Source organism: Gambusia affinis, linkage group LG05 (genome assembly GCF_019740435.1).
Source record: "Gambusia affinis linkage group LG05, SWU_Gaff_1.0, whole genome shotgun sequence".
Lineage (NCBI taxonomy): Eukaryota > Metazoa > Chordata > Actinopteri > Cyprinodontiformes > Poeciliidae > Gambusia > Gambusia affinis.
In genome coordinates, this window is record NC_057872.1 from 10,590,690 (window position 1) to 10,734,868 (window position 144,179).

General features: G+C 37.5%; 4 protein-coding genes, 2 long non-coding RNA genes and 1 other non-coding gene across 8 annotated transcripts in view; 2 read left to right on the forward strand and 5 right to left on the reverse strand.

Moving 5' to 3' along the window:
• The window catches only part of adcy2a (adenylate cyclase 2a), a 36,294-nt gene extending 27,068 nt beyond the window's left edge, over positions 1-9,226 (reverse strand). For both annotated transcript variants that reach the window (XM_044117194.1, XM_044117193.1), the window contains exons 1-2: positions 8,679-9,226; positions 5,678-5,875 (exon numbers count right to left, since the gene is read on the reverse strand). In XM_044117194.1, the coding sequence (XP_043973129.1) occupies positions 5,678-5,875; positions 8,679-9,221 (741 nt within the window). In that variant the 5' untranslated portion in view covers positions 9,222-9,226. The remainder of the gene's footprint in view (positions 1-5,677; positions 5,876-8,678) is intronic.
• Positions 9,227-26,093: 16,867 nt separating this feature from the next.
• Positions 26,094-34,184, reverse strand: LOC122830863 (terminal nucleotidyltransferase 4A-like). Its single transcript, XM_044116597.1, has 11 exons — positions 33,147-34,184; positions 32,901-33,024; positions 32,197-32,243; positions 31,730-31,850; positions 31,482-31,589; positions 31,274-31,402; positions 30,312-30,525; positions 29,772-29,895; positions 29,577-29,680; positions 29,242-29,423; positions 26,094-28,419 (listed from the first exon to the last, which is right to left on the reverse strand). The coding sequence occupies exons 1-11, from the start codon at positions 33,827-33,829 to the stop codon at positions 27,838-27,840; spliced, it is 2,418 nt and encodes an 805-aa protein (XP_043972532.1). The 5' UTR covers positions 33,830-34,184; the 3' UTR covers positions 26,094-27,837.
• Positions 34,185-35,044: 860 nt separating this feature from the next.
• On the reverse strand, positions 35,045-45,409 carry ice1 (KIAA0947-like (H. sapiens)). Its single transcript, XM_044117275.1, has 20 exons — positions 45,181-45,409; positions 44,975-45,033; positions 44,053-44,164; positions 43,864-43,940; positions 43,345-43,382; positions 43,180-43,262; positions 43,007-43,083; positions 42,869-42,906; positions 42,641-42,723; positions 42,528-42,564; positions 42,287-42,337; positions 42,096-42,179; positions 41,644-41,999; positions 39,118-41,481; positions 37,861-38,029; positions 37,515-37,675; positions 36,957-37,147; positions 36,229-36,329; positions 36,023-36,121; positions 35,045-35,886 (listed from the first exon to the last, which is right to left on the reverse strand). The coding sequence occupies exons 1-20, from the start codon at positions 45,268-45,270 to the stop codon at positions 35,705-35,707; spliced, it is 4,452 nt and encodes a 1,483-aa protein (XP_043973210.1). The 5' UTR covers positions 45,271-45,409; the 3' UTR covers positions 35,045-35,704.
• A 690-nt stretch (positions 45,410-46,099) lies between these two features.
• trnae-cuc lies at positions 46,100-46,171 on the forward strand. The gene has a single exon. It is a non-coding gene; the product is annotated as a tRNA-Glu (tRNA).
• A 3,790-nt stretch (positions 46,172-49,961) lies between these two features.
• Positions 49,962-100,607, reverse strand: LOC122831282 (A disintegrin and metalloproteinase with thrombospondin motifs 16). The gene is made up of 24 exons (XM_044117364.1): positions 100,003-100,607; positions 99,775-99,862; positions 95,241-95,599; positions 87,381-87,801; positions 86,339-86,541; positions 85,073-85,156; positions 84,478-84,637; positions 80,697-80,802; positions 80,113-80,250; positions 77,285-77,438; positions 73,648-73,743; positions 72,016-72,164; positions 70,480-70,652; positions 70,234-70,364; positions 69,791-69,914; positions 68,876-69,120; positions 68,653-68,794; positions 67,279-67,405; positions 53,101-53,305; positions 52,562-52,756; positions 52,377-52,433; positions 52,042-52,257; positions 51,510-51,657; positions 49,962-51,424 (listed from the first exon to the last, which is right to left on the reverse strand). Exons 1-24 carry the CDS (start codon positions 100,090-100,092, stop codon positions 51,309-51,311), a joined length of 3,927 nt encoding a protein of 1,308 aa, XP_043973299.1. The 5' UTR covers positions 100,093-100,607; the 3' UTR covers positions 49,962-51,308.
• Positions 100,608-118,068: 17,461 nt separating this feature from the next.
• On the forward strand, positions 118,069-119,513 carry LOC122830833. Its single transcript, XR_006370601.1, has 3 exons — positions 118,069-118,308; positions 118,810-118,994; positions 119,107-119,513. It is a non-coding gene; the product is annotated as an uncharacterized LOC122830833 (long non-coding RNA).
• A 3,357-nt stretch (positions 119,514-122,870) lies between these two features.
• On the reverse strand, positions 122,871-124,198 carry LOC122831045. The gene is made up of 3 exons (XR_006370636.1): positions 124,117-124,198; positions 123,516-123,560; positions 122,871-123,418 (listed from the first exon to the last, which is right to left on the reverse strand). It is a non-coding gene; the product is annotated as an uncharacterized LOC122831045 (long non-coding RNA).
• Between the last annotated feature and the right edge of the window lie 19,981 nt (positions 124,199-144,179).

Genomic DNA, 144,179 nt, shown 5'->3' on the forward strand with positions numbered 1-144,179 from the left:
ATCCACACTAGATAACAAATGTTGGTGCACAAATTTTGTCACAACCAATTCGCTTAGCTCTTATTTCCACGTGAAGTTCATTAAACCGATATTTAGTCAGGTAAATGTGTAATAATTTGAACCCCACAACAGAAGGGAGCTGCTAATTGTTGCAAACTATCGCCTCACCCGGGAACATAATTTGTTTGGAGTCCAAAAAGCCTTTTGCTGAAATAATGTTAAAACCAATGCTGCTAACTCAATCGTGAAAAGTGTGCAATGAATAATTGAGAGGTTATGAGGCAAAATATTCAGTTATACAGATATAATGGCTGACTGACTGCAGGGTGGTTAGGAAATTCAAAACACATAGTGACCTTCTCCTGGGATAATTACGTGAATAAGAAATCTTGTGGTCTATCATAGTAGAGTCAACTTTGAGCTTACGCCGTGAATCATTTCCCTCCTAATGACACTGAAGACAGTCAATAAAACTAATTATGGAGACAGAGTGTCTTACATCAGGCTTTTAGTCTGTGATTAGTTTACAAGTGAGATTATAAATCTAACCTGTAACCTGTAAGTGTGGAAGCCTGTGAGATCAGGTGCTGACTCCCTGCCTGCTATTTAATACCAAAGTAGACAGATGCTCATTTAATCTCCAACCACTCTCGCATAGCCGCGGTAAAAAGACAGATCTACTGATTTACACTGAAGATGTGGGAATAAATGGAGTGGATGAAAAACAATCTGCCAGATTGGCTGGTTTGTAATTTCCACCATCAGTCTTTGCATGGTAATCTCCAAAATCAATTAGGCATAGAAACAAAATTAGTCTCTGTCTTTTACGTTAAATCTCATTTTTACACTTCGTCTCAGTTGCTCTCGTTTCCCCTTACCTCCTCGGCTGTCTTTCCCATCACCGGTTCGTCTCCATCTGCTTCCTACCCACTTCTTTGCTGCTAAAATCTGACAAGGACTTTCCAGGACCAAAACCTCTGTCTGTTAAATCTTAATGAGACTGGCTGTATACCAAGTGTGTGCGTGCGTGTGTGTGTGTGTGTGTGTATCTGGCACATGTATCAAAGAGAGACAGAGGAGAAAAAGGAAGTGATGAGGCAGGATCTAGACATGTCTCAGAGAGGGGTAGAGGCTGGACCACACAGATAAGCTCTTCTCCAAACCATTAGGGGATAGAAGAGCTTTGTAGAGCGAGAAGAAGTAACCAATTGATTTCAGGTTCGAAGATGGAAAATTGCCTACATCCAAAGTAATGTTTGGAGGGGAAGCATGAGCAGAACACCACTAAGGACATATTTGGTTATCCACTCCTATAGTATCTGTTCTTCTTCAGTGTGCTTTACTACGAGTAAAACGTTTAGTTTGGTTACTGCATTGCTGCAGTTAAGCTTCACTTTACAAAGGTATGTCAGTTGAAGGGCTAAGAACTGTAATTGTAATCAAAAGGCTGTTTAATTTAAAAATATTAAAATACATCCTCAAATAGCAATAATCATATACATTTCATAAAAGTTCTACAAAGTCAATTAGTTAATGTAAAACATTCAGGGCAGTGGCCTGAATGATTTTTCAATTCTCATGCTAAAATCTGGTTGTTTTTACATGACATTAAGCTGAGCTAAACCACCAATGCTTCTATTTATATGTATGAACATCTAAGAAGTGCTGGATGTTTCCTAAGGTGAAAACATCCTGGTGTTATTTTGGGGGCAATGCTACAATGAGAATCCTTGCACTAAACTGGACAACATGTCTGTTTTATTGCACTGTCCATATATTAAAAAACAAAGTCACATACTAATATAAGCAAATTATTTTAGTATTGCTTTGATAAGCTTCACAACATTTATTTGTGTGCATTATTACAATAATGACATTAGTGAAGAACGTAAAGGAAGATCAAATAGACAGTAAACAACAAACATTAGGAACAGCACATTTCTTCTACAAAAGAAGGCATGTGCTGTTGATTTTGTGTGTCACTGAATCACTGTTGCGTTTGTATGTCCTATCTTTTAACAATGCGTTGGATAGTTTATGCTGGAACCTTCTGTAATTTCCTTATTTGTTTTATTTGCTTGATACATGCCAGTAATGTAACGCCTCTTTTTGACAACTACTGTGTTTAATTTATAGCTAAATTTATAATCTCCTTTCCTGTGTGTCTTGGACAAACCACTGGGTGAATACTTGTAAAACTAACATATTTTTCACAACCTGTTAGCTTTAGGGGATAGAAGTGCAATGTTTTCCCCCAATTCAAACAGTTTTTCACTCCTCATTGGAGTCTCAGCTCAGCAGATGTGACGGTGAAAATCTGTTTGATTTTTTTAGTAAAGATAGAAATCAAAATATAAAAAGGAGAATTGCAGAGATGAAAGGGTCCTAAAATAAGACCTTAAAGATGGCCCAGTCCTTTCACTTCTTCATAGATACATGACAAATGATTTGTTTTATTATACTGACTAGTACACCTTAAGGGAGGCCTGAAGCTCAGCTTCAGCTATTGGCAAAGAGCATGTATGTATTATTTAAATCTTTTTCATTACAGGCTGACTGAACAGATGTGACGCACATTATTTTCAACGATACATGAAAAAGGTCTTCTGGTCTCATCTGTGGATAATTACAATAATGAATACTGCGTACTGAGATGGAGTGGCATGAAAAGGCTAATGAGTCATTTCCCTTAACCTATCCAGTTTCAATAACTGAGTAAAAGAGGGGAAAAAAGGAGACTGCAGTCCCTACAAAGACATTCTGTCCATTGAGACATGGTAATTAACACTTAAAGAAGCTGCAGAGGAGAGCAGAAGTAGCACAATAGCTTAACATCTGAGGTGAGCACAAGAAAGTAATGAATGGAAAGGTGTGTGAATCAGAGCATTTTTAGCTACCTCTTTGTGATCAATGAGTCCACATCAGACATCTGTCTTGCTAAGTACTGCTAAACAAGAACAGCTTTCGCATGATGAAGACCTAATGTGCTGTGGTCTTTTTCACTGAGCTCTGAATGCGTGTGGTTGGAGGGTCTGATGAACCTAGTATATTGCCATATTTAATTCCTAATAGCCTCCAAATTCAATGGAAAGTATAGTGCACATTACACTTAGGTACAGTCCATACACTGTCTATACCGTACAAAACTCAAGGAAATTGCAACTAAATTGCTATATTAAGAGGAAAAAAAAGGTGCTCTGCAACATTTCTTTGGTAAAAACAAGCATTTTCTCTGCACACATACACATATTTGTGTGTCACACAAAACATACATTAATTTTGTATGTTTTGTGTAAAATTCCTTCTACAAAATAAATGATGCACACTGAAGACATTTATTGAATTTCCATTTAAACAGACCTTGTGGAATTTCATGATACCAAGAGGCCATTGTGCCACATCGCACAGACACTTGAAAAATGAACTTCTCACAGGGTCAAAGTGTGTAATTTTAATGCATGTGTTCATTCTGACTTAACTGTTTTATTCTGTGTACTTTTGATTTGAAATATGTTTGTAAGTTCTTTGTGTTTCTATACGCTGAGTAAATCACCCACGAATTATCAACACATGGCTACCTAATTGGCCAACGATAGCCAGTTAGAATACAGCCGGTTAACAAAAGACCAATGGGCAGATGGCAAGGCACAGACTCAAGCATGCCAGCTTCAGCAGGCCAGCAACAGCAGAGGACAAGAAAGCTCCAGTGCCAGATCAGAGAGTGCAGCTGCTGCAGCAGCAGGAGCAGAGGTATTCAGCTACAGCAGGAGGACAATTATCAACTTTTGGAAGAATGTAGGAATCTCTACACACAGCCTGAAATGCAAACATTTATCTATATTTGCCAGAAGAGTTACTGGTTGAGCTCTCCCTCCACCAGGACGCCATATAACATGGTGCCAAAGCTGTGACAGGATGGTCAGACATCCTGAGGACCCTTCTGCCCCTGATCCGGACATGATTTTAGCTTGGACTTCCAATTTCACACTCACTTCTTATATTTACATGTAACAGTAATACATTTTAAAATATTATTATTACCCTTGCATAATTCAGTACCCTAATCAAAATTCAGTGTTTCAAAAAATTTGAATATCACATTAGATCAGAATAGAAATGACATTTTTAAAAGAAATATTAGTTTTGCAAAATTTTTGTTTGTTTCTATGCACATTTGGTTTTGGCTCCTTTTGGATCAATGCAGTGTGGCAATAAGCCTGAGTTCTGGAAGTTGATGTTTGACAGCAGCCCTTTTGATTATCTACGGATTGTTGGTTCTGGTGTCTGTTCTCTTCCCGTTGACAATACTCCATCAATTCTCTCTGGGGTCAAAGGTCAGTCCCATTGGCTGGCCAATCAAGCATAGTACTTCCATGGTCATTATACCAGCTTTTGGCACCATTGGCATTGTGGGCTGGTACCAGGTCTTGCTGGAAAATGAAATCAGCATCTTCACAAAACTTCTTTGCAGAAGGAAAGTGCCCTAAATGTCTTGATAAATGGCTGCAATGACAGTGGACTTCATAAAACACAGTGGACCAACACTAACAGGTAACATGGTCCTTCAGATCATCACAGACTGAGGAAAATTCACACTAGACTTCGAGAAACATGTCTTCTGTGCCTCTTAGTTCTTCCTCCAGACTCTAGAACAGGGGCTTTTAGGTATATCTCTACTTCAACACACCTGGGTCAAATAATGAGGTCATTAGCAGGACTCTGAAGAACCTGACTGCACTTGGGAGGTGATTCAGCTGTTGGATTCAGGTGTGTTGGACCAGGGAGACATGTAAGAGTTGCAGGACACCGGCCCTCGAAGACCAGGATTGCCCACCCCTGCTCTACAACCTGTATTTCCAAATTAATGCCGATTTTATTTTCATCTCAGGAGTGGACTTTGGACCACTTTCAACAGTTTAGTTCTGATTCTCCTCAACGCAGGTAAGATGCTTGTAGCCAGTGTAGAATCAATCTGTGTGTAGTGGATCTACACTACGGATTGTTGGACCTGGTGCAAGAAATCTCCAAAAAGACTTGAGAATGGGGTCAGAGTTCACCATTCAGCAGCCGGAGCTACAATGGAACGGCTGGAGTCCATTGTCATGTGTCAGAACAACCTAGTCAAAGTCCATCCCCCAATCTTTTAGTTTAGTAAAATCCAGTCCCAAAAACACAACGGAGAACATGTTGTTCTACAGCAGCAGAGATATGGTTTGTGGTTTGGGGCTGACTCCAGCCCCAGGAATAATGCTTAAAATTAACTATTAAAAACATTTAATTTGAAATAAAACACAGCCCAACTGCTAGCTCACATAAACCCAACCCTGCGCCAAGATAACGCCACTCCCTCAGCAGCCTCCTGTCAATGAGCCAAGAATTCACTTATAAGTGTACTGAATATGTCAGTGATGCTAAATCAACTGCTACTGCGATGAAAATATTTGGTGATGTAGCCAGATAAAGAAAGATAAAGATCTAAAATTAATTTTCTCTTGTGCCCTGGTCATAGGTTTCCTAAGGAATGTCTGTCCATTTCTAGTTTCATCACAAAATGCTTTGCTAACACAACAAATATCAACAATTTAGCTTCTCTTTAGGCCATTAATTCCTTCCTCAACCTAACACTCTTTATTAATAGTCACGTTAACAAAACCATTCATGAACAACCATTTCTTACCTGATCCCATGGACACACGATTCCACCAGAAAACATAAAAAGGTAGCCCATTGCAACCAAGCAAGCCCAGATGACCAAGGAAAAAACACGCAAAAGCTTCTTGAAGACAGACTCAATGCAGACAAGCACAAACACCGTCAGGAATATAGCCAGTGCTGTGGGCACGGTGATTACAAAGGCCACATGGTCTGCGATGCTCTGAAAAGAAAAGAGTGAAGATGAAAATCAGAATTGGGATCATAAAATGTTTGAACATAAGATTTAGAAGAAATATATATAATGATTGAATAACTGAAGAAATCCATTTGTGAATGAGCGCTACAAAAAGTACATTTGGTACAAGTATACTGCAGGTTACAAATAAAATGTTCACATTTATAAAAGTGGACATGTATTATTCAGAATCTGAAAAGAAAATGGGGATGGGAATATAAAATATATCCTTCAAAATAAATTCATATAAGGATTCAGAAAAATTTCTAGCATAATGCAAAGTCAAATAGTACATATCTTTTGCTTTGTTCCTTAAAACAGATTCCCCTCACACAAGTTTAGCATAGGTTACATATGTAACTGTATTTAAAAAAAGATAAAAATATATTTAGCTAAAAGTATAAAAGATAAAAAAAAAAAGAGTCATTCAAAAAAATAAATCTAGTGAAATATAAAGAGGGAAAACCGTGCTGGGGTAATATCTTGCATGTTCAGGCTACATTCATAATTTACTGCTACTGCCTGCCTGCAACACACTTAGATATGGAAAATGTGATAAAAATTTTAGGAATTCCATCCAGTTAAACCTGCAGGAACAGCACAGTGAGATGGGACGCTTGTAAAATGTTTCTGCTATATTTCATCAGTCCTTCACCATTCCTGTCATGGGGAATGGAAAAAGGGTCACGATAAGGTCAAAACACTGGAGTGTCGAGCCTTTTTGGCTATATCACTTCAACGTATGTGGGTATTTATTTTAGAAATGCAATTTTCAAAGTCTGACTTGAATTTTGAAGCGCTTCAATTTTTGTTTAGTCAGTTTTTACTTTTGCCCCTGAAGGTTATCAAGACATTTTAAGACTATTTTAATTGACTTGAGTCACTGACACAGATTTAATTGTTCATTTTTACATTAGAAATGTCCAGTCTGACCATTATCCTGAAAACAACAATCAACAATCCTCCTGCTCACTGTTTTCTGACCCAGTCTCCACTCCGAGCCATTCTATTTCTTTTTCTCATGTACAGTCAAAACATTGGGACATGAGAGGACGGCTGTGGTTAAAAGAGAGCCACACAGAGTTTGTCTTGCCCAAAGCGAGCCTTTAAAACAGCAAAGGATTTAGGTCAGCCACACAGAACGATGGAGGGATGAAGGGATAAAAATGAATGCCACAAAAAGAAATAAGGAGGTGAGAGATGGCATGGGAATCAAAAATAAAAGAGGATGAGGGGAAAATAATATACCAGAGCAGCCATGCTTTTTGCATGGTTATGCAGAAACACATAATCTAACCTGAGTTAATAAATTCTATTTGTTTCTGCAAGAATCATGCTTTTAAGAGAAGATCAACATCTTAACTAGAATAGCAGTTTCTCATCATACAACAAACCTACGGCTGTTATCAAAAACAGTGTCAGCTTTAATGTAAAAACATGCACAAATGATTGACTCTATTAAGGTTGTGCCTAAAGGTCAAAAGAAAAAGCAGCCCCGAAATAACCACTCAAATATTGACAGTGAGCAAATCAATTTACACCATGATTTTCAGTGTTAATCTTTTCAGAACGGACTGACAGTTTTAATTAGCAAGTTATTTCTTGTCACTGTGTACCATTGAGTTATAAAGTTAAAAATGACAAAAGACTGGCTTGATCTGAACATTTTATGTTGCCAGTGGTGGAATATAATCATTCTGCTGTAGCTCATATTGGGTTAGAGGTACAGGTATGTTGAGATGTAATCAGTTTTTTTTGTTTTCAGTTCAAACAATTCAGGGGTAGAGTAGTATTATTAGTAGTATTAATAATAATAATAATAATAATAATAATAATAATAATAATAATAATAATAATAATAATAATAATAATAACAATAATAATGAAAGACTCCTGTTAAATTGATTGATTTTTGCATGTTTAGCCAGAATATTTAATAGTTCCCATCAAGGAATCGTGCTTTAGTGGATTTAGCACTATACAGTACGAGTGTCTGTCTCGGTATTTAATAATACATTTCAGACAAATCCTTTCCTAACAGTAAAATCAATCAAAAAGTGTGTTTAAAAAAAAAAAAAAAAAAAAACAAGTACTGAAATCCACAAAGAAAAGTTCACATGAAAGAAAATTTAATCAACTCAAAAGAAAAATTATAATAATTTTGCCACCAAAATCCAACACATTATGCAGAGAGCCTGGCTGCCACTGCATTGAATTTTAAAGGCTTTTGACTGAGGGAGGAAAAAGGGGACAGAGCAAAACGGATCACTTTGTAGTTGAGTCAACCATAGGCTTATACAATAACTAAGCCCCTTATCCTCTCCTTTCACTTCACATTAGTGCTGTGATGAAGAGAACATGCTATGAGAGTCTGATTGCGGATGGGCACAGGTACTGTACCAGCATGTGCACATTTGTAGGTTCCCGTTTGGCTGTCTGATTCCAGTCAACTTTGAATTGTACCGTTTGTGTTTTTCAGCACATTTGTGCACTTATTTTTTTTAAAGACCTGTTATTATTGTTTGTACCATCACACCCTTCGTTTATCCTGCTAAAATGTCTTACGAGATCAAAATCTCTTTTTCCAAGAGAAACTTAGTGTCGGGGCAGCAGAACTACGAGAAAGATTAATCTAATATAATTTAACTTCAAATTAAAAATAAAAATGCCACATAAGCTGCGAAACCTGCGTGTGGCCCCAGATTGTTGCTCATTTATAAGTGTTTCACTTGCATAGTATATGTGCATGTGTCTATCAATGTGTGTGTTTTGTGAGCGAGCAGCTTACCAGCCCTGAAGCAAAAAACACAGTCAGCAGAGCCAGGCAGGCTCCCATCACTATGAGAAGTAAAAACACAATGAGAGGATGCTGCTGGCTCATACAGTAGTAGGATTCATATAACCAGTCCGGGGACCTGTTCCTCTTCTCCTCTCTGCCTCCTCCTTTATCCACTTCACCAGACACCCCTGCACGGTCAAGTAAATACTGTTTCCTCTTCATCGCCTCTTGCCACATAGATCTCGGAGCCGAGAGAGTTGAAAAAGAGGCAGGGAAACCCGTAGAAGAGGAGGTGGTCACTGCTGAGGTGTTAGTAGTTTCCACCACAGAGGAGGAGCAGTTTCTGTTCCGTTCTTGTCTCATGCCGTTTTCTCGGTCTGGGAACCTGTGGTGAGAACTCCGGAGCTCCAGTATGTTGTTCGTTTCTCTCTCCACCTCCTCTCTCAAGTCCTTTAGTCGGAGACAAGTGAAAGATGAGGGTGAGTCTGAGTCAGAGGCAGTGTGTGCTGGGCGAAAAGGTGGCAAGAATGCACCAAAGGTAAAGCGCAGCATCCTCCTCCTTCTCCCCTGTCCAACATGTTGGGGTGGAAAATGAAGTGAAGCGCAGCCAGAGAGTGCTCTTTAGATAGAGAGAGAGGGAGAGAGGGGAAAGAGAAAAGTGGGAGGGGAGGGAGAGAAGACTAAGGGGGAAGGGAGGGAAAAAAATAAGATGCATTTTTATAGAGAAGTCAGCCAGTGAAAGTGCTAAAAGAAAGCAAAGCATCCAAACAATAAAACTTCAAAACAGCACATCATGTAGCATTATTTTTGTTTGTGTCTGAAGGAAAAAAAAAAAAAAAAAAAACCCAAAAGCAAATCTAAGCTTTGAGCTAAATCCCAAATGACTATTTGCACTCAAAGTTAGAAACCAAACAGAATGTTTGGAGGGAGGGGGGGGGAAATAACCTGCAATGTTTCATCCTGTGTTTTTCAGTGAAACCAATCCCCCTCTGAGTTAGGCTTGACTATATGCCAAGTATGTCAAAAACATCTCTCATGAGTTAAACTGGGGTTGACAACAGACAAACAAAAACACAATCTCAACATCCTTTTGTGGTTTAGTATCTATGGAGATAAACAGCAGACAACAGAAGTAAAAAAAGGAGATAAAAATAGAAAAACGTACGTCCCCAGACATTTGTTCAAATACTGTGCTGTGTTCATCTGTGAAGACAAAAAAATGAGAACACAGCATCCGCAGGGGAAAATCAAATCATAAAAGGACTGTCAACATAATCTGGGCTTTTATAAATGGTGTTCAAAGAAGTAATTTTGATTTATCTTGTCCTCTAAAACAGAAAAAAATGCTTTGCTTGTATGCCTATTGACAACAGCCTAGGCTTTTACTGCATAGAGTGAGAAAGTAAGGGTTTAATGTCAACCACATTCATTTTTAAAGTAAGTCTTAACAAGGTGAAGCAGTATAAGCAGAAACAGGCTTACAAATCAAAATGTGACAAACCATAAAAAAGTATTATTCTATCCACTAGCATAGAAGATAATGATGTAATGGCTAAACAACAGTTCATGAAGTGGTATAACATCTGTGCTGTTTATATGAACATATATTAAATACTGTAAAAACTTAGGCAAAGCATGAGCTATAGCAAACAATTTTTTGGATGGATTAATTTTAAAAAAGTAGATTTTTTTTTTTTACAAGTAGGAAGATATCTTAGAAAAAGATACTCCTTTGACATAGGATAATTACAAATTGTATAAGAAAAAAAATATATATTTCCTCAGTCTTCTTCTGCTCTTTATTCCCCCCATTACAGAAACTGGATAATGGCTAGAGTATCATAATTTATTATTAATAGGCCTACTTATATTTTTTTTTCCATTTTATTATTCATTTGTTACTGAAGCCAAAGGTCTTCAAATAACACAGTGGACTCATTATTTTACTCTGCTTCTGCACGGCTTCACATTCAAAAATTATTTTCTTAAATCCTTGTCCTGGACCGGCAATTTTTGACTCCTGTCCTCTGAAGCTGCTAACCTGAAATTTTTAAACACGCTACTGTTCCAACACCTGAGTGGACAAAATGGTTTGTGGTCAGGACTCAAATTTGAATGACATGCTGATGAGGGAACTCAGGCGTTTCATTCAAGAATCCCTTTAAAAGTTGTAAGGTAGTAGCTCGCGAGGAGAGGAAGTGGGCATCCCTGTCCTGGACTCAGTCATGCAGTATCTTTAGACACGCATATACCTTGTGCATTTCACCCCCCCCACAAGAAAAAACTTTTTTATAAGAAAGCTCTTCGGTTCTTTTTCCTCAATATTTCTCTCAGAGCTAGCTGATTACAGGTGGCACATAGACAACATAAAAATGTGTTCCTATTTATATAAGTCTAACTCAATAAAACCAATAGCCAGTTTGGCAAAATGGCTCAGGATAAAACACGTTCTTCCAATACAGAAAAGCTTAATGCTAAATGATGCAACAATAATAAAATAAAAATAAGTCCAGATACATTTTTTATGGTAAAAATAGTAAAATTACTGGCTGTTCATATTTAACGTAACAAAAACACCAAAATATCGCCAGCAAAAAAAACAAAATAGTCACAAAATAAAATAAAACAAAAGAGGGCAATTCAGGTAAATTTATGAGGAAATTTACTTGAAAGCTAACATAGACCAAAGCGAACATTTTGTTTACACAGACAGGAAAGTGAAGTAACAAGGATCAGATATGTGGAGACAACAGAAAGTCCTGTGGAAGCAAACCAAGTAAGTGAAGCAAATGGAGTAAAACAAGAACTACAAAATATAAAAGTGTAGTCAACAGAAGATTTTAAAAGTTACATGACGCCACAAAACCACTCAGCCTGTTTTGTGAATCTGTACATAAGGCATGTGTGCAAAAAAAAAAGAGAGAAAGTTGTTCCGGGAGTAAACTTCATCTATTACTGCCACTTCTGCTATCATCTTCCTCCTGGAAATACACAAAGAATACATACAGTAACTTTTACAGTGTTTCTCAGCTAAACTACCACAGCGTGCCATTGTCCTCTTCTACTTTTGCTGCTAACTTCGAGGTAATTTCCACATGCATACTCTCTCTCATTTCCTCTCCATGTATCTCTCTTCTCACCTTTCCTCCACTGCCTTTCAGTGTCATTGTTACCCCTGGCCTTCTCCTTTTTCTAATTTTCACTTATGTGGCCCCCTTTGGTCACAGCCGGATGGCTGATGCGGGCGAATCCACCTTCTTGCCAGAAAATGAGCCTCACACAAGGCGACTGCAGTGGTGTTGTAATGAAATCCTTGACTGGCAGGACATCATCCTGTTTTAAACAAGCTCGACAAAGGAGCACGGACAAAAACATTACTGGAGAATCTCTAATTAAAGCCACCTTTTTCCAAAAATACTGCCCAAACAGGAGGGAGAGGGAGACGGGATGTGTTTTCAGCTGTAATGTGGCAGCTGGAATGCTCCCCAGAATCTAATGTCTTTTGGAGGCTTTATTTGTGCCCAGATTCATGGGAAGGAAAAAGTGGTGGTCCATCTACTCTGATCAGCATTCCTTCACATTTTAACGTATTAAAGCAGTGATCATTAACTAGTATTCCCCTGGCTACACTGGCCCTGTAAAAACATCCCATTTTAAACTGATGATAAATCACAAATAATCCAATGCAGGGGACAGATAAGCATCTTCAGAGAGGAGTTAATGGCATTAGTCCCTTAGCTAATTAAAGTGCTCCCACACAGTCAATGGGCCTGTCTACTAGTGGCAGCCAGTAATGAAAGACATGCTGATGGTAAGCCTCACTTGTTCATATACATTAGAGGTGTAAATATGTAATATACGTCTGTGTGCTGCAAAACTAACACTGTACATCCCCCTGAACACACTGTCTCTCTGCTATGGGTGGAGTATCCTGCAGCAGTGAAAGAAAAGCTAGTCGGAGTTGTTGGGAAGATGGATGGAGCTAAATACAGAGCAATCCCAGGGGACGCACAAGAGAAGAGACTGGAACTGATGTTCGATTTCAAGCAAGAAAACAACCCGAAAACTAGAACCAGAGCTGCAATGGGATGGTTTAGGTCAGGGGTGTCAAAGTCATTTTAATTTTGGGCTATATTAAGATCACAGACCCTTTGTGATCTCAATAAAGCTCACAAAGGGTCTGTATGCTTCACAGACCCTTTGGGATCTTAATACAGCCCAAAAATCAATGCTTTATCAATGCATCAATTTATCTACAGCATTGAAAATTGTTAATTGTTTGGGCAATTAAACTGTTAAAATATTAATAAGTGGCTACTTCTGCATTAACTGTGTATACTTCCTGAAATGAAATAATATTGAACATCTTTTCACATTAATGTGACTTTTTTTAATCAATAATTATATAGATAAAACTGCTTTGAATTGATTGATAAAACAATACTTGAGCACACGACTGTTATCATGAAAGACCTATTTATTTGGCACTCTTGAGTCCAGAGGGCCACATAATAAGATAATGATTATATTTCCTTCTTTGACCTTGAGCTGGACACATGTGGATTAGAGCAAAACACATTCTTGGACTTGAATGGCCCAGTTAAAGTTCCAACCTAGATGTTATTGAAAATCTGTTGCAATGTTTTTCACAGATGCTTTCTATCCAGGCTGACTGTGTTGAAGTTTATGGCGTTAATCAGAAGCAGTCCAAATAATGAGCAACGCTGAACCGACACGGGAGTCATGAGCAATCACGTCTCTGTTGTCTGATCAGACAAACAACAGAGACAAATATGAGGTTTGAACACAATGCATCGCAGTTTGATTGGACTGTACAGCCACCAGTCGAGGTTCGCATGCTGGTCACAATGTTTTGTATAACAAGATGCTCAAGGGCAATTTGTGGGTCTGGGATGTTCTTTTAACGAATTGCTCTATATTAAAGCCATATTTAAATTTCGACATGAAAAGCGTTGAAGTGGAATAAAAAGATGTTCATTGCTAATATGTTTCTACTCTAGCATCTAGTTCCAAAGGCCCAATAATGACTTTAGATTTGATTTTAGTTTGATTTAAAATTCATGAAGTCAGTATTATGTTAATGAATGTCTCCACTTGTCCCTCTATCAAGAAATTATGCAAATTCCATTGAACACTGACTGATGTGTGGTTTGTTCATATATATATATATATATATATATACATATATATATTTATATATATATACATATATATATATATATATATATATATATGTATATATATATACATATATATATATATATATATATATATATATATATATATATATATATGGAAGGGATAAAAGGTAAAGTGCAACAAACAACATTCATTATGTTATTTCAAAGATTGTAAGGGGGAAAAAAAACATTCAGTTGCAGAATAATGTTTTTAGCTCCTGATACAAATCTAAAACAACGTTCTCTCTTCTTCCTGACTCAACCTGAGCTCCTCCAACTCCATGAAAGCGTGACGGGCTGTGAAGCTTGGTCGTGTGAGCTCAGAGGCTGAGGGAAGGTAGCATGCAGTGAAGTTAACAAGGCGTTTTTCCGGGGAGCAACAGGTAGTTGTGGCAAGAAACAATGATGAGGTTCACAGTTCTAAAAAGCGCTGCTCACACAGGTAGCTTCACTCACATCCTCTGGCAGTCTTCTCTGACCTGACAGAAATCACAAAGTTTATGTGCATCACAAAAAGCAACAATGTTCTTACATATTGCAAACGGTTGTGTGAGTTAAAATGCCGCAAGTCCTTTATTGAAAATGCAATTTTTATTCACTTCCAGCACATGAAATGAGTGATACATTACAGTGTAAAAAGCATTTGTTTTAGGAAGTGTGATAACTGCTGGAGGTTTCTAACAATAGCAATCATATCAGATATTTTTTCCTCTTCCAAAGTCGCAGCAGCAGCAGCTGGCACTCGGGAATCACAGAGTTTAGCATAAAAAATTTAACTCAACAAGTGTATTTTTTTTTCTTTATGAAACATTCCTCCTATCTTTTCTAAACCACACAGAGAAAATGACCTCCAATGCTGAGCAGATACAAACCCACAAAAGACACGACTCTTGGCACAGTTATCTTGTTAAGCTCTTGAGCTCCATTTTACATGTGTCCTCTGTACCGAGAATAAACTTGAATGAAAATAAATTAGCAGGCGAGTGCAGATGGGGTCCAGCTGTATGGGCCTTGCGTCTTTTTTTTGTGTAAGCCTTCATTCTTATCGGCCTTTTGTAGGAGGACGTTGCTCTGACGAACACTGTCAAACAAAAGAAACCGTTATTCTGTCAGTCCAACCATAGACCGGTGAACTAATGCAGTGCTAGGAGCTTTTTCTGTCTTTCACGGTTGAGTGATGTTCTGTGCAGGCATTAGATAATGCCAAGGGTGAGCTGCACAGCTGAATGTTTTGTTGCCTATAGCTAATGCAACCAGAAGAGGACACTGGATCTGTGAAGTGTGGAGAATTGAAGCACCAATCTAAGTTCGTACATTAGAATGTGGGAGTGAAATGAATACTTGAAGTGATGTATGAATATATTTTTTGCTTTCCCTGAAACAAGGTCTTCATATACCTTGAAATTTGTGTCAAGACAGAACCACAAATTTCAAAAATGAATTTGACAGGGATTTTGTGTTAAAGGGCAAGTGACAAAGATAAGAGGGTTATGAATACCTTTGTGTGTGCACAGTGAAGCCAGTTTATGATTTGACTATACAGGTGAGCATTATAAATCTGTGCAGAATCTTTGTGACTCAAAAGGTCTTCTATGTGGAAAGCCAACTTGTACAAAGAAAGGGATTTTAATACAAATTGAATCAAACATAAAACTGCATAAAAACTATTATATTGCAATCTATCTGCAGATCAATTGTTTTAAAAAGACCATATTGAAATAAAAAATGATACCTATATTTATTCAAGTTTCACCTTTTATTGTGAAGGTGACCATTTTTTTGTTTTCATAAAATATTTTCAGCAGACTCATGCCAAGCAAATACATTTTTCTTTTTTCGGAAAAAACAGACTAATTGCTAAAAACAGTACGTAAAGGTCCATCTACCACATTTCTAAAAGCAGCGGCAGATTAAACGTGGAATGGTCTCCATCAAACAGCTTTTCATACCGCGTGGCTAGCAGCTATAAAGTAAGTGTGACAGAGAGCTGACACATGCAGTCGCTGTATGACATATCCTTAAATAGCCCACATCAGACTTCTGACTGTCTAGCATGTAAAGCAGGATGTGTTAATGAACAAGATCAGTAATTAAAGTCTTGGCAACATTTAAGGGGGACAGCTGCTTGGAGTGTGAGACTCATGTCAGCCAAACTGAGATGTCATGAGATATTCGGGAGGGAAAAACTAAGCAACACTTCCTGATTGCTTAGAGTCATGCAGTAGAAGATCAGGTGAGTCGTGCTGTGACTTGAATGTAATTTTTGTCCCTTGAAATCTTTTTCTCATTTTGTCGAGCTAAGAAAATGCACATATGTTTGATTATGATTTTATGTCATACCTGGGGCATCCCACTCATCTGACAGGCTGAGCAAATGGGATAAGTTATTAAAGAAGCAGCCAAGAGCTCCACATGGTAATTCTAGTGGAGCCGCAGAGATGCACTGTGGACAACTGATCCACAAGACTGGCCTTAATGGAGGCAGGATCAGAAGAATGCTGCTGGTGAAAGAAAGCCAAAGGAAGTCAATTTTGAAGACCAGGCCAGTCTAGTTTGTACTGTACTCAATTAATTTAAACAAATAAGCAAGGCTAGTGGTGTGACAATATTACAAGGATACAAGATTTTTTTTTTTTCCTGGAGTCTCTAAACCCACGTATGTAAATAGAAGTCAAAATAAACAAACAAAAAAAATGCATTAGGTCACTGATTTATGACTGATTTATGACAAATTCATGGTCATCGCTATCAATAGAAAATCAAGAACTGAAACTTTGTGACAGGTGATGCAAGAAACTTGATATCTCACCCGAGTGAAGACACTCCAAATGTTGCCCTCCCTTATCGCCGAGGGTCAGAAATTTGATGGGTATATCTCATCTTCTAATCTATTTCGCCTCAAACCCATTCATAAGAAAATTAGGCAATTAAAAGGCATCAGCCGCTGTCATAAAGCTGCTTTTCCAGTGACATTTGAGAACGATCTGAATCTTTGCCAAGAAAAATTAATCATCCAACACATAATTTACCTGTCACTCTTCTCGCAGTCTATTTCTTAACTCAGTAGAGGAACTAAAATATTGTCACAACTTTTTCCGTTTCACATTATGTCACGTTTAATCCAATAAATGGAGAGCCTTGTTGCTAAATGCAGGTAAAATGTCTTTACCTTTAACTTATTTGCATGTTGCGAGGAACCAGTTGAATTTATTTCTTCTTCTTCCCACTCAGCATAGATAAAAACCTAAATTTTGTCATGTGGCATCAACAGATGAGACACTAATAGAAAAAAACCCTCAGAGTTAACAGCCTGCAAACATAAACAAACAAGCTGTAAGCATATTTTAAGCTTTCGGCAGATACCATAATACACAATGATTTGGCAACATATTTCCAGCTTGTTGAAAATGCTTTTGATCTATAAACTCCCGAGGGAAATGTTAACCAGCGGCACTGCAGAAAGCTCTGCAGTGTTTACCAGCTTGAAATGAAGACAGATGCTTCCTGCTATCAAGGTGCTTATTTTTCTACTATAAAACAAATATTAAAACAATATTTATTTGAATTTCAAGGAATAACATTTTTTTTAAAAAACAACAAAGAATTTAGAAATAAATCTTTTACAACATCGTGAAAGATCCAATTTCCTTTGGCTGTCAGGGATACATTCAATTAGGTCCATGGTATTAAAGTGAATTGTTAATCTGAACTATATGTTGTTTTTTTTAAATCTTCTACAATATTTTTTATTTCACACATATTTTTATTTATATTAGTAAAGTATGTTTCTCTCCATACATTATTCCTATATTTACGCAGTTGTTTTTTTTTTTTTTTGCACATTGGCAAAACAGCAAAACAAATTTAAATAAAATGTCGTCTTTCATTTACAGTGACAATAGAGACATTCTCGGATTTTTACATGCAGTTAATGAGAACAACAGCTACAATCCATACAATGGTAAAGTCATTATTATTTATGCTGTTCTTTGTATCTTTGTTTTAATTTCTACTTTTTGAGGGGTTTAAATTAAAATAATGTCCTGTTTCACTACCTAAAAAACACAAACATCTCAAATGAAGAACCAAAATGTCAGTGTCACGGTGACTCGTTTATTTTATTCTGTACTGTACTACAAATGTATTCCTGTTACAGGTTCAGCTCAGATGTTGCGCATTTTTGAATGTAAAATCCATTTTCCTTCTTCGAAATGCTTCTCATACAGGAAATAATGCCTTTGCACAGAAAACCATCTGAATACACATGGGTCATAAATTCTATGTGTGAAAGTAATTATTCACCTAAATTATACATAACTCAATTCAATCTCCCGAAAATCACTCGGATATATTTTTATTGATTAAAAGTTGCAGAAAATATAGTTTCTGTTACGAGGCTGTACGGTGTGACACTTGCTAAAAAAAGCTACAACAAAAAGGTCCTGGGTTTGAATCCTGGCCTGGACCTTTCCACACAGTTTGTATGTTCTGCTGAGACGTTCTACTCTGGCTTTTTCTCACACTTTAATCACATGCATGCTAGATTTGCGTGTGTGTGTGTGTGTGTGCGTGTGTGTGTGTGTGTGTCTGTTTGTCCCATGTGTCTCTCTGATAATGTGTGAACCAGCTCCTTCTTAGCTAATGACTACTGGAGACATGAATGAAGCTTTTTCATGCCCCTGATTTATGCTGTTTAGAGTAATTATTATTTATGAAGCTCTTTGTATCTTTATCTGGATGGCAGGAGCAATCATATGTAATTATTTGACTCTTGCAAATTGTTAACTGTTGAATGTGCAGACACTCAAATACAACACTGAAATATTTGCTAAGCTTCATCAAAGCACAGTGATGAAGTGTGATTTAGACACATTCCCATCACTGACATTACCAGGTTTGTTCTGTAGCATTTGTCAAAATGTACAAAATAAAAGAATAAACAAATATCAAAGAACTTATAAGAAATCAACCCTATGCAATTGTACTGTGTAAACTAGACAACTATGTAAAAAAAAAAAAAAAAAAAGTCAGGCAAAAAGTAAGGTATCATGGAAGAATATAGCAGCTACAAGAAATGTAAAAATTAGTAACGGGTATTGAATTGATATCGCTGGCTCCCAGTCCAATTAAAAATCAGACTCAAAACCTACTGATAGTTAACAAAGCGTGGAAGAATTTCCTTACCCAGACCAATTAGGACAGTCTGTGAAGCAATCCAGTCTGTCAGCTCATAAGGTTCAGACCTTTTGGCTGTTCCCAAAATGAAATCCTGCTGGCTTGTATCCGACTGGAATTGTGCGTTAATTGTTGTGACTCCCTTCAGGACCTTTTGTGGTAAGGTTAGTCCTTTACCTTTCAGATGCAACGCTAATTACTGATAGGATGTGGTAAGGCCCTCAGGTTTCTAACCTGAGTCCCAACGAACTTGTGTCTGCTGTCCTCCACAGGCATACTGCTCCTTTTTGCCTAAGAGATTTTCTTGATATGCTCGCATACTTCCTCCATTACTGTTTTCTCTGACTTTCAGACTTCATACTTGAAATTTTTTATTTTAACCATGTGAATGTGCTGACATATGTGCATGTATTTCCATGTAGGTGTATACAAATTTTAGCTGCACACGTGGACCTTGCTGGTTCTGAGCTCGATATATTTATACCTCTTACCTTCAGAAAATCTGTGACAAACATCTTTCAGCTAACACACTGGTTCACGAAGGTCACGTCTCAGAAACAAATTTCTGACACATCACAGGAGGGGAGAAAACCTGAAGAAATGAACACAGTGTACAGGCTACAAAAGGAAATGTCAAAAAATAAGAGAAATATTCTGCAAATACAGATGCAACTATGGCCTTATTCACTCAGTTCATCCAACCTTAGGCTGCAGAAAAATGGTGCCACTATTAGAAGTATAATAGACTTTTTGTAAAACTGGCTGAATACTTGTGTCTGTGGTTCATTTGGGATTTTTATCCTACCATGAATGGATCTATTTTGACAAACTGAGACAGAAATCCATCAGGGCTCTTTGAGAAACAAGAAAGAACCGCATGGCCACATTGAACAATTCCCTCTAATGCGCTCACCAAACCAAACACACTGAACTAACATCCAAAGGAGCACAGAATCACTGAAAAATATAAATATCTGGGGCCACAAGCAATAAATTATAGAAAAGAAAATAATGGTCAAAAACACTGAAGCCAATGAAAGAGAACATGCGGTGAAAACACGAAATGGAAATAAGAATAAATGTGGATGGTTTCATTAGTGCATGACTGTAAAGACTGTGGCACATATTTTTGCAGCAATAGAGAAAAGTAAAGACAATTTAGATATTAAAGTAAGGGTTTCACTTGACAAAGTCATCCTTCACATTGTGCTATGCGCTCTGCATTAGTCAATGCTGTTTGGGAGATTCTGGGATCATTGTTGCCATGTTGTTGGCCCTTATTCTGTAAATAACATAATTGGAAAAATGTCCCTTCCATATGTCTTGAGTGCACAGCAGATGGAATCAGCCAGAACTACCTTTGATCACATTTCCTCTTGTATCCCCTGAAAATACAAAGGAAGAGTAGCAGAGAGAGGCAGACTTAAGGAGTAGTTGGGAGGAAAAACAAAGCAACGGAAAAAAAAACCTGTCATCACTATTCCCTGAATAAGCAAGGGGAGAGCTAGTTGTTGACAAATCAAGTGTATGGGATATAAAATGAACCATAAGAATTAATATCCAGATAAACACGTTTTAGACTTGACCCTTTAATTGACATTGGAGTCTCGAGCATAATTGAATGTTTGAAGAATACGTGGTCCGTATCTCTTGTTGTAGTAAAACAACAGACCTTTTGGTCATTATCTCACTCTGTCTCAAATAACCCTCAGTATTGTAAATATATTGTTAGATAATTAGTAGCACAGAGATCAGACTTTTATTTTCCTATGAGGTAGCTCTAATTTCAGAGCTAGGGTCTGGAGCACTTAATGAAAATATAAGCACATCTCATAACATAAAAGCTCACAAAATCACACACCCCAAACATAATTTCTGTACTTAAGTATCGGCTGCATGTTTTGGTTTATTTCACTGCATCAATCTTTTCATTTTTTCCAAGTAGCAATTATCTTTGCCTCAGCAACAGACCTGAGACATTCCAGCAAATAGGCTTCACTCCTAATTAGAGCTCAAGATAAGAACAAAGCTACACTTTTCATTTTGACAATACGCATCAGTTGTCAGCATTTAGTTTTTAGCATTTATGGGAAAGAAAACGTAGGCTACAAAACAACAAAAAGTGATTGTGCTGAAAGTTTTCTGTGCAATATCTCTAGCCAAGTGACAGTTCTATCTGGAGAGACTCAGACAGAGAAAGACAGCAATTAAAAAGGTTTATTGACATACATAAATTAAAGTTCTTTGGTGCTTGGGCCCCGGCTGAGGACATCGAGCTGTGAATTGCAATAAGCTCGGGTGAGTATTTCCAATGTAGGTTAGGAATGTCACCGCCCGGGGCCCGACACTGGTGGTGGAGGTCGGTGGATGATGTGTGCCTGGAGAGCTGGGAGAGTGGAGGTGGAGAAGGGGTGGAGGAGGGTTGAGCACAGCTGGAAAGCGGAAGATGCCATGGATGGAGGTCCTTATCAACTGGGGCTTGGTCGGTGATTGGCCGTGATGTTGGTCCACCGTTGATAGGTTTGGTCATCCAGTCATAGATTGATTGGATGATGCAGGTGGGGCTAGAGAGTCTTCCAGTTTGAATTTGCGCCTAGGCTTCAATAGATAATGTTGGGACTGTGATTTTACATTTTACATCCTTATCTTAGGTAAGGCCTTGTGCTCGAAAGAGCGCCTTCCAATTTTAGGTTCAATGGCAGCTAATATTATAATTTGAGATGCTAATGCAAATGTTTCTTCAGTATTTCGAGTGTTGCCGGTGTCTTTACCTCACTAGATCTTTTGCTCTCTTTGCATCTTAGACATGGGAGAAGTTCTACCAGAAACTCTGTGAACCAAAAGGCCTAAAAACTTTTAATATTGTTACATATGTAATAAATAAAAACCAATGAAGTATACCATTTTGACATGATGCCAAATGGTGTGTTTATCCCTGGTTTAGTGGATTGCAGGGTCCCAAATCATTACACCAAAGAAAAAAAGAAACAAAAAGAAACAAAAAACGACTCAATAAAAGCTCTGTGAAATAATTTAATCAATTCTGTTGAATTTGGAAAAGGAACAACTTCAATAGACAGTATAAGCCCTGTTCCTTTCTGCACACATGCACTTATTTTTAAACTGAGCTTGAATCAAACACTCACCCTAGTGCAATGTTTGTATGACTGCACTTTTTCAGTGGTTTTCCCATTAATTATGGTTGACTCTGGGGTATTGACCATGTTCTTTCTTCTTTAGGTGTCGATTTAGACATGCAAGTCTTGATGACTGAACCTTGCCGGAGCCTATTGCCATGGAGCTGACTTACAATTACAGTGGTGAGCATACTTAATAATTAAGCGGTCTTTGAAATTGCTCTCACACATATTGGTATTCAAAGTTAACAACAAGGGTGAGAGCACACAGTCTTCTCAGACAAAAGCTATTAACTCTGATTCTGTGTCCCCTGTTGGTTGAAGACTCTAAAATGCAGCCCCTAAAATTAAAACTTTGGTTAAACCGCAAAAGCTATTACATTCAGGTGTGTGGAAAAGTCAAAAGCTGAACGCGACACTCATTTTCTTTCAGGTGTTTAGAAATCTTCTTCCGTACAGTCATATATATATATATATATATATATATATATATATATATATATATATATATATATATATATATATATATATATATATATATATATATATATATATATATATATATATATATATATATATATATATGTATATATATAACATGGCAGACATCGGTTTCATGTTCAACCAGGTTGAGGTCAGGTTATTGGAACCCATTGTTTTCCCCTGGGCAGCTTCACACCTCTATTTTACTTTACAGCTGTTTGCTTTCAGCTCTTTTGTGGGCATCACATGAATTGTTTACTTAGATATTTTCTGTAATGGAAAGACTGAACTGAGATTGTAACAAATTAATAATAGTTGGAGTGTATTTTAATCCTCTCAGTGGGTATAACCAAGTCTGGGTGGAAAGCAGTCTGTTAAATCACCCAAGGCCTCATAAAATGCCTATAACATTGCTGCAAGGCTTCACTATAAAGTCGAGAAATGCACTCACTCAAATCTTTTAGATTCTAAAGCTAAATCTGCTAAATTTTGCAATTGATTTGCAAAATCAATTTACTTTAACAACCTAGTCATGGCTCATTGCTGAGGGCCAGTGAGGGTGCTTTATTGTAGTGACATGCAAATCATTTTTAACCGTCATCAACAAAGACGCTAAAAGCTGCAAAGAGTCCAAAACTATTGATCTGCGTTTGTGAGAACTTTAATGCCTGTGGGATAAAAAAAATCCCACAATCTCAAAACTTGTTTCAATTTTTGAGATTGTTTCAATATGTTTTAGCACATTCGTGTTGTAGTGATTTGGGAGTAAAAGTCACAAAAAGCTTACATTTCGTTCTCCTAAAGCTGGGTCAAAAGGAAGAGTTAAGGACAGAACCCTTCCTGATTTTTTTTTTTTTTTTTAATTTTTTTAATGAATTTAGCACAGTGAAAATATTCATGTTGCTTTAATGTTATTATTCTGTGAGGTCATACAAATCTCAGCAGCAGGTTTAGAGCTGCTGGCCACTTCTCCACCATCCACCCCCTCAAAGGACTCGACGTCATCGATTTTTTAAATTAATTTATTTATTTGACAAAGTGCATTTAGATGGAGACAGAATCCCTGTTCCAACTATAGCTGCACGGGTAAACACGATTTACGGAGGAGACTAAATTTCTCAGAGATGCATCGGCTTAGCTGGGTGTGGAGCTTTTTCTTTACAGATATCCCGCATTATTAGGTTTCAGCGCTGTCCTGAGCTCATCTAATCAGGATAATATATCCATCAGGATAGAGAGCAAGCTTTTAACAATATTACGAGCTGTAGCGGTGCCAAAAAATTTAATCGTCAGGGAAGATATTACAAGAAAGTAAATCTATCGTTCAGTTTCCTGGTGGTATTATCAACAAGTTTAAACCTAAAGATTTTAAAGAGCCCCCCCCCCCCGCCCCCCCCAAAAAAGGATTTCAGACATCAAGCCACCCTGGTCTTTTTTTTTTTTTTTTTTTTTTTTGTGAATGTGTTTTGCACAGAATATTTCTTTTTTGTCATATTTGCTGGATTCTGGCGTTGATTTGATTCCGTTGCAGCAGACCACGCTCCACTAGTGCCCCCCTCAGTAATAATGAGGTATTACAATTGAAGGTCTTGAGCATGGAAGTCAGAAGTCTGGACCCAGGGTCCATTCTCAGGACCCATGACAATGCAGACCATGAAAGATATAAGTAGATAAACACTGAAATTATTGAAATCATTTTTAAGAGTATTGTTTTTCCATTCTTTTGTTCTTCTAATAACACTATTTGGAAATGTGCAGTTTGCTTCCAATCTGAGTTTTTCTTTCCTGAAATAAATGCATGTTGCAAAAACAGACATTTTCAACTTTCTACCACAAAAATATAGTCTTCTTTTCATGTTACTTTTCCATCAGAATTTGTTTAATTTAAACCTCATTACTGACCCCTAGTTAAGCATTGCCTTTTTCTGAAAATGTGTTGCACCTTGACAAAGAAATTTCTGTTAATTTGTGCCAATGGGGAGCAAGACAAAGTATACATGGTCCAAACTCTTTTAACTTGACACTTGTAAGGTGTTCCTATTTTAGTTACACAACCACTGTTCGTGGGTTTGTTGGACCTGCTGCGTTTTACTGTTCAAATTCAAACAAAAAATCTTTTAACATTAAAATTCAGAACAAAAAAAGCATGTTCACTTCATTTCAGTTACACCATTTTAAAAGCAAATATGGTTGATGTTTGAATTTAAAAGAAAATATTTTAAGAAAAAAAAATCTAGCAGTCCAAGGATTTTACATAAACTTCCATTCAGTTTAGTAACTGTATTCGTGCTACACAGACACACGTAAAGCTTTACCAAAGCTTTATTCATGACATAACTCAAATCTGTCCTCACTAAAATACAAATACAAACAAACAACAGGCCTAGAAAGAGGCCTTCACAGCATGAAGAATCACATGTTTATCAGCTCTGGGTTTGGTGGACCCAAAAACCCTGATTGTAATATTTTTTTCCTAAATTAAAATTATTGGAAAAAAAATATTACATCTATTCATTTTGATATAAGCAAAAATATTTCCCACAGACCCGAACAGCTTACAAGGCTTAATGTCCTCTGTTGCCATGTGAATCCAAAGCACATTAATCACACACATTTCACTGAAATTAATTGTAATCAAATGGCATCGTCTGGTGCTATGCAAATCAGTTCCGTCATTTAAATAAAATAAAAATCTAAGAATGTATTTTCACAAGGTCCTCAAGCCTCCATTTTCCAGACTGGACAACTAGGCAAAACTGACCAATAGGAGACAGCGTTTAGTTTATAAACACACACACACACACTCTTCAGCTCTCCATCCATCTCTCTTAAAACATAACTGTAAATAGTTTACTGCAGCTGTCCCATGAAAGTGAAAGAATTCAGTTATTGCTATACATAGGATATTTGTGTATAAATAGTACCAGACACCCAGCTTTCATTTTGACATGTTAGTCTCTAATGTAAGGATTGGGGATGCTCCGATCGAGTTTTTTTGCTGCTGATTCCGATCGTCTGGAATAGTTAATTTTTCACTTTAGGTATAAAGTGAAAGAATATAATTTTAGGACATAAGTGTCATACCTTGAACATAAGTGTTACTGCCATTGCATAACCTACAGACTCCAAGATTATCAACGGAGACTTCAATTGGAATTCAAAAATTATCTAGCAATAAATTTGTGCACACTTGCGCCGTGTGAAGGAAAGAGGAAATGAACTGCACACGCAGGCTGCAAAGTGAGGTAAATGTGATCGGCGATCACCGATCATTCACGGAAATCGGCCGATTATAATCTGTGGCCGATCGATCGGCACACCTCTGGCAATGATAAAAACTATTCATCAGTAAATTATTGCAGCTCATTAAATATAAAATTAAGCAATGAACAGATAAGAAAAAATAAATTCTAACTTCACTCAAATCATAGCTTTTTTAAAAATGTTTATTAAAAAAATAGAAAACTTACATTTAAAAAAAAGTTATGCATTGAAATGCAAGTTGTTTACACATTATAACCCATCCTTCATACAGAGATCTGGGGATTTGGTGTGGTGTGATGCAATGTGGTAATAACCCAGATAATGGTTTGAAAAGCAGCGTTGAAAACCAAGGAATAATATTAAGAAAAGCATGTTGGTTTGGTACACAGGAGGCACATTCGACTTTCAAAACAAGTTCTCAAATATCTACTAAAAAACTTCCGTATGTGGGAGCCCTCGCATTTCAGTAAACTGATGTGTAAATTGTAAAATATTAAGACCTACAACCATTTCGCAGATTTACTTACCAGAATAATAATAATAATAATAATAAAAAAAAATAAATATACATGATGGCAATACTGACATTTACCAACAGCAAAAGTAGTCTGCTCACTGAGCTTGCACCTCAATAACCCTGGCAGTGCTTACTGAAACATATACAGAAAGCTCTGGCTCCACACAAGGGAAAAAAAAACAAAACAAAAAACATTTGGTCAGTTAAGAAGGCAGTTAACCTGCTGCTTAAACAGAATCAGAGCATTCATAAGGCAGAAAACAAGCACTTTACTGGTATAAAATAGCACCAACTACTTCTGAAATGTCATGAGAAAAACATGGCTGAAGATGGTTTTGAGCTCTGCTAAATACTACTGGGGCTTAAAATAAAAATGAAAACATTTTGGACAGGCAGTTGGCAAAATTCAAGCGATAATGTGGAAAAATTCAAGTGGGTAAATGTTGAGTCAAGGGTTTTTGGCACATGTCTAATGTTATACCATGCCATCTCCTTTTACAGGAAGGTCTCTCATACACACACACAAACACACTTGCTTTCTCTAGGCCCTTGAATCAATCTATTGCACACATCAACGAAGGCTAAAAAAAATTAAATGGGAAATAAAATCTTGGTAATATTGCACATTGTTGCCACAAAAACATAAGGTGGCAAAGTCTGCAGTATCGATGGTATCAATGTGAAAACAAAAAGCATTTTAAAAATTCAGGTGGGTCTAAAATAAGAGGGAAAAAAAAAAAAAAAAAAAAGTTTATGACCAACATACCCACACACAAAATGTGTACATTCAGACCAGTCTTCACAGTGTAAGCACTTGAGACAATGTCCGTTTTGTGCCATCATATCAAAAAACATTGTCAGCATTGCGCTGCATAGGTAGAAGGAAAGTGTAGTGCTTCACTTCGGTCCAGAGTACAATTTCTAGAAGAGACGCTGAACTTTTAAGAGCTCCGAATAAGTATTAGAGCTAAAGAGGGAGACGCATTCAGAAGACCAAAACCTAATAATAAAAAAAGGCTCGATAAAAAAATTTTTTTGAAAAGTTCAAGGAGTGTCAGGCTTAAATGAACCACAACAATACTATGGCACATGATGTTCAAATTGCATGGACACTAAATACTTAACGGTTCTGTAATCTGGAGATGAGGCCAGTGAGGCAGGCGCAGTAGGCTGATCACCAATTCATTAACTGAATTGAGTTTATGCTGGTTTGAGGGCCACTGAGTTTAGACTGATAGACCAACATGAGCATGGTTAGTTTTTTTCGGTTGTTTTGCATGGTCCTAGCAAGCAATGGGGTACGCCTCATACCAACTTGTGAATTGTAGGACAAGTGCAGATGCGCTTTGGAGACCCTTCAACAGCAGAATGTGTGCTACGACTGACTTCCATCATTGGCTCTGATTCAGAGCTGGGACCACGTCTTTCTTTCTGCGTCGCCACGTGTTGCGGTTGTACTGGTGCTGGTTCCTGAAGCATGACGCCACGTTGTGAGTTTGGTGAACCAGCCTGTGCTGCAGACTGAAGTTGCCTTGAGAGATATTATGGCATTGGATGTTACCAGTTTGGTTGTGCTTTGAGCCAAACTTGTGAGGCTCTAGTGAGCCTTGGGAATAGGATCTCTGGGCATACGGGTGGTGCAGCGGCCCACCTATCTGAGAGTGGTTTAGGTGGGCGAGGAGAGGGCTCGGTGGCTTAGTCTGCTGGGGGAATTGTGCGGCGTGCGTCGTGTGATGGTGCACAACGCTAATGGAGGGAGGGTTCTCGTGGTAGAACTGGCAACTGGAAGGAGGGATGGTGAGGTTTTCCGGGAGAGGCATTTGAACATGGGGTGCGGGGTGAGAAGTGTGCAAAAAGCTCGCTGGATGTGTGGCCCCCAGGTCAGTAGCCACCTGGATCACTGAATGGATTGAAGCCAAGGTGAGGGGATGGAGATGGATAGAACTGTTGCTACTTTTTGGAGAGTCAGACTCCTAATGAAAGACAGAAGAACAGAAAGCATTGAGGCTCAAATAAGGTGAAATAGAAGGCATCTATAAGTGTTTCTCAATCAATTTGAACAACATGATTAGTAACCCAATTTAAAAAGTGAAATTCAGATTTCTTATAATTACTCAGTTTAAAGCACACGTTTCTGTCCAGTTTGACGATTATGGCTTAAAAGCTCATGAAAACCTTTTGTCCTTTGAAAATCAGAATATAATTTTAGGACATAAAGTGTGGTTTTAAACATAAGCAAACCGATTTATCTAACTTATAGGCTACAATTTCTGAAGTCCTTTTGCCTAACTTGGGTCAAGGAGAAAATTGTACAGACAACCCTATCGCTCAGTGGTTCAATGTCCTCTTTTCAGGTGCAGGTAAATTATGCATTTTATTGGGAGATCAATAAGTGTCTTCTAAAGATTAAACTGGAATTGAGAGGTAGTGCCAACAAGAAAGGCCCTACCTGATCACCTTCATGCCAAACTGCTTTGCAGCAGAAGTTTGTGCAAAAACTTCTGATATCCACTGATAATACTGTTCACCACATGAATGTAGTTTTTTTTGTGGGTTTACATTTCAAGATTATAATTGTATTATTTTAAGAATTAACATTTTAACTTTTACCTGACTTGCATGTTTTCATTAGATGTAAGCCTTAATCACTTTACAGAAATGAGCATTTCAAATAATTCTGATAGTTTCAATTTCTACATTGAATTACTAAACTATATCAACAATATTCTAATATATAAAAAGTGGTGCTAGCATTACATTTCTTCAAATGAAAACATAAATCGATACAGCCTTACAATGTCGCTCCCAGAGGAAGACGATGAAAGTGAGCACGCTGAGGAAGACGAGGAATGGTGTTGAGGGCTGGGAGGAAACACGGGAGAAGGTGAAAGGGAGTCCGAGCTCAGAGGAGAGGGGGAGTTTCTTTGATCCTCAATCAGCATCATTCTGGCAAGCTCCTGCTCACAGGTGTCTACATCTAAAAAAAAATATTTTTTTTAGATATCAAGTTAAGAGATGTTCGTTATGACCAGACAGCTTGTGCAGTCCAACAAAAATGTCATCTTACAATAATAAAATTTAATTTTCCAAACAAAACATTAAAGCAATCCAAAGTGGAACACAGATTTACCATCGTTTTGCCGCTTGGCACACTGTTTGGCTCCCCACTTCTTGATTATCCATTCCCTGTAGGACAGCACCTCTTGGCTAACTTTCACAATCCGTCCTAAAGTGCTGCAGCAACCCCGAAAATATAAGAAAAGGCAGGTTACTCCCACACACTAAACCATGTAGAGACTTTGGTATTCAAATGCAATTCACCAACCTGTCGTATTCTTTGTTTGGGTATGCATACAGAGGAGAAACACCATGGCTCAAAACCATATATGCAAAATCAAAGACCTGCTTGACTTGCAGGACACCATATGAACTCCTGCCAACGTCGTTCCCTGTGAGGATCGGAACAGGGAGGTCAGCTATGCATCAGTAGGACAAAGTTAGTCTAAGTACAAGTAGGATTTAAGTGAAGGCTATTCGATACCAAAATGTTCAAGCAGCACTTTTTAAATAAAAAGGACTCAGTCGGAAGGATTTCAAAAATTGGTTAGCTGCAAATGTTCAACTCCCCCCCAATACTCTAGAGATTAATAACTCCCCATGTTGAATCTCAGAAATACTTAATTTTCAGCTTTTTGTAATTGAATAACCCTGCAAATGATCAAAGCACTAATGTTCATTTAGTTGCAGATATTAATTCCACCTTCAATCTGATTGCACTGATAACACTTTCGCAAGGTTGATTCTGTCCAACTACAAATCTAATTTCAACACTGCAGTTAATTACACTTTTGCATCCAATTCTGACCTGGCTGCACAGGATCTTCTATGCAGAGCATGGAAGGCCGGTTTCCGTGGTCCATCGTTTTCAGCATCTCTTCCTTGGACAGGTAAGCTCCTCCATTCTTCACTCGGATGCCTGTTTTCATGTAGTTGAAGTCACGACCGTAGAGCTCAAAGAACTCAATTAGCAGGATCCCCAGGTTAATGTTGGTCCGCCGTGTGTCAATCCGAGGATGTAACTAGTTGACAGGATAGCCACAATAACAGTTAAAAGTAGAAAAGAAACCTCACAAATTTGAGCTCATGTGCAGAAAAATAAATAAATTGTTTTTTGCAATTTTCATTATCCCTGCTGAACAACTTTGATTCAGGAAATCATATCGTGAAATGTCTAAAATGTATTTTAACTTAATTCCATGACAAAATGAAAGCTCAAATTTAAGCTGCCTCTGGTTTTCACAAATTAACTTGACTGGGCCTCACCAGGGTGAGCCTACACAGTGACGCACCGATGCTTTATCTGAGAAGTTTCTTCCAAGAGGCTTGCATTTCTGCAGCATAATCGTTCAAAATAACAAAAAAAATTTGCAAAATCTATTTTTATCCAAATAAACTAAATGCATTTGAGTATTCAACTAATTATTCAGTCAGTGTGCCCTGAAAACAGCTCTATATCACCAAAAGCAACTGTCAACTCTTTTACCAACAAAGTGCTCTGTTGACACATTTGCTATAAATGCTGCCATGTCTCATTCCACATCAGAGTATTATTGAGACAAACATCATCAACTCCCAAGCTAAATGTTCTATATGCCATGGAGCCTTGAGCTCACTTTCTTTGGCATTTTTTTTACATTACATTTTTAATAGTATGACATTTTTCCTCAATAGATTATACAACTTCACAAAAACAGCGAGTCAGTATTAGCATGTCACAACAGAAAGGCACATTTTTGTAACATGAATACTGCATGTGTGTTTGCGCACCTGCAAGAAGCTGATGGCCATTAGTATAAGGCTGTATGAGCTGATGCCTCCAGTAAAGACTTCGTTCAGATCCCTTTGTAAGAGAAACTGCTTCAGAACGAAGATCAAGGGTGGAAGAACTGTGTATTTCTACAAAACCAAAAGGAAGTGTTACAAATCCAAACATTTATAATGGGCCCTTTAAAATTATGAAGTACCTGAAACTGACCTTAAGGTAGCTTTTGATTAACTGTGCCGCTTTCACTGCAGTCTCCACATTAAAGCTGATGTCCACTTTGACCTTGGTCTGATGATCAGTGAGTTTAATAATTGGAACCTGAGATCAAGGATTACTCATTTAAAAGAGGTTCAGTATGAAAAACGTTTGACAATTTGTCTGAATAAACTCACCAGTTAAAGTTTAAAAAAAAAAAAAAAAAAAAAAGAAAAAGAAAAGAAAATCTTTAGACTACTCACTGTAGCTTTGTCAAGTACTTTGATAGGATAATTGCCGGCCACATTGTGTTTTTTAAGAGCTTGTTCGAGATCCTGAAGTGGGGGATGATCCCACTTCCCAAACACCACAAGGTCAATGTCACTGAAGAGATAAAACATGCAAACATCAGCTACCTAAAGGCTTATCTATACCTGTGGTAGGTATTAATACACAGACCTTATGGCGCTTCAAAGCAAACAACTGCAAAAATGTATATTATCAGTCTCATTTTATATCACCATCTCCAGTGTGGAAAATTATATTGTATAACAAATATCAAAGTCAACTTTCTGCTTCCATGCAGACCAAAGTGAAACAAGCAAAAAACAAATAACTCTACTTTTGGTACATCAGGATTTAGTGATGTTTCACTTCCAAAAAAATAAAATCATTAAACAAAATATTTATTCAGAGATGCAGAGACAAACAAAAAAAATAATAAAAATACCTTGTAGGAAGATATAGACCTGTGCTGAAGCTGCCAAAAATTTCCACCTGCAGAGAGATGAAACAATACAAACCGGATTTAAATTCTAATACATTTAAATCATTTTCAATATAGACAAAGCTTTTCTTTTTTTTTTTTTTTTAATGGAAAGGCTTTCAGGCAGTGGGAAACTGTATCACTTTAACAAAAGTTAAAGCCTATCTATTCCTGAGGACTTAAATAAGGCTAGAGTGTAGAGAATATTCAGGCTTATAAGAATGGCTGGAAATCCAGACAGCGCTACTGAAAAGATAATTCAGTGGCATTGGTTTTAAAATTATTTATCGACACTGATGGATAAATTAGGTTTGTCTAACAAAATTGACTTATGATTTGCAACGTTACATTTGTACAACGCTATCCAAAATTAACTCTTGCTAATGCTCAAGTCGCCTTACATTAGTGTTATGATGATTAGTGATATTAATTTCATTTAATTGTAGAATGTTTCAAGTGAACGCTTAGAAAACACTGAAGAGAAAGGGTTAAAAATTGGAGCCATGTCATTTGCTTTGGATATGAACAGCAGTACCTTTAGGTGATTAACTTGATAATTCTGTATTACACTTCAGTGTAATATGGCCCCTCAAACGGAGGAATCAAAGCAGGATTCACCAGAGATCCTTCCAGTATTCAACTGTGCTACACTCTCCTGTCCCACTCACCCGAGCTGTAGGCCACAAATCCTTGATGACACTTTCTATTCTGTTCACTACATCCCTTCTCATGGCCTCCTCCTCTGGTCTTGGGGACATGAAGCTGAAGAAGTCCATTATTTCCTCGTGTAAGCTGAAAATAAAAGGACAAAACTCAATTTAAACACGTTAAAATGCTCACGTGAAAAAGGAGACAACGTGTTCCGTATCCATTAATACGGCAGCTGATCATGATAAACCATTATGTTCTGTTACCCATTAATGCCCGGGCTGTAGCGCCGGGTTTTCCACAGGATATAGGAAGAGTCTACGTAGTGGGCATTGATGTCGTAGGAGAGGAGAGGGTTGAAGCCGTGGAAAGTGTTGGCCCTGTTCAGCTGCCTCCTGCGGCCGGGTGGATGTGATTGATAGTGGTGCTGCTTGCTCCCTGGATGGTTCTTCATCCCTGTGGGGGTGTGGCCGCCGGGCTGTTGCATGCTGCGACAGTGTTGCTGAACAGCGTGAAAAGGCTGTCTGAGGCTGTTCTCGTTCACCTTCCGCTCACCGTAGTGCAAAAACTGCTCGGCCTCGTCCGCCGCGCTCATACTGTCAATCTGAAGCGAGGAGCCGTGGGGAGAGGAGCTGTCGGCCTCCGAGTCCAGAGAGGAGGAGGACGGTGACAAGGAGCCCTTCCTCCGGACACTTCCCCTCTCTCCGCCGCCGCTGTCTGCCCGCGGCAGTTTACCAAACACAGTCCCGGGTGTCGGCACTACATGCCTGCAGCGCTCAACGTAAGAGCCCAAGTTTGCATTTTGTACCGCAAAGTTGCGCTGGTGGTGAGGCTGGTTGTCGAGGCCGGAATTTGCTCCGAATGCCTGAGAGGTCTCCCAAATCTGCATCCACAGGGAATTGGCCGGTCCCTTCTGCTCCGGTTGAATCCAAACGGTCCTGGGATCCATTGGACTCGAGTTTACCGAGTACCGTCCACACAGAAATAACCAATGCAAGCAACTTCGCAATTTGACACTTTACACTCTAGGACACGAAAAAAAAATCATGCGATACCGTTTTACAAGATTTTTCCAAAAAGCTTCATGTCTGGAGTCTGGTTTGGTTTGTCAAGCGGATCGGCCAAACTCCTCTCCCCTTAAAAGGAAGGCAATATGGCGCAAGCAACACCACTACGGTTCACCAACCGCTCATCTGTGAGGGATTTAAATCTTTGAACACACCCCCTCTACACTGGAGGAAATGTCGAGTTAGACACATGTAACCAGAAATACCGGAAGTTAGACTATTAAAGCTTCTCTTTACAAAGGCGCACATTGTTGTACCACTAAAATAACATTGATGATAATAATAATAATACATATCAATAAACTATGAAAATATGCATAAGAAAAATACATTAACAATAAGATTACTTTTAAGCAATATTTGTTGTGTTTTTTTTTTCTACTTATTTTGGCAGTCAAAACCGGAAACAAACCCTTTTTCTATGTGACAAATACAGGCGGATGCATGAGCTTAGTGTTTGTGAACATACACTTACAAAAGCTAGATACAAGTCTTTAAGCAACATACCGAATGTGCAACCTGGTGTCGTAGTCCTACCCTTTATCAAAGCTCAATCATATTTCATTGATGAGTTTTGTCCAAAACTCACCAGATGACATCACAACTGCCTTTCAGAAGTGGATTTATAACTCTTCGCTTTGCAACTGATTTAGAGGGATCCTGGAGAGCAAGTTTTGTTTCACTGTAAATGTTAAGCGTCAAATTCAGAATTTACATACACAACATAAACCTCCCATAAACAACGAAGGAAAGCCACAGTTCACACTGGACAGTTTCCAACTGCTCATTAAAATACTTTTAGGCTGGATTATCCACACTGATCTCATCTATGGTTTGATCATATTTAAAATTAGAATCAATACCACCCCAAAATTCCTTTGAATAAAAATAAACAGTAAGAAATAAAACATCACACGGGCAGGGTTTTTATCTATTTTGTCAAATATTTTTTTTCCTTATTTCTTCTTCTTGAGTGGTGTAGTCAATCTTAGGGCCTCTAAAAAGGTTTGTTAGGATTGTTAGTTCTCTATCCTCCATTGGTTCTTTAAAACATGTAGCTTGTTACTTAATGCTTTAAAGTCACAAAACACCAAAAATCCTTGCAAAAATACAAACCTGTATTTTTCCTTCTATTATTTGAGGGTCAAACATAAAAAGCACATCAAGAACATACGAATTAGAAACTACAGTGAAAAAAATCAATTTATACAAGATGTGTTCATTTTAATTAGAAAAGATAAAAGCTTCTGAAGAAAACTGTACAAAACAAGAAATTCAATATTTCTAATATACACCAGCTTCACAGTTTAGCACACTGTACATATTATAAAGTATTATACCGTCCTTTGTTACCTGAAAATTGTACAATGTCAAATAATTCTACTATGTCTAGCCCTAGTGCGTTTTTTGCAGGATGTAGTAGACTAAAGTTTAGAAAATAAAAATTCGTGGACTCCCATAAAAGAAAATATTTTGCTCTAAAGACTTACAAATTTAAGTGCAATTTGAAAACAAATAACATTTATAAAGTCTGAAATTATTTGAAACAACCTTCTTTAAATGTGGACAAAAATATTAAAATGGAGTTCAATGCACCCTGTTGTATTACAAAGAACACAAACCTTTTAGTCGCCACCCCTGCTTACATGGTAAACTACTACACTAAGGATGCAGGTTGTAAATCAATATTGAGGTATTTGTCTTGCCATAAAAATAGTTACGTACAGAAATGATGGTCTATGTGGTTTAGTACATTTTCAGCTCCTGACGTTTCTACAAATAGATGCTATTTGATTAATGCAACTTGTGACAGCAGGAGGGACGTTCTGTGGAGCCTCGCCTCTCCACTCAGCCAATGCATCCAGGGCTTGTTTGGGATTGCAGGGAGATAGTTCATAGATGCAATAAATAGCTGCTAACTGGACCGTCCAAGGCACCCCTGCAAGAAAATGATATTGCATGATTAGAACACTTCTGAGGATCTTTGCTTAACCATTTCTCTTAACGTTTTAGGTCTGTTTGGCTAGGTTACTACCGCTGAACAAAATTTGTCAGTTTTCGCTGATGCCCCATACCTTCAGCTTGTCCATGCCTTCCAAATGTGTTGATGATATTGGCCACAGTGACCAAAGAGGAAACAGAACCTTCTTTAAGGCCCAGCTGACCGAGCCGTCCTGTTTAAACACAAATGTAGTCAGACTCTCCTCTGTCTAATCATAATCCATTTTAAACTTTAGTTAAAGTTGGCATTAATATACAAGCAAAGAAACAAACCACAGACCTATGAGTCGAAGTACAGTAGCAACAGTCTCATCTCGAACTGGTTCTTGCTGATCTCTTGGCTGTAGAACCCAGGAGTTCATTAACGGCCACAACTCTTTGCTGACAGAATAAAATGAACAAGAGCATCCGTATATAAGAATATTATGAAAAATGAATTCTATGATGAGTATGTCCTATGTCAAGAATTTATTCACTGACGTGATTTTGGTCAACAATTAAACAAAACCCAATATTTTCTAAAACAATGTAACTAGATTAAATGCTTTGGCGGTTTTCTATTCATACCACCCACTCCTAGTGCTTTACACTAGTCATATTCACCAAACTGCATTCAGAACACTTATACTTTGTATATACTGATACAAAGAAACACAACTTTGTATATCTCACCCAAGAGCATATTGACATGTGGTGGGGGTAGATGAATCGTCCATAATTTTGTATGCTGTAACATTACAAAAACATAACTCTCCCCTATTAAAATTCTTATTTCAATTATTTTTTTTTGTTTTGTTGTAAAATTGGAATTTTAAGAGAAATTAAGATGTCATTATCCGTCAATCATAAACATCAAAATGATAAGAAATAGATCCCTAAAATATTTCAGTTGTGTAATGACTCTAATGTACTTGTTTAACTTTTGTAGTAGAACAAACAAAAGATATTGAACTTGCAAATACAAAGAAGGTCCGTATTTTGGAAAGAAAGAAAAAGATAAGAGCATACCCCAGGATGTGTTCATAGGTCCATTTCCACTTTTTGTGTGAACACAGGAGATGCAGTGTGAAGATTTGTTCCCAGGCTCCAGCTCCAAGGTCTTCTCCATAGCGCATATGCTTCGTAAAAGACTGATTGTTTCCTGAACGGAGTTCCGTCAGAGTTCTAAGGATCAGCTGGTCAAGGTCACAAGGAGGATTCTATGTCGATGACAGAAGGGGAGACATGGACTCAGTAAATCACAGAAGATTCGGATTGCCTAACATCATATAACTAATGACACCATCACTGAGCATCATACTGATGTTACGTTTTTAACAAAAACATAGTTGAATAAAGAGTGAGGCTCCTGTACTAATTGAAGCCACTGAAAACCCACTTGCTGAGAGTGGCCTTTGATTAATAATAAGTGGTGCATGGGTTAATTCTAAAATAATTGGCTACTGTGTTTTGATTTTATCATATACAGCGTTTTAAACTGCTTATTTGCTGCTATGTGTCATACAATTATACGACTTAAATATTTGCAAAAGAACCCAATTGCATAAAGTCATTTTAGCAGTATACCTTTTCCCATCCAAGGAAAGCTGACAGGCAGCTAAGAAGCCCTTCTGGTGCTTTCAGTTGGGTAATAACATGAATGGCCTGGCACAGTAAGCTGCTGTGTGTCAGAACATTGGGCCATGTCGTCACCATAAACAAGACCAGTTTTGCCGAATCTGGGAAATCTGAAAAGGTAAAACAGCATAAAATAAATCATCACAAAATTTGAAAGTTAGATATAAAAAGACAAGGAGAAACGATTTTAGGACTCATTTATATGTTAGATAATTTAAATCTAATCGTGTTTTAAAGTGGAAGTACACACATATGAATATTGGGTTTCTGTAAGGGGAAAAGAAAAACCGCCCACCTTCAACAAGAATGCTGTAGGCTAGGCTACGAGCCTTCTCCCAGTACTTCTTCTGTCTACAGATGCCTATGTAGACTCGACAGAGGGCTTGTAAGTAGTTTAGACAAAGGCCATTCTTTTCAGCCTTGAGCTTGGTCAATATGGCCACAATCATTTCATCGACCTGCAGCTGGTGAGAGGAAAGACAACATTAAAAATCTGTATAAGAACAATATCTTTTTTTTATTAAAGGGGCAGTATTATGTAACGTTAACTTTAAAAAAACAAAAAAACAACAACTTTATATCATGTTATAGTGTTATTCCCTCATTAAAAACACACCTGGAGTGTTGCTGATTCTTTCATGCATGTTTGAGAAATCCCTGAATCTCTCGTGGTAGCCATTCGGGGGAACTTAACACCCTGCTCATACAATGCATTGCCTGTTTACGCCACTACTAGACTAGGGACAGCAGCAAGGTCAAACAAGAAGTGCAATTTTCATTTGTGAGTTCGAAAAGAGTGTCCATCATTCGGAGTCTTTTCTGTGTTCTCTGTCAGACTCTCGAAAACTGAAGTACTGCTACCCTACATACTAAGTTTTTATTGGGCATATCAAGGACGATGAAACTAATTTAAGTATTCATTTAAAAAATATATGAATAAGATTTTTATCTAAAATGAAATATGTAAAATTGTATTGAATCTAGGGGTGAAAAAATTAATTCAGCTAAAGAGATGAGAGAAAACACTGTAATTGGTAGGGACGTACCGACATGAACATTTACTCCAGTACTGAAATTCAATGTTAATATTGTAGTTGTTGCCAATAACTGATTTTTACCAATATTAGACATGCATATTTCTCTACGCTTTTCACATCTTGAAAAAATGACCCAATAGCTGACTTTGCTTCTCTGCTTCAATTGAAACACTCCACAATCCTGTGCTGTATCACTATCACACGATCAAACAAATACTATATGACCAATATCCTTCCCCTGCAGAAACTCAAACAAAAAATACCAACAAAATGGAAATAGACATTATTGATATCATCCAAGGAGAGCTTAAATTTGCTCTACATATAACAGTGTAAACTCACTGCATGTTAATAATTTTTTGTTTGCTATGAACCATGACTTAATGTTGTTGATTAAGCAAGGATTTCCTAAAACTGTGGCACTTCTTTTATCAAAAATGAAGAGAAACAGCACATTTAAGAAATAGTCTGCATTCCAGGTTTACCCAAAGTCAGCCATTAACCAATATACTCACCAAGCTACGTCTGCATATGTCAGAGACGACCTCTTTTTCCTCTTCTCTCAGGATAGGCTTTTTGGGCAGATTACCAACATAAAGGTGACTCTGGACAACAGGCAGCAAATCGAAGCACTGATTTTTAATTTTGTTTAAATAGTCAACAATAAGATCCTGCTCAGCTGGTTCTTCAAATTCCATGCATGGAGATGCTATATTGCTTTTCTTCTGATCTTTTGCCACAGTACTGGAAGAGACTGCCTCATTCCCACTGTGTAAAGAGAAGGAAGACTCCTGTTTGTCAGCAACATCTGCAAGCTTTGGGAATTTACTGTTTTTGGACTGGGACGAATCGCCTGCAGGCCTTTTTTCTCCCCTGGTCTCTGTTTTAGTGAAGGCTGTTGAAGCAGAGCTGATGGTTTTGAAGCCTGATCTCTGATTGTCCGTTGTTTTTGGTGATACTCCATTCTCTGATGAACACATGCTAAGATTGACATTACCTTTCAAAATGTTAAGAGTCCAGGTACAGGCCGAGGAACCGGGGTCCATGGTGTTTAGAATGCTCATGGACTTTTCTTGAGGTGGACTGGTCGAAGACGAAGGGGAAGAATTAACTGCTTTGGCAGGCAAGCGACCAGGAACTGGCAACGCATGTTTTGGAGTGGCTGAGCTAAACTGGAGCGGTGACGAGGGCACTCCATTTGGATGGGTTGGACTGGTCAGGGAAAAAGAATAGCTGAGCTGCTGATTGTTGGGTGTTGAAAGGAATTTCACTGGAGTGGTAGAAGCTGAGCTATCCATCGGTGAAGGAAATGAAAGTTTTCCAATTGCGTGGCTTGGGTTGATTGGCTTTACTGCTTTAGGAGGTGTTGTTACAGGGGTCAGGACAGGGGGAAGTGGAGGACCCATTTCCAAGAGAAGATGGTCAATGGACTCTGGTGTTTGAGTTGCTGTTGGACTGGCCACTGGTGTAACATTTCCTTCAACCTCTGTATGTAAATCTGGCTGTTCATGGACTGGTGTAAATGTCTCCAAGCTCTGGTTTTGTTCTTTTGTGGCAGAAGAAATCTCATGACATGAAGTAGTAGGATCAGAGTGAAGTTTGTTGACAATTTCCTTTTCTGAGGTGAGTAGATTGTTCTTTGCAACTTTCTCTTTGTCCTTAGCTTTTTCCGTGTTTGGGTCAGTTTCCACAGGAAGCAGTTTTACTTGAGATAACCGACATGAAGGACTTAACTGTCTACAAACAGAATGTGTTTTGTCTTCCAAAGATTTACAGTCAACAGTTATGTTTTCTGGGGAAAATGAAGAAGCACTATCAGGTGTACTGGTACTTTTTGCTTCCTCTTTGTCAAAATCCTTTGGCGATAGAGCTGTAGAATTTGCTTTTTCATGTTCCGGGTCAGAACGGGACCCCTCAACTTCTCTGTTCAAAGCCGGAGGGCCTTTAGGAGACAAAGGTTTATCACGGGCATTCAGGTCTGAGGGTGAAGCTGTCACATCAACTTCTCTAGGAACTTGCACTGCATTCCCTTCATTCTCCCCAGAGCAGTGGACTCCAGCATCTACTTCCATTCCCTCTTCAAGGTTTTTACTTAAGATACAACTCATGCTGTCACTGCTGCTTGGTGGGGATTCCTCTGGTATTTCTGAGTCTTTGCAGAGAGCCCCTGAGGCAGTGAGATTTGCACTGTCCTGACAAGAATCCTCACAACCTTTTTGGTTATCTGTGACACTGGTGTCTTCCAAAGACTCTTTGCTTTTAAATTGGGCAACACATTGTTCATTTTCTGCTTCTCCAGAGTTTGCAGTTGCATCTCTTTCCCCATCAGTAACAGCTGTTGTGACATCAGGAATGTCACCTGAACTCATATCTACATCCATCTTTACAGCAGTATCCGAATTGTCTTCTTTTGCCTTTTCAAAAGCCGTTCCAGTATCACAGATATCTGTACTTTGGTTGTTGGGATTTTCACTATGGGAATGCTCCATATCTTCAACTGGTAATGGAAGAGCTTCTTCTGAAACATTACTATGTAATAATAAAGACTGTGACAGTTTGGGTGGGAACACGTTTTTTAGAGAACTGTTGTTTTTATGAGCTTTATCTGAGCTTTCATTCAGTTCAGCACCACCGCCCAACCCACAGTGACCAATGTCTTTTTTATCAGAAATGTGTTCCAGGATGTCCACATTATCTTTTTTGTAAAGTGACAGAGATTTTGAACTGTTGAGATGTAATGGTGATGTTTTAGAGCTTGAAGGTTGATCTTGTTTAGGAAGTTGAACATCCTCAGAAAGATCAGGACTGTCATTCGTTTCCTCACCATCCATCTCTTTTAATGAGATGGATGGTGCTGCACCATCTTCTACACTTGTGTTCTGAAAGACAGAAGCAAAAGTATAGCAGTGAAATAAACTTTGTGTGTATAAAAACAGAATTATTTAATAGGTGACTGTATACAAAAAGGGTGACTTCAGTTAGTAGAAAGATATGAAGCTGCACATAGTTTAAAAAACAACAACAACAAAAAACCTTCTCACCGATTCTGAAAGCGGAGATATGCAGGTTGGCAGTGGTTTAAAAAAATCCATTATATCATCAATTGATACATAAAGGTTGTCTTTGATGGGAGATGACTCATTATGTTTATTTTTCTTGGGTGACTCTTTGCTCTTTTTCAGTGTGTTGTCTTGATTCAAGTGGTGGATAGATGCTTGGTGCCTGCAAGAGTCCTGCACTCGAGGACTAGGTTTCAACTTTGTGAGAGCAGATTTGGTCTCGACATGAAGACCGGGCGATTCCCTGATGGCCTCAGAAGCAGAGGTTGACATTTGCCTTTCAGTAGCCTGCAGTTTGGTTTGTGGAGAAGGAGGAAGGGCCCGCCTATAACCAAACTCTAACATAAAAGGCAAACAAGACCATGAGAACATGAAAATACGCGCATTTCCGTTTTATCATACAAGTGCAGAAGAGGTGTTAATGATGAAATCACCTGGTGACATGGATATGCTTGACGATTGCTCGTGCTCTGGATCCACACATTCCCATAAACTCTGCAGCAGCAGTCGCACCTTTCCTGTAAAGTACGTAGAGAGATTTTTTACAAAGAAAATTTTATGTTGGTTTTATGCTTAGTCGTGGTGCAAATTGAATGAATCATCATAAAAAGAGCTATCATCATACCTTTGTCAACTTTTGGTTCTGCTCTTGTTTGAGTTGTAGAGCTCCTATATTCTGTATTTTTTTAAAGACATAATTAGATTATTTACAATGTTTTTGTTGGATATTTATTTACTTTATAAGCAAAAATTAAGCAAATGCTATGATACGTTTGTTTAGCTTCTTAATTCCCAATAAGCAGTAAAAATTAAACGGCATCACAAATTAAGAATAATAATAATAAAAAAGGTTATGCTTTCTGTACCTTTACATCTTTCTCTTTCCAGTTTTATTAGTCTCCCCTACAAAAAAATTTAAAGACAAACAATCAGTTGACCATCCTCAAGTCTGCAGTTCCCTTTAGTGCTTTCACTGTACCTGGAGGTCACTAATGTTCCTTTCAAGCAGAAACTTCTCATTGGTCAGCTGAGATATTTGATGGTTCTGTTTACAAATTGAGTCTGAAATAATTTTAGAAGAAGTAGAGTTAAGAACTTGCCAAAGAAAAAACAAAAAAACAAGTTGCCTCAAACCAACAGACTTGGCAGATAAAGTTTCAGCTCATGTCAGAAAATACTTCTGAAAATGCTAAAGTCGAAATCTCACCTTCGAGCACGCTAGCTTTGTTTTCCAGACTATCCTTCCTGTCAATCAGAAAATTACCCATGAAAACAAAAATACACTCCAAGTGTGAGTAGCATGGAAATAGTTGTTCTTAAGTAACAAAACAAACTGAACTCTTACATGTTTGTCATGATGGCATTCTCCTTTGTCAAAGAATCAACCTTCTTTGCTTGTTCTTGAGATTCCTTTAAAAATGCCTGATTTGAAAAAAATAAATTTACAAAGATATTGAGGAGATTAATGTTTTGGTCAGTAAAATAATCATACATTTTTTAGATTTGTTTATGTTTTACCTGAGTTTTTAATAAATCATTTTCAACAGCTGCTTTCTCTCTTTTCACATGTGCATTTTCAAGACCTTGCGTTTCTGTTAAATCTAAGAGTTCAACACACACAAAGAAATACTTAGCATACAGTTGATATCTTAGAAGAGTTTACTGAAAATAACTGCAATTTACCTTTCAAACATTCCAGCTCATTTCTAAGTGTTTCATTCCTAAGAAATAAGAAGAGTTACAGTGAGGTTTTCACCTTAACAGAGACCCTCTTATCCATACACCCTAACAATATCTCAATATAGTTGTAGGATCCCTTTGTTCATATTCTATTTTATTAGGATATTATGTGACAGACCAGAAGAAAATAATGCATAGATAGGACATGAGAATTCAGATTTTTTATTTTTTGCAATAAAATGAAATTATAAAAACTATAGAGTGAGTTTATTTTCAGTCCAAATCAAACTTCCTTAAAGCTGCACTTATCACTGCAAGTCTTTTGGGATATACCTCTCCTAAATTTACAAATGACAAGTCTGACATATTCCACCCAAATGAATGCAAGCAAATACTACTTTGTGGTGATCAATCAGACACAACCCCAGTTAAATACAATCCAGTTTCTGTATGCCACATGACACAATATGGAAAATTTCAAAGGGTAGGAGAACTGGAATTGCAACCAAAATGGTCACTTACTCAGTCAACATGTTGCTCTTTTCGTGCTTTAATTTGTCCATCTCTTCAGACAGCTGTTCATAGGCCTTAAGTGCACCCTATAAAAATGAAAAAATATAGGCGAGCAAAGTTTTGTACATTAGAAGCCAAAGGCAGATTAATTTAAGAAAAACTATTTTCTTTATTTTTTTGAGGAGAGATAAGAACTACCGTCTTCTCTTCCAGTTCAGCCTGTACAGATTCATAATCTGCTGTCTTTTTCTCCAGTGTAAACAACCGCATCTGCAGTTCCTCCAGTTGCTCTCGAAGCCTGATGGAGTCACTGCAAATATATGTAACAAAAAAAATGGAAGCTTTTATAAAATTTAAGGAAACAATCAAAAGAGTTATAGTAAAAACTGCTTTTCACTCATTCTTCTTATTATTAATTCTTTTGCATGCTTTTATTCAACCGTACTTTTTTTTTTTTTAAGTTTTGCTATTTGTCTGCTTTTAAGTTCATACTTGTTTATTTTACTTCAGAGATGTTAGGTAACACTACTGTATTTATTCATTGTTGTTTAAACTTTATTGGTGTTAAATGTGCCATTCAACTTAATATTTTCTTTTTGTGGTTTATAATATTCACATTTCATTTTTTTATTATTATTACATTTCCATATAGCTTTGGTAAGACATTTTTTCCATAAATGCTATGGATTCATTGAGAGTATGTGTATGTTTGTGCTTGTGTACAATCAGGTGGTGAAGTGGGCTGGTTTGTTTTAATTCTCGTATTACCTTAGGCTTCTCCAAAGCAGTTTTTGCACACTATCTTATGAGTGGTGCTGCTAGAACACAAGACTGGTCGATTTTAAAAAGCAAAATATTTATGCAATGTAAAACTATCTGCATAGAGATTAGCTGAGTGAAATAACAGTATGGAATCTATTTTTCCCCTTAAGTCTATTTTAAGGCAATGAAACATTGGTAATAACAAGAACAATAATAATACATAGAAACAATTTAGTCACAATAAGCTTAGTCTATCTTTAATTCCTTTAAAACTTTTATCTCGGCTCCTGAAGTAAACGGATTTATCTGCCTTTGGCTGAGTTGTCACCATGACAACTCACTTGAAGCCGATACTCACTCGGTAGCTGCTATTTTCTGTTTCAGAGCAAGAAATGATGCGACGTACTCCGTTAGGCTCTGCTCAACAAAATAAGAGACACACACAAATATAGAGGTGTAAGTATGTGTAACCATCAACATGCTAAATTCAGATTTGAGACTGTTAACGTGGTTAGTGATTAGAGTCTTTAAAGAATCTTTCCTGTCTAAGAAACCAAGACTAACCTGGTGCAAAACAGAGCAGTTCTGACAACTCCCAACTGTCGCATCCGCGGCTATTGCCGCCGTTTTGGCCTGAGAGTCTCCTGGCATCATGGCAGGACCATAAATTCCACAACGACGCACAATGCACTTAATAAACAGACTTTCAAAGAATCAACGGTCGGTGTCATATTCCAAACGGGATCAAAACAACTTCACGTTTTCGCGTCTCCCACGTTGACCAAGGCCCCAGTTTGGACCCTGCAAGAAAGAGTAGCTTCGGAAAACGCCTGTAAAATGGGTCATTTAATTTTCCTCTCTATGAGGTATATTCTTACTTTTTATTGTATAAAAACAACGATGGGATCCATAAACAGGTTTAATGTTTTTTGTGTATTTGGGTTAGCTCTGAGTTTAATTTTTTTTTATGGTATGATATTTTCATTCAGGCAATTTGTTGTGCCGAAAGAGTCTACAAGATACGATTGCGACTCAACATGTACCCTGTAGGGGTCGCATGTAAGTTTCATTTGTTTGAATTATAATTTGCGGCGCTTAAATGTGACATTGTGATAAAAAAGTGATTCACTGTTTATATTGAAACAGCGGAAAGTATGTTGGTGTCAAACGGTATTTTTCAATGCTATAATACATCTCTATGTGGCGCTGGTGTACATTCGAAAAAAATGTCAGGCTAATGCTTTATTTGTTGTATACTAATTGCTTTACCGGAATGAGAAACTATGAAACCGAAATAAAGACCATACTGCAACTGTAGCTGCAGGTTGTGTTTAACTATGCAGTATTCGATAATGATGGTTGACTGTTTTCATGTCAGGCCGACATGAAAAAAATGCCACCTAATAATATATAGCAAAACACATGTACCAGACGTCAAGTAGGTCATCTGACAAAAATATCGAGAAAGCTCAGCCGTTAACTGTCCCTGGTGGTCTAGTGGTTAGGATTCGGCGCTCTCACCGCCGCGGCCCGGGTTCGATTCCCGGTCAGGGAATGTTTTTTTTCCACACTTTGTGTTGCCTTTACGACAACAAACAAATTAAAACGAGTTAAAATAAGGTCCAAAATACCAAAGAGTATTAATAAAATTGAAAAGGATTTGATCATTTTTATGGTCATTCACTCATCCTTCACCAGTTCTGTGTGAAAAGCACAGTTCTCAATGTGTTCTAAAGTCCACACTAGAACATGCATAAAGAACTGTTTGGCCCTGTAATTACAGCATATTGGTAATGGGTTTTTTTTTAGTTCTATTTCATTTTGAAGATGGCTCTGGGACAAAAAAGTTTTGGACTATTGTGACATTAAGCATAAACCAGAAGGACACATGTTGAAAGATAGTGAGCATGGTAGAAAAATGTGGCTTGTCTTCTACAGGCAGCAGACTTTTAAAACAACTCTTGGTTTGTTCTTTATTCGGTCTTGTTCTTTTTCTATAGAGTTGCTACCAAATCCCAAAAGGATGCTCTGGGTGAGGAAACTGTCATGGAGCGGTGGTAGAAGAACAACAGATTTACTCATAGATTGGCACTTCGTAGTCTTCTCAGAAAATACAAATTCTTTGTGCCACCAACCTTACGCTTCATAAAAATCAGAATCAAGCCACCTTTATGTTGCCTTCCGGTTTATATGTAAACTCTAGTCCACATGATCATTTCTAAATACCAGTCATATTTTGGTCCATATATTGTTCCTTTGATTTGAAATGTGTTGTTTTGCCATTAGAGGGTGATATTGCATTGCTTACACCCTTCTCTAACTCTCAACCTCTCTTTCTAAACACACAGGATCTATTACCGCATGGAATTATAATGAAAGACTAACACTTTGTGTTTAGATGTGCAAACAAGCCTAGCAGAAGGTAATTTCCAGTTACTAAACAACTATAATATAAGGTCTATGGCATTCTTATTTTGCATAATTTTTCCTTCCCACAAAGACAAAAGACAATTTGATTCATGATCCCTGGTCTTTATTTTTAGGTTTTTAAAATCAGGTCCAGACATTTCCCACAGTATTTGATTTAGATGTCCTCTACAGCAGCAAACGGCCTAGGAGACATGTTCTTAATGTTCTGAATACTCCAGAGTGGTACCTTGGGGAAGAACAGATGGGAGACGTTGCGTGAAGTAAACAAAAGACACCTCAATTTCTGTTCTGGTAACAGTCTTCATACTGTTACCAGAACAGTATGAAGGACGGTTCAAAAGGCTGACTTTATCAACATCCATCCCTGGGGTTTTGATATCATCTGCTCATAATTCAAAGATTAAAATTAGAGCATATTGCTAAGCCTAATACAGACTAGCTAGATTAAGTGAATGTAACATTTTTGTTTTCACGCGCAACTCATGTAGGTAATGTGGAGAAAACTTTAAGACCGCATTGTCTGTGAAAGTGAGTCATGTCTTTGTAACCCTGCCATATGTAGATTTTCATTGATACTATGCAATCACTGTAGGGGCATCAGCATGGAAAAATCCTAAACTTTGTGGTTAGGGAAGTGACACATTGCAAAAAGAAATTGGTATTAGCACAGTTTTGCCTTTGAGACTAAGATTTTCCAATACTTCCCAAAATCATTTAGGATGTGAGTTAATCATATTTTAGAAACAAAGGGACACATTGTCTTTTCTTCCTGCTGTTGCGTTTTCTGCTTAAAGTTTTGAGTGGAAGGTTTGTCAGGTTTGCTGTAGCTGCATCCTGATGGAATGATAATAAGCCTGTAACTTCAGATGAACCTTCTGAGTGTAGCCTGAAGGCTAAAGAGCCATCTCTCTCTCCAAACAGATGCTGTTAGAGATAGTCCAGCTTCTTTCAAGTGGAAAGGTGAGTGCTATGTAAGCTTCCTATCTTCCCGTCTGTCTCTCACAGATAATCTGTTGTGCTACCCGACATGAGTAAGGTAATATTTTGAATGTGGCCTGATTGGTATCTGTCAGCTTTGTTACCTACAGGAAGCCTTTATGTGATCACAATCTCTTAGTAAACACAAATGCACTGGTTCTCTATTTTTTTGCATCTCTTTCTTTCTGGGTGGTTTGTTTTTGATTTTTCTTCCTTTTGGCTGATTATGAAAATAACAGTTTATGCACAAGAAGAGTCACGAGAAATACTTTCAAAAGTATTTCTTGTGACTCTTACAAGAAATACTTAACCTCTTTCAAAAAGGTTAAGGAATTACATAAGTGATATTTAACAAAGGGTAAAAAGGTGTGTAGTTCTACAAATTAGCTGCTTAAAGAATTGGATGACTCAGGTAAATCGTCACTTTTCTGATCAGTGAGCATGCAATGCAAAATCAACAGTGTGAGAACCCCACCAGCTAAACCTCAAAGTTAGCTGTTTTCAGAACCAAAAAGGTGTTTAAAGATGAAGCCAATGGAAGCAGCACAGGGCTAATTAAACGACGTTGCTTTTTCTATGACACGTCCACACATGTCTGTGTTTCCTTCAGGTTACAGTATAGAGGAGACTTGTTTTAGCAGATAACAGAAAGGCTAAATAAAATAATCCAGAGATGCTTTGCTTGATCCCTTTAAGCTTTCAATATGTCCGACATGGAATATGATGAATTTAAGGAAGTTTCAGGTGGATCAAGTAATCTATATTCTCTAGGATGGAGATGATTGCATTATCAAGACCAGTTTATTCAAAATAATAATGTTCAGGCAAATAAGCATTTTAAACTTGTGGGACAGGACAACCATAGCTACAACTGAGCATTCCTGCTCTAGGGAAAGCATTTGGAAATAACTGTTTTAATAACAACAGCAATGCTAGCCAGAGTATAACGCTTTGGAGAGTTGTGTTGCTTTGACAGCAAATTTTAAATAAAACTTTTTTTTTCCACAAAAGAAAATTCAGCAGATGAACAGATGAAAATGTCTTTTTAGTGCAGAGATTGCCTCCTCCTGGTTAATTCATCTATGACATCACCATCTACCCCTTCCACTGTTTCTTTCTACATTCTGTCATCTCATACTTCTCCTCTTGCTTCCTCGCTCTTCATCTAAAGGCCTTATGACTGTGCCTGCAGGCTGATGACAATGGCTATTTTGTTTTAACCGTCTGTGTTTCTCTGACTAGAACTGTAATGAGGAAAAAGCAGGGTCCACTCCAGACACAATATGTCATAGGTGCTGAAATTCCCAAAACCACATTGGCATCTCTGTTAGTCAGAGTCCTGGCTTGGATGTCTGCAAGCCACCATGCTGAAAACTAGATCTAAGCATTAGGACTATTCCAGTTTTGGGGTTTGCTGGAGAACACAAACCTCTGGTATGGAAATTTCTTCCCCTGTATGAGTTTGAGTCCCATCAAGTGGCTTAAACCAGTGCAACCAGAAAACATATTTTTAAAATCTAAATATCACAGAACAATGGCATCGTATTTCCAAAGCTTTGTATGATTTTGGAAGATCCCAATCAGTCAGCGCACTGTGCCTCACACTGTCAGCCTCAGCCTAAAGCAATAGCAGGATATATTATATTAAACACATACTGCTGATTAAAATCTCAAGAGACAAAAATCAGAGTAGGAAAATGACTCAAAACTCCATTTAAAATCAAGTAGGCTGTTCTTCAGCTGATCAAAAAATGAAGACCATGGGAAAAAATATCTGTGTATTAACTGGATGTGTGCATGTAACTTATGAGTTTCTAATCAAAACAAGATAACATGGGGGTTTTAATGTGTTCAGTGTGCGCCACACAGAACAAATACAGTGAATTGCAGGAATTCAAAATTAAAGAGACAAAGAAACTGTTAGAACATGTTTATTTTATTTTTTTTACAAACTTAAAATACAATTGTCAAAACCAACTGGTAGAAGCATTAAACTATGAAGTACAAAACAACAGTCAAGCCCCTGGGATTAAGATAAAAACAGACAAAAACTTCAACCCATTTTGAGGGCAAGGTGACAACACCCTGCTGTGTTTAAAATATAAGCCAAAGAAATACAACTAAAGAGCTCACATTTCTCTCCTGAGTTTTTCTCCACATTGCATCTATCCACTTAGAGATTCAAAGTTTATACTCCCTGTAGGAATACATTCAGTCCCACTTTCAGCTGAACAGGATGACATCAGACCTCATGTTATGGCACACAACTGTTGATGTTTTTTGATTTTAAATGCAAAAGGTCAAACAGTCAGATCATTAACTACTGCCTAATTGCTTTCAGAACATAGTAATATGTAATGCATTGCTGGGCCATATTTAAGACATATCAAATGTCGCAAGACAACTTAAATAATATGCCAACAAAGCTACCATTGAGGATTTAACTTAATTGTTTATGTTAAACACAAGTTAGGATCTAATGAAAGGCTAAAAGTTGTTGTTTGGTCAATATGTGACAAAACACATGAAAGTATACAGCTTTAGGTATTGTGAAAGAGTGTATATAGAGCTTAAAAATACAGTCTTTCAGCAATGCTGTATTATAAAGCAAATAAATAAAACAAACTATACTGTACACATGTAACACAATTCTTTCCTGAATCCCAAGGATATCACTGTTTCTGTGAAATCAAAGTGACCACTTGTAGCACCACTAAGTATGAAGGCCAGTTCACACAGATATGTCTTCTTTCAAAATAGCTCTCTAATGTATGACGTTTGGTTTTTCAAAGGTACTTGACTCCAGAAATTCTAACTTTTCGCAGGATATTTTTATGTCAGTATTTGGCTATGTTTTTAATTGTAAATGCATCCTTGAAGCATCCTTTTTTTCCTCATAACACCTTGTGTATTTTCCAAGTCAATAAAGAAAGACTCCATAACACTTGTTGATGCCTAGCAGTGTTAAAAAGCCTAATCTTGTTGCTTTTTGTCCAGGGGATTGTGAATCTTCTAGGCAGAAACCATCTCTCCTATTAGCTTGCACCTTAATATTTCCTTCTCAGAATTCTGTTCTCCAATGCATCCCAATCTTTCTGTTAGAATCGGACATCATGTCTGGCATCACAGAGAGAACCAAAGCCACAACATCTCTTTTGCGTGTTCAAACCTTTTTCAGTGCTTGCCACATGCTTATGACAAAACATATCTTTTCATGCATGGGCATCAATATAGTCCGTTGACTATTCAGCTACATATGTACCACCGACAGTTGCTTTGAATGGTTATAGATTGGAATTTGAACAGGAGTGGCAGCATTGCTTGCCATAGAACTTGTGGTTGCAGACTCCATGTTGAGGCACAAGATAGCACCAGTTGAAGTAATCCCTACAAGCCACATCTGCGGAAAACACAAAACAAGAAAACAAATTGTTCAATCGTTCTGTCACATTTTAGGGAAGGTTAATAAATTAGGGCTTCAGCACCTTTCTTCTCTGGTTGTGGGCAGAAGTTTGTGTTGCAGGCCTGAGACGGTGAGGGTCGAAGATGGAGGACACAGCCAATAGCAGGCTTTCCCTGGATCTGACACTGCACTGTCCTGACTTGCACTCCTCCTCCACATGTTACTGAGCACTGTGCAAGAAAAGAAGTCTCTTAAAATGAACATAACAAAGTAGACAATTGCATCAAGTACAAGGCCTTTACTGCCTTGTCTCTTGTTAATCATCAACTGCTCATTTGCGAAGCATATTTATACTAGAGATTTACCAAATCGGATTCTGATTGAGTCTGATTAATGAGCAACTGATCATAAGATTTCAGAGAAATTTCAGATCTTTTTCAAATCAGTGAATACCAATATGCCAACAATACCAAGTACTGCTCTTCAGAGTGGGCTCTGTTACTGACTGAAGGAGACTTGGGGTTAGCTATTTTGAGACAATAATCCATATAAGCAAATCAAAATTTGGATACCAAACTCTGATCAATCCGTTTCTAATCTTCATGTCATCTTACCTGAGACCAAGGAGATGAGTCCCACTCTGGTGATGGTTCAGCTTGAGGGAGAGGCTGAGGTGGATAGAGGTGATGAGGCGTCCGCCATCGGTAGAATGGTGGAGTAGTGCGGGTAGGACACTCAGCCAGGATGCAGGGCCTTTGGAGTTCCACTTTGGGCTTGGGGAGATGGTGGCACTTTTTGGCAGTAAGTTCTCTGTACTTTCCTGCAGTGTCCTTTGTTATGAAAAGTGATATCTAAGTAGGGTCATTTTCAATAATGTTCATGGCGAGTGAACTTAAACACGGCAGTGACAATTTTGTTGCTCACTACACTAAACACATACAATACACACCTTTTCAGCACACTTGATGAAACGTGCCTGATAACCCCGGCCACATGTTGCTGAACACTGAACATCCACAACAAATCACAGAGAGAAGCAACAGACCACATCAGCACAAAATTAACAAAGTTTGTGAACAAATACAACAAACTAAAGAATGTTCTAAAGTGATTGCCCTTGTACTTTTGCCTTACCTCTTGCCATGTGGAGACAAACCACTGGGTCTTACGCTGTTTCTGACAGCGTTTGATGAAGCAAGATTCTTGAGTGGCAGGTTTCTGCAGGCCTGCACACTCGCTGTCAGGCAGCGTGTGAGTCTGAGCACCTGGGTTGCTGCTCGTACACAGCACGCTCCTCTTCTTCAGACCGTGGCCACACTTGCGTGAGCACTGCCAAACACAAAGCAACATGAACAATGCTATGTGTGCTATTTAAGATCATGTGGCAATAAATGGAAAACTTAATCAGATATAGATTTTATCCGTGACCAAAAGACAGGAGTTCTTCTGAGCTTGTCATCATCACAAATGTAAAAAAGTAGGTTCATCAAACAACAGTCATGTTATTTTTATTAGGGTTGCACAGGAGTACTAAGTGCAGACTTTATATTCCTTAAATGTGGACTAAACATTTATGCTATAAGAAAATTTCTTTATATTCACAGACATCTGTCAAAAAAAAAAAAAAAAAAAAAAAAGTTTTTGTCAGTGAATGTAATATTTTACATACTCACCTGAGACCATGGCCCAGCGCGCCAGAACGGTGGGCAGCTGTGTGTGTTGCAGGTTTGCCTCGTTGCCGGGGCTGAATGTGGACACTGAGAATCTGCCAGGGTGTCTGCATTGGTTTGACTGGTTTTCTGGACACACTGAACCTGCCGCGTCTGCTCCCCTCCTCCGCAGCTCTGGCTGCATGCCCCCCAGTCCCCTGCAGACCAGCTGGAACAACACAACACAAGTCCACTGAGTAAACATGCGCAGCTCCTCAATCACTTACTCAAGACAAGCCTGGAGGACTTCATGAACGAGAGCATGATCACTGCACAACAGCAGTTGTCGAAGACCACCTGGGGTGCTTCAATTACTTATTTTCCATTTTGAGAAAATAATTCAAAGGAAGGGTGACTGTAAATCTTATACATGGTGCTTTATGCTTCTTGCAAAGCATATTTAGTACTTTAATAGTAGTTTATAGACATGAATAAGTCCAGATTTAACTCCAGAGGGTATAAAGAAATACAGCACTTTATGTCAAAACAGCATCCTAAATCCTAATTCAAAACCTTTTCCCCCTTGCTTGCCCAAAGCCAGCCTACGTTACTGCTGAAACATCAGCAAATATTGCTGTTGTTCTAACCTCCATTTGTGCTGAGGACTTTTAAGCAAATGTACATAAGACTGAAAAGCATTTTCTGGCTTAAAATAAATTGTTTATTTAGCTCCCTTCAGTCTAGTGTTCCTCAGTTTCCAACATTTCAGTTCATGCTCGAGTCGGAAGAAATAAATTGCACAATCCCCAAGTGCTCTTTCTTAAATTTTTTGCACCTCCCGCTGACCCCAGATATATGGTTCAAGCAGCTCAATCTCTGACCTCATCCGAATGTACCCGTACTGTTTCAAACCCATCACGCATATTTAACCACGTATTTGACAGACTGTTGAAATACATGGTAAAGCATGCAGGCATAAAACAAGCATGTAAATTCAGTAATTTGTAATGTTTATCGGGTTGCAATCAGGCTTTTGTGGAGGTTAAATGATATCAAGAATTGGATTTGATTTTGTTAAAGCTTCTTTTGAACTGGCTGCACAAAAATCTTTCTCTACATATATTATGTCCTTTACTAACTGGTCACTTGCACCCCTTTTGGCCTTCAGAATTGCATTGATGGCAAATACTCCACAAGGCATAGGAAATATTCCTGAGAGTCCATGTTGATGTGAGACCATCATGCATTTATCACTGCACTAACTCCCAGAGGCGCTCCATTGGATAGAGATCTGATGACTGTGGAGGGGATTGGAGTACACTGTTCATGTTCAAGAAACCAATCTGAGACAGTTTGACCTTTGTGGTACATTAAGAAACTGGGCATACTCTGGTTATCAAGTGATGGATATGGTTAGCAACAACACTCAGATTGACTGAGGTGCATAACCGATGTCCAATTGCTTCAACTGAGCATAAAATTTTCCAAGAGGCAAAAGCATTAAGTTGCTACCATGTGATTGGCTGGGTTATAGTTTCCGTTAACCATTTGAACAGGTGTACCTAATAAACCGGGCAGTGAGTGTATATTGTAGGCTCTCTCACAACACTGAGACAACTTTTTGCAAATCAATTTAAATTATGGCTGCATTTCAAAAGGAATGCCATTCATTTCATAACATTTCAAATACCGTGGCACATGCAAGTTCCGGAAATGGAGTGAAAATCATGAAATTTAAGCTAAAGTGTGGTCATTGGAAGTTGTAAAATTACTTTAACTGCAGAACATTTCATTTGAACTATTTAAGTGTTTGTAACTTTTTTATGTTAATAAAAACTCAACTATTTATTTGATAATTAGCTGGTGACCTAAAAGTTCAAACATACCAGAATATTGAAACCTAATCACAGAACGTAAATATTCATTGAAGTAATTTTTCTTATTTTAGTCTCAGCAGCAGTATGTAAGAGTGATCTAACCATGAGTAAGGGTCAAACTCTCCAGACAGAACCACAAGGGTCAGATGTCCAGTCCAGAGCGTGTCAGGTGCCTCTGAGGAGACAGACCGTAGTGGCATTAATAACTGCTAACAAGTGTTTATAGCTCTCCTGCTGTGTGTATGCGTGTGTGTGTGTGTGTGTGTGTGTGTGTGTGTGTGTGGTCGGGGGTATGTGTTGGTCAACGAGGCTCAACTTTCACGAGTGGATATCAGTGTTTTTCTTTTTTTTTTTTTACCTGTGGTAGTTCAAATGCACAAATAGTATGATATCATGTCATAATTATAAGTGGGCATCGAGAACCATTCCCCATGATGTAATGCACATTATATACAAATCACTGGGAGCTGACAGCAAAATTAAATAGCTACAGCACCTCAAAATAGCAATACATGGAGAGATGACCACAGCTGGCTTGCTTTACCCAGCATGTTATGGTCAGCACAACATATGTTTAATCTTTGCTCACAGTTCATCCAGGAAGGGGTCCAATGAATAAGAAAAAAAAAATATATCACATCGCAAAAGCTGTCCAAATGTTGGCTGCTCAAAATGAAAGTTATCCACTTTTACAAAAACAATTGAAATTTAATAGCCTTGCAATGCATCTTTTCTACTTAAACTTTTTCGGTTGGGCCAATGTGTCGCCATAAACTCACAATGCGGGGAGTTTCTAAAAAATGTAACCAAAAAAAACTCTGAAACGTGCTCAGTCAGTGGAACTGTATTCAGTTCATGGGAAAATGCATGGACTTAAATATCAGGTAATGCAGGAACAAAAAAAAAAACCTGCTCAAGGCTGTAAATAACTTAAAAACCCAGGGGAATCTTACTTTCTATCATGACAGCAACCGCAAACATACAACCAGAGCCACAATGGAATGATTTAGAGCAGACAAAGCATGTTTATACAACTGACAAGGGATTAACTTGAGAACTGTTGTTCACAGATGCTCTACATTCAATCTGACTAAGCTTGAGTTATTTCCTAAAAAAAGGGGAAAAACATTTTGCTTTCAGATGTGCAAATTGGTAGAGGCATACTTGAAAAGACTTGCAGCTGTAATTATTGTTCTACAAAATGTTGAGTCAGGAGACCTGATATGAATTTGTATTCTTTTTCTCTTTTTCTCCAGTTAATTTCTGTGCCATTTCATTACATAAAATATCAGAGAAAATATAAAGGACTTTGTGATTGTAGCATGAAAAAGTTCCAGGGCTATAAATACTTTCGCAAGGTCTTGTCAAAACCACTTTTCAACAACTGAGGATAAATTATTTATCCTGATTTTGGAGGACTCTTACAGCATTATGTTACAGTAGTACATGAAATAAGTACAAAATATTAGAGTTGCATAATTGACATATATACAATTACAATGCATCTATTTTACTAGAGCAAAAGTTATGTCATGATGTGTGAACTTTGGCTTATAGTAATCATTACTGAATCTTCACTTTGATTTTTTTTTATATGTTTTATAACAATAGTTGTAGAATATGGGTGTCATTAAAATAATGGTCTAACCAGTCATAAAAAAAAAACTATTTCTGAATGCAAACACTTATTAAACAACAATTAATTGTCTGTAATTGTCTTAACAATCCCTGGTTTTACTACTGTTTACATTCACACAAACACTATATAAATAGAGATGCATGTGCAAGCACACCTAAGTAGCAAATGGCAGAGATAATGAAGCAGAAATAGCCCAAGAGATGACTGTAAACAGTTGTGGGATTACTTTACAGGCATTATCACTGCTTTCCAAAGCCAGTGTAAACACACAGATCCATTAGTGAGTAAATCCTGATCGGAGCTGTGAACGTCTAATGGCGGGGATGTGCCTAAAGAGAAAGTAGACGGCAGAAAGGAAAATAAAGTGGAAAGAAATGTGAGAGAGGAACATCCACATCTAAGATAAACACCAGTAAAAAGGCGAGAAGGGGTGTTGGTAGATGAAGGTGGGGGATGTGAAGCTGTACATAGTTACGGGTGACTAAAACAATCCAGACAGTGGGACAAGCACAGCAGCCGGATGCCAAAAAGCCACAACACCACTGGGAGATTAAAAGTGTAGCGACATGATCACGACTAAAACTGAATGACAGTTATCCTTGGCTGAGCTCCAGCTGGTATAAGTCTGTGTGCGCAGCTGGACAAGGCTGGACAGGTCATAAAGGGAAAAGACTACATCAAAGGGCCCAGGCCATTAGACTTATGTTTACAGCCGAGCCTCAAACCACCAAGATAATGGACACAGCAGCGGGGGTCGTACAGCAGATTGTGTGTGTGAATGAATGAAGGTGGTTAAGTTCCTCACACTGATCTTTGAACGTTTCTCTGTGGGAGAATTACAATCTTAATGCTTGCGTTTTCTTTTCCAAACACATTTAGTTTCAGTGCTTCACAGTGATTCATTTACAAGTAAGAGCCTAATTCAATGTTCCACTTTCACTGTGGCATTGTAATATAATCCAGTATATGAACTTGTTCCGTGTGCATACAACATTCTTACGCATTAACATGTCAGTTTGCATTATGTGATCTACTCAAGATCGTAATCTAACAACATAGCTAAAATAATTAAGTCTATTTTCATAGAGTTCTTTTAAGGATGTAATATATGAGCAGCTAAAGCTTAGATAACAGCAAACTAAATAGCAAGTATCAAAAACTTTGCTGTGAACATATTTTTAATTATCCTCTGATTCTTGTTGGCTGTGGAGTTCAAAAGACTTTTAAAGAAACTCTACAAAATATAATTCAATATACCTACAAAGGTAAGAGGAACCAACATATAAATCCTTTAGAGTACAGTGAACTAATTATGATGTTCAAAAAACACACTTGCATCTTGCTGTATGGAAAGCCTTTTATTCTTCAACAAGGATAAAGTGTTTTTTGACATTGGAAAAATCTTCGGTAATAGAAATCTCCCAAATACAGTCCTGCAGTTAATTATTTCGACAGCAGAAAGTAGTAACCACCCTCGCAGATCACTTTAAAAGCATTTTCACCCACAGTGCCTGACAACGCTGGCGTTTGTCATCTTGCTGAAAATCATCGGTACAGTTGGCACATGTGGGTCGTGCTTAAAGCATCAGTTTTTCCCCCCCTTGAATTAGCAATGAAAACAAGTTGGTTATGACTACATGACATGCAGCATATTACTACAGATGATGCAGTTAACCACAAACCTGCCACCTGTGCTTAGGGTATGACAAAGCTCAGGAGAACACGTGCCACAGTTCTGAGTAATCAATATAGTGAAATCAATAATTCATAGGTCATTTGTTTCTGTCGCAGACAATGACAAAACTCTGTGGCTACACTTCATTTTCCTAGGATACCTTTTCCAGAATGGAGATATACAACACCAAGGATGATGGAAATATCCAGCCAGTCTCACTGCTATGCAGAGGGGAAAAAATCCCCTTTGAACAGCTGTTTGTTACTATAAAACATGCTATAAATTCTAATATAACAAGATTCCATGATTTCATGGCTAATTACATAATATCAGTATGCCAAATAATACCGCACATATCACGGAGAAAAAAAAACACCAGGTAGTGGAGCTACTGGTGTATTGAGGAAAATGATTTCTCTATTGGAAAGCCTTTTAAAAGGAAAGTGACAATTCATACATAGAGTAAAAAATTGCTGTGGTTGCAGTCTACTCTGATTTGGAAGCAGGGGTGCTGTTAAAATATGAAAGAAGAGAGACAGATGAGGGAATCAGAGTAACTGAACACCACTGCCATTTCTTCTCAATGTTGCTCTCTTTCCACTTGTATGTGCTTATGTGTCAGAAAGGAATTTTGATTTTGGGAGCAGCAACAGCAGCAGCGTCACACGTTATGAATCTGTTGCATTACACAGGCATCCAAGCACAGACCAAACTGTTGTATTTCTGGCACTTGTTTTACTTTTGTGGTCATGTATGTCTTCTTGCATCATTTAACACATCACACAGTTCAAATGCTTTTCCCATTTTACTTCATTAAGGGCATCAATACAGAAAATGAGACATGATGGATTATGCACGAGTCACACTCTTCCACCAGCTATGATGCACCAAAGCCTTTTTGTAGCTGGTGCTTGGCCTTTTTAGAAATGAGAAAGATTTTCACACCACTTTGTCATGATACAATCACATGATCCAATGTATTTTATAAAACACATACTATGGACAAACACAAAGCGGAGCCTAATGGTGAAGTGGAAGAATAACAATACATGCCTTTATGATTTGTTTACCAAAATAATTCTAATCTAATTAAATCTGAAAAGTGTGGCGTGCATTTCTACTGAAACGTCTTTACTCCAACATCACTAAATAAAGTGCAGCCCAACCAATTTGCCTCAAAAGTCAACTAGTAAGAAAATAGAGTTCAGTAGTGAGGAAGTTAATTTCACAATAAATCCAACTGTTCTGTGGAGGCCTCCAAGTTATTTTTATTATATTTATTTTATTTTATTTTTTTTTGAGAAAATTAATCAACAATCAACATCCTGAAGACCAAGGAACATAGCAGTCAGATTGGAGATGAAGTTGAGGAGACGTTTAAAGCAGGTTCAGATTACAAAGCTTTAGACACCAGAGAACTGTTGAAAGAGCAAAGATCATTCTTCACTGAGATGCCAGTTTACCTAAAATGAGAATCTGAGCAAGGAGAGCAAAGGACCGGCAAGGATAGTGAGGAAGGACAATCTAAACGACAACTATTAGTAATTCACTCCACAAATCTGGCTTTTTTTAGAGACTGCCAAGAAGAAAGTCATTGTTAAAAGACATAGGCATTACCTATGCAAAAAATGCACATCATACTACAGGTATTTATATGGAAATAAATAGATAGAGCACAACATACCTTTCCTTTCACTTCACAATCATGCCCCATGTTGGGTTAATCTCTATTTTGAAATCATACAAAATACTCCCAAGACTTTGGTTGCAATGTAATAAAATCTCAGGGTTGTGAATACTTTTAAGAGATGCTGCATCTCAGGATACATCAGAGTTTTAAAAGCAGGAAGACAAAGCCCCATTTGGACAAACGTTTTTTTTTCTGGACATGCTGCTCTGACTCGAAAAGACGTCATCGTCTCAACTTGAATCCCTCTCTTCTAGTAAATCAAGACAAAACTTGTCACGATTGTCCCTTTCATTTAAATGAAGATGGCTGACGTTTCATACAGTTTCTAAAACATGCACATGGGGATATTTAGAAAAGAGACATGTAGGAACTCTAGTTTCAACAACAACTGGCAAATCTTCTTCAGATGAATTCCCAGTCCATGAAAACTAGAATCTACATTGCATCTCTAACACACTAAGTGGTGACTAGAGCAGAAAATACATACCGGTATTTCTCCAGCAAAGAAGCTTTCAGCTGGAATCATTCAATTGTGTGTTGAACTGTTTTGAATTGTGGTGCAAAACAATTCAACACTTCCTTCTAATAAAACAACAAAAAACAACAAAATTAGTATAATGTGGAATAGATGTCATACCAAATACAGACGATTGCAACAAAGGAAATTGTGGAGCTAATTTGTTTTAAACAAATCTTTGATATCAGCACAGGTTGTGGCTTTTGTTTATATGTGGAACCTCACTAGAAAGAGGCTCAAATCTTCTAGTTGGCCTTTCTATCTAGAGTTTTCATTGGCATTTCTCTATACACTACAATTTCCCCAACACACAACTGCATGACATACATGCTAGATTGATTAGAAATTCCAAATGGATTGATAGAGTTAAAGAGTGCTGCACATTTTATTGGACCACTGACCTGTCCAGGGCAAGCCCCACTTTTTATCCTGTAACAACTATCCTGTAAAAGTCTCCTGCAGTCCAGGCCAAGATACAGTGTATTTACTTTAGAAAATTAAGGACTGATACATTATATGCCTAAGAGAGTTCACTATCACTCACCTTCCCCATATGTTGTACTGGTTAAGCTCTTACATGAGTTCCAAAGGTTCATGATAGTGGGTCGGAGTCGTATCTTGGGGATGCAGTGCTCTGAGAGCAACAGCTGCTTTACAAATGACATTTTATATCTCAGCTGGTTCCTGCACAGATCTAACTGGGACGGTGCCAATAACCTGATATGAGTGTTATATATGCAATTGTCCAACCTCAGTGCTCTGTATGAGGTATTTTGGCTTTAAGAACAAAAAAGAAATGATTACCAAAAAAAAAAAACATCTCAAATTTGCTCTCTGTTAAAGACCACTGTTTTCCCAAGTGCCTCTTTCATTCATATTTTCTGCCCTTTATGCTTCCCTTCTTGACACTGTCCAGGGACATTCTTCTTGTGTGCGCATGACTTCACTTGTGTTCTGTTTGTCATTGGGAGAACCACTCCCTATGATGTCCGCAACATCAGAACCCATTGACTGATCAACTGTCTTGTCCCTGACTATTAGGAGTGTATGTCCCATGACCAACGCGATAGTTTATTTTGCCAAGATCTGACATAACCCCACCCTGAGATGTGAGTACTTCTTGCACCGCACTCTTGCTCTGTCAGGCATTGTTGTTCATCAAAGAAACTGAAACTGACACATACCAGCGACAGTTTACAACATAGAGGAACACCTGCTTCCCCACAGCCATTTCAACAGAAACCTCAACATGTCTGATCACCAGCGTTTAGAAGTGAATCAACATGTCCCGTCAGATAAACTGGCTCTGAGCGCATTTCTAAAAGAGCGAGGTCACAGAAGGAGCTTGCAAACTAATGTGAATTCAGAGTCCTTAGTAGGTAGATTTTGAAAAGCTACAGAACCTCGTCATCACTATCGGATGGTGAGATGTCATGCTCACATGATACGAAAATCTTATGAAAGTTTACTTTGTTACATCTACTCTGCACATATTTTTTAACCAAAATGTAATACAGAGCAGAAAATTTCATTCTCACAGAACATGTGCTTCACCTGCCTGACAGCTTTCATTTGCCTTCATGAGATAGCATGGGAAGACTGGAATTGCCCAATAAACATCTCTTTTGATATACCATATCAAGAAACTACAGACGTGAAGGAGTTGCAGGCAAACAGTACATAGCAGTCAAACAGAAGGGGGAGTAAGACTGTGAAAAGTAAAAGAGGATAGAAAGACTAAATATGATACAATGAGGTGGGAGGTTCAAAAAGAAAAGAGTTGATGTCAGGGAAAAAACAAGGATGACACAATTACGGCTGAAGAATAATTAGATAGCTGCAGCAATCAAATAAATAGAGTAACTCAAAAGCTGTGAATTAAAAGGATGAATACACTACTAAAATTGCAACAGACTAGCAAAACACAAATTAAGATACAATGGATGAGTGTTCAATAAAAGGGGAACAAGCAAACCAAAAATCGATACCACTATTATTACAAAAACTTTTACAGGAAGTAGAATATGGATTAATTGAATCGATAATGTAAATATAATATGTCTAATTTAAATAACAGTAAAATAGCAAAACCGATGCTGATAAAATACAAATGTTGACCTAAAACCCGATGACGAAGATCAGGAAAAAGACAGAGATGAAAGCTGCCTGTGAAATGGAAACTCTCACTAATGAAAACGCTTCTGGAGAAAACAGTGAACATCAAGTAGTTTCTACAGTAGAAATAGTTGGGGATCAGGAAGCCTCCATTAAAAACGAGATTTGTACAAAAGAAACAGTGATCTCTATAATACAGCAGATCATTGAAGAGGAAACGATCTCTGAAGCCCAAGAAAATGGAGACCACCAAGATGAGAAAGGGCCATTGACAAAACTGGAAACTGTCTTAAAACCCGATGGAGACAGATCAAAACTTGGTAGAAAACACAAAGACACCAAAAGCTGATTTAGACGCAATACCAGAGATCCCACAGACAACTGTAGAGCAAATAGAGACAAACCCTGGCAAAATTTCAGAAGCGGCAACAAGTGAGGTTCCTGTAGTTTCCACAGAAGAGGAGAGTGGTCTGATGGAAACACAGACAACATCCCCTTCACAGATAGAGGTTACATTAAACAAAGAGGTCATCCAAACAACTTCTCAAGAATCAGAAACTGAAGCCTCTGAAGAGTCAGATGACCAGAACAATGTATCTGAACAAGAAGAGATCCCCATGAAGATGTCACTGTGGAAGCGAATCAAAAAGGCTTTATCTCCAACATCTCTGCGCAAGTTCAGAAACAGATGTAAAGTCCATCCAGCGTAGACATCACTTAATGTCTCCAGTATACTAGATTTAAAAGGAGGGTGGGGCCACGTGTGGGTTGGGTGATTGGTGGTAATTGGAAAAAGAGCTACTGCTGTTGTTAATTGGACATTTCAATATTAAAAAGCCAGGACTGCATGGTGGGAAACGTCTCCCCGTGTAGCTGTGGGTTCACTCCGGGTGCTCCGGCTTCCCCCACGTTCAACAACATCAGTACTCATGTTCATCCAGTGTAAGATTTTTAATTCTAATTCTTAACAGAAAATCAGACCACTAAATTTATTAATTAAAGGGTTATTTGGAAAAAGAAAGTGTAAACAACATGGAAGAAAAAGAGCCTTTCAGAAGTCTAAACCTATACAAATTTGGAAAAATTTGGAAAACTATTTATCTTTCTGGGCAAGATATAAATATATCTAAATTTATCAATATATATATATATATATAGATATATATATATATATATATATATATCTATATATAGATATATATATTGATATATATATATAGATAGATAGATTTAAGATAGATAGATTTATCTGTCTCTGTCTGTATAAATATATATAAATCTATATCTAAAGATCTATATCTATCTATCTATATAGGTAGGCCACCTGCATGTTATTGTTTACATAAGGAAACAATAACATGCAGGTTATTTCGCACATGTGGACAACGCTGGAGGGCAAAAACATTATTCTACTACATGCCATCCATAGCCGCGCTGCCGCCGTATGAAACTTGGAAATGTAGGTATTATTAATTTCGTGCTGTGCTCCACAGCAAAGGAAAACCCGTGGAAGTACAACTCAAAACCACGTCTTTCTCGCTCTCTCCATTGGCCAGAGTACGCGCAGACTCGTTGCCATAGCAACTGACAACAACGCCCCTAAAAAAACACTGAAATATTTCAAACACAAAGAGCAGAACATTCAGTCTGTTGCAGCAGTACGGTTTTAGGCTTAATGTTTATTTTGCGATTATTAATAAGTGATTGCTGTGGTACGAGGAGAAAACTACAAATATATCCCTGCACTTGACTTTACTGCAGGGGGGCCCATCCTGCATGTTTTACTTCTCTCCCTGGTGGTAGTAACAACCTTTTCAGCATGTCAGTCTTCTTTAGGCTTTCTAACGAGCCATCATTGGATCCAGGTGCGTTAAATGAGGGAGAGAACTAAAACATGCAGGATGACGGTGTTCTGACTATCTGTGCTACCTCGTCAGATTTTCCTACAGTAGCACGGATGGATCGGTCTATCTGTCAGTGATACGCGTCCAAAACTCCTACCGTCATGTTTACAAACAGAAAACCATAGCGGGTTGTGTTAATGCTAAATTTATTGGATAACATTATTTGAGTGACGGGACTGAAGTGGAAGTTTAGGAGTTATGCTTAGATTAGCATTGGTACAATTTATATACCTCAAGAAGATCACTTTCTTCATCTGAATATCCTGCAGTGAAACCTTGGGCACATTCAGTGCCCTGCATTAAACCTGGTTCACAAACCTCACAGTAAGTTGTTAGGATTTTATGTGACGACATCAACACAAAGTAATAAACAACCATGACTTACAAATAAAAACACCATCAAAAGTAAAATACTGCATAATAAAGGTTTAGGCTGGAACGAAACTAAACACGAGCAATTTAAAGCGGCATGAGTCAGCTTAAAAAGCAAAGTACACAAGAACATTTTCCACTGCTAGCTATGGCCACATGTTGAAACTTTGTCCATTCGTTTCTTACCTTTCAAATACAAGACGATGTGAAACGCAGTAAGAAGCTCAGGCTGGCAGTAAAGATCTGCCAGCCTCTCCTTACTCAGGACTGCTGCTATTTATAGCATCCAAAGTAAAGAAAAGAAACCCGATGGAAACAGACAAGGTGAAAAACATATACATGCCTGGAAAGTCTGCTGTGGTCACTGGGTGAAAATGTTCTGCAGTTTTTGAAAAGATCACAGTTTCTGCTGGAAGCCGACTGCCATCATGCTAATTATGTACCTTCTTAATTTGGAAGACAAGTATAAACAAAACATAAGAAAAATCTAAAGGAATACGGCTGCCAGACTTTAAATGGAACCACAAATGTAATGGTCAATCTTAAAATCTAGAGGGGCCACTGGATCTGTCTAAGTATATCAAATAGATTAGAAAAAATATCAACATGAATCATATAATGTTTTAGGCATGTTTTGATAGTTGGAAGAACTTGGTTAAAACTTCAGTTTTTCAACAAAGATTAAGTAATTGACAGTGTTTAGAAACTTTGTACGTTAAAGTTTAGCAAAGATGAATTAGTGTAATGATGTGGGATATCTTGATTGCATAATGCTGTAATGTTTTGGAGGTGTTTTAATATGTTATGTCCTGTTATTATCCAAGAATGTTTTATTCCTGAGCACTTATGATAGCCTTCCTTCTCCCAGAACAATTATCAGATTGTTATCAATGATACAATTTTCCCATTTGTGACAGAGTTACCACATATTATAGTCTTCATTAGTGTATTCCCTGTGTTCCTTGAGTTAGTTTCTGCCTCTTGTCTATTTGTTTTCCTCCCTGAGATGGTGTCATGAAGACCCAGAGTGCACTCTGAAACGGTATTTAGCCATAATTATTTAATTTTGTGTCAGCTAATGAATTTGTAGATGACAAACCCGAATGGTACCCTGGTTTTGACTTCATGACCAGAGGTAGGAATCTGGAGCAGTTACATCCCTAAAGATATATTATCTCTTCCTCCATCAATAAATAGCAGACAGTGATTTTGGATATTTTCACCTATCAGCTATAATATAAAAATGACTCATGCCTTTGACTAATCTTCAGTAGTTTCACCTTTTGCCAACAAAACATTTAAAGGCTTCAATAACAACTTGTGGACCATTTGGCAGTGATTGGTACTCTGACTTTAGCAGTAGATTATTTTGAACATAAAATTATGTCATCTTTCCAGAAATTCCATCAGAATCCATCCGACTGTAATTGCAAAAGTTTGGAGGTTGAACAGTGTGTTCTTTGGTACCTTACTGATCGATTTTGATTGGGACTTTAGCTAGTTTAGTTGGAACAGTGGCCAATGGGCAACCACTCTGGAAGTTGTTCATGTATGTATATCTATCCATCCACGATCTGTACCCCTGTATTTGTGTGGATTGCAGAGGGATTATGCCTATTGTATGCCTGTATAGCATTGTCAAAGTAACTACATGTTAATCTCAAAAAGCAGTGTATTAGAGCGATCAGTATTTTCTTTACCCAGATTTGGAGCCTGCTAGCATCTCTCGTACTCTACTAATTGTTGATCCCTACCCTGCAGACCATCCATCCATCTGCCCTTTCTGAACTTGCCAGGTGTCCTATAGCTCAAGTTTCCAATCTTCTGTGAGGTGAGCTTTCAGTCATGACATCCAGTGCCTATTTTTCCTCTTCACCACTAGCCTTTTGTTTTGCCAGTGCAAAGTTTCTGCTTTGAACAATGATGTCTGGTTTGACTGTGCCTGAAGGCTTTACTTGATGCATTGGCATTTTCTGCCTGTTTACTTATTCTATACATTAAATATATTACACTGACCTCTCAGGTGGGGAAACGTGGAGTTAAGATGAAAAATGGCAATAGTTTTGTTGGTATTTATTTAAAAAAATAAATCTTCATACAGGTCATTAAGAATACTGCATCCATAAGCTCGTTGATAAGTGAGTTAAGTGGAACACAATCACAATCCTCATGTAGACCACGTAATACTGATGTGATGCAGTGTTGTTTTACTGCAACAATTTTCAAACATTCATATGCCATTAATATGAACTTCACTTCACTGCGATATTGGAACTTGGCATCAGCAAACCCTCGATCTTAAATTCTTACAAGGCACAAAATTATTTAATTAAACAATCACAGTTTTTCAAACAACAGCTGTATTAACATAACATGAATTGTATAACTCAGAAGCACTGAACACAACACTGACCTGGCAGGACATGGGTGGGTATTGCAGGGTATCATTCCAACTCCTGGTCTAGTTCTGGGACTGCAGTACGTCACATTAACCTGCACTCTCAAGTCTTTGTAGCATGCTGCCTTGGTGTTCATATGTCCTGTTTGGAGGCATAGACCATTAAGTACACATTTCTTGAATAAAAAAATTTATGTTTTTCACAAATAGAATGAAGTAACATTGAAGCAAAACTGTAACGTAAAACCTTACTGTACATTGCTGAAGCTTGGCCAGTAATGTATGTTCATCAAATATTTAATTATGATATAAACTGAACAAATGTATGCAACTGAACATGTCACATGAGTGTGACATGTTCACAATCATGAACAATCAGAAAACAATATGTTTCTGTCTGACAAGCCAACACCATTGGGATAGGAGAAAAGAATATAGGTGCTCAAAAGAAATTACGTTATTAGATGTTGATCTTTTTTTTCCATTGTAAATGTGACTCTTCTTTATTGAAGTTAAACTACACAACATTTTTAAATGCTGTGCCCTTTGCTTTAGTAATTTTTGCTGAAGGTAAAATTCTGGAGTTAAATGTCCATGTACTCTAGTGTTGAGATGTTATTCACCCTAAGGCAAGGTCACTCTGCACATCTTTACTCAAAAAGGCCAGTTAGTCAGTCACACTCTTTAATAAAGCAGGCCGGCATCCACCCAACCCATCACAGCCTCCAATCAGGACATAAAGAGGTGGAGATGGTTAGGAGTGGACTGCAACAGACAAGAATGGGAACTCTAACCTTCAGGGTCAGCAGGTAGGAACACTACACTGGGGGCTTTGTTCACACTTATTGAGCAAAGTAAGTGCACGTGCACATATATATGCATGTGTCTAAGGAACTCACAAAGACAAGTGTATTTGAGCAAACACGCATGACCACGCAAAAACACTCACCAATGTCCTTTAACCTTTCCTCGCATATTATTTGCCTAGTCAACAACATCTGCTTGCATTCGTGTGCATATGTGCATATGTGCGTGTATGGATATTTGTGCACAATACCAGGCCTTGATGGGACTAATTGTAGTAAAGATAGAGATACAAGCATGTGCATGCTTGCTTTGAGAGTGTGTCTAATAGAGGGCCTCTAGTAGAGGAGCTCCCTGCCTCTAATGTCTTATCAATAATGATGGGGATACTCTCCTCTCCATTTAACCTGCAGCTAGAGGCCTTATTACAGGTTGGCCAGGCCAGACATTTTATAAGCTCATCTGTTCATCCTCAAACAGTTCTCTTGTATTTTTTTCTTTTATCAAGTAAAGATTAAAATTAGAATTAAAGTGCCTTTGAAATTTGAACTTTATCAAATTCAGCATTCAAAAAGTTAAACATACCTCCAGCGCAAGTTGCTGAGCAGTGGGAGCGAATGATAGCCCATGTATAGCTGTGTTTAATGTGGTTCTTAGCTGTTTTTTCATCTAGTTTGTTTAGAGAATATTCCCAACGTATGCCAGGATTCCAGCCCTGCAGCAATACCTAACAGAGGAATCATTTGTTGACAATCAGGTTTAATATCTGCAATCAAAACAAAATGTCCTTGTTCGCTTATCTGCTTACCTCAACCACCAGTGTCTCATTTGTTGGTCCTGTTGATATTAGACTCTCTGGTCTGTTATATGGTCTCTTGTACTCAAAAGTTGTTCCAGCAATAGGGTGGCGACCTGGCCAGTCCACTGTCCAGTGACCATTGAGATGGTAGTGTCTCTGGGTGTTTCTGACAGCTAGGTAGGAGCTGGAAGTATTCATTTCCATGACACGGATACTCCGAGCTCCTGCTGGGATGGTGACAACCCCATAGTACTCTACAAAACAAAATGCAATATTTAACCAGATAAGCTGAAAACAAATTAGGGCTCTAATTTAAGAAGAGTAATGCACAAAAACAAAGCTGAGAAATGGAAACAAATCCACAACCAGAAAACAGTTTATATGAACTGTTTTCTGGTTGTGGATTTGTTTGTTGCTCATTCTATTAGCTGCCAAAAGGAAATCTATTGACTGATGCATTTTCAGTCAACTGATTGACCAACAGTGTTTGCAAAATACATGTGAAGTGTGTGAAGTTTTAAGCTTCTGTTATTGACTTCTGCAAGCAAAATATTTTCTGTAAGCATTAATTTGTTAAACATAGGTTTAGCAATTAGTTTACAACCAACTCTGAGCCTAGATTTTATAATCCTTGCAATAGGAAACGTATTCCAGTCAAATTGATGCTTGCTTTTAACATAACATAATTCCTTAAAATGCTATTATCATATGTAGTTTTGCAGGGAAAAAATGCCCAGCAGAGTCCAATATTAAAAAATAAAGTTCTGAAAAAAATCTGTATATAAAAAATACATCTAACTTAAAAAAATAAAAGCTGCTACACTAAAACAGTATGAGTACAACTGAAATTAAGAGGGTAATATACTTTTTTTCAAATAAAAACATCAAATGTAGTCACTGGAACAGTTTACTGGGTCAACCTACGGTTAGTATAATGCTGCTTTGTGTACTGTCCGTTATAGATCTTGCAGGTGGAGTTGTCTCCTTTACACACACCACAAGCATCAGGCACAGCTGCTGAGCCCAAGACACGGTCACACCCCACTCTCTGTGGAAAAAAAGACATACATACATTTTTTTTTTAAAGCTAGGGAGATTAAGTATATAAGCTGTCATGTTACATGACAGATGAAAATTGTCTAAAATGACAAAATGTATTCTGGAGCTGGTGACAGGTCAACATTTCATGTACATGAACATGAAAGGAGCTGTGAGACAGAGACACCGCCTACTTCTTAATCCTTTCGAAAAATTTACAGCTCAATGTAAAAGACCTCACTGTTGAGCTCACTCTTTCAGAAAGAAATACTAAACCAACTGTAAAAAGTGAAAATGTAATTTCTGCTTTAACATTAAAACAGCATTACCTCACACAACCCATCAATACAGACATTGGAACTATCCTTTGAACAAAGTGTCCCATCCCTAACTTTGCTGGCCAGGGCAAAGAAGAAATCGTAGCCCTCAGCAAGGCAGTAAAGCTTGCATATGTCTTGATCTAGAAGAAAACAGATAGAATAACCACAGGATGACAAAAATACACAACGTGTTTTTGTTGGCACATCTAATATTTCCTTAAGTTAAACAAAAATGGGGAAAAGTAAGAGTCTCACCGTCCACTCTAGTGTACGGTCTCCAGGTGTAGTACCATCCTCTGAACTGCTTGCTGTTAAATTCAGCACACTGTTTTGCTCTGTAATCAGCAGTGTTGGTTGGACAATCCACAGTGTTGCAAAGTTTGTATGATCTAGTGGAGCCATCACAGAACTTCCCGCCGTTGGTAGGTCTGTAAAGACAAGTGAAAACACATGGTATGTAGCCAAGGTTTCCATCCCTAGTAAATTATTTCTGATCACACGTTTGGCATAGTCCTGAAGAGAAAAATCCTTAAGATGCTTGTGATGTGCACAGTAAGCTGAACTTAGGAATTTCACAAACCACACTGGATTTCATTGTCCTGTAGTGACTAGTACATGAGAGTATATCTCCATCTGTGCATGAATGTCTGTGAGAGTGCCTTTGTTGAGGCTTCTATCACAGGTGTATATCCTGAGGCTACATTTCCAAAAATCCCTTCCAAGGTATAATTACACTCTCTATGCGTCTTTCAATTCACATTTTTGCTTATCTATACTATAACTCAATCCCAAATTCTTTTATTTCATATCTTAACATTAATTCCTTTATTTTCTTAATCCCCTCTCTGTAGACGTACCTTTTGTTGCCTGTCTGGCTTATTCTTGAGGCTTGTCTTTGTGTATCTTTCATCAGGTTTCTGTCCTTTCAATTTCTTTCTTGCCATCATTCTCAGTCAAAATGAGCTTACTAATTATCGGGATCTATGCCTGATAAAGACTGGGTTGTGACATTTGTGAGTGGGCTCACTGACTGACTGCAGTGCAATTAATTATGTAGTTGATGGATAAGTAAGGGAATGGGTGAATCAATAAGCAATGAAACATTTGTGAATGAGCTTTACTATTTTAATAACATATATCAATATGTTCTTGGTCCTAAACTATGGATATTGAGCCATCAATAGGAAGGAAACCAAAACAATGCTAAGCCTTACAAGTCAGGAAAGTCACAAAAAGGTTAATGTTGAGATAATGTTATTCCCGTGCTAAAGCTATTCAATCAATTTTACGTCTCTGTAATATGGTGAGGCAAGATTAACTTAGTTTATCACATTGTTAGCCATGACATCAACTTCAGTCATCTATACCAGTGGTCCCCAACCACCGGGCCGCGGACCGGTACCAGTCCATGGACCAACTGGTACCGGGCCACGCAAGAAATAATTAAATATGTCCGTTCTATGTATTGAGTCTGGAGGAGCTTTTATTTTGTAAATCCTAAACTGGATGCTGTCGGTTACGTGTTGCGCGCCAACTCGAGCCTCACAACGCGCGCACTACACAAGACATCAAAACAAACGAAAAGATGAGAAAACATTGAAAAACCTCTAAAACATTTGAGATAGCTGAAGCAGATAAATCAGATAAATTCAATGGTCAAATATTTTTATCTTTTTAAAGTTACATGTCTCATAAGCCTTATAAATTCTATTGGCACGCAAAAGTATGACAGAGGTAGTGAGAATACAGCATTGTCTTAAATTAGAGACCAAAACCAGGGATTTGCTTTACCTGGGGTTGTTACACTGCCTGTCTCGATAGGTCACACCACTTTCGCAGCTTCGAGAGCATGTAGACCATGATGACCACTCTGACCAATGCCCATGCTGAGGTCTGGGGCCTTCATCGCCCTGCTTTACACAGTGACCTCTACGGCACCACTGAAGACGACGGAGACATAAAAACAAAAAACAGAAGTTAGGGAATCGAAAAGTTTCTTATGGTGATGGAACATCCAACTTGGAAGGTTGTGTAATGCAACTATAAATTTGTTGCACAATATGCAAATAATTACCAAATTGTTGGGTTATAAAACTTGCAGAACTTCTCTTTAAATGTCCTAAAATATGAACACACATGCACACACACACACAGACAAGCCTCTGAAAATATTCTCATGGTTTCACTAATCACTAGAACAGCTGATTTCCCCCCACAGGTTTTTCCCTACAGCTAAGTGCCATGGATTCCTATGCAAGACTGTCATTGTTTGTGTTCACTTAATTGCATTGTGAGGGGAAAGAGCAGGATTAAAATTTCAAGTCTAAAACTATGAGCAAACACAGATGATGGGCTGTCAGGACAGGGAGTCTTGGGCTTCACTTAGTCATGAAAGGAAGAGGCACAATTAAGGCATATTTAAGGAACCAGTGGGATATGTCTCCAGCAGAAGCTACAAACCAGCTGCTCCTTCAGATAAAGAAAAGTATGGGTGGTTTTTCTGTTCAAAGCAATGATTTAATCTTCCGTCACTATCTAAGTGAATTAAAAAGTTCACCCTAGAATATAAGTGTAGTGTCCCTTAGTTCAGGGCTTTTGTCTTTAAATAGCAAGACTCCGTAGACGTATTAGCACCATATAACAGTAAAACACTCAATAAATTTAGGCTTTTATTATAGTATAGATGCAGGCTGCCCACAGTGTAAATTATTGTTGCTTTTTGTCTCCTGAAATTTACTGACTCAGGGGTCTGCGGTATCCTTTGGAGAAGGAATGTGTTTGTCTCTGTATGAGACATCGCTTTTTACAAGCTTTACCCCCGACTGAACGCAGCACAGTTCATAATGTTAAGCAGCACACTAACAAAAGAAAAAAAAAAAAGTCTTGTCACAAAAGGAAAATTTACTCCTGAATCAGTCTATTATTTCTGAGTGGAGAACTTTAAAACCGTCACTTTTTATGTTCTCCTTTGATTGGTGTTTTGCTATTGTATGATTTCTTTTTTTTTCCTTTCTTTTTTTACACAAATCACAAGGCAGTGTGTCTTAGAGGCTCTTGTTTGGCGCCTTTTGTTTGCCGATTTATTTAGTAAGATGTTGCCATGGAACAATGGATTGATCCCAGCAAAAAAAAAAAGTAGAATGAAAGAGAAAAAAGCTAACCTGATTTGATAAAAATTGAGTTTTCCCAAACGTGTGTCAAATGCAAGTTCGTTTTGGGTCAACGCGTAGAAAAATGCCTTTTTTTGTTATCTTTTCAAAAAACTTGATAGCTGTGCTCTGTGTCTTTTCAAGATGAATGAATCAAAACTGTTTTTTTTTTTTATTGCGGTCATTTGATGTATTTTTATAGTGAAAAGACCTTTTAAAGCATGACTGAATTCACCCTTACGCCCATGCAAACAGACTAAGCATTTTCAGTCACCATATTGGGGCCACAGGCAGAACCTTCAGCAGCTGGCATGAATTTGGTTTCACATTTCCTCCCAACGCGATGGCACCAGAGAGCCTTGCAGATGTCCTGAAACAACATTACAGAAAAAGAACAGAGATGGGATGTTCAGGTTTCTCCACCCAACAGTGTTAAACAAAGCTAGCACCTGGAGGAACGATAATTCATTATTATGATATTTTCCCCCCTGGGTGCTTTTAAAGCATGTTGATAAATGCTTACTAAAATAGAGATTGTGTGAATATATTATCATTTGGCAAGCTGTGGCTCTGCTGCAATCATGTATCTTCTAAATATTTATGCTTCTGTAGCAACGATAGCAGCAGGGTAGTCCATGTGAACACTTCAGAACTGACCTTTCACCCACAAGAACACATTTTTCTTTCTGCTAGAACTCTAGGAACAAAATGTCCTTGCAATACCCATAGATATAGTCATACCTTGTTATTTCACACAAGTACTCTCTCAGAAACTCTAAAATGTCTGTTTTTTATGACACTGAAGAGTTATGCTCCAAAGAAAATCTAAATTATTTATAACTTTGTCTATTGTTAAACTCTGAAATGTGATGCTGTCTCATTGAATGAGTTGGAGTCTTAGACTCTCTTGTTTGTATGATTAAACTTATTAAAAATTGACTTGTGAATAGATCTGAGCTTGATTTATGACGCTTTTATTTATCTTATTAATTACCAAATCCTGCTGATTTTCTGAGCCGCTTTCTATTTAACTTGATGGGCAAAAGTTCAGGGATTGATCTTGAATCAATCCTAATCTTGAGAAATACATACAAATCTTCTGATCCTTAATGTGTAACAGAAATTGCTTAATGCAAAAAAGAAATTGATTTGTTAAACCTTAGTCAGCTTTTAGCTGATTAAGGTTTAACAAGCCTATACACTGTACGTGAGTATTGTCCCTCCCAGCCAAAAAAGAAAATGCATTCTGTAAATAAAAAGGAAATCTAAAAAGAAATCTCCACGGAACATAAAAATAACAGAGTTGCGCTTCGACAAAACCTTCATGATGTCATGGCTCTGCATTGTCCAAAAGATTCAGATGGGATCAACAGGTGGCTTTTTCTTGCCAATATTGCCTGAGAAATCAAGCCTGCTACTTTTTAACATGTCCACTTTGTTACTGTCTGAATGACTGTATCAGATTTTGACAACTTTCTGCAGATGTTGACAAGCACCTTGGCCTTAGCTTGTTGCTGCCAAGAGCCACCATGGAATTCATCCCAACTCATATTAGTCCAGCTGTTTTGCTTGCTCAAGATTTTTCAGGCCACAAAACTTACAGACAGGTCCAGTGATTGAATGAGGACACAGAGACAGGTCTACATGATAGATTAAGTTTGACACAATCTGAGAAAGAAAGACAAAACAACTACAGGGAGTTTTGTTTGGGGAACCCTTCAATATTTACCCACATACCCCATGAAAGGTATTATTTGTCTCCTCCTTATGTGGCATAAAAGGTTCAAGAGCATATATTGCAAATTAATCTCATCAATCATCAAAAGACCCAACAATGGGCATCTTATCAGAGTAATAGAAGATTGCATAGTCTGATGAAAACTAAATATCAAGTATATTATGATATGTGGACATTGGTTACCTGGGGAACACATGACACAGTGATGTGACATGGGAAGAAAATAGACTTGTGGAGGTGAAAAGCTAATGAGGGTGATGGTTTACTGGAAAACCCTGATTCTTGTCCTGATCAATCCGTGAACTCTGACATCTACCTCTTGCCTAAACATTGTTGAAGACCATCTACACCCTTCTGTATTCCCTGATGGCCGTGACCTTTTCCAGGAAGATAATGCACCCTGGCACAAAACAAAGGTTGCTTCGGAAGGATTTGAGGAATGTTGGCTAGACTTCCATCATCCACAGCTCTTTATCCAATCAAGAGTTTGTGGGAATTGGTACATAATTTTATAAAAAGTCCAACATACAGCCTTCAAGCCACTCCAACCCCTTACTATGTTTTGTATGTTCAGAGTTAGACTTGCTGGTGTACATCAGATTATTATGCTGCCCAGCTCATGTGTGCTTGAGTTTAAGGTGTCAAACCAATGGTCAGACATCCGTTGGTGTTTTCTGTGTGTCTAGAGAGCAAAAATTGGAAGCTGCATTATTTACGACATTACACTCTACAACCACCATTTAGCTCTTTTGCAATTGGAAAGTTGCACTTTTCATATGTTATTGATCCTCTGTTGAAACCCAGTTAATCTTGATTTGCCCATCAATCTGCTTCTCAGCATAAGATGAGGGCAGGTTTGTGGTTCTAGTGTAAAGCACTTTAATGGCTCTGTGTAACTACAGAAGTGCTATATGACTCAATTCCATTTATCATTTTTAATGGTCAATATGATGATCTTTTTCTTAAATGTGTAAGCTTTTTTGCAAGATTTAATGTGATGCATACTTTCCATTACAATATATATATTTTTAGAATATTTTCCAAAAATGTCTCTGGAATCATCAAAATGTTTTTGGCAAAGGTGAAACGGGCTTGTGTGTTCTTTTTGTTCAGCAGTAATTTTTACTTCTTCTGTGAAAAACTGTTTTTTTCCCCCCAGACTCATTTCTCATTGCTGAAACATGAATACTTATTTTAACAGAGGCAAGTGAGGTCTGCAGTGCTTCAGATGCTGTACTTGTTTGAGCCATGGATGAGTCATTGATGTACTTCTGAAGTCCTTTGCATAGACCAGCCACTCCTGAAAAAAGCTCATCCCTATTTCATGTTTTTCATCACTGTGAAGGACTGAAAAAAGCATTAAAACAGCTTTGTAACCACTTCAAGACTGCTATATAGTTAAAAGTCCTCTCTCATCTATTGAATTTTTATTAAAGCAGGACATGATGCACGTTGTTTTCCCCAAAAATGCATAAAGGTGATTTCCTAGTTGCAAAGGTCACAATGGGATTTATGGCAAACTTTTATGATTATTCAGCACTCAGTTATTAAATAAGAATAACGCCGCTGTTTTGGTAGTAGGAAGTGTCAACCTACACCTCTCCCTCAACAGAGAAGGGTGAAAATGGTCTACAACCAGTTTTCTTTTGAGAAAGCTGGTTTTAGACAGATGCAGAAATTATTATTAACTACATAGTAAAATCAAAAATGGTAATTTATTGAATATGTGCCAAGGTCAGTTAAATAGCAACATCAGCAGAAGTGGCACAATGGGAGAGCAACAAAAAGAGATTCCCACTGGCAATGTTCCAGAGGACATTTAGTCATCTTCCCCACAGAGTAAGGGGAGCATCTTACTGTTTTCATTGTGAGTGTATGTGTGTGTGTGTGTGTGCGTGTGACTGCCTGTGTGTTAGAGATATTAAAGTCAAAGCGTAAGTGTTTATAGCCATGAGGACATGTAATCCTAGCCACTTGTCTTTCATCTCCTTTTTACCTCTTCTCCGTCTGCCTAATTCATCCCATCTCCCCTCAACTTCTTTGTGTTTCCTGAAACACGCAACATTGAAACTTTTCTTTCGTGCCCCTGAGGTGCGTTGCCAAAAATGTACTGAGGAATCACAGATTAGGTAATGACGTCAAGCACATTAGGTGTACACAAAATGGATTTTACCTTCTTGAAATCCAGGGTGCAGAGTTTGGCCTTCTCTCCAAACTGCCATTTGCACTGTGTATCTGCATCGTACAGTTCGCCTGGCAACTTTTCTGGGTACCGGTATTCCTTGACTGCTTTGGGCTCGTCTGACAGGCAGAAAGCCTGGGCAGTGCTAGTTGTTGGAAAATGGGAAAACACAGAGAAAGTAAGCGAGGGTATATGAGATAAGGGAGAGTGGAAGAAACTAAGCAAAAAAAAAAAAAAGTGAAAATAAGAGTGCAGTATGATGAGACAAGAAAAAAAAAATATGTAAGACAAGATACACACTACAACCCACAAAACCCTTTCATGTCAGTCAAGGGGTCCATGCGGATACATGACAGTTAAGCGGCTTTAAAGAGGAGCCACTACATCAAGCAGCAAATTGTTCAACTCCTCCTAACACCAGGGGCAACTGTAAGAATGTTGCCATCGTAACATAACATGCTGCCAAACCTTAGAGACCATTTTAATGCATCAGACACTCAATTATGAGAGACATAAAAACTCTTTGCTTATATCGCTCATATTCTTCCACGACCAGACTGGTTTCCAATGTTAACTGATATCAATGGTTTCTATAAAGGGATGTTTTACAGCTCAAACACAGCTGTCCGGGGAAGCTAATGCAGAAATATGGTGGAAAGAGGTTGAAAAGGCAAAAATATGTTGGAATATTGTTAGTGAGTGGTCCTGATTGCTTTAACAGAATCATTGTGTGATGGCGTGTGTGCGTGTTTTCCTACATGAGGTTATTTCAGGGCTTTGAGTGTCTCCAGAGAACAATGACTGCTCCCCACATTTGATATTCTGTGATGTTCAATTAAAAGGGATCATGAAAAATAGATTACATAATAACCACGGACAGACATGAAGAAATTAATTCATTTATACAGACAAAATATCCCGCAAAATGTTATTTTAAAAGGACCTCATGACAAAAATCACATTTTCATATTCATCAATGGCTCCACATGATCCTCAAAATAAAATGTTTGTCCCAAACTTTCAGCTTTAAGAACACTGGAACACATTATGTGGAACATAGAGAAGAATACTGAAAAAGATCCTTTCTTTTTTTAACATTCTCCACAGATCTTTTGACTCATCTCTGCCTGAGGGAAATGACTGAGCCTTTCACACAAGGCACAATTTGCTGGCGCAGGAAGCAAGATGTGAACAATGTCTTGTTAAATGGCAAATAAAAGAGCCTGAAAGGTCTCGACAACAACTTCCAACCACAGAACCACCACAGGGAACACTGATGAACACTGGTGCATTAGCTTTGTAGAGCCAAAAGCAGCCAGAAGGTTTGTATGAACACCAATTACTTAACTGAGTCAGTAACCGATGAGCTATTTATGTGATTTGAACAATCCAGACCTAAATCTAATTGAAAATCTATGAGATCTTTTTTTTTTTTTTTTTTTTTGCTTTTTAGCACTCGTATCATGTGAAGAAGATAAAAACATATACATTTGTGCAAAACTGGTATTGACACGCTCCAAAAGTCTTCCAGCTATACATAACTCCAGTGAAATTTGGAAATAAAACTATTAAGCAGAGGATCAAAAATAAGTGCACCAAAAAACACCTTTGACAAACATTGTTTTTGGATGAATGTACATTAAAGGCAAATAAATACCTTTAAAAGACACTGTACTTATATAGACACCTATGTTGTATTGAACACCTGTTTCTTTGTTAAACAGGAATTTCTACTGCACTAATGTGTGAAGGAACATACAGGTTTTCATATTAGCCTCTGACAATTCGTGACATGACAGACTTTAATTAAATCTCCAGACTTGCTCAGACCTCCATAGCAGCAGACTAATGAAACATAGATTTAAGATGTCTCTGTGGTTACTTCCATAGCACAGGAAGGAAAAAACAACAACAACAAAAAAAAAAACATTAAGAAGTCTTACAAAACTCAAAGAGACACATATATCCCAGAAATATTTATATATCACAACTTTCTGTACAGGAAAATGTTGAGCAATTCAGGAGTTATACAGGAAGAAGATCCTGGGTATTCGGTGATGTTAGGGTTCATTTGCACGTGGCTTGAATGGGTGATGGGAGTTTAATATAAGGCTGACAGGCCTAACAAGGTTGAGGTCACTCCAGCTCTAATAACTCAGCAAAGAAATACACTGTCTGTCTCCACCACTCAAAGAAGGGAGACCTGACAGTTCAGTTAACACACTGGTAAATTTAGTGCAGGGCACTGCCTCGGAGCTATCTAGTTTCAAGCACACAAACATTCACACCCGCACACACACCCCGACAGACGCAGAAACACCGCCAGACATATGGACGCTATGTCAGTGGTGGTTGTGTTCCTGCTTTGGTGAGCAGCCCGTTTGCCTGGAAATGCAGTCACTGCACAAAAACACACATAGCTCAACACATAATAAATATTCTTTCTGTAAAACATCACAAGCGAAGACTGTCAACGCATTAGTTCATATAGTTGCTATGCCAGCTTAATTGTGTATTTCAGCTGAATCAGATGCAACAATCCAGCTCGTCTAATAGCTATTAGATGAGTGGATGTCCAGTTGGAGGATTGAAAATATTTTTTTCTTTACAAAATGTACTCAGTCAATGATGCATAACTCAAATGAGTGTTTATTCCAAGTTTAATATGACCTTAGACCAATGCAGTGTCATAGTACATAGCACTACTATGTTTTGGAAAATTACAAAGCCTCTAACAAAGAAACAAACCTTTAAGTGTACATTTTAATGTTAAGAACTTCTTACATATATCAGTTGCATTAAAGAGCAGAGCTACTTACTTCAGAAAGCGACTGAGATACTGACGACTGCAAGGAGACCAAGAGAAGATACCATTGTGACCGGCTAATGTTGGAGACATAATGTTGCCCTCTGACTTTTTACAAACGTTGCCCTCACCATCATGGACCATTCCAAAGCTGAAAAAATGACAAGTGCACAAAATATTTCCTTATAGAAACATCTGTGCTCTATACTAGGACAATGTGGAACAGGAAAATGCTACTGTTGTTGGTCAGTAGAAGATATTCGCAATGTTGCAACAGCAAAGAGCAAACAAAAAGAATGCTTTTAGTTTTTTGATGCAAATCATAGAGGGATGTAGAATAAGAATTTACTATGCCTGAGAAAACACAAATACAGCCATTTACAGTAAGTGAGAAATGTCATTAACGTCAAATATTTGTTGATATATTTTATTCATTATCAATGTTTTTCAAATGGCTTTTTTCATATTACCACTAGTCCTTTCCTTGTCATTGTATTCAAAACAAGAACAATGAGGTAATTTTACTTCAGCTAATGATATATACATTTTTCCAGTTTTTGAAATAATTTAATCTGCAGACGTAATAGTAGTTCTTACTTGTGTCCTGATTCATGTGCAATGGTGAAGGCCAGACCCAGGCCAGTGTCCTCATTAACGGTACAACTGCGGTACTTGCTGCACATCCCACTGATTGGAGCAAAGCCTGCAAAGGAATTAAAGCAGTTAATTTTTTTTAATCCGCATTATGTTATTATCATCTAATGTAATCTTTAAATACAATAGCATTTGACAATAGGAATGTCTTCATCTCATCCCAAGTATCAGAAAATGATTCCAGTTGAGTTAAGGAGTTCTTGACTAAGCTCAATTTACAAAATCTATTATGTTGTTTGTGACGTCACTGAGGCAAATTCTCAAAAAATCTCAGTCTTTTTACAGGTTCATGGTTTACAAAACTATGAGAGGTTATATATACTATACTGTTGGTTTCACAAATCTGTTTAAGTGTTTATCTGTCTTCACGGTGAAAGAGATTGAATTAGCTGCAGGAATGTAATGTGATATTTTACCAAATGTAAAAACTGAATAAGATTTTTATTTTCTTGGAACTGGGACTCTGCAGGCCTATAGCGTTGATCTGTCTTTATGGACAAATTAAAAAATCCAGATCCAAACATCCCTAATTGACAAACTGTGTTACTTAGCTCAATTCTTGAAGAAAGATGAACTCCACAATTGCAAAACAAAATCTTACACTAATTTCTACTGCCTATGAACTGTATGCGTAAGAAAATCAAACAAGGACATTGCTTAGCAACAATCCCTCCCATATGCTTAACTTTGCAAATCCCTATGCTACTTTTTACTCCACTTAAAAAAAAAAAAAAAAATCAACCCCTTTCTTATATCTCTCATTCTCTATTAAACTGCCTTTGTGCTTGTCTCTGTCCACTCTCCCTCCGTCTCGCTTTCCTGGCAGACACATATTTGCCTGGCTGTGAATCAAACAGGATAATGCATATGGGGGCCCCCTAACTGTTTTTCTCTCAGTGTTTCATGGAGATATAGCCTCATGGTTTACTTAATTTATGACTTAGAGCCATTTGCCACATAGTGCAAAACCCCAAAAGTAATGTCATCATGTATATATCCAATATGAGTAATGATATTTAACATAACTAGGCACATTGACTGTGAGAACTGCGATTTAGTCTATGTCAATGTCAGGAAAGGAGCAGGTCATGTATTATATATTGCTTTTGAAATATGGTTGAAAACATTGAGGGAAAGTGATGTATTGGCTACACAAACTTTGTTATATGAAGAGTACTTTTATTTGGGGCCATGTTATCTTGCACCCTTGAGAATCAGGCAGCACAAACTTTTTTTGATTGACAATAAACAGACACCTACACACACAATCACATTTATAAGGCCTTCACAGCAAAAACCGAAGCAATAGGTAAACCGTTTGAGGAGGTGTTTACTGCACTGAGGTCAGAATCAGGCTTAAAATATGCAACAGAAATCTCCCTTTACTAATAATAATAATGGTAAAACTCAGTCCAGCAATCTTTTAATTGCCCGAGGAAATGCTTAAGACTTAAATTATATCTTTTCTGCTTACTCTTCCAATTGAAAAGGATTTATGGGGTTTGTTTACGCTTTTAAATCCTGCAGCTGGTTGTTCACAAAATCCTACATAATCTCCACACCACTCCTTCAAACTGCAAAGCTGAAATGCACTTCTACAAGCCAGCCGATGTGGGGCTATGACTCCCTGAGTCAGTGATGTAGCAAAGGTTGACTTCTACTATGCACACTGTTTTAGTCCAAGACTGCAAAGACGACCCTTAGTCCTGTCTTGAAGTTTTATAAAAAGGATTTCAACAGTAAGATTACATTTTCTTTGTATTTCTGACAGCAAGGAAGACTAACAGTTCCCTCTTCATTTCAGTTCTGTATCTATTATGTCTCTCGATCAGCTGTAAGGTCCCAACTTGAAATGGGGGTCAAAACTGATCCAACAATGTTACTCCAATGATCCACCTCTGGAGGCTGTAATAAACATGTAATCATTACCAAATGCATGGGGTAAGATGTAGTTGCAGAACAAGCTTGAATCATTGCAAAGATGCCAGAATCAGCTGTTCAGTCTCTGGGTACAGCGCAGATATCCTCCAGTTTCCATCTGATCTGAGAAAAATGTTGACTTGCTCACTTATTCACTAATTCTCTCCTCAATGTTTTTTTTCCTTTGGTTATTGTGGAACTTTGATTTGAAAGGTGTGTCTAAAGAGACAGTCCCAAGCACATTTTTGGAGGTTGTGATTAGCATAATATCTTTCATTATGTCTAGTGGAAAACCATACGTTTAATCCTTCCAAGCCAGCAAATTGTTACCATGTGGTTTGGAAAGTACGATGCCAGGTCACAGACTGAGAGGGAACAGGAGCATCCTGGCAGAACACATCAGAGCAGATTTGTAATAGTAGGCTTGTGTGACACCATACTATGCTGTGTATGTTTGTGATTATTTTAAAAGTACAGTCAGCTAGACATAGCCCGTGATTTGTTTTTTCACTTTTGCTTCACATTAAAATCTGAAATGCTAATTATTTTATTACAATAAGATTATTTTTTATTTGATTTAGGTCAAATGTAACTTCTTATGGGTTTGTATAAACAGTGGCTTTCGTCCTGCCACTTTTTCATGGAGACTAGATTTGTACATGATGAATAGTTGTCCTACCTGGCAGAATTTTGAATCTTTGCAGCTCCTCAAGTGTTACTATTGCCACCTTAGCTTTTCTTACCTGGCTTCTCAGATTAGCAGGAAATGTTTTTTTTTTCCCCACCAGGGGGTCTTTTGTGGGCTCTAGTGTCCCTTATATGAAAGTAGGCTGACAGGAAAGGGGGAAGGAGAGGGAGGACGACATGCAGCAAATATCGTCGGATCCGGGAGTCGAACCTGCGACAGCTGCGTCGAGGACTCAAGGCCTCCAAACATGGGTCGCGCTATCCCCTATGCCACCACAGAACGACCATTAGCAGAAAATGTTTAAAAATATATGTCCATTTGGCCCGTACCCTTTGCATTTTCAGTTTATAGATTGACCAGTGATTTTAGGCCTGCAGTCTTGACTCATAACCCAACCCTGCTTTAATCTGCTATGCTACTTAAACTCAGATCTCTTAGCTTTGTTGTAGTCTTTGTGATGCTGTTAGTTCACTAATATTCTCTTACGAACCTCTGTGGCCATCAGTTGGATTTGTATTTAGGATGAAACAACACACAGGTGGCATCTAATAACTAATTAGTTGACTTCTGAAGACATTTCCTTGCACTGTTTTGTTTGGGAGCATCAGATTGAAGAGGGCCAACACAAATGAAGGCTACACTTTTCAGGTAAAAATAATAATAATAAAAAAAGTCTTCCATCCATTTCTCACAGTTATACAACTTTCTGTTGTTCTGTCACATGAAATCCCAGTAAAAATCAATGATGTCTGTGATTTTAGCATATTAAAAGTGCTAAAAAGCTAGAGCAGTATAACTACTTTTGCAAGGCATTGTACCTTTGCCTAGTTGTACTTGTGGCCTCTGTGCAGCACATTGTCTGGCTGCCACACTTCTCAATGTGGACAGCACATGTTTCCATTACACAAAGAAAGGCTGACAGAGTATTTCTTTGACTAGAGACAAACTTGTGAGTTGAAGTACCGATGTTTGTGTTAGAGTGCATATTACGTCCTCAAGAGTTCATCACCACACTACAATCATTACAATTACTACTCATCAAAAGTTTTAAAGTAAGTGTTTGATATTATTCAAATTTTGAGCACTCCAGCTGCCATCAGGGCAATGAAGTCATACCCAGGGTATCGCAGGGCTCATTCTTCCAAGAGCAGATGTCGAGTCCTGTAAGAAGGATGGCATGATCGTGGTGTCGGCCTTCTCTGCCCCCAAGAGTTGACTGCCAGTGGCAAAAGCTGTTTAAAGTGTGGTCGGCATGGTGATTGATTACCAAGCCATCCTGAGAGAGACAGTAGATAAAAAAGTAGAACATAAGACTGTATAGTCTTCACAAAGATAAAGAATTGTTGCCTGTTTTGTTGCAACACTCCCTAATTCCACCAAAATGATATTTGGATGGATATTAAAGTTTCATCCTTCTATTTTCAAGGAAGGATGAAACTCCATTCCATGTACTTTACTGTACGGGGGATGTAAAACATTATTCTCCTACTAAAGCATGAGTTTCAATGCATCTTGATGTTTATTTCAACTCCTGCCCTCAAATTTCCCTCATAAAACTTACAGCAATCCAATGAAAATAATCCTAATATTTACCCTTTTAGAATAGGAGACCTGACACATGCAGTCTTTTTCTTTCCAAGGCTCATTGCTACTTTTACTTGGCTCAATTTTGATGATGTGCGGACATTTTACTTGGCATGTATATCCTCACCTGCTCTTCATCCAAGAGAACGAGACCCACTATAACTATGTTTATATTGCCTCCAATAGTGCCATCTTTGAATAGACTGGAAACCTACAAGGAAGAGCACACAAAGAAGACAACATTTATTGACACACCTTTTTTGTGCTTTATTTTATCTATAACTTGCTTTTCAGCGACACATTTTGGCAGAGCCGCGGTGTTTGACAGAGGTTTAGATTTGCACATCCTACTCTGAACAAAAGAGTCCCAGTGATTCAGCATGTTTTGGCTGCCACCTGAAGGAAACAGTTTCCATGGAGCGTCTGTGTTTTCAGGTACACAACATAAAGTATGTTATGTTAAATTAGTAATCATAAAACACATTTGCCTTTTCATTCTGCCTCAGGAAAAAACAGAAACCTATGTGATTACTTGACTGATGTATTTAATTACCTTTTCAACAAATATCAAATGTTCTTCTTAACACTCTAGAGAGCTGGCAGGTAGAGTTAAGGATTTGGGTGTTTTCTGTGGATCTTCGCTCTGTATTTAGGCGACTCCTCCATGGCGGGTCTACTAGACAGAACTATGTTTTGCAAATAGAGGGATTATCTTTGGATTTGTCAGTCAGTCATTAAGTAGCAAAACGAGCGTGACGGACCTTGCTTGCAGATGAGCTAAGATCAGCAGAGGGACACTGAAAGCCGTTCCAATGACCTCACTCCGTATCAGTTTCATGTTTGTAGATGTGTGCTTTCTGATAGCTGCCTGTGTCTTTCAGACTTTAGAAAAGACATGGATATCCAGTTACTAAACCCTAAGCCTTCACACCTCAAATCAACTGCATGTTCAGCTAAAGTTACAATCTGTGCATTGACAACACATGAAAGGACTCTTGAATAAATACACCCAAAAAAGAAAACAAACCAGTGCCAGCTCACAACCTTGTATTTTTTAAAACTAGTCTACTGTGTTGATCATTTCGAAAATGATAGGCTACCATGACTACGTTTTAAAAATGTATGACGGAAGGTTAAATATTTTCCATATTACAGTGCTCTGATTATGTTGCTTAGTATTGGTTTAATACATCATTTTTAGTTTTAAGCTACCAGAAGAAAACTTTTTTAGCTTGTCACAGAATAGCCTATCTTAAAAACCATGGCACTCATTACCCAAAGAACTATCATAGCTTGCATTTTTTTTGGGACCTTCCCATGACAGTCTGGCGTCAACTAATTCAAACATCCATGACCGATAGCCTGTTAGTAGCAGCATAGAAGTTTCTCTCACCATATTAAGCACTGTAAGAACATATGTAGTGATGTTCGAATGGCCGTGATTGTCCATCATCTTTTTGTCAACTACAACAAGCATCTCCACATTGAGCTTCTGATTGGGTTGATCCTTCATCAGCACTGCCCGCTTGTTCCTGGGGACAATCTTATACTCATCTGGAAGGACAAAAACGTCCTCCTCTGGAGGTTTAGGCATATCTGTCAAAAATAATTACAAGACAAAAAGTAATTCAAATTAAATAACACTCATTCCAATTTTTTATTTTGTTACAACTGATCAGTTAAGTTGGGTAATGTTGAGTAATTGGACTTAAGAGTCCTTATTGAACATTTACTTTGGTGAGCTACCACAAATAGCTGCTTACTGATCTTCATACGCAAGAGTGGGTTTTGCAATCCTCCCTAATTCCACACGCAAAACCCACACACTGACTATTTATGTGTGTGTGTGGTTAAATTCTGGGCCCTAGTATGACAGAAGTGAGTTGCGTCTCATGTTTGTTTGGTGGTAGAAGACCCTGGTTCATGTCTGCTCATGTGGATGACATGATGAATACTGAGTAACTAAACCTTAAGTCCTTAACACCTCAAATAAGCATCATGTTCAGGTAAAAATTACAGTTACCATGAAATGAATGAACACTTAAATCAAATCTTTAAATATTGATCCTGAAAAATGAAAGCAAAACACTGTCAGTGCAGAACCTTATATTTTGAAATGTTTATGAATAATTTTGAATGTTACAGTCTACCATTGCTATGTTTTTAAATTTGTGAATGGAATTGAACAGTATAGAAATACAAACAACTTAAATGTGGGGGAAAAAGTTACATATTTTGACCTACTAATACATTTACTTACATCATAAGTGAAAAAAAAGAAATGTTAATGTGGTATTTCTACAGTACTTCATTCCAAGTTCTCTGCTTAACATGTGGGCACAAAGTAACTGTAGAAATTCTAAGTATTTCTAAACACAATGAGGAAGATGAATGTTGTTGGTTTGGAAAATAAATGAGAAATTGCCCTTACATACATTTCTTCCTTCTGCCACAGAAGTGCTGCCTCTGCCTCTCCCCGTGTCTGTAATCTCTGTGGTGACGGCTGCTTTCTCGACGCTTCAGTCGGTCTCCATGACTCATGACGTTAATTTTCTCACCCGGGTTTACGTGGATGTAACTTTTTTGCTTTAAGGGTGATCTGTATTGATCACCTTCATATGCCGTGTAGGTGGGTTCTGTTGAGGAGAGGAAGCGTCTGTGTGGTTTGTGATGAGATGCATCAGTGGATCTCTTCTGCAGCTTGTGATAGCTCTGCTTTGACCAGGAGTTTCCATCGCTCCTGTAGAGGATGTGTGGCTGGTGACTGACGGGAGCGGTGAAGTTCTCCTCCTCTGCCAGGCTACGTGACACTGGTCTTAGAAAGTAGTCTGCATCCTGCGTTCGGATAAAACCTGACTAGAGACAAAACAAAAAGTCGACTCAGCTAACGCCCTTACTCTTGGGCAGACTAACTTTTCAAAGAACCCATCAGCAGTGAATAAATATGTCAGGCTTTGGTGTTTTTTTTTTCATCCAAAAATAGTTAAAAATGATAACCAGGGGGCAAATTATCCTGCGCACTTGGGAGGTAGAATTTTTTCTTCTAACAAACATAGCCTAAGGGCTGAACTTGCTTAATAGCTACAACATGTTACCTCGCTTCTGCTGTTGGTTGAGCTCCTCAACTTGTCTTGATCAGTAATTAGACAGAATGTGACCTTTGGTCACTCCAAATCTGAACCCATTAAACTTCTGTGCGGCTCAATTATTAGCCTAGGCTCTTCACCCCTAACATCTGTTTTCTTGTTTTAGGTCAGTAGCTACTTATGAGCAAGACTTGCGTAGTGCGAGAAACATTCACTCATTCACAACTTACACTCTTGTTTACAGCTCAGCTTAGACATGTTTACTGCTTTAACTGTGTTAAAGGATTTGAATTAAGTTTCAGAATACATTTTTCAAATAACTTTGCAAATCTTTGAAAGTAGAATGGTTGTTGGAGCCAGACATGCTAGTCTCAGTATTACAAAAAACAAGCTACTGTGATTTCTGTGATTTACAGAAAATGGTCTGAAGAAAAGAGGATGTCCAGTTGTGTGTGGATGAAAATGCATTGTTGATGTCAAAGGCAAAAGGAGAATAAACACCACTTGCTATAACCAATATATGCAGAACTCCCTCTCTTAATGCACTTTAAGCAGATGGCTTACAACAGCAACAGCCCATATCGGGTCCTCTGTCAGCTAAAAACATTAAAGCTATAATTCCCGCTGGCTCACTAAAATTGGACACTTACAGATCGGAAGAATTTTCCCTGGTGTGATAAATTTTAATTTCCGATGCAACATTTCAATGGTAGAAGTTTGTCGTAAAACATAAAAGCATGCCTTATATTCATGGCTCACTCTTGTGGTGGGGTAATGCTGTGGTGGATATATTTGGCTGTAGGCCTCTTACTATTAACTAAGCATTGTCTAAACATTATGGCCACGTTTACTCCTTCATGATCACAATGTACCAGTCTTCTAATTGCTACTTCCAGCAGTATAATGTGCTACGTAACAAAGCTCAAGTCTTCCCAAACTGGTTTCTTGAACATGACAATGAGATCATGGTACTTAATTTGGCCTCCACACGCACCAGATCTCAATCCAACTGAGAACAATTAGGATGTGGTGGCACAAGGGATTTGCGTCATTGGAGTGTGGCAAAAAAAAAAAAGAAAAGAAAAAAAAAAAGCAACTGTTTGGGGCGTGTTGTGGTGGCGCAGGGGTTTAGCATGTCGCACATTTGGAGGCCTTAGTCCTCGACGTGGATGTTGCGGGCTCGACTCCCGGTCCCGGTAACATTTGCTGCATGTCCTTCCCTCTTTCCTGTCTGCCTGCTGTCGCAAAAAAATACGAGCCACTAGCGTCGTAAAAATTTTTTGGAGAAAAAAAGAGGAAAAAAAAACCAAGAACAAAAAACAATTGTTTGTTTATTAGCTCATATTTTTTATCAAAATGGCAAAAATTTTAACACCAAATTTTGTACATCAGTGATTACAAGTTTCCTTTATTAGGACTAGGTAAAGAAGAAACGTTTTCATTTTAGAGGTTAAATTGCAATTCTTAATCTATTGGAAAATTTTATTTTTGTCTTCTTCTGAAAAAAAGAAAAGAAAGTCCTCTAATGACTACCACAGACTACATGACTTGGATGTGCTTTTGTCTCTTTCAATCTCTCCAAAGATGCAACATATTTGTGCTGACCGTCCGCTGGCTTTGGAGCATTAGACTTAACACATTTGGCAAATTCTGTCATTTCTTTGAAACACATTTAATTGACTGCAGTCCTTTTTTTCCCTTGCCCTTTTGCTGAGTGGAGTGTGAGGTCTTTTGTCACTAGAGACAGAAAAATGGGCTGAAGCAGATAGTAAAAGCTGTTTGACAGAAAGAGTGTTTGGAGAACAGAAAGTCTGACTACAGTACAACATTTATGCGTGTATGCAAAAAAAGGCAAAAACGTTGTTACAGTTAGATGAATGTTTGCGAGTATAAATGTAAGTCCATACTTTTTCAAATATGTCAATTTTTATGCCCTCATAAAAAGCAGTTTTATGGAAAGCAGTTCATGATTGCAGGTGTTTGTTTGTCAGCTGCAAGAGTAACCATAAAGTTACTGTTGTTTCCTGACAAAGATAACCAGCACAACAGAAGAACACATAGAGAGAGACATTCAGAGCTGGAGACAATCTTGGACTTAAGCCTTGTAAAAAAAAAATAATAATAATACCCGTATGCATATATTTTCATTGTCTTGCCTCAAAAGCCGGGAGACAGCGCAGCTTTCTCAATGGTTTAATAGTTTGCACAAAAAGTCTGCAAAACGTGACCTTTTGAAGACTTTTTGTCTATCTCAGGAGACTGGGTCACACTCGTCCCAGTTCTCCATTGCCAGAGTCATCAGATTACACACTGTCTTCCACTAGGTGCAAATAGCTGTCATAAAATGCTGAAGCACTACTTGGGAGGGCGCAAACAGCTGGGCTCTCCAGAGTCAAGACTCACACGGACAAGCAGCAACAGGAATGGGGGCGGGCGGGTGAGAAAACTATAACGGAAAGGAAGAGGGGCATTCAGTGCATTACAAGGTGCACCTGAATGAGCAATATGTGCCTCTCTCTTATTTAGTTCTCCAAATTAATTGGGAATTTCCACCAGGACACGACTCTGATCCACCAGAAAACTACTTTACTTGACTAGGAAAACAATGATTGATATTCACACATGATAAAACAGGCAAGATTGTTCTTTTTCCAGATTTGTTCATGAATGGTATGCAACACATTGGATATAGCGACATGTCAAGACCACACTATCCTCTTTTCAAAGCTCTATCAGATCAGTAGAGCATCCCTCTTATAATCTTGGAAATCCCAGAGGTGGGACAAGTGTGCAGCATGAAATTATCACTGCTTCTGCTAGCCTCAGGGGAAAAATAATACAGCAGCACTTTAGCAGAAGAAAGAAAAAAAAGGTTTGTGGTAGAAGTGGGAGAGAATTACTATACAAAGCCATACAGAAGAATTTAAAGGGAAAATATTAATGGGAATTTGAAAAAAAAAATCCTTGAATGCTAGATTTTCTACTCAACTAATTTCTTACCAACTCTTTAGAAAGAGTCTTAAAAAAATCTCCAAATGTTATTTTTCCACATACTACTCCTACTTTTCACATATGACTATATAAACATAATCTTACTTGGCAAAAAAAAATAAAAATAAAAAATTAAATTGTTGCACATTAACTATATTGATTTGGGTTTTATTCCCAGACATATTCCAATACTAGATTGGTATTGGAGTTACAATATTCCCCTGTCTTTTACCTTTGAATATGGCCAAACTCCACGCAGAGGAACTAAAAGATAAAAACTAAACAAAAAAAAGATTAATGTTGCTAAAGTGAAAATCTCTGCAAAGCCCTTTGCTGACCCTGTAATACCCACCCCAATAAAAGCCAGTCAAGATGCCGCAACATAAAGTCGACACAAAGGAGGAACAGAAATATGATGTGTACTTTCACATGTGTGTGACCGTCCAGAGTATGAAAATATTTGGCAGGTGGATTGTGAGTTTAGTGAGACTGGCATGCTACGTTTCTTCCACCAATGCCTTGCTTGTGAGAAAAGGGAGTTTCATGGTTGATCTCTCTACTGTCATCAAAGCTGGAATAACTACCATCCGGGCTGCCAGAAGGGGAAAGTTGAAAAGGCGTCTGTTACTTTTCTCCCATCACTCGCCCTTGTAGGGATTTATTGTTGTAAAGACCCTTAAAACCTTCATCTCTTGATCTTTTTTTTTTACTATGATTTCTTATGCTTTCTATTTTACATTTATCAACCAGGCACATCTGCGCTCGGTAAGGGCTTTGAACCAATAATATTTTTCTTTAGGATAAAAGACTCAACAATAGTTAACAAAAAGCAGATCAAAGTTGTATCATGGTAAATTGAGGATGCCTAGGGAGACTCCGTTGCCAGTATTTGCTTGTTGTCAAACTTGGCCGATATAAGTGCATCCATAACAAAGTAGGATATTGCTAAAAAGATCATTTATTCTAGTAATTACATTTAGAAAGAAGATGCAGATAGACAGTGACAATGCTAAGGTTTTAATGAGCCTCAGTTGCTTTGATAATGGCGCATACATTTTTCTAGTGTCCCATAAATTTAATTACTGCAAAAGTATTTGATGGGGTTTTGGTCAGGCAAGTAAGCCAGCCCAATAAGTGTGATAATCTTGTTGTCATTGATTAATTCCGATTCTTGAATCTTTGGCAGTTTGAATATGTCCCAAGTCTTGTTGTAAAATACAAACAGCATCTGGATACAGTTTGTCAGCAGAGGGAAACAATAAGTGGTCTAATAAAATGAAATATAATGAACGCTACTTTGGCCTTGGACTTACAAAAACACGGGGAACCTACACTTGCAGATGAAATGTGGACAAACCACACTAGACCAGAAGCACCTGGTCCCAGTATGTCTATGTTCTATGAGATCCTTATTTTGAAATGAAATATACAATCATGTCAGTCCACCAAGTCTAGGGGCTGGCTCAATTAGAGCAGGAAAAAGTAATCACTTTCCCAATAAAATCTTTGCATTTCCATGTCATAGCACGGCCCCTTGTCTTGTGCACAATGTAGCAGTATAAGGCAATTTGCCTGCAATGCGTGATGGTACTTAAGTCAGTCTCTGATCCAATTTCAAGTCTGAAAAGACATTAGATCACCAAGCAACAGGCTGGTCCTTTTTTCTCCTTAACCCAGAAAAGACACCTCAGATGTTGTCTAGGAGTGAGTCACAAGAAATACAACAGTTGTAAGCCATGTCAGTGCTACATCTTAAGACTAATTCCTCCAAATGAACAGAAATAAATGCCTGAAGAAGCATTACTTTATGTGTAATGAATTGATGTTAGTGTCATGTTGTGACTTGAGTTGCTAGACTAAAATAACTCTTGTGATTATGTTCTTATTTGTTGAGATGCACTTGTACATCAGTCAGGCACAGAATTAGAAGTAAAAAAAAAAAAAAGACAAAATAAAAACTTAACTAATGACTCTCTTATGGACTATTGTAAAGTCAACAGTCTTCTCATTGCTTGTGTAGGTTGTGGGATAGTATCTCTCTAAAAAACCATGAATGATGAATTAAAAATGTATTCACTGCTTAATTATTGATGCTGATGTATAAGACATGCATCTATGCATTAGGACATCCTAAGATTATTTCTCTCTAACCTAAAACTAACTAAATCTTCTCGACATAAAAAAACAAAACAAAAATAAAAGTAAATAAAACTTGTGTTATAGGTACTTCTCTGGGGGAGTTTAATTTAATGGCTAGATTAATGTTACTATTTAGCTTATAATCAGTTGCTTTTGGTGAGATAATGATGTGAAAACCCGTGTTTATAAAAACAAAACATGGTTCGGAGCCTAGTATGGGACATGTGGACATTTTAGGAACCTTATCTTTATCTTTCCCCTCAAGCTTTAATATCTTTGATTGCAGACAAATAATTGTAGTTTCCCAACTTGCACCAGAAAAATTCCAATTCCCTTTGGATGCAATGGCCCACTTTGACCTGCCCAAAATCAACCGTGAGAACCACATTTATGGGCACTGCAGCTCTTCATGGCCAAATCTTTTATTTGGAACTCCTCTGAGGAGATACACACGTACAGATGAGCAAGTGTCCCTTGAGATGTGCAATTTGAAACCTCTAGTTTCAAAGGGCAATTCTCAGACACAGCAGTGGTTTCTATGAATCTAAACATTACCAGTATGACTCAGGCTTTTAATACAGTTAAAGACAAGCGCCAGGCTGTGGTTAAAGTGAGTCATGTTATTATGTTAAGAAATGTTCCTTGTGAAAATCGAGAAAATAATACGTATAGGATTTTAAAACTAAGAGGATCATACCTATGTACATAAAAGTTTAGTATTTTTTTATTGGGATAAGAGGGCTCAAATAATAGGGGTCAGCACTCTGACTTACCAAATGTCATTCTTTCAGGATTATTATTTTTTGTATTATATCACCTTTGTGTCAGACAAAGACCACAGTGGTCACTGTTAAAATTAGGCCATGTTCCTGCACAAACTAACAAAAAAAGTATAAATTTCTCTTTAGCAGATTTCATTCAGTACCTGAATGAAATTACTTTTGTTAAGCTGAGGAGGGACGCCTGACATAAACTAAATTGTCTTATTAAACCACCAGAAAAAAAAAAACAACAAAAAAAAAAACATGCAGGTGGTGCTTTACACCCTTAGATGGGAATAAACACAGATTATGGTTTCTGAATGTACATTGCTTTTGTTCTGAAAAGTTTGCATACCCAAGTGACCCTTCTATAAGCAAATTTCCACTGATATTTCCTCGAGTAAAATGCTATTTGGCGAATACCAAATAAAGTTTTCAACATTTCTATTGAGCATCAAGTAATCCAGTGCCTAGTCTCAATTAGACATTTCTGGGTTAAATACCAATTTTCTCCTCCCACTTTACAAATACAACTGTAATCTCACTGTTGTCTGATTTACTTTTGATTAAATTTTAGTCTCATTTTTTCAGATGAAAGCCCAAATGGGCTGCTAACTTCTTTGTTTCTTGATGTGCGGGCTTCAGTGTGTTTATATCATCACACTATCAAGACCAGTTAAGTTTATTTGGCTCCCAAACTCCTGATTTTTTGTAATTCGGGGAGTGTGATTAAAGCACTCCATGACAAATGTAAAAGCTGCCAAAACCTAAACTAAATCAAGATTGTCCCAGAGATGCACTTTCAGTTCAAATGACCTTTTGACAGATTAAAAAGAAACAAAAATTAAGTTTGCTTTGCAGTTGTTTTTTTTATATATATTTTGCCATATTGCAACTTCAAACATTGATGTATTTATGGTATTTTATTTGATATCGAAACACAAAATATCACATAATTGTGAAGTGGATGGACAGATTTTCAAACCAGTTTACAAAAAAAAAGCCTTAAAGAATGGGTGGCACATGTATTCAGGTGTAGCCAATTGCTTTGTGAACACACCTAATTAGTAAATAGAGTCCACCTGTGTGTCATTTAATCAGCCTACAACACAACTGTTCTCTGACGGTTTCACAGTTTAGCTAACAAAAATGAGGGAACAAACAGCATAACCATCCCAACTAAATACATCACAATGTGCAGTTGTAAGGTGAAAAAATTTAATAAAAGTTCTTGTATAGTTCTGCTAGGTAGAGCATTTTCTCCCTTTTTTCTACCTGGAATAGGCTGCAACCTGATTCTGAGCGTGTTCAGACTCACCATTCCCAGGCATGTGGACAGTGCCACTGAGGAGTTGACCCTTGACCTCAGCGACCCCTGGTAAAAGCAGTGGTCGTCTTGGTGGTAGGCCCTCAGGCTCTTTGTGCGGTTTCTTCCCAAGACCTGAACAGTGAAGCCAGGTGCCATCAGGCTCTCTGAAGCCTCCCTCAGCTCCAAGTGGAAATCCTGGCCCAAGCCCCTGAGCTGGAAGTGGACTGCTTCGCGACTGCTTCCAGTGTCTGGATGTTCTGCATCTGAAGTCAGGGATCGACGTCGTCTCCTACGCTTATGATGGGCGATTTCATGAGAGATGTACACACCTTGGTGGTTAACCTCATATGGGGTTACTATTTCATATTCTGGATGGAAAATAAAAGAGGACAGGAACAAACGGGGAAAGAAAATTATTTATGCAAAATTGTATAAATATTGAAGCCCTTGAATTCGAATGCAATCTAAGCAGCTACACAGGCATTTAACAACAGTGTTTGCTCTCTGGACATAGAGAAGGCCTGGAAAAAGTTTTTGTTTGATTATCATTCAAAACTTCTGACTTTTAAGAAAGCCTTGAACCTAAACAAGTAAAACACAATTTAAGAAATATGTGGCAATATAAAACTTGTTTATTTACTCAGTGACAGGGCAAAAATAAGCCCAAATATCTTGGATGTTGCCATAATGGATTCAATAGATTTATGATGTTGTAAAGGGAATCTAAGCATAAAAAATGCAATAATGATCCAGTCCGCTTAGAAACAAAAATGTTCATTTTCTACAAATTTATACTATACAATCCCCTTGTTAATTTTGGTGAAATTTCTTATATCTACAGCAGATTATTGCAAACCAATGCCATTTGATTAAAGTTTAAAATATTGTTATATTTTCACAACATTGTGTGTTCGAATACATTTTGTCTGTCCAGCTCTACATTTATTTTAGAATTGCATGGATACAAGAACTTTACTTAAAAATCCCTGCGGCATCAATGCTTATAAATCATTCAGCTGCAGCAGCAAAACGAATCCAATCTGTGAACCTACCACTTCCATGTTTCAGCATGGATGGTTAGCATGCGAGTATCAACGTTTTGATTTCTTTAACTCATTATATACACAAGTGTTTTTATTAACCTGAAAACAGCCAGAAATGAGAGCAGTCATGTTTCTGTAATGATGGGGCATTTCTGTGCAGATGTTTTATGAGAGAGATTAATACAATTTGGAATAAGGCTGTAACACAACAGAAAGTGGAAAAAGTGAAGTGCTCTGAATACTTTCCAGATGCATTGTAAATAGACTGACACCATGAAATGGGGTCCATGGCATTACTAAATCAACTGAAACAACCCTAGGTCTTAACAATACTTCCAGTCTTATATTATAGGCTCTGCCAGTATGATTAGTATATAATTTCACACAATATCCTCTTTCACATATGCATCTTTGTTTTCACACTTGGTCTGTTTAAACTCATAGGACCCAACTGCCTACCTAGCTACTAGAATATTTCCTTTCTGACCAATTAAGTTCAATATTAGTAGCTTTGATATTCAGTTTTGTTTTTGTTTTTTTTGTGGGAAATGATTCAGAAACGACTGGAATGCAAGAAAAACCAAAAATGCAAAACACTTTTTTAATTCCTTGGCAAGAATGAAACACTTTTCTCCTAAGTCTGTGCTGATTATAACAAAGTGAACATTGTTCTCCTCGCTGTATTTCATCTAGAATAATAAAAAAAAAAGTATAACATATCTTTTCCCATTTCTTTTTTTATGTTCTCCTTGACCTTACTCGTATATTTCTGCTGGCAGGGTCAAGACATAATTACAAGTAAAGCAGGCTTTTCCGAAACAGACCCCTCTGCAGAATGTGAGTTATGTTAGATTTAGTGTTTTACTGCATTTCAGGCTGCATAACTGCAGGTCATACAGGAGCATGGTAGGGGGTCACAAGCCTGTCCCCTCAAACTTTTATACATACAATAGTCCTCTGGTAAGAGAAACTAATGGACAGTTCTTCAAAATGTAATGATCGCTTAGTAAACTCCCCTAAAAGTACAAACCTCCTTCCCCCAAAAATAACAACAGTTCTATTAACTGTAGCAGAAAGTTGCAATTTAAATTGCCTGTCAAAAATATTCCTACTCTGTAGTTGTAATGTTGCATCTACAACATTCAGAGTAGTTAACAAGGGTTTTATGTGGTTGACCAGTAGAAAATGAAGTATAATTTTGATTTGGGAGGTACAACATTTTTGGTTTTGAAATAAAAATGTATTTCTAAAGTGCATCATTCATTTGAACAGCGCAGTTTTAAGTCTTCACTGTGATACACCCTCATCATAAAGGTCATGCTGTTACAGTGAAACATATGTCATAAAACAATGTTCCAAGTTTTGAATGTATAATACAGTGTTCACCAATTATTTAATATTTAACAAAGTAAAGAATGCTTGAATATCGAACTCTTGAAGAGTTGGAGCGATCAACAGATCTTTTAGAATAACAAGAGGAAAGAAAAATAACATTGTAAGAATACCACAGAAATCAGTTTGCCACTAACTAGTGGGGACAATGCAAACATAGGGCAGAAGGTACTGTTAAACTAGACCAAAGTAAAAATTTTTGCCTTGCATACAAAGTGGCACAGCAAGCAAACTTGGCAATCACCGTGACATGCCTTCACCATGTCAAGAGTTTTCTTCATTAAGGACAGGCTAGCTGGTCAGAGTAAATGGTTAAAGAGATGATTCTAACCACAGAGAATACTGGAATAAAAGCTGCTAGAGAACGGAGAGGAGGTTCACCTTCCAGTAGGACAATAATAATGACCATCAGCTAAAACTTAAAGGTTTTAGATCAAAGCTTTACATTTGAGCTAAACCTCTTAGTACAAATGTAGTCAAGATCCTCTTGACTAAAAACGGTCTAGTGAAGACCTCTTGTACTCAAGAGGTCTTGACTACAATGCTTAAAAGAACTCAGTATTGACCTCTCTTACAAAAACACAAGAAAACATGTCAAAGTTTGTGCTTACAACATGACAAACTATTAATGTTCCAAGATGTTAAAACTTCTGCAAGATATTAAACACATTATTACAGTGTACCATTGACAGAGTCATGGGTCATTTTGTCAGGTTAAAAGGCAATTTAATAATAGTAATCTTGAATGTATTGTGAGTTACAGTCATTTTTTTGGTCATGTGCAGAGTGAGCTGCTTTAATAGTAAGTAAATATAGTCCAGACACATGGTTTGGCTCTGCAGGTTGGTAGACAGTGTGTCATCACAAGCAGTGCGACTGACTGGGGATTTGAACTTTGTTTTGCGGTCCATCTTGAGGCAGTCATAAAGATCTTGCCCACAGAATGACATACATCCAGTCTCATTAAGACATACATATATTTTAAGCACCTTACTTTGCGTAGACTGCACCAGTTTCTAGCTAGAGAGGAAGGCAACCATCGAGTCTTTAAGTGTTAGCCATTGCAATTAATCTGTTTGATTGAGTAGTAATGCAGCGCTTAGGTGTAAGGCATGTAGATGTAAGCAAAAATGGATCCTCTCAGTCACAGTTTTGTCATGCATCATTAGCACAGGCGCACATATACAGCCATATGCAGACACCCCCTCTTCTAGTTAGCAGTCCCACTCCAAGTAAAAAAAAAAAAACAGCTGCACTGACCCGTGTCTGACAATACTCAAACAAAGAGTCTGCGGGAAAAGTGCACACAGACACACAAAGTTTGTCTGCTGACGTCTGCTGAACTGAGACAAGATCTTGCTGTTTGTTAGTGTGTTGGTTTAGTGAGTCCTGACGGTCATTAGCACTGATAAAACAGTGAGCACTCTGACTTAAAGTCAACACCGGTGTGAGCAGTGAATTTATATTCTCCATTATAATCCATCGTGTCAAATATGTTGTAAATGTTTGATATAGATAAATATCTGACATGCCAATGAAAGCATGAGGAAGTGGAGTATCACACATAAAAGTGAGAATATAATAAACAAAGTATTTCTTAAAAATAAAAATAAAAATAAAAAAAGTAGACTCAGCCTTGAAATCCAAACTCGAAAAGTAGACGAATATGCTTGCTTACACTAATAATTAGCTAATAGATAATTAGCTAACCAGTGCATTGTAAAACCTTTTCTCAGATCTTTGGGTAGTTTATTCTATAATTTTAGTAAACATGTATTGTTTTATTACCTTCCGTCATACAGAAGGTAAATCATTTTAATCACTAAAACAATAATGCGGATAACAGAGATCAGCTGCTGCAACAGCAGACACTAGCTATTTTCTGCCAGGTTGTGTGTCGCCTCCCTGTGGTGAAGAGAGGAAACGCAGCGCACAGGTGAGCGGTGACTCAGAGATGCAAGCAGCAGCGGAAAGACTTTCTTGGATTCGGACACTGCAGAAAAGCTCGCCATAATACAAGTATGCTTGCACACGCACATCACAACACGAAAACTAACATTTGGGATTTAATCAGTTAGATATTTATTAGCTTTAAAGACCTGACCTACCTGTGTGGAGAGGCAAATTAAGCGACCGTAGAACCGCCGAGGCACCTTGATATCCGGCACGGTCTGCACCATTATTCAGAAGCACGCTCTGCGAAGAAACGGGAGAGTGAGCGTGTCTCCCAGAAACCTACTAGTATGCTTTCAACAATTACATTATAATGTGATGACTTAATAAGATATGCAGACACGTGCGCTAAAGAGATAATTAATCCAGTGCAGCAGACTTACTTTGCTCGATGTGACAAAGCAGACAACGCACAAAATCAACCACAGCGTCAGGGTTATATCTACTCCATGAAAAAGGCGCAATAAAGCCATCTCTCTGGATCACCTTTTTATGTATACAGCATATATTAAGACAAAAAAAAAAAAAGAAAAGAAAAGAAAAAAAAAGACTCGGGAGAGCTTCCAGCAGCTTGAGTTGAGAAGTCAAACAGCGGCTGCAGCAGTTTGTTGAACAAAGCATCAACCAGTTTTAGATGTAGTCTTCCTTAAATGAACCACTTTGGTTTCCATTCCTCTCCAAGCGCAGAGTCCAGATGAAAGAAGAAAGTGCATGAACTCAAGTCCTCTCCCCTGTTAAGTCATGTTTCCTTTTCTCCCAACAACAATCATTCCCCCCCAGTCTCCCTCAGCACTCACTCCCTCTGCCGCGCTCGGTGTCTCTCGCTGCCCAGTGACCCCCTGCGGACCACTTGGACTCCCAGAGAAATCATGTGATTGTCATAAATAGGCCGTGATTCTTATTGGCAATAGCAGACTTGTATGAGAGTCGCACTGAGCCCTTTCCTCAGTGGAGTCTGCCGAGGCAGCACTGAACGTAACAGTGTGTGTTCAGAGGAGTGAGCGCAGGGGGTGGTGATAACTAGACTCCGGCTTGCAGCCAATCACGTTTGGCACCTGCGTTTGTATCGATCGCTTCCGCAATTCATTCATAACAAACGGCAGTAATTCACGGGCAATAATACTAATAATAAAAAAACAATGTCCCTGTATCCCATCAAAACAGTTTGGATTAAATATGACTGAAACTTTTTTTGTGTAGATGTCCTTCGCCTCTATGACAAAAAAGGGAGCATTTGTCATGATTACTTGGTAATATGCATGACCAATCACGAATAGCCTACCATTTTACTCATGAAAGAAGCTGCTGTTACACAAGGTGTTCCTGATATGTTTGTATTTTTAACTTCCTGAGACCATATGCAGATGTGTTAATTTGCTTTCTATTAGCAGTTAAGTGATTTGTCAATATTGCACTGAGCTGAAATCAATGACATTCACTTTCCATACTTAATTGCAACTGAATGTGTTTTAACTGTTAATTTATTTATTTCTGTACAGTGCATTTATCTAGGGGCAATTCATAATAAATATAATTTTAAGGCATTTTACTAGATAAACATAAACAATTTATTTGCAGAAATAAGTCATCTGATCAGGTCAGTCATCCAGAGTGGTTCAAATTTTTTGCTTGGTCACAATACAGTGCAGTCAAATTTCATTTAATGCCAATTTACATATATATATATATATATATATATATATATATATATATATATATATATATATATATATATATATATATATATATATATATATATATATATAATATCATCCATCTGTGGGAGCTGATCCGAATTAATCAAGTTAGGAACTTTATCACAGTCCTTTGTTACAAAAGAAGAAATTAACTTTTAACAGGAACAAACCTCTACTTGACTCTGGGTTAGTTTGAACGACTACCTGCTGCAATGGGACTTGAGAAGCCAGAAGAGACGCACACAAAAAAAAATGAAACAGAAGAAGCAGTGTGAGTTCACTTTCTATGTTAACAAAAATTTACGTTGCAGCGGTAGCTCCATGTAGTGGCAGCTAAACAAACTACATGCAGTTTGCGGTAACAGTAACTCCTTCAACTGCTTTGTCCACAATAGAGGCAGAGCTACAAAGGAAATGGCAAGGCCAAGTGCACCATTTGTATGATCTCATATCAGCAACACATTTCAACAAAGAAATAATGTGTAACACTTAAATGCAAAAAAGGAAAACAACTTCAGGAACATTTCACAGATAGCAAAGTTTTCTTTGCAGGAGAAAAAAAGTAGCATCTCTTGTAACAGCATACATTTAGACAAAATGCATGACGTTTTGTCAGTCTCCTCAGATGAGGTAATATGCGATTCGAAATGGGCGGCACACAATTATAAAGTACTGCACTACTCACATTGTGTTCAGAATATAAAGTCAGGTCCTGCCCCTGCCTGAGTGAGTGAGAGAACATTTCAAACTCAGCAACTCTCACCTTAAACTTTCTTAATCTCCTGCCTTTGGTGTAAAGGAGTAACTGGAGTAGCAGAGGCACACTGCAAAATTCCTATTTTTTACCACTCTAAGGCCAATTTTACAAGATCTATCAACAAAAAAACGACAGCATGGTCCCTGCCGGGCAGTCTGACATTTTGTCTTGTTGTGCACATACTGATTTAAAAAAATAAAAAAAATTCCACATTCAAGGTGAAAACTAAGAAATTCTGCTTGAGAACGAAACAAAAAGTAAAATGTAATTTTGTAGAATTTAATTTCCTTCCATTAGCATCTATTATAGTGAATCTGGTTATCCAGAAATAAGGGTTCAGTAGTTTTAATAGAATCCTTCTGGTGTTTGCTCATTTGCTGAGATTTCAAAAGCTCCAACTGGTTTTATTATACAAATAGAGTATATTCTATTAAAAAATGAGTCCTGATAATTTTAGAATATATAGAATACCAGAGACACAAAAAGTGGAGCTTTGGCCAGCATAAACTAAATGACAAGACAAAAAAATATAACGAGAAAAAAACGTACCAAAGCTTTGCATGAACTAAAACTTTACATGGAAAGCTTGAGATGAAGCTAGATTTTTATGTTCCAGCATCAGAGTGAGTCCAAGCATATGTCCACTTCAACAAAAGAATGACTTCATAAGAGGAAAATGTGCTTCTTCAAAAGATTTGAATTGGTTTAGCCGGGGTCCAGATCTAAATTCAGCAGAAAATCTGTGGTTATCAAAAGAGAGCTGTGGACAAGACGTGTCCTCACAATGTTTTGAAGAACTTTTGCCAGATTGAGTGGCAAGAGATGGTATGCTGCCAGACTGTTACCAACAAAGGCAGAGTGCAGGACTCGAATTAAAAGCTGCTTCAATAAAGTTAATGGGTTCTAGTGCAGGGTGTCAGACTTGTTTTCATTTCAGAGCACATCTAGATCACGAATGTCCTCAAAGGGCTGGTTCAGAATGTAAAGGTAAAACTACCCAAACTTTTAAAATGTTATAGCTTTCTCTGCATTCTCTAGTGTGCCCTGGTTGTTGCATGTTTTCTCTTTATTTTTTCTTTGACACATGTCACGTTATAGTTTCTGATCAATCGGAAACTTTAATGTTTCTGGTTGTAGTTGAGTGTTTTCCCCACTCAACTACTTAAGACTAGCAGCAGCAGTGACTGACCTGCTGGAATTGTGCATCTGCTGAGCTCATCACACAAACTACTTCTCAGTCCAACCCTTCTTCTAAGAATGGTTGTAAACTGCGTAATGGAAATGTGAGGTTACGATGACGTGCTGAAGTCACGAAAAGAGTAGGAGCTTCTTAAAGAGACAGAAGCCAATCTTAAGTTGTGAAATTGCAAAGTCAAATTTCTTTTAAGTCATGTTTCATATACACAGCATTTTTTTATAACAACTGATGGTAACATAGTTTACTGATTATGCTATAAAATATCACTACGTGCCTGGAAAACACAATAGCTTTGCAATTGAATTAATTTCTTACTTTTGTTCCACTAGGCCATTTGGAAACAATTCTTTTCAATGCTGACAAGGAAATATCTGAACTTGAACTTGGTAATCTGGAACTTGTAACCCAAAGTTGATGTGAAAGTTACACCCTGAAGCAGGTAATTAGTAATTTGCATGGGTTTAAAGCCTAAAATGTAACATTTGACCCCGTTTAATCTTCTCGTCATTCTCCTCGTCTCAGCTGTATTCCACAGCTGCACTGATAGGCAGCATGCCAAAGTCTCCTAACTCCCTACAATCATTCATAGAAGTGCTCAGAGTGTGGGAGCCAAAGGACCGTAGATTGATTCTTGAGCATTTTACTCTCTATAAAAGAAAACCAGATGAGATTCTTTGCTGTGTGGCAGCAGAAATAAATGTGGATTAAGTTTTGTTGATGAGTTCCTTTTAGCTGTAAATCTGAATATGTGCATCAAGGTGAAAGGAATCTGGTTCTGCTATAAACACAAGTCAGCAGAGTTTAACTCCAGTTTGACTCTGTAGCTAATAGACTACCTATGAAATGGACCAACATTTTATTATGTTGTTACATTAATGAGGACTTTAACATTTTCTCCCCATTTTTTTTTTTGTGTGTCCGTCGGGTCTAATGCTCAGGGCTGGAGAGGATTCAGAATTTATCCCATTAATCAATGGAAGAAAGGTTGAGTAAACTCTGCACACACTGCCAGTCCATCACTTATCACCAAACCAACAGGTTGACTCAGTCCCACAGTCAATTTAAAACCAGCAGCTTGACAAAATACTAAATGGAAAACATAAAGCCCACACAGCTGTAAGAGAAATGCTGACGGCTACAAATATATAATGCTTTCCAAAGGAAAGCTTTGAGGAGATAGACTTGAAAAATGGCTTATTAATGTTAAGAGTTTGGAAAGTTTTACTTGGTTTAAAAAAAAAAAAAAAAAAAATCAAGAACTGAAATTCTACAAAATGGCATAGCATATACTTTAAAATAAAAATACAATAAAGAAAGTACATAACAATCAACTGTGTTCCAAAGCAAACTGTTTGTTTTTTTAAAAAAAGCCTGCTTATGTGTGATTATTTGTGAATGTACTGAACAAAAGAAGATGACAGAGGAGTTGAACAGGTGTAGAAGAATTTTAATAAAAATACAACAAAAACTGCAAAATATACCGTACACACAGGAAACCAGCAAGGAAGCACGAGGCAGAAGGAGGAAAGGACGGAAGTAAAGAAAAGGATCTGGTGAGTAGTGATTGAAAATGAGAAGATTAAATACTGAAGAGGTTGGATGCTGAACTAAAGAGCTAGGCTGATGAGCTAACTGATTGCACATGCAAGTGGAGGGAGGAGGAGGCAGCCTGGTGATAGAGAGACAGAAAGTGGCACAGGGGACGAGACAAAGTGTACAGGGGAACAGGAAATAATTCTAAAACCAAAGAATAACCAGACTAAAGAAACTTAGTAAAACTAAAGTAACAAAGAATAATTATAAGAAATAAACATAACCAGAAACACTAAGAAGAAATGAACTAAAGGAAAACAGGAACAAGATCTAACCAAAATAACACAGAAGTAAACGACAAAGACAAGCAACTACTTCATGTTTGTAAAGAGATTATTTATTCTAAACACAAGCAACTACCAATCAAATATTTAATTCCACTGAACCTTAAATATTTATAAAAAAAAAAAAACAAGTAGTCAACCACAAGTTGACTTTGACCCTCAACCTGATGTTGTGATTGTGATTGTAAAATATAAGACCAATTGTACCAAAGCACAATGAAGAATTTATATAGAAGGGGGGTGAATGGATATGATGGAGATATCAAAGCCAACCAGCTAGCCTTTTTATGACTAAAGCTCTTCTAAAATAAGTGAAAAGATAAGAAAATATGAAAGCATTGACATCCTCAGAATGATATGTTCTAAGCCTGTAAAACTGACATATATGAAAAAAAAAAAAAAAAAAAAAAACATTGCCTAAGTTTGCCAAATACTGGATTCAATCAGTGATAAAATACCACAATAAAAAACAAATTTTAACCATATGTTTGGAGGCTCAGGAAATTTGGGCTTTCAATGTGTCAGCAGCGGCTCACACTGTAAAGCATCCTTTCTTCTCTGACACAGCATACGCCAGGCACACATGTGCGCTCGCTGTAGTGCAACACTTACTAAGTATCTATGGAGCAACTGGTGTGACATGACGTCATGAAGCAATACCCTCAGTGCTCTGCATGAGCCAGTTTTTCCTATTTGTTTTGCAAATCCAAAACAGCTGATTGGGCCGTAGCCAACCATTTGAACTTTTTAACTGTCTCAGAACTTTGCTTTGGGGCGTACAGAAGTTTATGGGGGTGTTGGGTTAGATCAAATCACGAGATAAAGAAATAATAAAAAAAAGATGCTGAAGTAAGCACAGCACATCGGCATTGATGTGAACTACTGGATGTGCAGGGAATGTTTTTGACCTCTGAACCGGACAGCTCCTGTAAAAGCCTCTCTGTTGGTCCGACTGCTTATTCTTCTGGCTGCTTGTCTCTATCAGCTTGGCAATTTGCCAGAAAGTCTGTCTTCAACATCATGTGGGATGTACACAGGCAAGGCACTGATTCAGAAATGAAGTTCATTCAAGAGCAGGTATTTTCTGGTGGGTCAGGTACATAGTATGAAAAGCTTTAACCCAAACTGTGTTCTCCCAAATACTTTCACGGGACTCATTATTATGTACGCTTTGCTAATTCTGGGCTTGATTTGATTTGTAAGTTGTATATCACTAGATTCCTTGAAGGACATTCTGTCCTTTCCTAAAATTGCCAAAGGGCAATTTTAGGATAAGTGGGTCCTAAAGGGCTTCCTAAACGTTTTAGTTCTCTTCCTGGTGGTACCAACAACCTTTTCAGCATGTCAATGTTCTTCTTAGGCCATCTAATGAGCCATCATTTGATCCAGGTGCATTAAACCAGGGAGAGAACTAAAATATGCAGGATGCCGGCTCTCGAGGACTGACTTTGGGCACCCCTGCTCTATGGGATTGAGATCTGGTGACTGTGGAGGGCATTTATTCATGTTTTCAAATTGTTTATACTAAATTATGACTCTGGTATCCAAATGTTTCAGGTGAAATTAATTGTAGTTACATCTACATCTATTATTTACCAGGAATGGACGGTCCATGTGAGTTTTCAATGGCACCTGGTAGGGTCTTCTTCCTGCTCATCTATTGTAAAATTTGACATGTTGTGCATTTAAAAATAGTATTCCCCATATCTTAGTTGTAGCAATTGGTTCTCTGATCTACTCTTACTTTTTTTATAGAATTTTGAACCAGTCTGGAAATTGACCGCTTTCCTCTGAGTTGAACAAATCATTTTTGGACACAAAAATGGGACCCACTGGGTGTTTTCTCCTTTTTGGATTATTCTCTAAAAAACATAAAATATGGTTGTGAGTTTACTCAGATCAGCTCACCTGGAAGCAGCAACCATGTCATTTTCCACAAAGCCTAAATCCACTTTCTGATCCTCACTTCAGCAAATTGTCTTCTTCACGTTTAGATGACTGAATGCATGACTGACTGATTTGGTGTTTCCCCATAATCAAAAGTGTTTAGTTAGGGACACTTAAACTGAAGATGTTGAACATCAGTATGACTAATTTACTGTATATAAACAAGCTTTTAGAAACAATTTATGTAGTTTTACTACACTTTCTTGTTTTGGCTTCTTCTAGGTGCTTTGAGTCATCTATTTAGCTAGCTAATACTATCATCAAGAGAACTTGTGTGTCTGCGTGTGTGTGCATGAGTGCATACACCCTCAGTTAATGCACTCTTGTGATTTGTGTGTGTGAGTTTTACAGTCTGTTCATGCATGTATTTTCATGCTTAAGAGTTTTGGTCTTTAAATGTGTCTGTGTGCAGCTGACAGCAGTTCTGAAATTCCTTTCTGAGCATCACAGAGGGGAGGCTAATGGGAGCTGACAAGGAGCAAACATGAAGGGAGGCAAGAAAGGAATATGAAGGTGAGAGTGAAACGAGAGGAGGTGGTGGCTTCCAGCTTTGCTCATGGCTGTGGGCTTACTTAGTCTTTGGGAAAACTCAGCAGTCTGTTAAAGAACACCAACATGTTTAGAGCTGTTATCTTAACCTTATCTAGTTTAACCTATACACATTGAACATATCAACTCTTAGTAAATCAGTTCCTACCTAAATACTTGCAAATGCTCAAGTTTGGCTGTTTTTTTTTTTTTTTTCAGAAGACAAACACTAATTTCATTCAATTCCAAGTTATGCAAAAAAAAAAACAAAAAAAAACAAAACAATGGGAAACAAAGTCCAGAAAAAGACAAACAAAAAGGTCAAATAGCAAGAGCACAATACTTTCACAATAAATATCCATTTTTGAGTTGTTTGGATTGCCTGGTCCTTGAATTGAATTTATTGTTTTGATTTTTTGATTTTTATTTTTTTGGTTAAGATTATCAGCAACCTCCATAGGTTCTCTTAATTTGTTTTTTTACCCCTTTGTTTTCTACGAGTTGTCAGTCACCACCTCGCCCTGTTTCCTTCAGGAACACCTGCATCCACTTACCTGATTACCCTTCATCAAATTTAAACTCCATTTTTCCATAAGCTGCTTCCAGATCCTCTGGTCAGTTTCCAGATCAGTTTAGTGGTCCCATAAGCCAGCTGTGCTTGCACCTAGCTTGCTTTTAGAGCTTTTTTCATTAATTCCCTTTTTCTCATTTTAATTTAGATTTTTTTTATTTTCCCAGCACACATAAAATTATCTTAATGTATTTGTCATGGCACCAATTACTCAATCATGAACACAATCACTTCAGGTGTTTCAGAGCTTAGATTGACAAGTGGATGACTATTGTAATCCATATTAGAAAAGATATGGATTAACACACCAACAGGTTCAAAAGCTTTTCTGACAAAAAAGGACTGGGATTCATACACCAAAACTTGCATGGTGTTCAACTGATGTATGCACAAACAAATATGAAACTGTGGGTTCTCATGTGTCAGTAGTTTATCAACTTTAAAATTCTAAGCATAAAAACAATGTCACAAAGAGATTGTCCTTAAATGTAATTTTATTTCTCAGAAGGCCTTTAAGACCTCACATTTGCCAATTTCCTTTAAATTTGGAATTTACAATCCCAACACTGATATCTTGTCTTGTGAGGGATATGGGATGTTTTTCTTCTTTTGCTACTAGAGTTTTCCATAATGTTGCCAAAATCATGTGCACATGCTATTATCTTTGTAGAACCACAGTATGTCTAGTGCTATTGTGCATAAATGTTAGGCTTTCAGGAATGATTGGGGCAATTAGAGAAATAAATAAACAAAACAATGTATTGTGCACGACAGAGTCTATAGTCTTTGCAAACCTTGAATTTGTTTGGGCCTCTCAGCACCTCAGTGACAACTGGGAATTTAGACGTGTTGCTGTTGTATTAACATTAGACAACATTCGGGACACTCGGACTCAGGATTTTGCCCTCCATAATAATGACTGATTAGTAAAACTATTGTGCTAATGTCAGCTCTCAACATTGGTTTGGTTCACAAAGTATTGCAATGTGGGAGGTCTTGTCATGACACTGCTTGACCCCATAAGTAGTTATAGTTCATGGTGGGATGCAAGTTGACGTTTGTCCTGATTAATCTGATTAATAGCAGCAATCATTGTGGTGTTCTTTCTCTTTCCAAGTAGTGCATTAGGTAATTAGTCTCAATTATCTGTGTGTTTATTTTTAGCAACAGTTTTGCAAGGAAAACACCGTCTTCACTGTAAGCATGCGACACATAGTGTGTATATGGCTGAAGGCAAATTTCTTCACAAAGATGCGAGCTATCAAATGAAACAAATCTATTTCTTTTACTTTAGCTATAATAAATGAGAAGGCAAAAAGTTGCTTACATGTAAATAAAAACCTTTTTGCTCAAAAGCTGCCTGTGAAAACCCTGATACCTCCTCAGGCTTCTCTCTCTTGTAGATTTGCCCAAAATATAAAATGGAGGCCAGAGGAATTGTGCTAATTATTGGAAGTCAGCTGTATGTGTGATCAGTGGGGCAGAAAGAGCATCTCTGGAGGGATGGATCATGAAAACAAAGTGGCTAGTCTTATGACACTCTGCAGGGGTGAAAGCTTGCTAAAGTTCACCACCTCTCTGTTTTGTAAGCAGCCCTGTTATATGAAACTGCTTTTATCTTGGGCAGGCAAAAAGTGCAAATATTTTATCAGAGATGGCAGTCTAGCCAAAGTTTTTTTTTTTTTTTTCCTCCCAAATTGGGAGTCATCAAAATCTTAACTTGAAGCAATACTGAGTGCGTAGGTATCGAGACGGATTTGCATTAGTCTGTAACTCCGGAAGCTTTGCTCAAACCATGCAAAAGTGCAGGCTAACAGCAGTGTCTGTTCACTGGGGATGCAAATGCCAGTCTCTCCTCCTGCGCTGTACAGTGGGTCTATTTTACTGTGCCAGAACTGAAGGAAAGTATTCGTCTCTGCACTCGAACTTTTGCATGTGTACAAACCAGTAGGAGATTTCTGCCACGTGGGAATTAATATTTTGGACAAGAATCTCGGTACCAAACAGTCCTCTAGTGTCCAAGGGACGTGTGGAGGATGGACGACAGATGAGGGAAAGCACAAACCTCCTCATTTAGTTCAAACCTCATGCATTTCAAATGCCCTGCTGAGAAGGATGGTAATTGCAAAATGCGTGTCTTGTACAAAAAACTGTCTCTTTTTTAAATAAATTATATTTTAATGTCATACGCATTAGCTAATAGACTCTTTATGGGATAAAATGTATATCTACAAAACATTTTCTTTATTAAAGAAAAAAAGAATATTGGTAAGCAAGATAACATGATTCATTAATTAATTCACTATGTCCCCTGCATTGTAGAAAGGATTGTAGGGAGGCCTCAATCCTTTCTTGATCTCTTTCAAAACTGACCCAGTGAGATTCACAGTAATTTAGAGTTTGTTAATGTTTCAAAGCCTTCTCTAATCTGGTAAACACTTGCGTTGTACCAATATTTTGCTCCTTCTACAAATGATTAGTAAAGTCAGCGACATATACGATAGGTGCATTAAAATTTAGTACCTCTGAGAAGCATTAGAATAACAACAAACTTTTAAGTACATAAACGAACGCCTTTAAACACTTTGCTTTGAAAGTTTTAACTATCTTTTCTCTCCCCAGTGCTTCGAACATGTCAAATGACAAACACTGATTTATAGCAGGAAGTATATTTTTTGATGTCAGTGAAAGTGGGAAAAAAAGAGAGAAAAGTTAGATAGTTAGGGACCTATCTTAGTTAAGTGAAGAAAATAATGTTAATGGTCTAGCAAGTCATTAACATAAAAATACACTATGATTAAAAGTTAAGAAATCTTTGCACAAAAGGAGACTATATGGTCCAGCTGATAAAATCCAAAATAGTACTTGGGTGTTATTGGGAGTTGCGTTTAGTCAGGCATTCTATCACTGATCATTGAGAAATACCTTGTTTATGGCCATGATTCAATATCTATCATTGGATTAGGACATCTTTGCTGATCACTGTCAAAATGGTAATGGAAATAGCCCATAACAATTGCTCCCTTTCATTAGGAGAACACATTCAGAGTACATGAGGAGGAATGAGTCACACCACCAGACTATTCAAAGCTGCACTGTATTTGCTCAAATGGATTAAAATTTTGTTGGCACATAAAACTGACAGACATCAATTCGCCCATAGTCACCAAAGCAGCAATCCAACTCTGCCACCAGTGGAAATCAAAGAACAGAACTTTTTCAGACCACCCAGGAAGACACTCAGCCACACACACAGACACACCATCACTATGTGACTCAGAAGTAATTGTCTTTCTAAATGTGAACTTTGTATTTACCTGTAGGTCTTAAAAAGAATAAAAAATAAACAAATAAAAAAAGCTGAATTTAGGACCATCAAAGAAATGTTTTGGGAGTTATAGACGAACAATCCCATTGTTACACACTGACTCACACTGAACTGGCACAAAAGTTTTGCTCTGCTACACGGTGGCATGGCTCTCAAGGAAATTATCCTGCAACTGAATAATGATTCCTTTGAGCCTTCCCGCTTGTTAAATATCCACAACAATTTATTTGTTTCTAAAGTCAAAGGATTGGGTTTTGATCACAGAATCTGTTTAAAGGGCTTGTTTTTTTTGTTTTTGTTTTTGTTAGAATACACTTTACTTTCAGGCAATTAAGCAGAGATTTCACAGTGAGAAACTATCAATGAATAAGAGACCTAGCAGCATAGTACAAAGCCACAAAAAGAAAATGATGTTGGAAAAATATTGCATAGCTGGATGACTCTTGATTTTAACCTGTAACCTTGAAAGTGTTTTGTCAAGTCTCTCTGTAAAAAAATGTCTCTAAGTTTTACTGAATGACTAATATGGAAGAACAGCAAGAAGGTGATCTGGTCAGATGAGATCTGAGGTCAGTGTGCAAACTGCAAATCACCACGAAAGCTGCACAAACCTGATGGTGGCTGCACCAAGCTGTGGGGATGCTTTCCCCCATAACATGATGGGGAAAAGCATCATGCTGTGATGGAAGAAGGTTCCATGTAAACCTTCTTTCTAGGTTTACATGGAGAGAAGTGTAAACCTATAAGTTCTGGGTAATCCTGGAAGAAACCTTGTTGAAAGGTGAGAATGATTTTAGACTTGGGGAGGTGGTTCACCTGCCAGCATGTAACGATCATAAATATAGAACCACATTTAATTTAGAATGTATACTAAGACTGGGATTCTCTCTATTAAATCTGAGTTTTAACTATTTAGCATGTAGACACTAAAACCTATAGGCTTGCCTCTGGCATTGCAACGAAAGTTATGAAGTCAAAGTGTTGACTCAGAGCGGTGGATATAAAGCAGATGCAGGTTGTTATTTGTAAAACCTTTTCACTACATGTCCTTTTTCCTTCCACTTCATCATTATATAATTTGTGCTGGACTAACATATAATCTCCACAAAACATATCAAAGCTTGTGTGTTTTTTATTCTCTATTGTCTATTTGCTAGAGAATATATTACGACTGTCACTTTGGACTTTAACCGGCAAAAACCTTCACAGTGGAAAAGCTCAAAGTTGAACGTACTTCCTTTGCAGTTGCCCATCCAGACTCTACAAACAATCGCTTTTGGGTCACTCATCTGACACAGCCAGGCACACACACACACGCAGACACACAAAGGGAAAACACCAACACTCTGTGCAACGGACAATCATCACAGGTCACCACCTCTGTCAGCATGTGTTCTCATCAGTGACAGAATAGGTGACCATTTGCCACAGGAGGGAAGTTCTATTTTGGTTGCAATGTTCAAAGATACTGAGACGCAGGTCGGCAGACACTGCAATGGCTGCCAGCGTGGCGAGGCCAGTGAACCAGAAAATATCTCTGTCGGGTTACTATCCGCTAACAGAAACCTGTTGGTGGGAAAATGATTCTCTAAAATAAAAGCAAACGTTTCTGTGAAATCCCAGAAATGTGTCAAAGTACTTACATTCTGTTAGAGAAGCTAAAAATTTGATGCACCAACTCTGATGGGTGCTTGTGTTTATAATATTTTTAGGATCTTTCTGAAAAAGGAGAAGACCGCTTTTATAAGTGTTTGAGATTTGAAATATGACAATGGGCAGTAAAAATAAAAAAAAACTATCTTCCATAAATCCACCGTGAATATATTTCTGCCTTCAATATTAAGGGGTTCCTTTGGAATGCGGTCTGCCCTGTGACCCCACAATGCAGGGAGTTTACATATCCATGTCTACACTAGTTAAAACCACATTCCGTCCTCTGATCTGGGTCAAAGATAAAAGATGACAGGTCTGATGCTGGCAAGCGAAACAGATCTGACATTCAGATGGTTTTCGGAGGGGAGGGGGTTAGGAGGGAAAACGCTTACATACAGACGTCATGTAATTTACTGCTAAGGCTTTTGATCTGTATTTCCTTTAACCAGTTCTTGGAGCGTTTTAGTTTTTCATTGCGCATTCTTCCTCTTAATTACAGTTTCTACAGGGAAACTTTAAACATATTGTTAACTCTTGCTGTTGCTCTTAGACCCAGTCCTACTATCTGTATGCTGTGGAGATAAAATGGGAAGTGCCTAGATCTGCTTTTGCTTAGGGAGGCATGCATAAGGAAAAATGCTTGAGGCATCTTTGCACTGCTCATAGACGGCTACAAAGCTTAGCGCTGTCAGTCACCTTTGGTTTGTAACAGTGTTATATAATAGAGTCCTGGAGATAAATATGGAGACTGTTTGGCTGAATCAGATATAATTGGCATCTGACGTGTGCAGCTAAACGTTCCATTTACCTGTTAAAAATGAAATCTTTCTGTGGTAGCCATTTCTTCACTAATCAAGACATGGACATGGACCACTTTGTTATAAGAACAATTATATTAATGATCTTATTATAAACGTCCCAGAGTACAGAATTTTATGCAGTACAATGGAGAAAGTAATAAAACCTTTCTGACTGGAGACAAAATGGGTAATGCTGGCTGCTTATTCACATGAAATTAAATTTAATGCCTACAATCACTCAGTTATGATTAGATAATGTGCCAAAATTAAATAAATGTTTTACCAGGCATCCTGACAAAGACTTTTTTTCCAGACGATGGCTTAAAAAACGTCATGTCACATGTTGATCCTCTTCATTCACTGTACATCTCGATCAAAACTGTGTGAAGACGGCAAATGCGCCTGTTCAGTGATCACAGATTACAGGGTTAATCAAACCACCAACAGTCAAATAAATGCATCACCATTGGCTTTATTCTAAATTATTCAATTCTATATTATTTCTATATCTATAGCCTGGCTATAGATATAGATCCTGTCCAATGCTGCTCAGAAGGAAATTCTCGCTTACGTCACAGTCTGGGCTTTCTCACCCTGACTTGGACTGTCTCTGGTAGATTCTCTACCAATCAGCAAACAGAAGGAGAACATATGACACTGATTTTCTGTGTTGTTTTAGAATTATATTCTGGCTGTTGTTTTAGCAACGATGGTGGAAGAGGTGAACAAAGCCACTCACTCAGTCCATGTTGGCCACACTTCTTCCCATTGAATTAACATTAACAGCCGCCGTGTTCGGATCGGCACGTCTTTCTCTATGTGGAGGAGGCAATTTCCAGTGAACCTCTTAGCGTCGAATTGGCATGTTACATATGATATGAGCAAACGTTAGAAATTGGGTCAAATTTAAAACCTCAACACAGTCCACGCCTCCAGGAAGCAGCCGTCTCAACAGCTGAGAGCCCAGACCCTCTGTACGAAGCAAACAGCATAAGATAAGGGGCTGTTTTATTTTTTTTTTACCAGCATCAATAAATCAGGATAACCTTCATCATGCAACTAGACAGACCTGATGTGAAAGAAGCAAAGAAACATGAAATGATTTGAAAGTTTACGGCACTTGGACACAAAAGATTTCAGCCTCAGATTCTTCATTGACGATACGCAGATGTTTAATATCACCAAGTACTGTTCTTAAGTAGGTCAACAGGAGAAATGCAACAATACATTATTGATTTATTTTTGTATAATACTGTGAATTTTATTACTAAATGCAACACAAGTGAGTGAATTAGCAGATGGAAAACAGGTGGCAGGAATCACAAGATGGACCAAAGTAGTCAAAATAGGCAAACTGAGCTCAAAGTCCATCAGATCATGACAAATTACGAATATTAGCTTTTGAAAATGTTTTTCAGATTTGTTTTGTTGTTGTTCTTCAAAAGTGCGACTACTTTACGCATAAAGTCACATGAGGCCATTAGCTGTACTCACAAACTTTTGTCTAGAACCAATTGCTTGGAAAACAATTGGTAAACAAGGGGAGATAAAAACAACCTCATTATTTTCCTGCCCCACATATTTACTACAACCAACACAAAAGAAGGAAAAAAAAAAAAAAAACTTGAGCCTTAGACTATCAGGCATTAAACTGAATCAACACCCATTTGCTTTCCAAAAAATCTGTTTGTGTAAAAAGTGGTTCTGAGTAGGCAATTCCCAAAGTTGTCGACTTTTTCCACGTTACTAGCGCAAATAAAGGACCAATATCTGTAAATGTCAAGGATTTGTCTTCATGTGCGATGAGCATTCTGCAGCAGTCTCCACATTAAAGAGTGGGAAGTGAAAGGGGGAGAAAATGGGACCATTTAATGCAGTCTGAAATAAAGAGGAAGAGCGCTGCTGGAAAGACAGGCTATAAATCTGTCTTCCGTAAATGTCTAGAAAATAGAGAGTGCCCTGTGCTTTAGAATCTGAGGATTTTCAAATATTTATGTAAAAATCAATTGATCAAAAGCCATCCATTACAGAGAGATTACCCATCAGAACAGTTTATTTTAACTGTTTCACTACTGTAGTTAAATACAGAATTGAGTATCGTTTTGTTTTTATTTTTTTGCAATGACAAACATATACAGAGCAATGCGCTGATGCAAAAGGTTTTCACTTGCACTATTATCATATCAAGAGAGAACTCAGCTGCCAAGGCTACTTTGTACACATGTATGTTTTTGGTGTGTGTTTTTTTTTGTTTTTTGTTCCCATGACCACCCGCTTCGGATGTTATCATCCCATAGAATGGCGATTATCAGTGGTTATCAGCCCCATTGAATGGCCTCAGTTGGTCCCTGATCTGCCTGCTATCAGGCTGTTATTAACCATTCTAACCATTCTATCGGTGATAACAGCCGCTTGTCGCGAATAGAACCTTTTTATTTTTTTTTACCTTTTTTTAAAAACCTTTATTTATAATTTCTCTGCAAATTTGAACAGGATATTAAGAATTTACTAAAAATACAAAAGCCAAACCTATCCGTCATAAGATTTTAATTAGGTATTGTAATAATCGTTACAGTATTTAAAAACAACTCACTAAAATCTAAAACCGGAGGTTTTTTTTCCTCTTTTGTTTATTTTTGTTCGCTTTTTTAAAGACCTATATTTCCAATATGCCTTTGATTTCTTTGGATTTTTTCCAATAATTCACTCAAAATAAATGCCAAAATTTAACATACTTGGATAATTTTATTGGATCTTTACAAGACGTGTTCTCTCAATTCATGCCGTGTTTTATATATATATATATATATATATATATATATATATATATATATATATATATATATATATATATATATATATATATATATATATATATATATATATATATATATATATATATATATATATATATATATATATAATGAAATTAAAAGGTATATTCTAGAGTTATGTAGTGTTATGAGTTGTCCAACCTCATAGCCTTCCACTAGGTGGCTGTATGTACATCCGTAGTTGCTTGCAATCTTATCAATAATGATAAGAAGAAGTTATCTTATAATCTTATTTTTAATTAAAAAAGTTAAAAATAAAAATACGGATGGATTTGCTCATATGATTATATGAAAATCTGTGTTTGTACCATATGAAAATGTTTAATATTTTTATTAGTAGTAATAATAATAAATTACGGATTGCACCCGACAAAACATTAGAGAAGAAGAAGAAGCTTACGTCATTCGACGCGACACTTTCCACGGTCGGAGCTGGTGAGTAGCCCCTGAATCTGTCAAATAAAAATGTAGTAAAAAAACCTCAAAAGACCGAAAGTCTACATTTATAAATCTGCTGATGGTAGTTCTATGAGTTAATGTTAGCGAGTATGTGGCACAGCATGTGTTTGTACAGATTTAGACACGTTTTTAACCCTACTTGGTAGAAAAAAAAAGGCTACTTTAGCTCGCTAAAGTAGCCTTTTAAAAGCCAGTCAGGTTCAAATGTAGCTGTCCTTCATACCTTTAATAACAATGTGCTAAAATTTTGTTTCATATATCTTAAAAAACCGTATACTTTTCAGTATACTAGTTTATATCAGTATATTGATTTAATGTTAGGATTCTGTCATACAGTTCATTACATTTCATCGTTTCCCACAGTGTATTATAAACCCTGAGGCCATCATTCTTTATTTGTTGCCCCACCAGGCTAAGCATTGTTTATTTATTTAAGTCTTTGTAAAACGTTTGCATTTTCTGTGACTTTATAGTTATTGTTCATGCTAATTATACAAGCTATGCCAATATAAAGTCTTTGTTTTCATTTTTAGATCCGGATCACATACACAGGAGTCACTCATTGAAGATGAATCACAGTAAGTGACAGAAATTTGTACTCTTCTATATTTGAACAACAGTTCTCGCCTCAAGTAAAGAAACTGTGCGTTGTTTTCTTGTTGTTGTTGTGGTTAGGCTGGACAGGGATCTTCGAATTGAGAGACACCATGGTGTAAAACGAAGGTGGCTCCTTCGGATGGCATTTTCCAGAGAACACTGAGAGATGTTGACCAGGAACTTAGAGGTCAGCTGATACGAGCACAAAATGAAGCAAGGGAGAGGGCCACTCTTCTCAACCTGAAAAGAAGATGTAATGGTAACACTACTTCTTCTCTTGACTGTATGGTCATTAGCAAAATTGAAGCTCAAAGGTCTTGTGGTAAACCTAAATTTAATCTTTATGTTATCCCTGCACCATGCATATGTTCACTCTAGGTACTTAAGCGTCTTTATGCAGTGTAAGAAGTGACTGGTTTATTCCAACTTGTCCTTTGTCATGGGTATGTGCTTTTGATATGTATAAGGTTATTTATCTTTGGTGTATGAATATGTTTCTTGGGTGTATCCTGTCTTTCACCTAATGCCCGTTGTAAATAGGCACAGATAAGTGAGTATTGTAATACATCCATTTTCTAATGGACATTCAATGATCTTATACATTACGGCAGATATTGAGTCACTGTAAGAACTATCAGTCTTTATATTCTGAGGATAACTTTTTTAAGAGTACAATTAAAATATCATTCAATTATTGGCAGTAATAGATTTTGACCTACAAACTGAGATTTCCTTATGCGAACTTTAGTGTCATGTTGAATATCTTGTGTAGAATTGGCTCCCACTACTTGTGTTCACAACATCCAAATTGAGATAAACACTATTTCAGATGTCAACCTTTTATTATGTTTAACATACTTCCATAAATGACTATTGTATCATGTTTTCATATTGTGTTGATTGTATTATTTTTACTAGTATTTATATTTCTTCTTTCTTTACAGATGGACAGGGAGTTGTTATAAGGCTGTCCAAGCAAGTGAATGCCTGTAACAGGAAACTGAAGAAGATTGTTACAGAGTACAATAATCTGCAGTGGCCTCCACAAACTGGCATCTTTCCATCACATTTAGAATTTTGAGAATTGTGTGATGCCTCCTCCCAGCTGTACACATTGTTTGATGAACAAGTGAGTAGAATTGATCTAAAGGTTTTATTCAACTTTCTACATGCTGTTATTCACTTTATGTTGCTACTACATTTAACAAGGTTCCACTTGCAATTGTTCTCTTATTTTAAAGATTGAAGATCATGGTGTTGTTCCAAAGAACCTAAAAAGTCGAGCAATAGAAGCCCTGCATTTGAAGACTAGAGCAACTGAAGAAAAGCTTCTACTTAAGAGAGAGATGAACACTGTCATTCTTCACCTTCATCAACAACATGGACATTTAAGTTCAGCTATAAATGATACTGCAGATCCTGGTTCAAAAGCTGTACTTCATCAAAACATTATCATGTTAGAAAAGAAAATGTACAGTGCAATGAACATGTTCAAGAGGTTTATCGAAGTTGGTGCCCCTCCTCCAAATCATCACCTACCAGAGTTTAACTCTTATTCTCAAGCACTTATGTCTCCAGATCTACATTACATAGACTATGATGAAAGCATTGACGATGGAGAGGATGAAGCAGATGATGTCGACAATGTTGACGAAGGAGAGAACAGCATAGATTGTGTATCATCTTCATGATTTATGGCCACTTACTGTTCTATGTGAAGAGCACATATTCCAGTATAAAAAGTTCATTGATGATTTTCATATAAGCTTTTTGTTCTAACATCTCAGTTTATTGTTTTTGATATTGTTGAGACATATCTGTTTTTTAAGTCAAGCTATATATAATCAAGGGCATTTTAATTTTACTCATTACAGCTTTGTAGTCTTTTTCACATTTATTAATGTTCTTGTTCAGTATGACATTGTTAATGACTAAACTTTATTTACAGTTTGAATTTAACTCTTAATCTTGAGATGCTGCATAATCTGCTTTACATAATATCTTTAAATTTGAGCACAACAATGAAATAACTAAAACGTAGTGGACAAAAATTTTGTGATGTTCATATTTGAGAAATATTTGACTGTTATCCAAGAATTACATTATTTTGAAGGGCACTACTCTGTATTAAAAATTCATTGAGCTATGTCAGTGTTTCTGTGATATTTCAGACAGATTTCAAAACTTACAATATGGACTATTTGTAGCCTGTGTAGGGACTTACAAACTGGATGATTTGATTTACCTTCCTGGTTTTAGTAAGAATGCCAGCAGCACCATAATGTATCATCTGCAGTTGGATGATTGACTACTTTTTTAGGAGACCCCTCACACCAGCATCCAGGTTGAGTGTTTGCTGTCTAAGCTCCTTCCACTGCTCCACCACTCATATGGCTGCACAGACTAGTGAGAATTATCTTACTGTTAGATTTGCATTTAGTTTTGCAACTGTAAGGACATGTACATTCCTGGTTGTTTAAAATGTTATAGAGCAGTTAATATTAGTGTTGATGTTTGCGTTTTTCTGGAGGGCAACACGAATATTGACATCCTTCACACCAGATATTACATTAAAATTTAAGCACACAGCAGGACGGATCAGGCAGGAATATAAAGACAGAGAGTCTGAATAACACCAACTGTATGTCAGAAAATTCTGACATGTAGTCTTATGTGATTTGTCTCTGCTTACATAAAAAAATATATGGGCCACTATGGAAAATGGTGACAAACCATTTTGGGACCAAAATGTCTGCCCTCTTTTTTTATGGGGCCCACCTAGGTATGCCGGCTGGGGCATCATGACATAACTGTTTGTAACCTACCTGAGAAAGGCAACATACAGTCATATGAAAAGTTTGGGCACCCCTATTAATCTTAATCGTTTTATGTATAAATATTTGGGTGTTTGCAAAAGCTACTTCAGTTTGATATATCTAATGGACACAGTAATATTTCAGTATTGAAATGAGGTTTATTGGACTAACAGAAAATGTACAGTATGCATTAACAGAAAATTTGACAGGTGCAAAAATATGGGCACCTCAACAGAAAAAAGACATTAATATTTATTAGATCAGCCTTTTGCAAAAATAACAGCCTGTAGTAACTTCCTGTAGCTTTTAATAAGTTCTTTGATCCTGTATGAAGGTATTTTTGACCATTCCTCTTTACAATACAATTCCAGTTGAGTTTAGTGTGATGGTTGCGAGCATGGACAGCCCGCTTCAAATTATCCCAGATGTTCAATGATATTCAGGTCTGGACTGGGATGGCCATCCAGAACATTGCAATTGTTCCTCTGCATGAATGCCTGAGTAGATTTGGAGCGGTGTTTTGGATCATTGTCTTGCTGAAATATCCATCCCCGGCATAACTTCAACCGTATCAGCTTCTTGAACATTATTCTCAAGAATCTGTTGATATTGAGTGGAATCCATGTGACCCTCAACTTTAACAAGATTCCCAGTACCAGCATTGGCCACACAACCCCAAAGCATGATGGAACCTCCACCAAATTTTACAGTGGGTAGCAAGTGTTTTCTTGGAATGCTGTTTTTTGTTTGTTTTTCCCCCGCCATGCATAATGCCTTTTTTATGACCAAACAACTCAATCTTTGTTTCTTCAGTCCACAGGACCTTATTCCAAAATGAAGCTGGCTCGTCCAAATGTGCTTTTGCAGACCTCAAGCGGCTCTGTTTGAGGCGTAATTGCTGAAAAGGCTTCTTTGCATCACTCTCCCATACAGCGTCTCCTTGTTAACACATACTATCTGTAATAGTGCAGCTAAACTAAATATGAGAAAAAAGTGAAGTCCTGATCATAGTTTAATACACTACAATTACACTCTCAATGACCATATACATTACTTTATAACATCCTCGCACTTACAACTCACAGGGTCTTATTGTTGCGGCAAACGTTCAATGTTTGAAATGGAATGCGCCCCATCATTGACACACGGGCCTTATTGTCGCGGCAAACGTTCAATGTTTGAAATGGAATGCGCCCCATCATTGACACACGGGGCGATGTCATGATTAAACTCACCAGTCTGAGTGGGTAGCAAATTCTGTTAAAGTAAGTAAATCACATTTTCCAGTCATAAACTGAACTTATCAGACAGAATGAAATCCTAATGTCAAATCGTATTAATAGTTTTCATTAAGCGGCAAAAAGTGTGTAACTGGTCACGTGGCGTGTCACCCATTGATAACCAATAGTAACATGTGACGTTGTGGAACTACTGCATCCCACAATGGAATCTTCTCCAGCTGTGTCCTATCAACATGCCTGTCCCAACGATTTCGCGAAGGGAGAAAGTGCCTTTACCTGAACGTGTCGTCTTCTAACCTGGTCAATTTGTTTATTTAAAAGGAAAGATCTTACTCATTTTTTTGCTAAAGGGTATTATTTGTGCTACCATGTGGAAATTTTTGAAGTGCAACAGTAATGAGTTCAGCTAACATGCTCACTGATGTGTTCGTTTGATACCCAAATATTTGTTACTATGTAAAGCACTCACATTTGACACAATATCTTTTCAATACAAAAGCTTTTATTGATGCATTATACATTTATCAATTGTTTAAGACAAACTACAGGAAATGCTTACATTGACAGCTTTCGGATAAACAAATGTCACAACTGTGACCAAATTAGAAGTGTCTTTTTTGCAGTCCCAGTGATACATAATACATTTTGAAAAAACATGTTTAATGACAGATAGCACAACACAAAATACATCTCCAATAAAAGCTTGTTTTACAATTTTGCTGAAAACAGAAGTGAATGATTTCACAGACCTGAAGATGTTGCACAATGGAGATCCATGGCTATAAAAACCAAAAACTACTTATATCATATGTTAGACACTATCTTGAACATACAGATTTGAACATTTTGGACAGTGAGACACCATGTCATTATTCCAGCAAAGAACCAAGTAGTACTATAAGACAATTTTTCAACGTTAAACATGTTAATGTTTCACCTTCTGAAAGACTTAATATCTGCCGTAATGTATAAGATCATTGAATGTCCATTAGAAAATGGATGTATTACAATACTCACTTATCTGTGCCTATTTACAACGGGCATTAGGTGAAAGACAGGATACACCCAAGAAACATATTCATACACCAAAGATAAATAACCTTATACATATCAAAAGCACATACCCATGACAAAGGACAAGTTGGAATAAACCAGTCACTTCTTACACTGCATAAAGACGCTTAAGTACCTAGAGTGAACATATGCATGGTGCAGGGATAACATAAAGATTAAATTTAGGTTTACCACAAGACCTTTGAGCTTCAATTTTGCTAATGACCATACAGTCAAGAGAAGAAGTAGTGTTACCATTACATCTTCTTTTCAGGTTGAGAAGAGTGGCCCTCTCCCTTGCTTCATTTTGTGCTCGTCGTATCAGCTGACCTCTAAGTTCCTGGTCAACATCTCTCAGTGTTCTCTGGAAAATGCCATCCGAAGGGAGCCACCTTCGTTTTACACCATGGTGTCTCTCAATTATTCGAAGATCCCTGTCCAGCCTAACCACAACAACAACAAGAAAACAACGCACAGTTTCTTTACTTGAGGCGAGAACTGTTGTTCAAATATAGAAGAGTACAAATTTCTGTCACTTACTGTGATTCATCTTCAATGAGTGACTCCTGTGTATGTGATCCGGATCTAAAATGAAAACAAAGACTTTATATTGGCATAGCTTGTATAATTAGCATGAACAATAACTATAAAGTCACAGAAAATGCAAACGTTTTACAAAGACTTAAATAAATAAACAATGCTTAGCCTGGTGGGGCAACAAATAAAGAATGATGGCCTCAGGGTTTATAATACACTGTGGGAAACGATGAAATGTAATGAACTGTATGACAGAATCCTAACATTAAATCAATATACTGATATAAACTAGTATACTGAAAAGTATACGGTTTTTTAAGATATATGAAACAAAATTTTAGCACATTGTTATTAAAGGTATGAAGGACAGCTACATTTGAACCTGACTGGCTTTTAAAAGGCTACTTTAGCGAGCTAAAGTAGCCTTTTTTTTTCTACCAAGTAGGGTTAAAAACGTGTCTAAATCTGTACAAACACATGCTGTGCCACATACTCGCTAACATTAACTCATAGAACTACCATCAGCAGATTTATAAATGTAGACTTTCGGTCTTTTGAGGTTTTTTTACTACATTTTTATTTGACAGATTCAGGGGCTACTCACCAGCTCCGACCGTGGAAAGTGTCGCGTCGAATGACGTAAGCTTCTTCTTCTTCTCTAATGTTTTGTCGGGTGCAATCCGTAATTTATTATTATTACTACTAATAAAAATATTAAACATTTTCATATGGTACAAACACAGATTTTCATATAATCATATGAGCAAATCCATCCGTATTTTTATTTTTAACTTTTTTAATTAAAAATAAGATTATAAGATAACTTCTTCTTATCATTATTGATAAGATTGCAAGCAACTACGGATGTACATACAGCCACCTAGTGGAAGGCTATGAGGTTGGACAACTCATAACACTACATAACTCTAGAATATACCTTTTAATTTCATTATATGCTTATATATATATATATATATATATATATATATATATATATATATATATATATATATATATATATATATATATATATATATATATATATATATATAACACGGCATGAATTGAGAGAACACGTCTTGTAAAGATCCAATAAAATTATCCAAGTATGTTAAATTTTGGCATTTATTTTGAGTGAATTATTGGAAAAAATCCAAAGAAATCAAAGGCATATTGGAAATATAGGTCTTTAAAAAAGCGAACAAAAATAAACAAAAGAGGAAAAAAAAACTCCGGTTTTAGATTTTAGTGAGTTGTTTTTAAATACTGTAACGATTATTACAATACCTAATTAAAATCTTATGACGGATAGGTTTGGCTTTTGTATTTTTAGTAAATTCTTAATATCCTGTTCAAATTTGCAGAGAAATTATAAATAAAGGTTTTTAAAAAAAGGTAAAAAAAAATAAAAAGGTTCTATTCGCGACAAGCGGCTGTTATCACCGATAGAATGGTTAGAATGGTTAATAACAGCCTGATAGCAGGCAGATCAGGGACCAACTGAGGCCATTCAATGGGGCTGATAACCACTGATAATCGCCATTCTATGGGATGATAACATCCGAAGCGGGTGCCATGACTCTCATTTTCCACTGACAACTGGTTTTCACTAATCTCTGTCACTTGAAACAGACTCCTTTGGAAGCAGCTGGTCCGCCTATGAGTTTGCAAGAACATGTCAGTCCTTGTTCAATTAAATAGGAGTAAGAACTGCTTTGTCATGGTTTTAATTTACCACTATGGGAAGAATATAAATCCGGCAGTTGTCAGTAACCTAAGCAGACAATGGTGTGTATGTTTTTAGGGAAGCTGCGTAATGTGTATATCATCAGCTGTGGATCTGAATGTTTTAGGAACTCTGAGTACACCTGGGTATTGACCTGCTTATTGTATCACACGTAAAAGTATGATCTTTGTGTTTATGCTAGTTTATTTTTTGTGAAGAGATATGACATCAACCAAAAAAGATTTTTAAAGCAAAAGTGTAATTTGTGGGAGTGCTGTGGTGGTGTAGGGAATAGAGCGACCCATGTTTGCAGGCCTTGAGTCCTCGATGCAGCCGTCGCAGGTTCGATTCCTGGACCCGTCGACATTTACCGCATGTCTTCCCCTCTCTCCTTTCCTGTCAGCCTAGTTTCAAATAAGGGACACTAGAGCCCACAAAAGACCCCGTGAAGGGAAGGGTAAAAAAAGTGCAATTTGCATGTCACTATAGTAAGGGCTCCTTAGAGATGCAGTGGGAAGCACTTTTATCCTAGGGCAAGATGATAAACAAGATTAAACCAGTAATCTCAGTAATACTGAAGATTATATTACTGTAGCTAAGGTTAAGAAGCCAGCATTCAGTAAATAATGAACTTTTAGCCTATAATTTTTGCTCATGTATACAAAGCACATAAAAGGAAATGAGCAAATGGTCAGTGAAGTCAGAAGTATACCTACTGGACATGTGGGTATGTTTGGGTATGTTAAAATCATATGTGGTTATGATTGTGTTTATGTTTTTGTTGTTGTTTTTTTCTTCTCTGACAAAGAGAAATATGCAGCATATAATAATGCTTTTTTTTTTGTTGTTGTTTTTTTTTTTTTAACAGTTGTATACTGGATGTTGAATCTAGGACCCGTGGCAAAAATCCAAATATGTTCATAATTTCCACATCACTGTTGGGGTGTAATGAGACAATCAGTTCACAAGATTAAATTATACACTGCATTGGATTTCAGAGAATGAGATGGCAATTTTCCAATATTTGCCAACTTCAAAGGTGAAACATGTGACTGAGAAAAAAAAAAAGTTTTCTTATGAACTCATGGGGGTTTTGCCACAAATGCAGCTGCTTGGCATGTCTGCATTAGTCTATCCACAGAACGACAATTTCTCATTAAAGATGTATGTCACCTGTCCTAAAATGTACCAAACAAAGTAAGTGAAAGATGTAAACATTCCTCATTCTTACCTTGAAAAGGACAAGAATGAAATATAACTGCAATGGTTTGGTCAATGGCATTAATGGCAACAGAGATTGAATCTATTTTTTATAGATGAGTCAAACTAAGAGATGGCTGCAACTCTGCACCTCAAACTGCTGTTTGAATTGATCAAGATCTTTATCAAGAATTTCATTATGTCCACATTTACTGAAAGTAGTTTATGTACTAAGTTAGTCTGTTAAGACAGGTTTGTTTGAAAAAGAGAAAACCAAGATAAAAAAAACCTTTTTGCTAGTAAAGAACTCAAAGGATTTTAAATATTTCAGCCCATTGAAGGACAGCTAACAATTTCAATTGTTCACCTCTTCTGTACTGATATTATTGGTAATTCAGTGCACTCTATAGGTGTAATAGTCTCCTTGTTGTGTTCTGTGTTTTTCTGTGTATTTATTTCTAGTTTTCCTGTGTGTCTGAGTCTCTGTGTTGTCCTGTCTCCCCGTGATTAGTTCCCAGGTGTGTCTCGTTCCCTGATTACCCTCTTGTGTATTTAGTGTCACCTGTGTGTGTCTGTCTTGGTCGGGTCCTACGTCAGTGTACGTCTGGTTACGTCCGTGTACGTCAGTGTACGTCTAGTCCTCGCAATATCCTGTTGCTACCTGTTGTGAGCTTTAGCCTCCCGCTCAGCAGTGCTGCCAGGTCTGTGGACTGTTTTCTGTTTCTTTTTCAATATTAAACTCCTCATATCACCTCATCTGGGTCTGCTGCGTCTGCCTCACCACCGCCACCACCACAACACCTCATGACACTCCTTGTTGACTTGAGAGACATTCAGTAACTTTTTTCTTTATTTCTGGGATGCAGACATGGTACATGCAGATATATACCATTATTTCCAGTTGTGGTCTTTGAACAACAACAACAAAATACTGACAGACATTAAAAGCATGATTAATAAAGCTGCAGTCAAGAAGTTGATTTATCAAGCTATATTCAGTAACATGCAATTAAGCTGGTTGAAAGTTTAACCAAACTAAGTTCAAATGAAATTAATAAGAAACACAAGCAAGACTAAACCTGAAACAATGGCCACTAAAATGGTGCGGTGATATCACAATTCAGTTTGACTAAAGTTTAAGAACTAAAGTTTCTTTCGAATAATTGGAACAAGGCCAAATTAGCTCTGAAAGCTAACAAAAATAACAGTTGCTAGGTTTCGAAATAACCAGAAATGAATTTGCTGAGATAGAAATAAATGCAATTTTTGATACTATTGATCCCTAACTTTATGCTAGCTTGTCATCACAGTGACTGATTGAATAGTCTGATGGACTACAGAGCAAACTGTGCATTAAGCGCAGCAGAACTTATGTGGATACTGTCTCAGCATCAGCAGAGCTTTTAGCTTTAACATTAGCAGCTAGGATAAAAGACACAATTTAACATGTTTACAATAACTTTTCAGACATATTTTATGCTGGGTAATGATTGAGGTAGCCTCATATCCAGCTTAATCTGAGTCTAATCATAGACTGGTTTCCTCTGACCTGACACAACCGTTTCCCATGAACCTTTCTGCTGTATAAAAAACATGCAAAATTCAACCGGTCCAATGACTGGCTGAATTTTGCCGGACAAAGCATGTTTTTCATTCTTTGTCAGGGAAAACATGCTTTGTTAACGTAATTAGGGACATCGTCTTATCTTGGGGAATCAATGACCATATTTGTTCTACAAGAGCTCAAACAGCCAGTTTCAAGATCAAGACCTCCTTCATAGGTGTGTTCTCCCCAGTGCAGCCTGTGGAGTGCTGCAAGCAAAGGCCTGCATTTTGCAGCTCTCTTACATCATGGGGATTCCAGCTGTGACCCCTCCTCTTTGGAAGTTGCCATGAAAATAGGTTAATACTGTTTGGGTTAATTTGGGGATTCAGAGTTTTTACAAGACTCTTTTGTTCTCTGTGTGGAGTTCTGTTGTGGTCTCCGCCCATGGCTAGGGCTAACAAATAAAATGCAGTTTTCAAATGATCATTTAATTTCTTAAGGGGGGAAATAGAGTAGTTGCTCTTGGCAGTAACAACTGGCTCCAAGAATTTGAGATAACGTGCAATGAGATTTATATATATATATATATATATATATATATATATATATATATATATATATATATATATATATATATATATATATCTGTGGAAGAATTCTGGGTCATGCATTCTTGTAAAACTGTTTTAGTTTAGCTAAATTGGAGGTTTGTAGATCAGGAATGACCCGATTATGGTCATATCAAAGCATCTAAGTGAAGGCACCATTTCAAGTTTTGGTCTTTGGTCTTGCTTGTGTGGAGCTAACACTTTCTCCATGCACATGCATGTGTTCTCTTCTGGCACTTTGACTTTCTTTCTCCATCCAAAACCAAGCAGTCTGAAACAAACCTTAAGCATGAACTTGATGTGGATGGTTGTTAGTCCGATGTGTTTGTGCTGCATTGTGATGACCTGGTTATCTGACCAGGGACTAGCCTGTCTCCTGTTTATCTACACTAGACTAGTGAAGGGCAGCACCAGGCCTTATGCAAACTTTCAAGGATCCATTGGATATGCTTGGGTGGATGTTCAAATGGTTTCTAGAAAATCAAAGACTAAAAGAGGCCAGCCTGTAATGTTATTTTTTTCTCTTTACAGCCATGTACATTTATACATCAAAGGAAGACAATACGGCTGGGAACATTGGGAGAGTATTGTAAAAATACAATAAATGCTCACATCTATTTCTGCAATGTTCCGCAACAAAATTCCAGGATACACACATTTCAGAATTAGATTAGGTTGACAAGAGAAAGTAAAAATTTTTAATAGAAAAAATTTTTACTTTGATGTTCCGTATGACCAAAAAATATAAAAATATGCCCTATGTCACCCAGCTCCAAAAAAATATTTGTATGCCTTTCTATTAATAAGAAAAAACATAAATGTGCCTTTGATATTTCAGATCTGCAGATTCATTTACTTCAACAAAACATTTAACTAAAGGAAACCAAATAATGATACTTAGTTTATTCTGTTATTTTATGATGTTTAAAAGTTAACACACACACACACACAAAAAAAATCAAGATATCAGATTTGATTCATTTTAAATTTGAAAATCAAACATGAACAGTCTTATACATGAATGTCTGATGTCTTTTACTTCCTTGGTATGTTCAGTAAAGCATAATTTCAAAGCATTCAGCCTTTTAAGCTGTTTGAGCAACATTAAACCGGTATGATGAGTGCTTTATGCATGTTGTTTAGTATGTTGTAAAGCTACGCTGTTCATCAATAGACTGTTTAAACTGTAGTCAGCCTGGATGGAAACTACAACAGACCAGTGGAATAAATGGCTTTTCCTCCTTGACAAACAGCCTTTGTGTAACAAGTGGAAACCTTTACGTGATAATCCAAGGCTGCATTTCAATTGGTCTAATTAGGATGCTCAACAACTTGGGTCTTTGCCAAATGTTTGAAGACTGACATCCTTTTATTCTGTGTCGGGATTTAAAGTAAAAGGCATGGACTTGGGGACATCCATGTTCATGCACGCACACACACACACACACCCACACACACACAGTCACAGATACACACTGACTTCTAGAGCCAAGGCCACATTCCACATTGACTGGAAATGTTGGGGAGGGGGGAGTGTGGGCTCTGTAATTTTGTTTTCAAAGGAGAGAATTTGATTCTCTGATTGTAGGATAATAGGAGCTGATGTACTTAGGAAAAAAAAAAAAAAGAAAGGAAAATACTGACAAGACGAATGACCAACCAACACTTGATGTTGGGCAAGGCTGCACAGAAAAAGCATTCTATTTGTTCATACAATTTAGAGATCAGTGACAATGCATGATCTGCCTGTGGTGTGAACTTGAAACCCTTACAATAATTCCACTTTGACATTAAATCACATTGTTGTTCATGAATAACTGATAATATTTCAGTGTCTGAGCTAATTTCATAGCAGGTTGCGACCTGCCACTGACTGCTGATCAGTTAAATAATTTTTATATGTTTTTCTTTGCACAGCGTCCCATACAGTTTGAAATTACTTTGTAGCTATACGGTCTGTGGCCACTAGAGGGTGCAAACACTTTGACAAATTATAAGCCTTACGTCTCCTCCCATTTTAGAACGTCTTCTCATTGCAGTGCGTCAATAACGCTAATAGTACTTTAGCAATAACATAATAATATATGCAGATTAAAAAAAAGAAACAAAAGAAAACCTAATATTGTATGATATATACCAAATTTAGCAGGCCATTAAATACTCCACCCTATTCGCATGCAATCAGCAGGGCAAATGTATATCTGTCAAAAAAAAAAAAAAAAAAGCAGTGCAGATTACTATTCAAGCTTGATATGAGGAATGTTTGCACTTTACTCTCTGGGTGTGACTTGTGCTCCGTCCATGTGGTGAAAATGACTGAGAAAAATGCCTTCCATTTCTGCTACAGATCCTGTGAACAGCTGGTTAGGGTTTGTTCTTACACTCAGAGTCCCCTAGAGTCATATAAGGATCCTCACAGATATCCTCAAAGCTGCACCACCAGAAACGTAAGCCTCGGTAAAGATATCAGCACAGCCTTTCACAGACCATTAAAGTTAAAATATGTAGACAGTTGTTCTACCATCTTTTTTAGGAAGGTTTGTTTACTGTTCAACCAGAAAGTGTCCTGGGGTGTATTTGGAAGTGGAAGATTTTTCTAATCAGTGTTGTAAAGAGCTTGCTGGACTTCATCCATATGAATTAATCCAGACTGCAAAACTAAGTGGTTAAAGAATAGCACTTACAGTACTTTAAGACAAAAAGCGCATCGGCTAGAATTTTATTTTGTGAAGGATCACATCTAACAATGAATGTACAAATGACACACGAGCAAAGCGCTTTATAAAACCAAGTAAAGGAATAACAAAAATAATAACCAAGTGTTTTGAGACTAACAGAAGTTTAGTTTTTCACAAAATTTATTGCTTGCAGATCTCCAAGTCATTTTTTATTTTTATTTTTTTTTTTACCAGATACTTCTATGGTATAATAATAAACACTGCATACTTTTAAAAGCTTCATTTAAGAAATACACCAAGTTTCTAGAAAGCTCTAATGAAGTTTCAACTGGATTAAGATTCGGAGAATTTCTTGTCAGTAGCCTCTATATTTGAATGTTTTGACCCCTGAGCCACTTACTTGTCATTTTCAACATGTGACACGATGATCTACTGTGTTAGAAAGAATGTTTTTCACCACTAAGTTGATCCAAATCCTTTATTAATATCAGTGAATAAAGTATATATCCACAGTCAACTCTGAGAGAGAAAGTCAACTCCTGAATGACAATACCAGACATAAGTGATCTCAGGTGGTATGTATCAAACAATCTGAACTGGACTTCTAGAGCAAAATTACTTTTATCCCAGCTCTCCGCGCTGTCTATTCTTGAGACATTCTGAGGAATTTGCAGGATTTTCTTGAGCAGATGTTTCTTCATTGCGACCCTTTTTGACATCAGGTCAGCATCCAAAGCTTTCCAACCCGCTGTGCAACCAACAGCAATCTCTTCCGCCTGCTGCTGGTGGTCAACAGGTCTTTCTGTGATATTTTGCCTGATTTTCTTTGATATGCCACAAGACAACTGTGGATTTGATGTGCATTTGTACATAACAAATGTTGTGAGTCAGTAGCTTACATCACCATCTGGGCTTTCCTAAATTACCTTAAAACACAGCCCCCCATAAGTCCTGGTCAGAACCCATTTGGAGTTTTGATTAAAAAAAAAAAAAAAAAAAAAAAAAAAAAAGTTTTACTTTTAATGCTAGTTGTTTGTTTGGTTTTTTTGTCAAACAGAGTTGCAGTTTTCATAATATTCTTTACAATCAATCTTATTTCTTTAATGTTGGCATATGAAACCATTCACAAGTATCTACAGTAAAATCACATCTTCAATGATCTCTTTTAGGGTGTATAATGAGAACCTGAAAGTATTTTCTTTTAGCAGTTTCTTACATTACTTATATTTGTAGACCCACCAATAGATCTGAATTATAACCAGTTCAGCAATTATTGTGTAGAAAGAGATGCACTTTAGATTTTTAGTTATCTTTACTTTTCCTGGCACTGGAAATGCTACAGTGAATAGTCACACAAAATTCCACGTAACATACACTAAGTCGCAGGAACATAGAAATCTCAGGCACAATGATAGCTTATACAATAAAGTATAGTCCAATTACCTTTAGTAGCTCACTCAGATAAACCCACAAAGAGGAAAATAAAAACCAAAGTGACTCAGTGAATTAAGAAGAAGTTTCAGACTGAAAAAAGAAAATCCCCCCATCACAGTGTTAATCCTCCTTGTTGTTATCACTGTTAATTGAAAGACTCAGCGCTATAATACGGTTCCCTGCTGAGAGATTCATTAGACAGAGCAGAGCCTGGCGCAACGCATAAACACTTCCAAGAAAAGGAAGGTCGTTCTTTCTCTCACATTTAATAAAGTGGGAAGGCTTCTGCTTCTTGTAGACGTGTTTGTTTGAAATCAATGATCAGTTCATGTGTGACTGATTTATCCTTTCAAAGAACGGAATCAAAATTGATAGGGACAAAATGCAAAAAGAAAAAAACAAAAAGATTAAATAATTTAATGTCAAATTAGATTTTTTTGAACATTGGAGATTTTTAAAATGTTCCTAGATCAGTGCTTTTTTTATTGCTTGTTTGTTTGTTTATTTTATTTTTTTTAATGTCAGAATACTGAAGGAAATTACCTTTGGGAGAACTTTTGATGACATTCTTTAAATTCAGATGATTACGTAAAGTAAGCTTGCAATGTCCTTCAACAATTTAGGATTTATGTTATTTATCTTGCTTTGTTGTTTTATTGTTTTTAAATTGTTTTAAAACAATACATGTCTCCCTGCTTGGGGACGTGTATTGCAAACTAGGTAAGGCTAATAATATTAGTTTTCAGTGTTTGTTTATACCTATCACTTGTTCCCATTCAAATAAATAAATAAAGAAATGGTGCCAATAGAAACTGTAAAAGGTTCAATTTCTCCCTCTAGTGGGGATATTTTGGTAAAGACTTTCCAAATAGACCATCAGTCATGATGGTTTTAGAGCTCTACACAGCAAACCTTTCAGTTTTCAGTGGTCAGCAGACAGAAGACATAGTTTTACTGCTCCTAGTATGAAATAAATTTATTTAAAAAAAAATTATTAGAATTTGTCTTCTTATTTAAGTCCACAATTTTACAGCACCTTTCTCAAATAAACTAAATAAATGAGATGATGAACACACAAAGAATACTAGTGAACAAATTACATACAAATAACAACAACAACAACAACAACAACCAAAAAAACAAGACTCAAAAACAAGAAGACGTCCTTCTGTCTGGAATATAATGTTTGACAGCAACGGTGGAACACTAAGTGGGCTCTGATGGAGAGAAAGATCTATATAACGCAAACATGAGTAAGACGGTCTTGTGGGAACCCTTCCTCTTTGACCAGGCTAGTGTTTCTCAGTCAATTTGCCTCTGCTACCTTTGACCCAGATCAATAGCCATCATTGGAGGAGAAGTGATAAAAGAGAGGAGTGACATCATCTTAGCTCACTGGAGAATGTGGGTCTTTTTTGGCTCTTTGCTTTTTTATTCCGTCTGCCAGTACATGTGTTAGAATACAGCAACAAAATGTGAAGGAAATGACATTAGCATCTTTAACGATGGACTTCAGATCTTAATTTGAACAGTAACAGACTAACTGCAGTTAGTCTGTTACTGTTTGTGTACATGTACACAAAGTTATGGGTATGTTCATAATAATTTTTACTAAACAAAAGCAAACATTGATCTCTTTAAGTGTTAAAATATGTGTCTGTACCTCAAGATGAATATTTAATGATGCGTAAACCCTGAAAAAAAAAAAGAAATTCAAGCAAACTGTCAGGCCAGCAGAGACAGTGTGCAGTAAAAAGAGGGGGATACAAAATGCTTGAGCCCTCTCGTCATTACGATAGCCCCTGGTACCCGGAGCCACCAAGGAATCCCTTAATTCCTGCAGCATTATGCACTTCAGACTCTTTCATGTCCTCCGTAAGGGAGACAGCAAATGTGGAGAGGGGGTAGTGGGGTCGCTGGAAAAATTCTAATATGTCTCTTGCTATGAAAAAATATGCACATACATTTAGCATTTAGATTCTCCAAGGGCAGAATAGAGGAGATGGGCACATGTCATAATGTGTGTGTGCGTGTGTGTTTGTGTGTGATTCGCCCCTGTGTATATGCACAAATGTTTATGCGATCAGTCCACCCTTTTAATGGTTCTGTCTTATTGTGTTCGAGGTGTGTGTCTTGGCCCGCTGTGGTTACCATGGTAATATTAATGATTTAGCTCCTCGACAGCGGAAGAAAGAAAGGTCATGTGTGCTCTCCAGCCTTGCTTAATGTATACAGTGCTAAACTGACAGGTGGAGTATTGGTAATACTGATGGAGTAGTTGACTCATCAGGAGAGGTTAACTGGTTTCCTGTGTGGGTGGCTGAGTGACTGACTTGATATCTGAAGTTTAGACTGGCTGCCACTTCAGTGGCTGTGGGAAAGTAAATTAAATGACTGGTTGATGTGCAGGCATGTTCGCTGACTAACCTTATGAGTGGCAGGCTGACTGGATGGATGACTGGCTGGTTGGCTGTCTTTAGAATTAGGTGAGCATCTAAATCACTTCTTGTTTGGACAGAGATCTTTATTTTTGCGCTGTTGAGATGTTTTGATTGTCTCCAGGATAATATATTACACATTGGTTTGATTGTTGAATGGCTCACTAATTCAAACATAAGACAAAAAAATATCATCAGCTTACAGTAGGGTAATTTTTGTTGTTGCATTATTGATGAAGGTTTTGCGTGAGAACAACTAAGTAAGGCATTTTTTTACATTTTTGTTGCAGTATTGACACATCCAGTCGCAGTCAGGGTCTTTTTTCTTTCCTATAGTCCTTTTTTTAAGAATCATCCTGTCTTTGTATCTTTTTAAACCAGCATGCTTTTAATTACTTAGTAATATAATATAATATAATATAATATAATATAATATAATATAATATAATATAATATAATATAATATAATATAATATAATATAATATAATATAACATAATATAATATAATATAACATAATGTAATATAATATAATATAATATAACATAATGTAATATAATATAATATAATATAATATAATAAAAAGCTGGACTGAATAGCCTTCTGTTTTCCAGTGCAATCAGAACCACTCTCCATTATGCACTTCTCCAGATTAATGACATCCAGAGTTGCTGCAATTAGTTGTGGGAAAGGAACTGGGACAGGTAATATTTCACTGGTTTGGCCACAGGAGGGCACAGCAGGCCCATCTCTCGCCCTGCTGCGTTATTAAGATGGAAACGGCACCAAAGGAGAAATGATCTGTACATCTTCCTCTTCTTTTCCTTCTCATTCTGCTTGTATCTCAAGCCTTTGTTAAGAAATCTTTTCTCTATTTAGATGTGTTCCTAATTAACCACACAGTTTGGGATTGCCTTTCAAAGATATACAAGTGTGTGCACAGTCATGCACGTAGTTGTGCTGCTCACCACAACTGAGGACTTCATTATGAGTAAAAACGGCCTCACATAATTTTAGGGATTGCCTCACTGGGAGTTTTTAAAAGCTCACCCTGGGCTTTTTCTCTAATTAAGAACATCATGGAAATGTTTTGATTCTGTCAAAAGTAAAATATTTTGAAGAAGTAATTTTAAACATAGTATTACTGATGCACAAGTGTTCAACAACAAAAAAACAAATTTTCAAATATTTTCTAGACTCCTTTTGTTCATTTTTCTGGACACTTGAGAAGAGGATCTTCCTAGTTGTCATTTGCTTTTATCTGTATGTTCCACAGATTTTAAAACAAAAAGGCTGAAACTGGCTTTAAGTTTTCAAAGTTTGCTGGACCATTATTATTTATTTATTTTATTTTATTTTTTGTTATCTGAGTCATGAAGTGTTTGGTAATGGACTCAAAACGCAGACAGAAGCTGGGAGCACGGATCCTCTTGAATGTGTTTAAAGACAACAATGAAAATTTACAAAACTGGGGGAATTTAGGGAGCCAGAGAAAAACAAAAACACAAATCCAGGGGAAATACCAGCGAGGAAACATCAGGAATGATAGAAGGAACCAGCAAGGAGTGAATGAAAGTGATGTGATTAAAAACTGGAAGTAAAAAAAAGAAAGAAAATGGTCACTGAAGCAAACAGATATCTGTAGTATACATAGAGATATGCTCCAAGTTTTAGAGCTAAACAAACATATTTCCTTTTTGTTTATGAAGCATGGGAGAGTGAAGTGTTGCAAACCCTTGATAGTTCAGGAAGTTGTCTTCTGTGAATAAAAAATGAACATAAATCTGACAGTGAGGCTTTTAGTCATGACACGTGTCTGTCTTAGCTTGTGGACTAAACTTAATGTGCAGGTACAGCTGAACACCACAAACTTTACACACATACATTTACTGGGCTGTCCTTGTAAGCCATCAGAGAAGGGATTTTAAGGTCCTAATCTAAGTAAGCAGATTTTTATTTGTGGATATAAATAATTGAGCATCTATTAGAATATCCCTCAGTCATGCATTGATGGAGGTACACATTAATATTTTAAGATATTAATGAGACCTGGCCTGACAAGACTTCTGTCTATACCATTTAAAAGTCCATTTTTCCTGACAGCACCTCCTTGTGTCTTTTTAAAATGTGCATTTGAATGACCATGATGACAAGGACATTAGTGAAATCTGCCTTTACATGACATTCGATTTATTGTGCAAGTTCCAGCCTCAGATCATTGCAATTATCCATGCTATGACCAAGCAGAATTGTCAGTCTTCTGTAGATTGCTTAGAAAAAAATAGTCTTTGCACCCGTCTCAGAGATGTTATTTTGCAAGCAAGAAGTCGTTACCCACAAATGTCCCATGTAGTTTGAAACTTCACGGGACGTCTCTCGAGTAAGTCCAGAATAATAACAAATGTTAAGGGCTTTGTCTCACTGCACACCCGCTTCCACTGACACAACTGTTGTCATGGCACATATCAATGGTGGCGTATGAAACTGTTGATCTTACCTCAAAGGCACACTGACATGTAATGCAGAAGGATGGAACCAAACTCACAAGCTGTAGAATGGCATGACTAGTCTTTTACTGAAGCCACGGTGAGTATAATTTTGCACATCCCAATCATTATTTTTGAAAGAGATCAGTCCTCTAAAGATGGAATACATAATAGTTCTTATCTTAGAAGCAACACCAAGTGAGAGACTAAAACACAAATTGAGATTTTTAGTGAAACTAAGTCAAAATCATATGTTAAGTTAAGTTTAAAAACTATTTAGTTTTTAAAGGTTTTATCAGTCTGGGCTGTTGGTGTGATTTGAAAAGCAAATTACAAAAGGAGTCTGTGTATGTTCTAGACAAAAATATCTGTGTGACTGTGAAAGTGTTTAACAGGCTGCTAACATTTCTGATTCAGTGATGCTCCCTCACAGAACAGGTTGTAAAAAATTAAATACACGAAGCAATGCCATCATGTTAGCCTTGCTTCTGAATCTGAAGCTCAGCCACATTATTTGATAACATTTTTTAAGTCTGGTAACGTGCTCAAAAACATAATTTTTTCTCAGAATACCAACTTTTCCCCTCAGTCCATATGCATCCATGTGTTGTTTGTGTGTTTATTTATTAGCTCGAGCTACACTCCTGAAATGTTTGTCTGCAGGTTTATATTTTTGTACCTATGTGCATGTGTATCCCCCTGTTTCATGTGTGATAGATGGCAGCTGCTGTCACCCGGTGGAGCTGACAGTAGTTAAAGACAGTAAAGCTGTATGTGAAACAGGCCTGCTGTCACTTCCTTCCCTGTGTTATTTTACTTCTCTCTAATGGGCTTTATTTCATTGTCAGCTGGCAGTCTACCTCCTCCTCCATTTCCTCTTTCTTTCCCTTCTTCCATTCCCTCGTTCCTCATTTTTTTCCGCCCGTGACACATTCCAGGCTGTCTTCGGAGAACAGCAGAGGGCCAGAGACCCCCTGCCAGCTGCAATAATATGGTTAAACAAACCGACAGGCTGAGTTTGTGTGGCTGTGTGCATTGACACATGTGCACACATGCATTTGTTTTAGTCTTTGGCTATGCAGGAATGTATATGCACATCAACGTGCGAGTCCGTTGCTCATCTTCTTGGCCATAACATGTCTTCCTCTGCATGACTTTTGTTGCATCCTGGAAAACCTATCAAAGCCTCCCCACCTCCTCTACCTATTAAAAAGCTTTTCGTGGCATGTTATTAGCCCCCGTTACAAGGGCAATCTATCTAAGCTCGAGCTAAAGGGGAAGGAGAGAGAAGGAGGGCTGGGTTTTGGAGTTGTGAGGGAGATTCCTGTCAGCTCAGAGAACATTACCTGTCCCAGAGTGCTTGTAACCACAGTGGGTGTGCTGACCCACCAAGACCCTCCAGCCTCCTGCCTTTCTCTCTTATACAGCTCTCCCCTCCCCATCATATACAGAACCCCAGCTCTGATGGGGACGAACAAACAAATGGCATCTCAAAGGGCATGAATACACAAATGTGCAAACATTTTAAGCAATACACTAATGTAACTGCACAAAAAACTAAAATCACTTATCACTAAATCACTAAAATCCTCCTTTTAGATCCCCTGCAAAGATCTAAAGTTGCTGGAATAAATGCATAGTTAATTTAGTCGTTGTCATACGGCGGGAAATAGATGCTCTATTGATATTTGAAATAAAGGTTCGACTAACGTACTAACATACTTGCAGCCCAAACCACCATAAAATCCAAACTGTGTCTGTGTTTTATGCTGTATTTAATGTTATTTTAATAGATTTTCTAACTCATAAAGCCATCCAACCATCTGAGTCCTTTCCTACAGTCTGAAAGGTTTCTATGACACATGCATGTCACAAAGCAAAAGAATCGCAATACATGAAAGCCAATTTGAACTTTCCCATGTCTATGAATTATTTGGTGGCTTTTTTATTCGCCTTGACTGCTCCTGGGAGAATCATATGTACCACATTCTATTGCATTCGACCTGCTCATTTGCTTGAGAAGTATGAGTAAAAAAAAAAACCAAAAACAAAAGTATAAAAGGTTTGCTTTTTACCCTCGGCAACCACTGCGCAATTGTGAGGGAAAGTGATGGGTGGGGTAAGGTGAATGGAGACGCACGGGAATGGGAGGAGGAGGGTTATAAATGTGGAATAATGTAGCAAGAGTGAATTTGCATGGTCAAGTGTCAAAAAAATAAAGTCTTCCCCTGAGCCTTGTCAGGAAAAATAACATAAGTGGCACGCTCCTGCACTGGCATGCCATTAGCGGTTAGTTCTGCCTGTCATCAGTCACTGAGAAGAAGAAATGGTCGTCATTATCCCCAAAAAATGGACTGGAAAAGATGGATCCACCCCCCACCTCTCTCTCTGTGGCAATGAAGCATGTGCACTTGCGATGTGTGAAAGGGCACTTGCAAACAAAACACATTCAAGCCCAGAAAAACCCAATACACCTGCATGTGTTTCTGTGTGAGAGAGACTATGCATGTCTCGCCGAGACTAAACAAAAATGCATCGAACACATGTATGATTTGGATCTTGTTTTACTTACGGACAGATAAAAACTGCCACTTTGAAAGAATAATAAATAAATACCTGCTGCACCTTTACAGTTTTTAAAAGCTAATTTACAAGGCAAATTGTAAATTAAGAAGGGCATACAATTGCTTTAAGATTGATTTAGTCTTGTGTTTTTAAGGTTATGTCTATCAAATGCATTAAGAGTGTTAGTGGTACAACATGGATGAATGAAAATAAGCCAGATTTTTTTCTTTTTGCTTATTATTTATACATTAAGGCCTTGAATTACATTTTCAGTACAGTTTCCAAATTTTCTAGCATATAAAAAATATGCTAATCAGCTTTGCAGTACCCCACTAGTGTGTTTAAAAAATTTCATTTTTAATTTGTGAATGTCAAAACATAAGTTACTATTATTAACAATTTCAATTTATTGACTTTTAATAAACTATTTTTATTATTTAACTAATGATTATGCTGTACTAAGCTGCACAGTGGCACAGTTGGTACAGCTGTTGCCTTGCAGCAAGAAGGTCCTGGGTTTGATTCCCGGCCTGGGGTCTTTCTGCATGGAGTTTGCATGATTTGCCCTGTGCATGCATGGGTTCTCTCCGGTTATGAGTGTGTGTTTGTTTTTCCTGTCTGTCTCTGTGTTGCCCTGCAACAGACTGGTGACTTTCCAGGGTGTCCCCCGCCTCTCACCCGAAACATTAGGTGAAGATAGGCACCAGCACCCCTCCTGACCCCACTAGGGACAAGGGTGTTAGAAAATGGATGGATGGAAATCCTTAAGGTTACAGGTCAGAGGAAACTGTGCAACTACCATCCAAATGTAAAAGTACAGCACATGTGTAGTTCTTTACAATATAGTTGTGAACCTTACATATCTCAAACTTGAGAATTGCATAAAAAAGAGAAGAAAAGATTTCAACCAGATTAATTTAAAATAACTGTTCTGTCCAACAAAATATTCAAAAGGACAAAAACATACTGATGTAAGTGTAATTCAGCCTTATTCCTTCTTTCGTAACTTCCACACCAAAGGGTGTTGTTGTAAATGCCAAACTGTTAAAGCTTAGATATTGTGAGTTAATCAATTGAAAATAAGCTGCATGACTTAAGTTTTAGACTTGCCAATCTCTAATCAGAATTGGTAAAGCATAATCTTGACAGTTTTTGAAAAGTAACAGATTTCTCAACGCATCGTTACACACGAGTCATGGATTGAGGTTTTCATCTAGTTTTCATTTTCATTTTACAATCTACTTCCTGGTAAAGACTGGAAATCACCTTAGTCCTTTGTATAACCTACATTCCCACCAGATGACTTGCACTGTCTTGGTCAGTAGCTCTAAGCAATTTGTTGAAAACAGAAACTATTACAACCCTTTAAATGTTTTTTCCTAAAAGATTCTGCATCTGCTTGCACACAGAGCAACAGGCATAAAATCTTTTACCAGTAACGTTTGCAGTTCAAGGAATAATTGTTTATTTAACCATAGATGTCCAATTTCCAAACATATATTGCATATTGACATCATAGGTGACGTTAAGCATTGAAGAACATCAGAAATGCCAGACAATTAAATGCACTGCCAGCTGAGATAGTGGAATGGATAGTGGATAAGGATTTCGTACAAATGTGGATTAGAGGACTCATACGTTTGCCTTTGATATGTGTGCACACACACACACCGACACACACAACACAGAAGCAAACTCATTATGGCTCAGCTCACCGCAGGAAAGAGGCTCTGGCAAGCAATTATATAATAAGCTTAAGCACCATAAAATTTGCAGTAGCAAGGACAATTAGCCATTACATACCACGGAACTGAAAGCCACACATTGCCATCTGAAGATAAAAAAAAAAATAAAAAATCCACTCCTGTTTACATTGTCTGGACACCATGTTGAATTGTTTTAACAGGCGTTGACAATTCAATTATACTTATTATTTATTTTTTTTTAAAGAAAAGTTATCTCTGCATTTTCATACCGTACCGTCACTGGTAGGAATTCACGAAAATAAATAAATAAATAAATAAATAAAAAAATCTAAGACAAGTTTACTTGATTATGCAGCAGCTTTGTGCCATCTCCTTAATTTGCCCTTGGAAATATTGCTCTTGACATTCAACAATGCAATTTCCATGTGGCAATAGGAAAGAGAGGGTGACGGCCGGAGAAAACGGGATGTAGGTACGTATCGCGGAGAAGTCCATGAATTTTAAGACAGGGAAATTATTGAGAAGCCTTCGCACCAGACAATGAGGACGAGAGATAGAGAGGAAGAGCAGAGGAGAGGGAGAGAACATCCGAGCAAGAGATCAGCATGGCAGCTAATGTAATGAATAATATCTCAAGTGTAAATCCAGCCAATTGAACCCAGGGCTCCCTTTTCCCTCTAGCTAGGCTAAATGAGTTTCCATGGGAATGTGGATAAAAGGAGCACAGACGTCTAGGTCAGGGATATTTGGAGAGGAAGAGGCAGAGAGACGCTGGGAGTATGAAATAGAGTCCTTAGGGTCTGGTTTGGAGAGATTTGCACTCGTGCTAAGCCACTTCAGATGTGAGTGGAGGGTCTAACAGCCTTAGACTTGAGCATCAAGGTATGTGTGTAGGTCTGTTGTTGAGCTGTGTAAGCACTGAGGGCAGAATATGTCTCAGACATGGGGCAGAATTTCACACAAGTTATGCCTTCTCCGTGCTCAGTTCAACTTATTATTGGTGAATGACAGCAGCGGTGCCGAACATTGAATATGTTTTCTGTAAAACCAAGAAAAGGCTAAAAACCAATGTAAATCTACAGGGCAGAAAAATGCATCACCACAGATGATACACCACACAATTCAAAGAATATTCTCACTTTCTTTCATATATTTTCCATCTTGACACACTCACTTTAATTGAAAAAAATAAAAAAATACACACAAGCTGTCTGCGGCACTCCTGAAGCAGCGCTGACCAAGTTCAAAGTGACACATCTAGGACATGCGAGCTGCACATTACCTTGACATAGATGGGCTGTAGAAATTAGCTGCTGTCTAAATTATTAAAATAACAAGGGACATTTCATGTGACTGGGCAGGAGAGACATACCCCGCCTCCGTAATTCTAATTGTCCACTTTAACAAGTTTCCATAAGCCTCTCAGGATCCGTCAATGTAAAAATATTGGTTTGCAGATTTCTTCCCTCCCATTAGGGAGAAGGAACGAGGCATGGCTGTCCACTGAGCCCACCTCATTTATTATAATGACCTGCCAGGGCCAGACATGAACATTTTAAAGTTATGGGAGAGTCGGACATGACAGGTGCACACAACCTTGTCAGATCTGTGTTGGTCTAGTTAGAGCAAAAAGATCGTCCACGTTAAAAAAAAAAGATAGACAGGTAGTTCGGTTGCTAGCATGTGAAGAAATGAAAGGCTGATTGTTTTTATTAATCCATATATTCATTTTAAAAAGTTTACAATATTAGCAACTAAAGAAACATGCATTGTTGATTAAAAGTTGCTTAGAACTAAGCTTTTGAAGACATTGAAATATGTAAAAAAAAAGAGATATTACTTTCAGCTACTTTATATGTATTGAGTTTGTTCGGACTGAAAATAGCATGATATAAGTGGTACCCATGGATTCCATTCAGAGTAGGTAAACAAAGGCAACAGTCTCAAATTTGACCTCATTACAATCACGAACTTTGATGTGTTGATACTGGTTTAACTTTCTGACCACTTGTGCAATAATTTGTAAAACTGACTTTTCACCAATTACAGAGGCAAGTCTTTAATTCGTTACGTCCCAACCTGTTTTGCACATATAGGAAGTTAAATTTGTGCCTCTTCAAAATAGCTCAAATTCAATCAGATATAAGAGTGTCTTGTCTGTCTATGGACACCCATTTTTAAGTCTTCTCACATATTCTCAACTGGATTTTGCCTAATTAAAAATGATTAGACTCAATTATTATCATTCTAAAACATTAATGTACTTTTATCAAAAAACAAA

Bases quoted from the DNA above. Each gene is read 5' to 3' on its own strand.
- LOC122830863 (XM_044116597.1), bottom strand. From the start codon at position 33,829: ATGGATCCCAGGACCGTTTGGATTCAACCGGAGCAGAAGGGACCGGCC. The intron at 33,025-33,146 runs GTAACAGAACAT...TTTTATTTTCAG, and splicing joins TACAGCCCGGGCATTAATGG to CTTACACGAGGAAATAATGG. The intron at 30,526-31,273 runs GTGCGCAAACAC...CCTGTCAACTAG, and splicing joins TGGCCATCAGCTTCTTGCAG to TTACATCCTCGGATTGACAC.
- LOC122831282 (XM_044117364.1), bottom strand. From the start codon at position 100,092: ATGGCTTTATTGCGCCTTTTTCATGGAGTAGATATAACCCTGACGCTG. The intron at 72,165-73,647 runs GTGACTGAAAAT...CGTCGTCTTCAG, and splicing joins CTGCCTGTGGCCCCAATATG to TGGTGCCGTAGAGGTCACTG. The intron at 69,121-69,790 runs GTAGGTTGACCC...TTTGTTTTGTAG, and splicing joins AAAGCAGCATTATACTAACC to AGTACTATGGGGTTGTCACC.
- ice1 (XM_044117275.1), bottom strand. From the start codon at position 45,270: ATGATGCCAGGAGACTCTCAGGCCAAAACGGCGGCAATAGCCGCGGAT. The intron at 38,030-39,117 runs GTGAGTATATTG...TCCTCTCACCAG, and splicing joins ACATATGCAGACGTAGCTTG to CTGCAGGTCGATGAAATGAT. The intron at 36,330-36,956 runs GTATGCTCTTAT...TTATTCTGTCAG, and splicing joins ACCTATGAACACATCCTGGG to CAAAGAGTTGTGGCCGTTAA.